The sequence below is a fragment of the Patiria miniata genome, unplaced genomic scaffold (assembly GCF_015706575.1).
Source record: "Patiria miniata isolate m_02_andy unplaced genomic scaffold, ASM1570657v1 HiC_scaffold_3, whole genome shotgun sequence".
NCBI classification, from domain to species: domain Eukaryota; kingdom Metazoa; phylum Echinodermata; class Asteroidea; order Valvatida; family Asterinidae; genus Patiria; species Patiria miniata.
Window position 1 is genome coordinate 27,223,582 of NW_024037069.1, and position 144,179 is coordinate 27,367,760.

Consider the following 144,179-nt stretch of genomic DNA (forward strand, 5'->3'; position numbering starts at 1 on the left):
TCTACTACGTGCGAACACACTGATGATGGACGCAGCCATAATACCGATGGGTGCCATGTTTTCAAACCTACGGCCTTCATCAGAGCGTAATGAAAATCACGCAGCCATTGGCAGTTAAGTAACTCCTGTTATTGCTCATCGAATGCTGTGTGTGGTCTGCGTATAGATTCGTGCCATTTGAAAAGTCACAGGCGTTGTCGACGAGGCTTTTATTTCAAAAGCTGCATTGACGATCGGCTGTTTCATTTCTCTTCGCAAAACTTGAAACTTTATTACAAGATCGTTCAACGTTAACACGTGCGGATTCAGGTTGCACGATGAAGCTGATTCGATGGAGTGGTTTTATTATTTGCGCGTGTTTTTACGCCGAGGCCTGCCAACCCGGCCAGGAGAGATTTGGGGGATCTTGCTATCAACTCCTGACCGAGAAAATGATGTGGGACCAGGGTGATGCTGCCTGCTCGGAGATGGGCGCTGCTTTGGCCGTTCCTGACTCCTTGGAGGAACATCAGTTCATCTGGGAGATGTTCACCGGGAACGTTAGTGCGGGGAGTGTATGGGTCGGATGTAATGACAGGGAGGAGGAAGGCAAGTGGATGCAGTCTAGTGGCGGAGGAGAATGCAACTTCTTCAAATGGGCACCAGGAGAACCGCTTGGTGTATATAGCGATTGTATACAGCTGTGGCGTGGACAAAACGGTCTCATGGATGACACCGGCTGCGGCTATTTGAGGTCCGTCATCTGTGAGAGTCCCATTTCGCTTGCCGTGCCCACGATGTCCTGCCTGCAACGCTACGCCGACGCCCGCTCCTCATCCCACTGCCTCACCGGTCACGTCATCAAGGAGTTCTCGGCCAAGGGTGTCATCGAGTGCGGCTTGGCGTGCCTTGATGAGCCTCGATGCCGCTCCTTCAATCTGCGACGAGGCGGCCCCGGAGAGATGATTTGTCAGTTGAATAACATCACCCGTAACGAAGCCGACGTGAAGAACATACGGCTGGACAACGGCTGCAAATATTTTGAATTCTATGTTAAGTGTGTGACAGCCGCTTAACACAAAGCTGTGGTGAAGGTATAATCATTCGATGTACCTTAAATCACAGTATAATGATATTTTTGCACGTGGACATTCAGCAAGTACTTCTATATACGAAGTTCAAGCCTGTCCTGACACTCGAGAAAAGACAACATTTCAGGTGGATATGGGCAGATACAGAGATCACACTGTAGGAAAGGATCCGGAAACTTATAGCCAGTAGCTAGATTCACTCTAAAAAGTCCCTGGTCAGATTGACCCGGAATACGGACTCTATTTGGTCGAATGCTTTACAGGGTCAAAATAGACACTTCAGCGGGTCAAAATGACGCACACGACAGAACAGAAAACTTTACGCTGATGTGTACGACCGGTTACTAGACAACATGTTTTGTAGTTTATTGTAAATTGATTGTAAATAGTTTTCTGCAGTTGATTCACAGTAAAAACATTCTGTTGATTAGGTTTGGCAGTGAAACACCCATTTAAGCTTGCACAAAATTGTACTGTACATTAACAAACATAATAACAAGAAGAGAATTAACACAGTCTATATATAGGCCTGGGCCTATTTAGGCACATTTCACTGCAGTTCCGTAATTTTCCAATCGTGCATACTGTTGATTTTGTTGTAGACTAAAATTCACAGTCGGTGTTGGAGCGCAAGATTTTAAGCTGTTTGTTTAATTATGTGTTTGATCGTTGTGTTGGAATTAAGCGGAAGAGTTTCGTACGTAAACGACTGATGAGGACGTTTAATGAATGAGCGATGTTTTCAAAGGTTACTAGACAACATGTTTTGTAGTTTAAATTGATTGTATATGGTTTTCTGCAGTTGATGCACGGTAATAACATTCTGAAGATTAGATATGGCAGTGAATCACCACTCTAAACTTGCACAAATATTGTACTGTAACAAACATAAAAATTAGAGAATTAACACAGTCTATATTATAGGCATATTTATGCACATTTCACTGCAATTCCGTGTTTTTCCAATCGTGAATACTGTTGACTTTGTTGTAGACTAAAATTCACAGTCGGTGATGGAGCGCAAGATTTTAAGGTGTTTGTTTTGTTATTGGTTTGAGCATTATTTTGGAATTAAGCGGAAGAGTTCCGTACGTAAACGACTGATAAGGACTTTTAATGAATGAGCGATGTTTTTTTTCATAGCACGCAACGAGATTTCTTCATTTGGATCAAAAGGAAGCTGGGAACAACAAAAATGGCGTACTCTTTTTTTCGGCCAAGCCGTGCAAATAACATTGAACAGAATGAATCTATGGCTATTAAAAAAACCTAAAATATTACTTCCTTCTTCATGGACTGATTTCCTTATATAAAACATGGGATCAGTTCTAAATAAAATCAGGCCAAGCGCACAGTCTAGAAAACGAACTTGACAACATGGCGGGGGTTTGTTTAGTTGTTAGTTTGATCGTTGTTTTGGAATTAAGCGGAAACGACTGATATGGACGTTTAGTGAGTGACGGATGTTTCTTCATATCATATTAAGATATTTCTTCGTTTGAATCAAAAGGAAGCTGGCCAATAAAAAATCGTCCGTGCTGAATCTGGCTATTAAAATAATATTATTAAACATTTTAATTCCTTCTACGTAAACTGATTCATTATATTAAGAAAGTGGGATCAGTTCTACATGATAAAATCGATCTTAGCGCACCGTCTTCAAAACGAACTAGACAACATGGCGGTGATCATAGACGTTCGTCTTTGCATTTTTTAGTTCCTAAAAGTTTGAGTAAAGCAGAGTTGAATCGCCGAGGGATTGAAAGAAGGTTGTGGGTGTTTTTTTTCAGAAATATTATAATTGAAGAGATCGTTAATTGGCATCAATTAAGGTTTTGCTAAGTTACAACGTAATGTTCTTACCGTCGTAGCCCCCCCCCCTCAAATATGGACTGCGATGCTCTAAAACAATACAGCAAACACTCAACAATGAAATACAAGTTGATTAAAAAAAATCAGGCACCAACTACAAAGGTCGAACCGGTAACCCTATCAGGACCAGGCTATTTTGGGTCTGCCAAGGACTAGGGGGCACATCATTGTGACTCTCCTATCCCTATATCCCTACGTCTGACAGCCGCTTAACACAAACATTCTGGCGAAGGTATATTGGTCTACATTTAAATCGCAGTACACACAAAGATTTTTTTTTTACATAGGCATCAAGCAAGTAGTACTCTGACAAAAGATGCAGCCTGTGCTGACACTCGAGAAAAGACACCATTTTGATTCCTTGAATCAAGCAGGCGGATATTGACGCATCTAGAGATCAGACTGTAGGTGGAGGATCTGCCCAACGTTTGACAGCCGCATAACACAAAGTTGAGGCAAAAGAATAGTCATTTTATTCACAATATATGAACGCAATTATTTTTGAGACTCAAGAAAAGACATTATTAAGATTCCTTGGATCAAGGAGTAGGATATGGTCGCATCTAGAGATCAAATTGTCGGGGAGGATCTGGAGACTTATAGCCAGAAGCTAAATACACTCTAAAAACTTTCTCAGATTGACCAGGAATACGGACTCTATTTGACGGTATGCTTAGCAGGGTCTAAATTGACACTTTTTTCTGTTAAAAAATGACACCAGCAACAGAAAAATGTATACTTATGTGCACGACAGGTTAACAACCAAACTATTTGGTGGTTTACTTTATTGTAAATGGATCTCTGAACGACTCTTGATTTTTCTTACAGTAGTTGCGACGAAGGATGTCCCCACACCATTTTTTAAAATTTCAGGGACTGAAGATCCTTCCAAAAAGAAAGGAGTGAGCAATTTTTAATTATCATTGTTTTATTAAAATGAGAAAAAGCTACTTGTTGACTTTCTATGTTAACGTTTTCAACCTCTGAAAATACGCTTATATTTTGGGTTCTTATTGCGTCCATAATGCACAAAAAGCCTATTATTGTCTGGCCAGAAATGTTTCGAATTTTTTGAAGTAGATATGGCATAACTCAACTAATTTTTTGTTTGATGTCTCATACAAAAGCAACAGACTATGATACTACTAGCCGAGAAAACAACAATCTGAAAACAGCATCTTTTTTTCGGGGAACTCTTTAAACTACAGATTTGCGTCTTGAAGGTTTTAGTATTCACGCCACAACAGCCATGAGCTATTTAATGGGTTTTTTTTTTTATAACAATTGTACTTGAAAAGTTTACAGTACAGCAGCATACGCGCGTGCAGATACTCACCTGATTCTTTTTAACTATCCTCTGTATAATTATTACACGCGCTATTTTTCAACCCTCAATCCTCAACCTTCAACATCAACATCAACAATCAATATTAACATCAACATCAACAATCAACAATCAATATTAACATCAACATCAACATCAACAATCAACGTCAACGACAACAATGGCCCAACACCCTGTTGTTGTTCCTACAACCTGTAGTAAATACTGCCACTGCTTCGAAAGCATCGCTCCATGGAGTACATGCATGTCACAAACCTCTTCGGTCAGAGCCTGCTCGATCGAAACATTTTCAAGAATATAATGGTGACTGATGGACACACAATAGGCAATCAGTATGGGTAAGGTTGGTATGGAAACTGAACAAAGTATTAAGGCAACCAGCCCCTCCCCCTAATGAATACACAGCATTCAAATTTCTTAGGAGCTATTGTCTCTCGTCTACTAAGTGCGAACACACTGATGATGGACGCAGCCATAATACCTATGGGTGCCGTTTTTTTTAAACCTACGGCCTTCATCAGAGCGTAATGAAAATCACACAGCCATTGGCAGTTAAGTAACTCCTGTAATTGCTCATCGAATGCTGTGTGTGGTCTGCGTATAGATTCGTGCAATTTGAAAAGTCACAGGCTTTGTCGACGAGGCTTTTATTTCAAAAGCTGCATTTAAACGATCGTCTGTTTTATTTCTCCTCGCAAAACTTGAAACTTTAATTACAAGATCGTTCAACGTTAACACGTGCGGATTCAGGTTGCACGATGAAGCTGATTCGATTGAGTGGTTTTATCATTTGCGCGTGTTTTTACGCCGAGGCCTGCCAACCCGTCCAGGAGACATTCGGGGGATCTTGCTATCAACTCCTGACCGAGACAATGACGTGGGACCAGGGTGATGCTGCCTGCTCGGAGATGGGCGCTGCTTTGGCCGTTCCTGACTCCTTGGAGGAACATCAGTTCATCTGGGAGATGTTCACAGGGATCGTTACAGTTGGGAATCTTTGGATCGGATGTAATGACAGAGAGGAGGAAGGCAAGTGGATGCAGTCTGGTGAGGGAGGAGAATGCAACTTCTTCAATTGGGCACCAGGAGAACCGCGTGGTGTTTATAGCGATTGTATACAGCTATGGCGTTTACCGAACGGTCTCATGGATGACAAAGGCTGCAGCTATCCGAGGTCCGTCATCTGTGAGAGTCCCGTTCCGCTTGCCGTGCCCACGATGTCCTGCCTGCAACGCTACGCCGACGTCCGCTCCTCATCCCACTGCCTCACCGGTCACGTCATTAAGGAGTTTTCAGCCAAGGGTGTTATCTCGTGCGGCTCGGCGTGCCGGGATGAGCCTCGATGCCGCTCCTTCAATCTGCGACGAGGTGGCCCCGGAGAGATGATTTGTCAGTTGAATAACATCACCCGTAACGAAGCCGACGTGAAGAACATACGGCTGGACAACGGCTGCAAATATTTTGAATTCTTAATGTTAAGCGTGTGACAGCCGCTTAACACAAAGCTGTGGTGAAGGTATAATCATTCGATGTACATTAATCACAGTATGAACGTAATGATATTTTTGCACGTAGACATTAAGCAAGTACTTCTCTATACGAAGTTCAAGCCTGTCCTGACACTCGAGAAAAGACAACATTTCAGGTGGATATGGGCAGATACAGAGATCAGACTGTAGGGGAGGATCCGGAAACTTATGGCCAGTAGCTAGATTCACTCTAAATAGTCCCTGGTCAGATTGACGCGGAATACGGACCCTATTTGGTGGAATGCTTTACAGGGTCAAAATAGACGCTTCACCGGGTCAAAATGACACACGCGACGGAACAGAAAACTTTACGCTGATGTGTGCGACCGGCTACTAGATAACATGTTTTGTAGTTTAAATTGATTGTAAATGGTTTTCTGCAGTTGATTCACAGTAATAACATTCTGTAGAATGGATATGGCAGTGAATCACCACTCTAAGCTTGCACAGTCTGTATTAGGCCAAAAAAAAGTATTCGGTCTCTGGTCAGCGCGCGCGTCGATTTTAATCATGCCCGTCAACCTTTTTTTTTCCAAAATGTTTTTTTACCAAAGAGCACCAAGGAATGGGAAATTGCACCAAAGCAAATGATTGAGAGCACCAAGGCAAATTATGTAGGACACCAATGTACATGAGGACACCAAAAAGGCAAAATAGTACCCCACCTTGTCTGTACAATCCAAGCTTGAAGAAAAAAAAAAAAGCCAAAAAAAAAAAAAGCCGCGTCCCCGCGTCAATTCCGGAACTTTGGTCTGACCAGAGACCGAATGTATATTTTTTTTGGCCTTATAGGCCTATTTATGCACATTTCACTGCAGTTCCGTGTTTTTCCAATCGTGAATACTGTTGACTTTGTTGTAGACTAAAATTCACAGTCGGTGTTGGAGCGCAAGATTTTAAGGTGTTTGTTTTGTTATCGGTTTGATCATTATTTTGGAATTAAGCGGAAGAGTTCCGTACGTAAACGACTGATAAGGACTTTTAATGAATGAGCGATGTTTTTTTGTTTCATAGCACGCAACGAGATTTCTTCATTTGGATCAAAAGGAAGCTGGCAACAACGAAAATGGCGAACTCTGTTTTTCGGCCAAGCCGTGCAAATAACATTGAACAGAATGAATCTATGGCTATTAAAAAAACCCTAAAATATTACTTCCTTCTTCATGGACTGATTTCCTTATATAAAACATGGGATCAGTTCTAAATAAAATCAGGCCAAGCGCACAGTCTAGAAAACGAACTTGACAACATGGCGGGGGTTTGTTTAGTTGTTAGTTTGATCGTTGTTTTGGAATTAAGCGGAAACGACTGATATGGACGTTTAGTGAGTGACGGATGTTTCTTCATATCATATTAAGATATTTCTTCGTTTGAATCAAAAGGAAGCTGGCCAATAAAAAATCGTCCGTGCTAAATCTGGCTATTAAAATAATAATTATCAAACATTTTAATTCCCTCTACGTAAACTGATTCATTATATTAAGAAAGTGGGATCAGTTCTACATGATAAAATCGAGCTTAGCGTACCGTCTTCAAAACGAGCTAGACAACATGGCGGTGATAATGGACGTTCGTCTCCAAATTGCTTGGCAATTGTTGCTATTTCTTGGACAATGCAAAAGTATATAGGTCTTGTATAGTGTTTGCATTTTTTAGTTCCTAAAAGTTTGAGTAAAGCAGAGTTGAATCGCCGAGGGATTGAAAGAAGGTTGTGGGTGTTTTTTCCCCAGAAATATTATAATTGAAGAGATCGTTAATTGGCATCAATTAAGGTTTTGCTAACTTACAACGTAATGTTCTTACCGTTGTAACCCCCCCTCCCCCAAATATGGACTGCGATGCTCTAAAACAATATAGCAAACACTCAACAATGAAATACAAGTTGATAAAAAAAAATCAGGCACCAACTACAAAGGTCGAACCGGTAACCCTATCAGGACCAGGCTATTTTGGGTCTGCCAAGGACTAGGGGGCACATCATTGTGCTTCTCCTATCCCTATATCCCTACGTCTGACAGCCGCTGAACACAAACATTGTGGCGAAGGTATATTGGTCTACATTTAAATCGCAGTACACGCAAAGATTTCTTTTTTTTTACATAGACATCAAGCAAGTTGTACTCTGACGAAAGATGCCGCCTGTGCTGACACTCGAGAAAAGACACCATTTTGATACCTTGAATCAAGTAGGCGGATATGGGCGCATCTTATACAAAAGCGACAGATGTTTTTGCTAGCCGAGAAAACAGCAATTTGAAAACAACATCTAGTTTCGGGGGAACTCTAAACAACAGCTTTGCGTTTTGAAGGTTCTAGAATTCACGCCACAACACGAACCTCCTCGGTTAGGACACGCTCTATCGATACGACCTTTTTCTAAGCTATCTAATGACTCATTGGATAGCTATAGCAAATCAAAACGATTAAAGGTAACGTGACAAAGTTTAGCTCATCCAACTTTATTGTCCAGAGCTAGCTCGGCGCCCATCACTATAGCTACATCCATTGTCAGCATCTGCCCACGTAGTTTGCAATGCAAGACCGAGACGATTGCTCTCGACAATAAATTCGGATGCGTTAAAGATTTTGTGTTTACCTCGATCTAATCTTCGTCACGTTTCCACAGCAACCTTCGCCATATTGATTGCCCATGAGCCATTATGCGGCCTTAATCTGAAATCTGAAATAATGAAAAGCACGCAGCCGTTTTGGCAATTAACGTACGTTACTGCTGGATGGAGCAACACGGTTTTGGTATGAACAAGGGATCCGTGCCAATTTAAGTATCACAGACTCTGTCGCCGGTCCATGAGGTCTCCGTTTTTGAATTCTACCTAAAATGTCAGCAGTGAAACTTTTTAACGATTGGTTGTTCCATTCGCTTTGATATAATTATCAGATGGTTCAATTTTAACACGTACAAATCGATCAGGACGCACGATGAAGCTGATTTGGCTGAATGCAATCGTGTGTGCGTGTTTTTACGCCGAGGCTTGCAAACCCGGCCAGCAGAGATTCGGGGGTTCTTGCTATCAACTCCTGAACGAGAGTATGACGTGGGACCAGGGTGATGCTGCCTGCTCGGAGATGGGCGCTGTCTTGGCTGTTCCTGACTCCTTGGAGGAGCATCAGTTCATCTGGGAGATGTTCACAGGGATTGTTACAGTTGGGAATCTTTGGATCGGATGTAATGACAGGGAGGAGGAAGGCAAGTGGATGAAGTCTAGTGAGGGAGGAGAATGCAACTTCTTTGACTGGGCACCAGCAGAACCAAGTGGTGGATATAGTCATATAAATTGTATGCATCTGTGGCGTTACGAAAACGGTCTCATGGATGACGATGTCTGCTCGGTTCCCAGGTCCGTCATCTGTGAGAGTCCCGCTCCGCTTGCCATGCCCACGATGTCCTGCCTGCAACGCTACACCGACACCCGCTCCTCATCCCACTGCCTCACCGGTCACGTCATGGAGGAGTTCTCGGCCAAGGGTGTCATCACGTGCGGCTCGGCGTGCCGGGATGAGCCGCGATGCCGCTCCTTTAATCTGCGACGAGGCGGCCCCGGAGAGTTGATTTGCCAGTTGAATAACATCACCCGTAACGAAGCCGACGTGAAGAACATACGGCTAGACAACGGCTGCAAATATTTCAATTTCTAAAGAATAAATGTCTGGCAGCCGCTTAACACAAAGTTGTGGTGAAGGTTTAACCATTCGGTGTATATTTAAATCGAAGTAGGTGAAGGTAACCATTTTTTTGTACGTAAACATCAAGCAAGTGGGTCTCGAACAAAAGATGTAGCGCGTCCTAATCTGACTCGAGTAAAAGACAACACTTTGATTCCCTGAATGAAGCGGGTCCATGGGCAGATCTAGAGATCAGACTGTAGCGGGAGGATCTAAATACTTCTAGCCAGTAGCTAGATAGACTCTAAACAGTCCCTGGTCAGATTGACCCGGAATCCTAGCTCTATTATGCCTTATATTTTTCAACGTCAATTTCACACTTTTTCTGTGTCAAAATGACACAAACGTTTCGCTCATGGCTATGACAGGTTACTAGTCAATTTATTTTGTAGTTTAAGGTAATTGTAAAAAGTTTTCGGCACGCACTTGATTTTTCGCAGTAGTTTAGATGTGGCAGTGAATCACCATTTGAAGTTGGCACATTATGTATGTACAATAATATTAATAATATAATTATAATAAGCGAACAAGAACAGTGCAAGCCTATTTATTCACATTTAACATGCTGTTCCTTGCTTTTCTAATCGTGGATGCTGTTGCTTTTGTCGTAAAGTTAAATTGGCAGTCAATTTTGGAGCGAATGATTTTAAACTGTTTGTTACTTTATTGGCATTATCAATAATTTGAAATTACATGACGTGGAAGAATATATTACGTACACGATTGATAAGGAAGTTGAATGAATACGTGATTTCTTCGTTTTGGATCGAAAGGAAGGTGGCACAACATAAAACAATTGCCAAACTCTGTTTTTCGGCCATGCTAATATCATTGGATAGAACGAATCTGGCTAAAGAATAACAACATGTTACTTCCCTCTGCATGGAATGACTGCCGTTTATAAGAAAAGTGGGATCCGCTCATGGCGGGGATCATGGACGCAAGTCTCCAAATTGCTTGACAATTGTTGCTATGTCTTGGAAAATGCAAAGTAGCTTTTGAACTGTTTTTGCGCTTTTTCCCAGTTCATTTTGAATGAATAAGGGATAGAGAGGTGAATCACCTTGAAATTGAAGGAGGGTTGTGGGTGTGTTTTTTTTCTTCAAAAATGAGTAGGTACAGCCTACAGGTAATAAACAACATAGGCGTTGAGGGTTTGTTCAAAGTTTTAGTGTTATGTCACCACCATCAAAGAACAAAAGTAATGACTTCGAAATCTTAAAAACAAAAGATACAAACAAACTGAAGTAATAATTCAAATGAGTGTGTGGATGAGGTTTTTCTATTTTTTTCTCTCATTTTTTTCTACAGCCCTGGAAATTGGATTTTATCAAGGGTATTGTATGTTATACTGTTCAGCCTTTGAAGCCGCAAGCTTATCCTTTGCTCCATATGCTATGAAGGACACAGCATGGTGGTTGCAGTACTTTTAATAATTCTTCAAACTGGTATGAAGGAAACAGTATGTCCTATTGCATTTGCAATACCTGTAAGAGTTATCTGGCAGACCGTGAATACTGCGAGGAATTCTGTGCTTGATACCGCCGGATGTAGCCTCATTTGGCACGCGGTGCGGTGCCGTTTCCTTATCGATTTCTGACTCTGCGACTGCGATGGGCTTTATTGTTCGTGTTCTAGATGACATTTTTGAAATTGCCACAGAGTTCTCAAGGACTGTCGTTTTCCATCACCGCTTCCATCACAAGAACCGCCAATGATTGTTAACGAAGTATCAAGGCACCCCCCCCAAATAAAAGAATCATAGACGGCGTTCAAATTTCTTTTTTTTTTCAGCGCGTTTGTCAAGGTCATCGTATATTACACTTACTTGGGCAGATGCTAACGATGAACATATCGATAATACAATTTTAGCTGCAGGCGACTGGTTTAGACACGATCTTGCCGGGAGTGTTATGAAAACCACGCAGCCATAAAACGCAGCTACTAAATAACTCGGTTATTGCTCGTGGAAACATCAGTGTGTGATCAACATCCATCCCGTTATAAATATCGCCGGAGTTGCCGACGAGATTTTCATCTAAGGCCCTGCCTCCAGTTAAAGCACTATGAAGCTGCTTTGGCTGAATGCTGCGGTCGTGTGTGCGTGCTTTTACACCGAGGCTTGCCAACCCGGCCAGCAGAAATTCGGAGGTTCTTGCTATCAACTCCTAACCGAGAGAATGACGTGGGACTAAGGTGATGCTGCCTGCTCGGAGATGGGCGCTGTCTTGGCGGTTCCTGACTCCTTGGAGGGACGTCGGTTCATCTGGGAGATGTTCACAGGGATTGTTACAGTTGAAGATCTTTGGATCGGATGTAATGACAGAGAGGAGGAAGGCAAGTGGATGCAGTCTAGTGAGGGAGGAGAATGCAACTTCTTTGACTGGGCGCCAAGACAACCAAGTGGTGGATATAGTCATATTGATTGTATGCATCTGTGGCGTTACGAAAACGGTCTCATGGATGACGATGTCTGCTGGGGTCCCAAGTCCGTCATCTGTGAGAGTCCCGCTCCGCTTGCCATGCCCACGATGTCCTGCCTGCAACGCTACACCGACGCCCGCTCCTCACCCCACTGCCTCACCGGTCACGTCATGGAGGAGTTCTCGGCCAAGGGTGTCATCACGTGCGGCTCAGCGTGCTGGGATGAGCCTCGATGCCACTCCTTCAACACGCGACGAGGCGGCCCCGGAGAGCTGATTTGCCAGTTGAATAACATCACCCGTAAGGTAGCCAACGTGAAGAACATACGACTGGACAACGGCTGCAAATACCTTGATTTCTAAATGCTGAACGTTATACAGCCGCATAACACAATGTTGTGGCGAAGGTATAGTCATCCGATGTACATTTATTCGCAGTGTATGAACGTAATCATTTTTGAGACTCCAGAAAAGACAACATTTTGATTCCTTGAATCAAGCAGGTGGATATGGGCGTATCTAGAGATCAGACTGTAGGGGGAGGATCAGGATACTTCTAGCTATAGTATGTAGGTACACTTTAAAAGTTCGTTAGTCAGATTGACCCGGAATACGGACTCTCTTTGAATGAATGTTTTACAGGGTCAAAATTGACACTTTTCTGGGTCAAAATGACACACGCGATTCGCTTGTATCCCCCCGCCCTGCAAACAGGGCGCTGGGAAGGGCTGATGAGCTTTACATAATCTTGTGAAGGAAGTGACCTACGACCTATATATAAAGCATCTGGCTGCAGCTGTTCAAGACCACAGTTAGACAATGCGCGCAAATGCTATCCTAAAACTCCCCATAGAAATGCAGTAAATGCACACACATTCCATACCGGATGTGATTTCTTTTTCATTGCGGACTATGTGGACAAATTTGAGTGTCGCATAATGCAACCATTGACCCTTCGTGAATTTGAAATGGACCCTGAGAAAGTGACGGGAATCGCAAATTTACAACACATATAAGATTTACAGATTTTTCTACATTATAACGTTTTTCAAAGAAAACAAAGCATTTGTGAATTGGATAAAAAGAGTAATGAATCAGTCCTATCGGCCGTTTAAAACTTAGCAGTGTCATGGTCGTGATGACTTGCTGGTCTCAGGTCACGCAAAATCTATCCAATCAGAGCGTGAATTCATCGGTCCTTCCTAGCGTCCTGTTTGCAGGGCGGGGGATACGAGCGAACACACGCGACTGAAAACTTTACGCTCATGTGTACGACAGGTTACTAGACAAAATGCGTTTTGTGGTTTAAATTGATTGTAAATGGTTCTCTGCACACGACACCTGATTTTTTTTTTTTTACAGTAATAATATTCTATATTTTAGATATGGGAGTGAATCACCACTTTAAGCTTGCACATTCATGTACTATGACATTAGCATTATTATAAGAAGAGAATGAGGCCTTTTTATTATACTACAAATCCGTGTTTTTCTTTGTATGTTGTTGATTTTGTTGTAGACTAACATTCACATCGGCGCTGGAGCGCAAGATGTTAAGCTGTTTGTTTAGTTGTTGGTTTGATCATTATTTTGGAATTAAGCGGAAGAGTTCCGTACGTAAACGACTGATGATGACGTTTAGTGAATGAGTGAAGTTTCTTCATATCACGCAACCAACATTTCTGGCCAAAAAAAACCCTTTTTTCCAGGTTAAGAAGCTTACGGGCCAACTCGCACCAGGGTCAACTCGTACCTGGGTCAACTCGTACCTTTTGTTATTGGCCATTTTGGGCTCCAAGAAGATGTTTTATATAAACCAAACCTAACATAAAATGTGCAAATCCCGTGAAGAGAATGGAGTTTTCTTTCAGTCTTGAAACTGAGTTCTTCATGACCATTTTAGTTCAGCGAAGATACCTGGGTACGATTGGTATGGTGCATGCAGCGATCATTTGTAGTAAAAAAAAAACCTGTACAGTTTCCTTACCGGGTTTCAACCATTCAGACACGTTGGAAGTTGTATTTTTGTAGCAACTGTAATTCAATAAATATGATGTTTTAAAAATTATACGCAAGTAGCCCGCAAACAATTGTCTTTTTTTCTGCTGACCAATCAGTTCATGATATCACTTCTATTACGACCCAATCGATGATTTGCTTACAGCAGACCTGTGTTTTGAAGGTTTTAGAATCTACGCCAAAACACGAACCTCAACAGGTAGAACACACGCGATCGATACGACCCTTCTTCCTTGTTATCTAATTGTTCATGGGCGCGCAATAGCCAACCAATATGGCTAAGGTTGCTGTGGAAACGTAAGTATATATCAAGGTTAACACAAAATTTAAACCGCTTCTGAATTTCTCGTCCAGAGTTATTGTCTATGTCTTACAATTACAATTACGTGGGCAGATGCTGACACAATGGATTTAGCCGTAGCTCAGATTTCGACACGGTCCTAATCTGAATTTAATGAAAAACCACTCGGCCATCTTAGAATTAACTCCTGTCAGGCTGAATGAAACAACACGGCTTGGTAAGAGATCTGATTCATTCCAAATTTCACAGACGTTGTCAATGGTCAATAGGGGTTCATTCTAGAATTCTATGTAAACGATCAGTAGTGAGACTTTCAGACGATTAGTTGTTCTATTCATCTGAACAAATCTTGAAATATTCATTGCAAGATCGTTCAACTTTAACGTAGGCCTACGATTCCATGTTGCATGATGAAGCTGATTTGGTTGAGTGTTTTTATCGTGTGTGTGTGGTTTTACGCCGAGGCTTGCCAACCCGGCCAGGAGAGATTCGGGGGTTCTTGCTATCAACTTTTGACCGAGAGAACGACGTGGGACCAGGGTGATGCTGCCTGCTCGGAGATGGGCGCTGCTTTGGCGGTTCCTGACTCCTTGGAGGAACATCAGTTCATCTGGGAGATGTTCACTGGGAATGTTAGTGCGGGACATCTTTGGATCGGATGTAATGACAGGGAGGAGGAAGGCAAGTGGATGAAGTCTAGTGGGGGAGGAGAATGCAACTTTTTCAAATGGGCATCAGGAGAACCAAATGGAGGAGATAGTCATATCGATTGCATGCAACTGTGGCGTAATGGAAACGGTCTCATGGATGACACCGACTGCGCCTATCAAATTTTCGTCATCTGTGAGAGTCCCGTTACGCTTGCCGTGCCCACGATGTCCTGCCTGCAACGCTACGCCGACGCCCGCTCCTCATCCCACTGCCTCACCGGTCACGTCATTAAGGAGTTCTCGGCCAAGGGTGTCATCGCGTGCGGCTCGGCGTGCCGGGATGAGCCTCGATGCCGCTCCTTCAATTTGCGACGAGGCGGCCCCGGAGAGTTGATTTGTCAGTTGAATAACGTCACCCGTAATGAAGCCGACGTGAAGAACATACGGCTGGACAACGGCTGCAAATATTTTGAATTCTAAATGTTAAGCGTATGACAGCCGCTTGACACAAAGCTGTGGCGAAGGTATAATCATTCGATGTACCTTAAATCACAGTATGAACGTAATGATATTTTTGCACGTAGACATTCAGCAAGTACTTCTATTTACGAAGTTCAAGCCTGTCCTGACACTCGAGAAAAGACAACATTTCAGGTGGATATGGGCAGATACAGAGATCAGACTGTAGGGGAGGATCCGGAAACTAATAGCCAGTAGCTAGATTCACTCTAAAAAGTCCCTGGTCAGATTGACCCAGAATACGGACTCTATTTGGTCGAATGCTTTACAGGGTCAAAATAGACACTTTATCGGGTCAAAATGACACACGCGACAGAACAGAAAACTTTACGCTGATGTGTACGACCGGTTACTAGATGTTTTGTAGTTTAAATTGATTGTAAATGGTTTTCTGCAGTTGATTCACAGTAATATCATTCTGTTGATTAGATATGGCAGTGAAACACCCATGTAAGCTTGCACAACATGTACTGTACAGTAACAAACATAATAATAAGAAGAGAATTAACACAGTCTATATACAGACCTGGGCCTATTTATGCACATTTCACTGCAGTTCCGTGCTTTTCCAATCGTGAATACTGTTGATTTTGTTGTAGACTAAAATTCACAGTCGGTGTTGGAGCGCAAGATTTTAAGCTGTTTGTTTAATTATGTGTTTGATCGTTGTGTTGGAATTAAGCGGAAGAGTTTCGTACGTAAACGACTGACGAGGACATTTAATGAATGAGCGATGTTTTTTCAAAGGTTACTAGACAACATGTTTTGTAGTTTAAATTGATTGTATATGGTTTTCTGCAGTTGATGCACGGTAATAACATTCTGAAGATTAGATATGGCAGTGAATCACCACTCTAAACTTGCACAAATATTGCACTGTAACAAACATAAAAATTAGAGAATTAACACAGTCTGTATTATAGGCCTATTTATGCACATTTCACTGCAGTTCCGTGTTTTTCCAATCGTGAATACTGCTGATTTTGTTGTAGACTAAAATTCAAAGTCGGACTTGGAGGGCAATATTTTAAGCTGTTTGTTTAGTTATTGGTTTGATCATTGTGTTGGAATTAAGCGGAAGAGTTCCGTACGTAAACGACTGATGAGGACGTTCAATGAATGAGCGATGTTTTTTTCATAGCACGCAACGATATTTCTTCATTTGTATCAAAAGAAAGCTGGCAACAACAAAAATGGCGAACTCTGTTTTTCGGCCAAGCCGTGCAAATAACATTGAACAGAATGAATCTATGGCTATTTAAAAAAAACCACTAGAACATTAATTCCTTCTTCATGGACTGATTTCCTTATATAAAACATGGGATCATTTCTACATAAAATCAGGCCGAGCGCACAGTCTAGAAAACGAACTTGACAACATGGCGGGGTTTGTTTAGTTGTTATCGTTATTTTGAAATTAAGCGGAAACAACTGACATATGGACGTTTAGTGATTGACGGATGTTTCTTCATATCATATTAAGGTATTTCTTCGTTTGAAACAAAAGGAAGCGGGCCAAAAAAAATCGTCCGTGCTGAACCTGGCTATTAAAATAATACTTATCAAAATTTTAATTCCTTCTACGTAAACTGATTCTTTATATTATGAAAGTGGGATCAGTTCTACATGATAAAATCGAGCTTAGCGCACCGTCTTCAAAACGAACTAGACAACATGGCGGTGATAATGGACGTTCGTCTCCAAATTGCTTGGCAATTGTTGCTGTTTCTTGGACAATGCAAAAGTAAATAGGTCTTGTATAGTGTTTGCATTTTTTAGTTCCTAAAAGTTTGAGTAAAGCAGAGTTGAATCGCCGAGGGCTTGAAAGAAGGTTGTGGGTGTTTTTTTCAGAAATATTATAATTGAAGAGATCGTTAATTGGTATCAATTAAGGTTTTTCTAAGTTACAACGTAATGTTCTTACCGTTGTAGCCCCCCCCCCCCTCAAATATAGACTGCGATGCTCTAAAACAATATAGCAAACACTAAACAATGAAATAAAAGTTGATTAAAAACTTGCAGGCACCAACTACAAATGATTTGCCAGTTGAATAACATCACCCATAAGGAAGCCAACGTGAAAAACATACGACTGGACAGCGGCTGCAAATATTTTGAATTCTAAATGTTAAGCGTATGACCGCCGCTTAACACAAAGTTCTGGCGAAGGTATAATCATTCAATGTACATTAAATAACAGTATGAACGTAATGATATTTTTGCACGGAGACATCAAGCAAGTACTTCTCTTTACGAAGGTGAAGCATCCTGAAACTCGAGAAAAGACAACATTTTGATTCCTTCAATCAAGCAGGGGAATGGTCTGCATTCAGGAAATGACACTCAATTGCTTCAACCTCCGTTGTAGTTCTGTGGGCATTTTCAACCACAATGGCTTGGTTTAAACAGCACTCAAAAGCATAAAATCCTGTTTGTGTCCCGTGGTTTCTATAAACCCAGCCTTTCCCCGTTTTATCGAATTTCCATGGTCTGGCAAGTTTTAGTATTTTTGGTCATCCCCCACTAGTGGCACGGATTTACGCAAGTGCTCACTCCACAACACGAAACTCAACAGGCAGAACAAAATTGGATCGATACGACCTTTTCCTAGCTATCTAATGGCTAATAGGCACGCAATAGCCAAAGAGTTGTCTATGCGCCTATAGTAGCGAATCAACGTGGTTACGGTTGCCAAAGAAACCAAAGAATCACAAACGGCATCTAAATTTCTTAATCAGAGACAGAGGCTATGTCTAGGTCTTACGATGACGTGGGCAGATACTAACTCGAGGACGTAGCCAGATCTAAGCGTTGGGTCTTGGGCACGGCTTTAATATGATTTTAATGAAAACTGCGCAGCCATCTTGGCAATGACTCCGTTATGAAACGACATTTTCTGGGAAACAGATCAGTGCCATTTCAAATATCACAGGCGTTGTTGACGAGGGTTTTATTTTCGAATTCTACCGAGACGTTCTGCAGTGAGACTTTCTGACGATTGGCTGTTGCATATCCTCGGTGAAAACAGGAATTATCTTGAAATATTATTGTTTATCTTTAACACTTACTAAATCAGGTCGCACGATGAAGTTACTTTGGCTGAATATTGCGATCATGTGTGCGTGTTTTCACGCCGAGGCTTGCCAACCCGGCCAGCAGAGATTCGGAGGTTTTTGCTATCAACTCCTGAACGAGAGTATGACGTGGGACCAAGGTGATGCAGCCTGTTTGGAGATAGGCACTGCCTTAGTAATTCCAGAGTTCATGGATGAACAAAACTTCATCTATAAAATGTACGGAAAGAGTAAGGATCTCTGGATCGGATGTAATGACAAGGAGCAGGAAGGCAAGTGGGTGAAGTCTGGTGAAGAAGGAGAATGCAACTTTCTCAACTGGGCACCAGGAGAACCAACTGGGGGAGTTGGTTTCGATTGTATGCAAATGCGGCGTAGTTTCAATCTGATGGATGACACTCTGTGCAGTTTTCGAAAGGGCATCATCTGTCAGAGTCTCGCTCCGCTTGCCGTGCCCACGATGTACTGCCTGCAACCCTACGCCGACGCCCACTCCTCATCCCACTGCCTTACCGGTCACGTCATCAAGGAGTTCTCGGCCAAGGGTGTCATCGCGTGCGGCTCGGCGTGCCGGGATGACCCTGGATGTCGTTCCTTCAATCTGCGCCGAGGCGGTACCAGAGAGTTGATTTGCCAGTTGAATAACATCACCCGTAACGAAGCCGACGTGAAGAACATACGAATGGACAGTTTCTGCACATATTTCAATATCTAATTGCTGAATATAATATGACAGCCGCTTAACACAAGGTTCAAGTTGAAGCAAAGGTGTAACAATTCGGGGAACATTTACATTGCACTATACAACAGGGCAACAGCTGCGAACAAATTAATTTCTGAATGTTAGAAGTTTTGGCGCAGGCATGGCCATCCGGTATACATTTTAAATCGCAGAATATAAACGTAAACCATTTTTTTGTTGTACGTATGCATTAAGCAGTTGGTTCTTCAACGGCATATGCTGCGTGTCCTGACACGGCGCTCAAAAAATACAACATTTTGTTTCAATGAATCAGCGGGTCTATGGCTGGATCCAGAGATTAGAATGTATGTTAGCATCCATAATATATAAACATTGTCTAGATACACTCTGAAAAGTTCATGGTCAGATTGACCAGGGCTCTACTTTGCCTGACACTTTTCAACGTCAAATTAACACCTTTCTGTGTCAAACTGACACACACAACGGAAAACATTTCGCCGATAGCTATGACAGGTTACCAGTTATTGCTGCCGATAGAATGTTGCCGTTCAATATTATTGTAAATAGTACTCTGCACGTCTCTTGAATTTTCGTGTTATATCCATAGTTTATGGCAGCGAATCACTACTTATAGCTTGCATATCAATGTCAGTGGCGTAAAATTTGTGCCGGTGAGTGGGGAAGAAGGGGATAACCAAAATCTAAATATTGCTCGGTCCTCAAAATTAGATAATTGGGGGGATAAGGTTTCAGACAACATTGACATAATTATAAGAAGAGGATAAGGACAATTTAGGCCTTTTTATTCAAATTTCACTGCAGTTCCGTGTTTTTCCAATCGTGAATACTGTTGATTTTGTTGCAGACTAAAATTCACAGTCGGTGTTGGAGCGCAAGATTTTAAGCTGTTTGTTTAGTTATGTGATTGATCTTTGTTTTTGAAATTAAGTGGAACAGTTCTGTACGTAAACGACGTAAAGGACGTTTAATGAATGAGCGATGTTTTTTAATAGCACGCAACGACATTTCTTCATTTGGATCAAAAGGAAGCCGGTAACAACACAACTTCGTTTTTCAGCAATGCTAATAACATTGAACAGTCTAGAGAGAACAGAATGAATCTGGCTACTTAAATAACAACATTTCACCTCGTGGTCCATGGATTGTCCCCCTGATATTAAGAAGTGGGATCAGTTCTACAAGAAATGAGGCCTACAGTGCACAGTCACGAAAAACGATATTGACAACATGGCGGGGATCAAGGACCGTCGTCTCGGCAAATGTTGATATTTCTTGAACAACTCAGAAGTGGGTTCCGCATTATGTGCAAGTTTTCAGTTCCTACAAGATTTATGGAAAACAGAGTTGTGTCACCGGGTAATTGGAGGAAGGTTGTGGGTGGATGTTTTCTTTTCGAGGAAAAAAAACCTTTAAATTGAAGATTAATTGCTAAAATTCATGCACATTCTAAAAAAAAATAAATCCAATTGACCTGAATTCAAGGCTCTATTCGGCGATTACGGCCGAGAATTTCTCTCTTTTTAACGCATCCAATGGACACTTTTTCCGGGTCAAAGTGACACACATGACAAAAAAACGTTTCGCTCGCTGCTACGACAGGTTACCAGCCACAGTTATGTTATGTGGTTTAAGTAAATTTTTAATGGTTCTTCGCACGACACTTTTTTTCACAGCAATATAATATTTCGTAGTTTAGATATGGCAGTGAATCACCACTTTAAGCTGGCACATATACAGGGTGAGGTAAAAAAAAAAAAAAAAAAAAAAAAAACGAAACCAAAATGTCGGAATTATTGTTTTAGTGAAATTCTGCATGTAGCACTTTCAAAATCTAGGATATGAAAAAGGTGTGGGTTCTTTCAAGCAAAACGAAACCGATTCACACACATCCCTCTGTGATTTTTATTCGTTTTTCTGAAAAAAAAACACTTACCTTTTTGTGATCCGTGGACAGAACTTTATATTCCGTAACGTAAAAATTACATGACTGATATGAATGTTTCTTATACTAAAAGAAAGCTAATGAATTGGGCTGCCATATCCGAGAGTTTGAAAGTGCTACATGCAGAACTGCACTAAAACAATGGTCCCGACATTTGGGTTTCGGTGGTTTTTTTTTTTAGCTCACCCTGTACATGCAATGTGGCATAATTTTAAGAAGCGAATGGAAGCAATATGGGCCTATTTATTCACATTTTGCTGTAGTTACGTGTTTTCCAATCGCTAATTTGATTTTGTTTAGTAGAATTAAAGTCAATGTCAGTGTTGGAACAACAAATTTCAAGCTGTTCGTTTAATTAGTGGCCTTCTCTTCATCTTTTAATTATTAAGAGTTCCTTACGTAAACAATTGATAAAGAGGTTAAATGAGTGATTAAACCATTACTATGACGTCACACTATTGTTAAAAGTGTGGATTCGGATCTACGAATCTCTTATATACACTGGTCACAAAGTGTGGATTCGGAACAACGAATCTTTAGTAAAGTGTGGATTCGGAATTACGAATCCACACTTTGAACACGTCGGACAATTGTTCTCCATAATGATCCTGAATAGGACCGTCTGCGTGAAAATTTGCTTTCCGAAAATTACTATTACATCTTCACCGTCACATTCGCCGCCGTCACTGCAAAAACTACTTTAGTCAGAAATAAATCATCGTCTGAACTATCCATTTTGTCGTAAAGAGCCTATACACACAAAATGACTTGGTTGTACGGGTGTGGCGATACGCAATGCTATACGCATTGCCAGGGACAAATGTTGCAACCTGACGCCACTTCTGCGCTTGTGTTCGAAGTCTATGGAGAGTCATTTCAAGTATTTCCTAACAAAATTTGAAACATTTCTCAGTCCCAGATCCATGTCTTATCATCATTTTTTGCAACGAATGACCTTCATTGAGACGATATAATTATGATGAAAAAAGTGGCGTCAGGTTGCAACATTCTTTCCAATACTTCTGTTGACGCAATGGTTTAAGTCGAAGAATACACTCGCAAGTGTGGATTCTTAATTTACGAATTCACTCGGCGCTTCGCGCCTTGTGAATTCTTAAATTACGAATCCACACTTTCTCGTGTATTCTCCTTAACGTAATGAGTCAGCTCTGTTTTTTTCGGCCGTGCTTATAACGTTGAACAGACGGAATCTGACTATAGACAATAATAAGATAACTTCTCTTTATTTATTTACTTTTTATATTTATTCATTTATAGTCGTATTTAAACAGGGTGGCCTCCTCAAGTCAAACTCTACTTTCCTTGAGGGACCTGAACAAAAAAACCCACCATAAGCCATAAATTGAAAAAAAAAAAATTAAGACTATAAACCAATTATTGAGGTAATATTAAAATTAAAAAAATACACAGTTATTAAAATATAAACATGAATTAAAGTTAATTGTTTAAGCAAATAATATAAAGTAATAAAAACCAATACAAAAGATAACAGCATGCTAAATTAATAACGCATATGCGGTATAAAAAATCCTACAAAATATTACGACAACATGAACATAATTAACATGTACAATTATATCAGAATAAAATAATAAAACACATCCACTGGAAAAAAATAAAATAAAATGTCCAACAATTGAAACAAGTAAAGTAAAAAACAAATAAAACAGGACGTCATTAGAATAAACAATTAGGCACATCAGCAAATAAATGAAATAACATACATTAGCAAGAGAGATGCAAGCCCATAACAGCGTTAAGTGGACCATGATATAACCAATATAAAACACATCCACTTTAAAACCCCTAAATAAATTATAAAACACAACCAATATAAAAAACACATCCCCTTTAAAACCCCTAAATAAAATTATAAAACACAACCAATATAAAACCCCTAAATAAAATTATAAAACACAGCCACTGGAAAACCAAAAAAAAGGAAAATGTCCCACAGCTCTTCCTTCTACATGGATTGACTTTTTATATTAAGAAAATGAATCAGTTCATCATGACGTCAGGCCTTACGCACAAGTCTATAAAACGATTTTGACAACATGGTGGGGATCTGCTGTCTGTCTTTAAATCGCTTGGCAAATGCTGCGGAAATTTCTTGGACAATGTAAAGGTAGGTTTTGAATTGTTTGTATGTTTTAGTTCCTAAATGAATAAGGGTAAGGCAGTTAAATTATCGTAAGATTGAACACGGTTTGCACTCTCTAGCGCAAGCCCTTTTGTGAGAGGTCACAACACGGCACTTGTGAAATGTCTAGAGTTATATGGGCGACCTAACTGGAGCGCTGGGCCCTTGAAGTCTGGTCTATGTCGGTTGTCAGGCGGTCAAGAGTTCATTGCTCAAGTCCCCAGAGCACGAGCAATGCCAGAGTAAGGCACAGAGACCGCTCAGTTTCGGTTTGGTTTTCGCTTGATACAGTCAATGACCCTCCTCCCACCCCGATCTCCTATTCAGGGTTACTTAACCTTAAACAATGGAGTTAGCAGCCTGCAATCGCTACTGCGAGACCCACAAGACATGTGAGCAGCTAACTACTGCTTATCCCTTAACCCTTGAATAAATGCAATATATCTTGACATAAAAAGTACACATTCCACAATACTTTGGATTTCGCACTACGTGTCCGGATATGTTACAACATACTATGGATAAGCCTGTAACCCACACAATAATGTGTTATCCGAATGCCAAATTGCCAACTTGTCTCTGGAATGAACGATAAAGTCTTATCCGTGGAACGGCCATATTAACGTATTCCAATTTTCCAATTTCAGTTGTGAAAACCATAATTGCACATAACCTAAGAAACAATCGTGATAGTAGCCGGCTACGAAAACTCGAAACTGGTTGAGAAAACTGAGAACGTAGTTTGGCCCCAAGCTTGCTATCTCATGCCAACCTGATGATTGGATTCTTCCATTTAGAAACTGCCTTACGCAGTTAGCGGTTACTTCATTTCTTATTACTGTTATCATTTTATCCCCCACGTTTACTTCCACTGGAGACCCACTTTACACTACGTCATGAGCAGCTACAAATTGTTTGTAACCACCGCTACCATTAAATCGTGAACGGCAACAACTTGTTTGTAACCATTCTGGTTCCCCACTACCTTAAGATTGACTACACACTGTTTGTCCAAACCAGTTTTACCACACGTTATGTCGTAATCGCTTTCCATTCTGTTGTAATCAATTAATCTGGTTTGCCAACAAATCATGCTCGACTGTTCATGATAACCTCGTTTACCAATAATCATGCTCGACAAGTATTCAACCGTAATTCCTGCTCAATTACAAGTTGTCTAACCAACATGAGTAAGGGTTACACATAAGTCAGAATTGACTACAAATTATTTAAAACCAACCTGGTTTACCCATACGTCACTATCGAACACAATTAAGTTTTACAACCCCTGGTTTCAATACCGATATGTCAGAATTATCGACTACAACATTTATAATCACCTGGCTTCAGTTGTCTGACCGACTACAACAAGAGGTTGTGGATGATCTTCAAAATCGAGCAAGTACAAGACAAAATTAATGATGAACAAAATGGGACGCATTACCTTGTGAGTTTTCCCATTTTTTTCCATAATGCATAGGAACTTTTAACCCCCATCAAAGAAATAGAATGTTAAAATGTTAAAATACCAGAGAAACACACCATTTCTAAAAAATAATACTTAGGTTCAATAAACTTAAATACTAATTATGGAAACCGAAAAGTTCAGACACTTAAATATCACTCCGACATGAAATTGTTTCTGGATATTCACATAAGCATATCTTTTCATGCTAAATGCAGAGAGCATAATTATTAAAGGGTATATTCTTTTTATGATTTGGAATGAACAACTTGCATTATTAACTCTTCTTTTATGTGTGTTTGTTTACACCTCTCATCCTGTTTTGCATTGAAGGTGTTTCAGGCATCGTTGATTTCACCTGTATCTCCAACCCCCGTATGGATATCGGCAGTGAAGACGCCTACATCGCCGCCTAGTCACATGACGGTCATGCCACGCCGCTGTCCTTCACTTGTACGCGTATCCGGTTCGTTAGTAAAAACGTCATACACGCGCGCACACCACTGATTACTAGCGCCCATTGGCTGCAAACGCTCGAGCTGCGTTAACTTCCGGTTCCAATCGTGCAGTGAGTGCTGGAGGTGACGTCACACTAACGAACCGGATACTGGCATTAATTTTGGTCTTCACTTTACCTCTTGGGGGCGCTGTTTAGCAGGGTTTTGTTAGATCGTTTGATTTTTTGAGATTAGCCAAAAAAGCCCCAAAACCAAACAATGACAGAAAGTTGAATTCTTTTCAAGACCCAATTTATTGACTGACGAGTGAAAAGCTGTTTTTTGTAAAATTATTGTCTACCCTTGTATTTTGTCAAACTGACGGAGTCATGATGACGTCATAAATTGTGCATACTTCGACGAATATCTGTATGAAATGTCAAAGCTATATGCCCATTGACAACATCAGTTAGGTTTTTGGTATCTAGGCCCTACATATTTTGATGTCATAAAAAAAATCAGGATTGATTTTAGGATTGGCAGTTTTGGACAACATGATCGTTGGCACGACGTTGGTAGGGCATAGCAAGCGAACTCAAACGCATGACTGCAATGCAACCTTGTGTACAATACTATTCAAGGAGGAAGTGAACGGGTCAACTTGTGCCTGGGTCAACTCGCACCTTGGTTAACTCGTACCTGGGTCAACTCGTACCTGGGTCAAATAGGTCAACTCGTACCTGGGTCACCTAGCATTTGGGTCATCTATACAGTATTGGCAGGATACATCCTCAACTTTTTGACCAAGGAGTTGGCAATTGGATCAACCCCTCCCCCATTTTGTGGTAAAAGAAAAACACACACAAATCGTCCATCGCCCGTTTCCAAATCGCAGAAACGGAATTACTCCACAACACGAACTTCGTCAGGTAAACAAAAATGGATCGATACGACCAATTTCTTGATATCTACTGACTACAGGCACGCAATAACCAAAGAGTTGTCTATTCGCAAGGCAATAGCGAATCAACGCGGTCAGGGTTGCTGAGGAAAAAAAAAGAATCCTCGACGGCGTCAAAATTGCTTGTTCTGATTTTAATGAAAACCACGCAGCCATCTTGGCAATGCATAATGACGCCTTTATTAAACGACAGTTTTTAGAAAACAGATCAGTGCCATTTCAAATATCACAGGCGTTGTTGACGAGGGTTTTTATTTCAGACTTCTACCTAGACTTTCTGCGCTGAAACTTTCTAAAGATTGGCTGATTTCCTCTGGTCAAAAAGGAACAATATTTAAATAATATTGTTCAACTTTTACACCTGCATGTACTCATAAAACTTAAGACAGTTAACCCATTCCTATTGGTCGGGAGCCCGTCACGCGGCTCATGTACCACGCGCGCGCGTACCACTATCGCCCTACATGCAACACAATGATCGATGATGGACCAATACAAATTCACAATCTATTACTGTGGCACAACAATGCTAATTTTGATTTCAGCCGTAAAGTGTTCGCCTTCTGCGGATGTGTAAGAAAACCTTTTTGCATTAGTACTGTGTGTAATTAATGTGACACACACAACGTGTAGCGTACATTGAATGAAAACGACAGGAAAAACGTGTGCGCACTCCGATTTGTCCGATGTAGACAACCGGTACTTTTTCTTATTTTTCGGGAACGGTAAGACATTTAGGTTGGTTTCTTTAACCAAATGTTTAAAATATAATAAGTAAACCATCCAAAACATGACATTTTCGGGTGTGGAGGCCACAATGCCTCTTTACTGATAATTTTTGTTACAAGGGTACCTAGTATCACTTTCGCAAAACGCGGTTAAAAGGACTTCAGTATCAAAAGATAATCTGTTGTTAATTTTTTCTTTGAATAAGTTCAACGGGATTCTTTATCAAAATATTTCGGAAAGTTCTTTTGGACAAATCAAGTAAGAAATGTGTGAAGGTGTTACCCTACACGCCCTCTACGGCAGCTTCAAGCAGCTATAAAGGGACGGTGGCGATTGGTATGGGTTGCCAGTCTAAAGAAGCTGCTAGCGTAGCAGTGAAACGTCACTATTTTTTTGTGAGTGACACCTTCACAAATTTCTTGTTGGATTTCTCCAAAAGAACCCTCAGAAAGATACTTTTGCTGATGAAAATTGTTTTTATAGAATGATATTTTCATTTAGTCTTGAAACAGTTATTCCTCAGTTCTTCACGACGTTTTCAGTTAAGCTGAAATACCTCAGCACGATTGGTATAGCACATTTAGCGATCTATAAACACAAATATATTTTCCTTACACTGAGTTTTAACTATCACGCGTGGAAATGATTGCAGTATGTGTAGCCGCTGTAAGGCAATAAAAGCTGAAAATATGATATTGAAGTTGTACCCAAATTTTACATGAAAACACTTTTTTTTCTGCCGATGAATTGGTTCATCAGTTCTCTTCAATTGCCTTCCTCTTTTAGTCAACCAAATATATCCCGTGGGGATGGGCAGGATACATCCTCAACTTTTTTTACCAAGGAGTTGGCAACTGGATCAACCCCTCCCCCATTTTTGTGGTCAAAAACACACAAATCGCCCATCGTCCTTCCCTTCCACTCGAAGACACGGAATCACGCCACTTCTTACTCCACAACACGAACTTCATCAGGTAAACAAAAAATGGATCGATACGACCAATTCCTTGGTATCTACTGGCTATAGGCACGCAATAACCAAAGAGTTGTCTATTCGCAAGGCAATAGCGAATCAACGTGGTTACGGTTGCTAAGGAAACCTAAGAATCCTTGATGGCGTCAAAATTGCTTGTTCAAAATTGCTTGCCATCTTGGCAATGCATAATTACGCCGTTATTAAACGACAATTTCTGGAAAGCGTGTCAGTGGCAGTTCAAATATCACAGGCGTTGTTGACGAGGTTTTTTTATTTCAGACTTCTACCTAGACTTTCTGCAGTGAAACTTTCTAAAGATTGGCTGATTTCCTCTGTTTAAAAAGGAATAATATTTAAATAATATTGTTCAACTTTAGCACATACATGTACTCATAAAACCTTAGACAGTTCACCCATTCCCATTGGTCGAAAGCCCGTCACGTGGCTCATGTACCACGCGCGCGCGTACCACTATCGCCGCACATGCGCGTTTATGGCGTGACAGAATGATCGATGATTTACAAATACAATTTACAATCTATTATCGTGGTCGTACAAAGTTAGTCGGATTAGACATCGTAAAAATGCCAAGAAAACACCGATAGAGAAAGAACATTTTTGCAAGTTAATTCGCAGAACTTGATTTCTCTTTTCTGTACATGTATATTCCGTGTTGATGAATTTAATTTCGAGGTCGTGCTACCCGTATACGTGATACGATGCAGTGTGTTTCCCCAAAATTCCCTAACGTAGAAACGAGGTTCGCGTCGCCGCCCATCACACACAGTGCATCACGCACGCACAGTCGTGTTTTACTATACGCCTGAGGACTTCCTATTGTGTTTCCCATTGTCCCTGTACTTAAACACTTTCCCATGGACTAAGCACGTAAACGTACGATACACTCTACATGCACTAGTTGTATTATGCCGTTAGCCTCAACGACCCTTGCGTGTGCTTTGTGTGCATGTACATGTACGTGCCCCACGCGCACACTTCCGCAAACAGCCGTAGGCCTACAGTAAGTTGCGGAAGTGTATGTGGTGTGTACGTGAATGCACACAAAGCACACGCAAGGGTCGTTGAGGCTAACGGTATATCTGTAGTACAACTTGTGTGTCGCGTCGCGCCATGTGTGCGGTAGCGGGAACAAATAGCTCGCATGGGAACAAGCTGATAGCCTTGATCAAGGCTAGTTTCCCAACGAAAGCACCGTCGTTCGAGGAATTGAAAGGATCTTTTGTTATCCTTTTGTGGGTCGGTCCTCAATCGTTATGCCACACAAGAGCGCTTATACCGCGCGATGTACGGACAGTGTTGGCCGTTTCCCGGCTTGACGGGCGTTGTGCATATTAATTATGGCGTGCACGACCTGAACTTTCCATTAATTTTAACCCTAAAGGGGCCGGGGGCGGAATCCGCCCCCCCCCCCTCAACATTTTCCATGATAGCCTCTAAAAAAAAATTTGGCGACCCGAGCTGTTATGACTTTTTAGCCTCTAGCTTGCGCATCTTTTGATACCAAAAACATAAAAATCGGACGACGGGTTGCCGCGTAGCAAAATAATTTCCGGCGCTACGCGCCGTGAAAACTGAATTTTCGCATATACGTCGTGTACACAGAGCAGAATTGCTATTCGTACATATGAATAATTAATTAGCCATAATTCCAAAACCCTTTGACCTATAGTCATGAAATTTCTTGGGTATGTTTAGGAAGAGTTGCTCTATGCATGTGATGAGTTTCAAAATTTTTCGTCACTCGATGGCCGAGATCTTAGGGGGGGGGGGGGGCGCCCCCCCGGCTGAGAGATGGTCAAAATAACCTGCCCCTTTAGGGTTAAGAATAGGCCTACTCAACCGTCACAATTTTACTCAACTTGACTCTATTTTTGACAGGCATGTAGTCGGAAGCAGAATTTTTCTTTTTGACCTCAGCATCCAGATCCCTTCTGGTCCAACCTCGTCCCAGAGCTTGTTTTATTTCCAACCTCATTTCCAATAGTAAGCCCTAGATAGGAAAGTTTCTCTCTGTATCCTGATTCGATACTGCAGTTTGCAAGTAATGGATTTATATCGTGTAGTTTGTGTTGTTATTTCCAACGTGCATGTTTTCACGTTAATTGTAATTATAACGTCCCCGCCTTCTCAAAAATACCCCTTTTCTTTCCAGTTTGCTCATATTAGTATGAAGTGCGATACTGCATATTGGCGAGCCAGATTGTAACATTTTAACTTCCCAAAAAATCTTGTTCTCGTGACTCACAGTGACGAATTGATGTTTTTACCCCAGACATCGCTTACAAAAACAAACGCTAATGTGACGCATATGAAGGCACTAGACTTTTCCTCATTTGCATACGTGTTCAAAAATCTTGCACATGCAAATGATCCAATACCAGGGTGAGAGAGCAGGTAGTGGTGGGTGCGTACTTCTCGACATTCTGGGAACGAGGTTGATAAAGCGCACATTCTCGTACTAAATGAGTTTACACGAAGTTACTTTGGCTGAATATTGCGATCAGGTGCGCGTGTTTTGACGCCGAGGCTTGCCAACCCGGCCAGGCGTGATACTGGCCAGGTTCTTGATATGAACTGCTGAACGAGAGTATGGACCAAATAGGTGATGTTGCCTGCTCGGAGATGGGTACTGCCTTGGCCGTTCCAGATTTCAGGACCGGGGGATGGGTATTGAATGAAACCCTCCCCATCGCTGTGGTAAACAAAAACCCACACAGATCCCCATCGTCCTTCCCCCAACTCGAAGTCACGGATTTACGCCAGTGCTCACTCCACAACACCAAAAAATCAACAGGTAGAACAAAATTGGATCGATACGGCCCTTTCCTAGCTATCCAATGGCTTATATAGGCACGCAATAGCCAAAGAGTTGACTATGGGCATGGTAATTGCGAATCAACGTGGTGAGGGTTGCTAAGGAAAGTAAAGAATAACGGTCTTTCTTGTTCAGAGGCTATGCCTAGGCCTCGTGGGCAGATACCGACCACAGACGTAGCCATAAATTTGGGGCATTGAGTCTTGGACACGGCCTTAATCTGATTTTAATGAAAAACGCGCAGCCATCTTGGCAATAACCCCGTTATGAAACGAGAGTTTCTGGAAAACAGATCAGTACCATTATCACAGGCGTTGTTCATATCCAAACTCTGCTGCGACTTTCTGCAGTGAGATTTTCTGACGATTGGCTCTTTCATATCCTCGGTACAAAAAGAAGTATCTTTAAATACAATTGTTCATTTGTAACTCAGGTCGCACGATGAAGTTACTTTGGCTGAATGTTGCGATCGTGTGTGCGTGTTTTCACGCCGAGGCTTGCCAACCCGGCCAGCAGAGATTCGAAGGTTTTTGCTATCAACTCCTGAACGAGAGTATGACGTGGGACCAAGGTGATGCTGCCTGCTTGGAGATGGGCACTGCCTTGGTGATTCCAGAGTCCATGGATGAACAAAACTTCATCTATAAAATGTACGGAAAGAAGAAGGATCTCTGGATCGGATGTAATGACAAGGAGCAGGAAGGCAAGTGGGTGAAGTCTAGTGAAGAAGGAGAATGCAACTTCCTCAACTGGGCACCAAAAGAACCAAATGGGGGAGTTGGTTTCGATTGTATGCAACTGCGGCGTAGTTTCAATCTTATGGATGACACTAAGTGCTGGTTTCGAAAGGGCGTCATCTGTCAGAGTCTCGCTCCGCTTGCCGTGCCCACGATGTCCTGCCTGCAACGCTACGCCGACGCCCGCTCCTCATCCCACTGCCTCACCGGTCACGTTATCAAGGAGTTCTCGGCCAAGGGTGTCATCGCGTGCGGCTTGGCGTGCCTTGATGAGCCTCGATGCCGCTCCTTCAATCTGCGACGAGGCGGCCCCGGAGAGATGTTTTGTCAGTTGAATAACATCACCCGTAACGAAGCCGACGTGAAGAACATACGGCTGGACAAAGGCTGCAAATATTTGGAATTCTATGTTAAGGCCGTGTCCGAAAGTTGTGGCTGCGGCTGGAAATAACACGTTCACCTATGGAAGCCACTGGCTTGTAGCTACAGCCACTTCCCATAGACGTGTGTGTTACTCCCGGCCGCAGCCAGTTGATTCGGACACGGCCTTAGTGTGTGACAGCCGCTTAACACAAATCTGTGGTGAAGGTATATCGATGTACATTAAATCACAGTATGAACGTAATGATATTTTTGCACGTAGACATTCAGCAAGTACTTCTCTATACGAAGTTCCAGCCTGTCCTGACACTCGAGAAAAGACAGCATTTCAGGTGGATATGGGCAGATACAGAGATCAGACTGTAGGGGAGGATCCGGACACTAATAGCCAGTAGCTAGATTCACTCTAAAAAGTCCCTGGTCAGATTGACCCGGAATACGGACTCTATTTGGTCGAATGCTTTACAGGGTCAAAATAGACGCTTCACCGGGTCAAAATGACACACGCGACGGAACAGAAAACTTCACGCTGATGTGTACGACCGGCTACTAGATAACATGTTTTGTAGTTTAAATTGATTGTAAATGGTTTTCTGCAGTTGATTCACAATAATCATCTCACTGCCTTACCGGTCACGTCATCAAGGAGTTCTCGGCCAAGGGTGTCATCGCGTGCGGCTCGGCGTGCCGGGATGAGCCTTGATGCCGCTCCTTCAATCTGCGCCGAGGCGGCCCCAGAGTGTTGATTTGCCAGTTGAATAACATCACCCGTAACGAAGCCGACGTGAGCAACGTACGACTGGACAACGTCTGCAAATATTTCGAATTCTAAATGCTCAACGTTCTACAGCCGTTTAAAGGGGGCATTACGGCCTGAAATCCCAGAACATTTCTTGTTTTGAATTGTTAACTTTTCCCTTTTCAAAGGCCTAGTTGAAAAAAAATTAACCTAAATGTCTTACCGTTCTCGAGAAAAGACGAAATACATCGGACGAAGCGGACAGTTTGTGGAATAAACATACGTATTTCAAGCCGCCTCTATTCAATGCCCTGAACACGTCGTGTGCATGTTACTTAATCCACACTGCATTAATACATTATGTTGTTTCTTGTTGTTTCTTACACGTCCGCAAAATGCCAAGGACTTTGCGGCAGGATTCACAACTAACAGTTGCAGTCAAAATTGTGACCCCGAAATTCGTTCTCGCATGGTTCTCGCAAAAATTATGTCCTTTTATGTTTATGTCCTTTTAAATGCTCGTTCCAAGTGATATAATTTCATTAGCCCAATTGGGCGCATTCTAGTGTCTCTTTAATGCAGATTTGTGGCGTGGGTTTAACCATTCGATGTTGATAATCACAGCAGATAAAGGTAATCATTAATTTGTACGTAGAGATTTCAAGCATGTGGATCTCAACATTAAGGTGCAGCCTGTCCTGACACCCGAAAAAAACAAAACATTTTGATTGTTGAATCAAGCAGGTGGAAAGGGGCGTATCTAGAGATCAGACTGTAGGGGGGGGGGATCTGTATGTATAGCCAGAAGCTAGATAGACTGTAAAAAGTCCCAGGTCAGATTGACCCGGAATACGGACTCTTTCTGGTCGAATGCCTTACAGGGTCAAAACTGACACTTACCGGGTCAAAATGACACCCGCGACAGAAAACCTTGCGCTCATATTGTGCACGACAGGTTACCAGCTTAAACGTGGTGTGGTTTAAATTGATTTTAAACCATTGCTATGATGTCACACTATTGTTAAAAGTGTGGATTCGGATCTACGAATCTCTTACACTGGTCACAAAGTGTGGATTCGGAATTACGAATCCACACTTTGAACACGTCGGACAATTGTCCTCCATAATGAGCATGAATAGGACCGTCTGCGCGAAAATTTGCCTTCCGAAAATTACCAATGCATCTTCACTGTCAGATTCTCCGCCGTCACTGCAAAATCTAGTCAGAAAGAAATCGTCGTCTGAACTATCCACTTTTCACGTAAGGAGCCTATACACACAAAATGACTTGGCTGTACGGGTGTGGCGATACACATGCTAAACACGCCAGGAAAAAAATGTTGCAACCTGCCGCCAATTTCGCGCTTTTGTACAAAGTCTATGGAGAGTCATTTCAAGTATTTCCTAACAAAATTGGAAACATTTTGCAGTCCCAGATTCATGTATTATCATCATATTTGCAACGAATGACCTTCATTGAGATGATATATGAAGAAAAAAGTGGCGTCAGGTTGCAACATTCTTTCCAACACTTCTGTTGACGCAATGGTTTAAGTCGAAGAATACACTCGCAAGTGTGGATTCTTAATTTACGAATTCTTAAATTACGAATCCACACTTTCTCGTGTATTCTCCTTAACGTAAATGGTTCTCTGCACAACACTTGATTTTTCACGGTAACATTCTGTAGTTTAGATATGGCAGTGAATCACCACTTTTTTTGCAAATTGTACTATACGTATAACACGAACAAAATTTCAGCCAGAGAATGAGGCCTTGCTAATCACATTTTCACTGCATTTCAGTGTTTTTCCTATAGTGAATGATGTTGATTTTGTTGTAGACTAAATTTCACAGTCGGTGTTGGAGCGCGAGATTTTAAGCTGTTTGTTTAGTTATTGGTTTGATCATTAGTTTGGATTTGGGTCAAAATTCACACTTCTCCGGGTCAGATAACCCTTCCCTTGAATTATTTCCGGGTCATTTAAACCGGAAACCTAAATGGGCGAATCTGATCAGGAACTTATTTTGCCGGTTCACGGACCAGTGGAGATTTTGGAAGGGGAGGGTGCATTGTGAGAGCGGGGAGGGGGGCTGTTAATGTGGACTCGACTTGACACTCTCTATTTGTCAGCATGGGGCTACCATTGTGCTAAAGGCAAGTGGAAAAAAGAGGGTTAATTTGGCTAAAGCGTGAATCAGGAGGGCTTCAGTCCCTCGACCCTCAAGCTACCACCCCTCCGCAACAAAAACACCACTTGAGGTATTTTAAAATGATGGTTATCCCGTATATCTTGAACACTTTGAGCAATCGTGTCTCTCATAGCAAGCCAATATTAATGCTTATATCGGTCGTCCTCAAAATTTGTTTAAGATAATCTCCTAAACTCTTCTGCCCAGGAAAATGTCAGGATTTCTTTTTAACCTTGTGAATATAAGTGTAATAAAAAGACAGTTAGATGCAAATTTATTAATTCAAAAATATTAAGTATCGTGTGTACATACATACATAGAAAGAAAGTAACGCAAATAGAAAACATTAACGCAGGTTACCAGCCAAAATGTCTTGTGGTTTAAGTACACTGTAAATGGTACTCTGCACTACACTCGATTTTTTTCAAAGCCATAATTTTCCTTAGTTTAGATTTGGCATCGAGTCCCCACTGTGAGCTGGCATATAATGGACTTATTACGTTAGCATAAAATAACAAGAAGAAAGTGAGGCACAATATATTATAGTCCACATTTCATCGCTGTTCTGTGTTTTACCAGTCGTGAATGATGTTTCTTTAGTTGTAAAATTCAATTCACAGTCATGTTTTTGGAGCGTATGATTTTAAGTTGTTTGTTTATGTAGTGGTCGGCCCTGCTGTCTTATTCAGAGGGGGGAGACTCGTCCACCAGTTAAGGAGGATGGGAGACAATCACCAAGCGTGGACAATCATCATCGGTCTCTGTCATTAGTTGATTGGTTGATTTATTGATGATCCAGTTGAGATACAATATTTCAATGGGATATACAAACCCTGTACAATGAAATAGAAAAGCAGACGCTGTGTATTAAAGTTTGCATGTCACAGCGTACACACTATACGTACAATACACGTACATGTAACTTCAGTTTGTTTACAATTTCGGTACAAAATGTGTCGAAAGAAATGCCTAAAATTCTCACCCCGACGTCTTCAAATCTTTCCCTTAAATGACTCCAAAAGCAGCTATACAGCACTTCACTTCAGTTAGTGGGCTGTTCAGATATGGGCCTTCAGATTTTAGCTCGCCAAAGAAGGTTTTTGATGTGAATCTGGCTCACATCATGCAACGGCATGGTCCGAAGAAAAAGGAACAGGACGTGCCAATCCTGCACGTAGGCCACTTACTTCCGGAAAAGCCCGAAGAAGTCCGAAGCACAAAAACCCAGATTTACTTTAGTAAAATATCATATTTCAGGAGTGATCTAATATGATGAGAAAACTATAAATGTATTTTGCTAACTTATACATGCCCAATAAAATAGTAAGAATAAAGTTTGAGAAATTATAAGAACGTTTTTGTTGTAACTATGTAGTTGCCGAACGCACTTAGCAACCACGAGTCAGTGACGTCATCATGCTTATGGCGCGTACGTAACTTCTTAAAGGGGAATTCCCAGATCCCTACATTTATTTATTGTTTTTCCCCGTTATTTTGAAAGTAAACGGAAGTGTTCCGTACGTGAACCATTGATAAGGAAGTACAATGAGTGAGTGATGTTTCTTCATCCAGATTTCTTCATTATGATTTCTTCGTCTGGATCAAAAGACAGCTTGCCAAAAACCCCAATAATAATACTATTGCCATGCTTATATCCCGTCTGGCAAACGATATTGAAATTTACTTCCTTTTCCTCGTTTATGCATTGAGTTACATACACACTTTTGCATTTAGAAAATATATAATCTATATAAACTTGAAATCGGGACGCGCACAGTTACAAAAGGAAACTTGACAACGTGGAGGGGAGCATGGACGTCCGTCTCCGAATCGCTTGGCAATTGTTGCTATTTCTTGGACAATGCAAAGGTACGTTTTGAATTGTTTGCATTTTTTAGTTTCTAAATGAATAAGGGAAAAAGAATTGAATCACCGCGGGATTGGAGGAAGGTAGTCTTGTTGCAAGACGTTCTTAGCGCGACTTCACGACAGACGGAACGGTACAGCCCTTGAGTACCGCGCAACATTAACAGCACACATGTCGTATACTGTCGAGATATAGGGCGCAGTGGTCTAGCCGGGGGGGGGGGGGGGGGGGGCTAGGGCGGCACCCAGTGCCCTTCAAGGTGCCCCCCCCAAAAAAAAACCACCTTAAATTTGCCGGAAAGCGAATAAAATTGGTGCGAACAAAGAGCGCACTCTAGCGTCAAGAGTAGCCCAGCCCCCCCCCCCCCCCTCCCCCCCCCCCCCCCCTCCCCCTGTTGATTTTACAGCACCTGGACATTTTTGGAAATGTTTGTTTGTGGTCCGCTCTTGGTGCCCCATGAACATGCTTGTGGCCCCCCCCCCCCACCCCTCCCCCGGGCCCCCACTGACAAAATCCTGGCTTCGCAACTGATAGGGCGTACTGTTCCCATCCGCGAACCTGACGCCGTATGACTGGCCGGCTGACGAACCGCACGCAAAGCACTTTGCGGCCTCCACTGTTGGCGTATAAGGTCCTAGCTCTGTGGTATTAGGAAGGGGCAGCTCTGTGACTCGCAGCTGCACAGTCCACTATCCCGTATGTGCCGACACATCGTACCGCTAAAGCCCCTGTCACACTTTCGCGTATCCTAATTCCTTATGAGTTCCTTATCAAAAATTTTCAATACGCAGCCGTACGCTCAAAACGTCGAATTTTTTTGAATACTTTGACTTATGTGCGACGCACATCTAGCGTACAAGTAACGAATTCAGCGCATCCATTGCGTTAAGATGCGTATGAGTTGCGTATGCAGTGCACAACATTATTTTTCGGGCTGCAAATAGGTCAGTATGCAGTGCGCATTCTGAGCGTATTCCGGACGCACCCGACTAAAGCTGCCTTTCCATAAGTGCATTTTTCGGTCCGTTTTGTGTCCGTTTTGTGCCCGTTGCGTATACGATGCGTATACGTTGAGTTTTTACCGAAATGATGAATCGAAACACAGAAAAACATAAGCTCCTTTCCATATACACTCATGCGTTGCATGTCCGTTATTGACGTCCGTCACAATTGCTACACAGAGCGATTTTAACGGATGCCAAAATGTTTACGGACAATAATGCACATTATGCCGACCGCATGCCTGACGCAATACGTCGGCATTCGCTATGAGTTCGTTCAGCGTGCGTTGTATCTGCGCTGCAAGTACGCTATGTATACGTCCAATATAGGCGGCTCATACGCTGACGGGGTGCGTGCCGGGAGGTCAGCGTCTTACTGCGTATGAAAAGGCTTATCCCCCACGAACACATAGCGTACTCGTACCGTGATCGACCGATGCGGGACCGATGCGCTGCGTATTTATAACTTATGACTTGAGTAACAGCGTACGCAGCGTAGTTTTGTGCATGCCCAAAACTATCCGGCGTACTGGGCCGTACCATGCGTAACCAAACAGTCCAGGCACTAACGTTTCATCCCGACATTAAATATATCTGGACACAGAACATGTAAATTGACATTAGCGTATTAAAGCCATATAGATTTCATATGGAGTTCATACCCTCAAAGTGGACATAATTGGTAACTAAAGGTTAAAATTGATGGTAATTTTAATGAACGAACGAACGAACGAAAGTTACAATCACTCTGTTTTCTTTATACTTCTCATCCCGTTTTGCACTGCAGGTGTTTCAGCCATTCATGATTTCACCTGTATCACCAAGCCCCGTATTAATATCAGCAGTGAAGACACCTACATTGCTGCCTATCTACATGGCGGTAACGCTACGCTGTCCTTCGCCCGAACAACCTACACGTACACAAGCGTTGATAGGATAGGCCTATACAACCAGCTAGAGCTACCTTCAGGCCACCGTTTCAAACTACGTCCGTCATCAGAGGAAGATGAGATCTCTATTCTTCGATTGCCAGCGGCTGGCGGAAAGACTAGGATTGGAGCCTTTGCCTGTAGAGCCAGGATGATGGGAAGGGAATACATCAGCATTGGCACGGTCATCATGAGCAAAAATGGTAAGTTTAATGGCATTATAGATAAAAGAATTCCTCTTCCAAATTGAAACTGAAGGGATTGGACCGGTATGGTACAAAACGTAAGAGATGGCTTTAAAGCTCATACCCCCTACTCTCCAAAAATTATTTTGTTTTCCTCTTAACGAATTTTAATTTGTAGCATTTTTTTAATAAAAATCCTCCCGATTTGGGCGTCCGTGACCATCTCTGAAACGGCTTTCCTTTTGCGCACAAATAAACCCACTCTGGGATGGCGATTATTGTCTGGCAGGCAATGTTTCGAATTTCATGAAGAAATAATTCAATACCTAAACCTCAATGGATTTGCTTTCGTTCGATGTCTTGCTCATAAGTGAATAACTTTGACATTGCTATACGAAAATAGCAATTCCGAGGTTGAAAGCCGAAAGTTGCACGGAGAATCTATCTTTAAAGGACGTGTGCGTCACCGTTTTCAGGAAGAGCCACACATGTGGATTTTGAAGAAAAAACGTAGAGAAGTTCCTCCTGTTTTAAAACTGCAAAAACTACCACTTTGCAACCCCTTACAATGTAACACAAAAATGACATGATTCTTTAAAAGGTACAGTTTTATGTAAACCCAGTATTACTAGAATCAGCACAATAGTTAATTAGCCAAAACTAATTAGTATAAAGATGTGGGTTCCTTCGTGAACACGAAAATCCACGTTTCCTTCATTTAGGCCCTTTCTGTTCAACGTGTTTTTCCATCGGGAAGGAGCGCGCAACTGATAATGTAATAAAGATGTGCGGGTCTTCGTGAAAACTAATATCTCACTTGATCTACTTTTACATGTATGTTTTTCCGTCCAATACTTGTACACATATCAAGGGGCACCTGTATTGTTTGTGTCCCTTCGTAAAAATGCAAAATGAAATAATTGAGATGCCTGCCCCTTGCATCATTAAGGCAATAAGCCTCTGTACTAATGACGTCACACTTTGTTTACATGTGCACTTTCCTATGGAGCCAGTGGGGGCCCACGGTCCACTGAGCAACGAAGGAAAGCACACACGTAAACAAAGTGTGACGTCATCATTAAAGAGGCTTATTAAGAAAATAATGATGTTTTGCTTACAGAAGCATGTCAAAATTGTTAAGCAAGATGTTTTAAAGCGAAATTGTGAAAAAAAAATCGTAATCGAAAAAAAAATGGCCATTGTTGACAATGAAAACAGGGCCGGTTTATTTTTATATTTGTTGACCGGAGCCCGCCTGATTTATTATTGTGTACTACAGCTGACTTCCTACCTACCCGAGTGAGTCAGACGGTAAACTCGGGCGATGCAGTCGATCTGACCGTCACTGTAACCGACCCAGCCCGTACCAACATTCGATGGAGAAAGAATGGCGGTGAAGTCTTCCGGGACAAAAGCGACAGTCTTTACTTTGATTTCATCAGTGCCAGTGTCTCAGACACAGGGATCTATGAGGCACAATTGGCAGGGGAACGTAACCGTGGAAACCAGGCACTCATGCGGTTGATTGTCAGAGGTAGGCCTTTAAGTTTAAATTATTTTGAAAGATGAGTTCCCGTTCTGTTTTTGGGTTTCACCTCGAAACAAAATGTGTTGTTTTTCCATTTATATTTTGGTATCACAGCATGTCAAAAGAATAAATGGAATGCGCCCTCGTGCGACAGGGATTGCCCCGTCTGTTTCAATGGTGGTATGTGTGACGACCGTAGTGGAGACTGCATTTGCCCGCCTGGCTTCAGCGGCGAATTCTGCAAAAGACGTGAGTTTGAACAAACCCCCTCCCCCCCCCTCAATTTTTTTCCCCGCAAGTTTTTTCTTCAAAATCTCCTCCCGGGACGTATAATGAAAAGAAGTTTACACATTAAAATAGAGAACAGTCGAATTCATCAACCATACTGTTTTGTTAAGTCAAACGACTGTAATTCATCATCGGACGCTTGTTAACCCTAAAAGGGCCGGGTTATTTTGACCATCTCTCAGCCGGGGGGGGGGGGGGGGACCGGATTCCGCCCGCCCCCCCCCTAAGATCTCGGCCATCGAGTGACGAAACATTTTGAAACTCAGTACATGCATAGCACAACTCTTCCTAAACATACCCAAGAAATTCCATGACTATAGGTGGATAGGTTTTGGAATTATGGCTAATTAATTATTCATATGTACGAATGGCAATTCTGCTCTGTGTACACGACGTATTGGCCTATTGGAAAATTCAGTTTTCATGGCGCGTAGCGCCGGAAGGTTTTTCGCTACGGGGCAACCCGTGGTCCGATTTTTATGTTTTTTTAGAGGCTATCGCGGAAAATGTTGGGGGGGGGGACCGGATTCCGCCCCCGGCTCTTTTAGGGTTAATACTGTAAGTTTTTAACATTAGTTGTCAACATTTTCGACACAAATATTTCTTTGTTGAACCTCTCACGTACGTTAACTGACAAAGAAGGTCTTGTATTTCGTTCCTAGCGATAGACCCCAATCGTTTTGGCCAATCAGGAAGTTTTCGTTGCGACTCACCTGAGTTAGGAGGCGGTCCTACGTGTGCAGGGATGCTGTTCTGTTTACCAGATCCTTATGGCTGCTCGTGTGCTGCAGGGTACCAAGGAATCGATTGCGATGAACGTAAGTCAAAGAAAATTAAAAAAGGTAGTTTAGTGATACTTTTATTAACCCTTCATGTATAATCGTTAATTGGTCTCCTATATGAATTCCCCCTTTTTGCGGTGGCTTTTTCGACGTTTTTGTCCGTAGAAACGACCAGTGGGCGTGTCACATCCCTCTCATTCCCTCCCCTCTGGCGACGCCCCTCAGTGTCAATCACGTGGGCTGATATTTCAAAAATTTTGCATTTATTTGCAGTAACTTATCACCAATCCAATGATTCAAATTTTGTTGTAGCATGTGCTGATGGTTTCTACGGTGCCGACTGTGCTCAGACATGTCACTGCATGGACGGGGTCGCGTGTAACGGAACTACGGGCGAGTGCCCCGGGGACTGCGCGCCAGTATTCAAGGGCATCAACTGCCAAAGTAATACTATTTTGTCGTTTTTGTTTTCTTTTACCTAAGTGTGTGGCACTGACACATACGGCGAAGACTGTCACTGTCACTGTCCCTGTATGGACGGGGTCGCGTGCAACAGAACTACGGGCAAGTGTTTCGGAACTGCGCGCCACGATTCACGGGAATCGTCAACTGCCGTTTTTGTGCCCTTTGTTTTATGTCGGTCTGTTTTGTCTTTGACGAGGTTACCACAAATAACTCCAATGTTCTTCTCCTTCTCGATTTCAGAAATTTTTTTGCTATTTAATGGAAATATGGCATCGTGTGGTACAACCTGCACAGAATCCCTAGGTAAGCGACTAAGCGTGAACAATTTTTATTGTCGTCTGTAAGGCCAAAAAAAGTCTCCGGTTTCTGGTATGCGCGCGCGTCGCCGTAGCCATGCGCGTCGGCAAAATGAAAACGTTTTTTTTTCAATAAAAGATGATGTCTCAAAACCGCCAAACTCACTGGTTCGACTGGAATCCTGCTGCTGCACAATTTTAACGTGTTTTTAGATTGGGTTATGGTCGAGAATAAGCTTTATGTGGCCTCTCTGGACTCCCATATATTTGCACTAAGTTTTAGTGGGGCACCATTTGCAGTCATCAGCCGACATTTGAAGCAAAAAAATCAGGTAAAAAAACCTGGCCTTGGCCTAACCGTACTAAAGCGGTCTTGACTGGTTCCCAGTTTTTCCCTGTAAGCTGACTGAAAATCTTCTGCTTCTCAACGGTCCAATTAGAATATCGTCGGTAAACGTACTTAGTTCCACCTAATCAGAAATAGACTGCTCGATCAGAAGTCTAGAATTGTTCTTTCGTCGTATTTCCGACCCAGTTACGGAGTCATTCGCAACTCAGATTGCCTCATATTTCGGTTCCTTTGATAATGAAACGATTGGGAATTTTACTTGGCCATCACCCGTGAATTGCCCAAACGGCAGGATGACTGTGAATCACGATTAATTATTATTATTTTAAACGATTCTTCAAACTTATTTGAAAGGTAAACAATTTTGCTGTTTCTGTTTCACTGCTCCCCTGAAATCATATTCCAAGCCCCAAATGGGAAATAACCTCATATTTTAGTTACGAGTGGATTGACACCATTTTAGATTCGGCAGTGGCAAACCAAACCAAACCTTTAACCAGATTACTGTTTTGCAATAAAGAAATACCGGAGTTAACTTACAATTTTAAAATTAAATCATGAATACATCATTGTTAAAGTCCCAGATGCCGTTGACGGGTTGACCGTTCAGGGCACCAGTTACAATAGCCTGAGTCTGTCATGGGACGCACCAGGAACCAGCCAAGAGTTCCCCTGCCCTGCATCCGACTACTTGGTGACCTTTGACCTCTTAAACCTGGAGCAGTGTCTGGAGGTTCATCAACATGGCGGGTCGGTGACCACCACTGACACCAGCATCACTCTACGAGGACTGAAGGCGTACTCTACTTACACTGTGTCTATTACACCACGGAATGAGGATGGAAACGGCATGCCATCTTCGCTTCAAATTACAACTGGAGAAACATGTGAGTCATGTGCACTTTAACTTCTTCTAATTGGCAATGGAGTTGGCGACGGTGGTGTCGTTTTTATTAAATCTGGATATGCATCCTGACTGGCAAGCTGAACGACACCAATTTTGTAACAGTTTGACGTACTCTAAATCACATGTTCAAATCATGGCGAGAAACTTTCGTAAGTTGGACAATCACAAAAGTTGTCACTTCTCACTTGAGACATCGAATTATTGGAGAAAAACCTTGAAGTTATTAACTCAAACTAATAACATGAATAAATCATAAATTATACGACACCTTACCCGGTAGATAGAGCTGTATTATGTGCTTTGCACGCCGTAGAAGCCATGGTCAATTAGCGTAGCGGCCCTGCCGTTGCTGCTTAGGTTGTGGCCCAGTCGAACTCCTCGATGTGTACACGCGACGGATGCGATGAAGATGTCAAACCTAGGCTACTTAATTCGGTTGCTGCTTTTGCTGCTGCTGTTGTTGCTCCTGCTGCAGGTACCGTTGCTGTTGATGTTGCTGTTTTGTTATTATAGATTCTGTTGCGGGTTGTCGTTAATGTTCCTGCTGTTGTTATACTTGTTTAATTTGTATCCACACTAGCTCGTTTAGTTGTATAATTTTTATCCTCACTAGTTTAATTGTAATCCTCACTAGCTCCACAGGCTCCTCCTGAATTCAAAAGTAGTTCAGCAACGACTGAGAGTATCACATGGACATGGAACCCCATCCCTTGTGGAAGCAGAGGTGGTAACATTACTGGCTACAGGACACGTTTGATTGGACCCGAATTGACAACTCAGACTATTTCAACCTTGTCAGTGACACACACTGGTCTAGAACCCTGCACAAATTACACCCTGGTCGTATGGGCATATACCAGTGCAGGACAAAGTGGTCAGGAGTTGACTCAACGAACAAAATCCGTTGGTGAGTACATGCTCAATCGGCAGAGCTGATTACTACAAAAGGATGTTTTGCAGTATATTGTGCAGGGTGTCGTCACAATTCACACCATTAAAATCATATTCCAATACCTAAAATGAAAATTAATTTCATAAGAAAAGTGGATTTGCACACAATAGTATCGGTAGTGACGTGCAGAAGTGTCGGTTTACCAAATTACCATTCCCCCCTAAAAATCTGGAGTTAACAATTTTAAAATTAAATCATTACTAAATCTTTATTAAAGTCCCAGGTGCCGTTGACGGACTGACTGTTCAGGGCACAGGCTATCGTGGGGCGCAACGGGTCAGGCTATCGTGGGACGCACCGGGTACCAGCCAAGAGTACCCTTGTCCTGCATCCAACTACTTGGTGACTTTTGTCCTCATAAACCTGGAGCAGTGTCTAGAGATTCATCAACATGGTGGATCAGTTAATACCACCGCTGACACCAGCATCACTCTAAATGGACTAAAGGCATACTCAACTTACAATGTGTCTGTTACACCACGAACGGAAGCTGGAAACGGCATGCCATCTTCAGTTCAAGTTACAACAGGAGAAACTGGTAGGTCACGTGCTGTTCTTGTTACTGTTACTCCGTTTACAATGGAGTTGTTGATTGCGGTATCGTTTTTAATTGATCAGGATACGCATCCTGAATGACAAAATGAACGACACAGGTTTTGTTTAGTTTGGCGTGCAGTGCTCTTTAAAACAAGTGTTATAATTGAAGATCGAGTAATTACTTCTCATGAGAGATATCGAATTGTTGAAGGAAAAACTTCGAAGTAATTAACTCGAGGCTAAATTAATGAATCGTGAGTGACACCTCACCCATAGTCGATGGGCATGGAATCTGTGCTATGGTCAGTTAGCTGTGCCGTTGCTGCTTCTGCTGCTGCTGTTTCATCTAATGTTGCTGTTTTGTTACTGCGACTTCTGTTGCTACGGTTGTCGTTAATGTTGCTGCTGCATGCTGCCGATATTACTGTTTCTTGTTTTACCGTTGAGTTCATTTCTATACTTTACTAGTTCCACAGGTGCCACCCGAATTCAACAGCAGTTCAGCAACGACTGATAGTATCACGTGGACATGGAACCCCATCCCTTGTGGGAGCAGAGGTGCTAACATTACTGGCTACAGGACACGTTTGCTTAGACCCGATTTGACAATTAAGAAGACTGTCTCAACCACGTCTGTGACACACACTGGTCTAGAACCCTGCACAAATTACTCTCTGGCTGCGTCGGCATATGGCAATGCTCGAAGAGGTCAGTGGTTGACTCACTATCAACTAACAGACTCCGTTGGTAAGTACATGCTCTTGTTCGATATCCATCGATAGGGTGTTGAGCAAAATGGAAAACAAACATCCTTAATAATGGAGTTTGTGCATAAACCATGGTGCTTTGTCACCACTCGCGACAGTTCCACCGCCTGCTATGGCCTAGAGACCAACTTGACCTCATAACACACGTGTGTATCAGGACAGGCAACGGCCTCATGCTTCAAATGTCTTAAATATTGGCTGCTGTGCGTCTTGGCTACGCCACATCCTCCGCAGTTTGATTGGCCCAGCTACCTCTGCACACGTATACTGATGCGTCATGCTTAACGCAGTGCCACAATGGTTCGCGCGTAGATTTTAAGTAGGTTGAGCCCTACGTCATAGATCGACCTGACAATCGACGCGCTGCATGGCCGGTGTAGCAAGAATTTAGGTTATATGAAAAACGGACTCATTGGTGGTATTGCGCATGCTCATGCATAGATAATTAGGAGAGGGACCGGTCATGTGAGAGGGCTTAACCAATAAAAAGGGAAAAAAGAGGACGTCCGATTTTCATACGAGTTCAATTTTCATATGACAGCGGTATCATACTTTAAATGGCTGCCCCCAATTCTCCATTTCGAGTCTGTATCAGGAAAGGCGCCCCACTATGATTAAACGAAAAAAATTAACACCTGCAGCGATACTATTTTTTCTTCTTCTTCTGGTCTATGAAAGTGAGACGTCATCTTGCAGTGTAGTGATGTTTTTGTTCCATACAGTGCCAGCTGCTGTATCAGACATATCCATACTCGCCATTTCACGTGAACGAAACGAATTCGACGTTCGTTGGACTTCCCCCGAAGGAGCCTGCCCTGCGACATCTTACAGTGTAACGTATGAGCTCATCACGATGGACCAATGCACCAAGCAGAATCCACCAATCATAACAGATGTAGGAACGGTCGACACTACTCACGCTACTCTCCACCTACCTGCGTATTACTCAGAGTACAGAGTGAACGTCTCGTCAATCAATGAAGCTGGACATGGTGAAACAAAATTCGTAGAATTGCTCACCAGTGAAAACAGTAAGTGTTTGGTAACATTGATCCAGGGCCCCCAGGGAGAACAGTTCATTGACAACTGATGGGGCTACCCTGGAAAAATAACAATAAATCTTGATCTGGTTTATTATGTTATACAAATAGTACCGGTCTGGTAGATGTTACCATTGCGACTTCGACAAATTGGACAGATTTGGTTTAGTTACAGGTTGACTTAGAATTCAGGAGTGATGTGAGCCCAAAAGTGTTTGTTTATACCTGTGCATTTTTAAGATAGCGGTTGCCTTTGGTTAATTTGGTCGATTTCATCCGGCGTGATGCAACCGCGTTTTGCCTGAAATTTACGGTAAATTTCAGGCAAAACGCGGTTGCGTCACGCCGGAAGAAATCGACCTGGTTCCCAGTGAACCTCAGCACCTAGACCAGGCAACCTGTCCTACTTTTTAAGTGTTTTTTTAAAACAGATTGAAGCTTTTTTTATTTACCCAATTTCATAACATCTTTATTTACTTACTTACTTTCTTTAGGTGACTATAATGTGATTTGAACCTAAATTAAAGCAATATTACAATATCTGCATGTGATTTTAAGTGTTTATAATCTATTTCGAGTGATCTGGGGAATTTGGCAGATTTTTGATAAATCTGACAGATTTTTGAAGTGCATTTAGCAGAACTTTGCCATGACCTTACGGTCACCCTGTTATTGAGCTTATGTTGAACTTTGTTTTTGACAGCACCAATTGCAGCACCGGTTATCCGAAGTACAGCAACCAATGACAGCATCACGTTCTCCTGGGATCCCATCCCTTGTGGCAGTAGACGTGGCAATGTCACGCACTACGAGTACGCATTCAGAGGGCCAAGACCACAAGAAGAGGACAGAACTATCGACAAGAGAAATATCTCAGAGCTGTCTGTTACCTTACATGATTTATCACCATGTACCACGTACTCAATCAAAGTTCGAGCATATACTCGCATTGGAGCAGGTCCATGGACAAACTGGACACACCAAGACACAATCTTGAAGGGTAAAACATAATTCCATACCAAACTTTAATTCTGGTCATACTTGACCTGAAAGTTTTCCTGGTGTAAATGACCCAGACAATGACCAGAGAATTGTCATTTTGACAAAATGTGTATCAGGTCAAATCAGGCCTGAATTTCAGGTAAAAAAATAGTTGTCTTGATGCAAAATATCATATTTTAATATCTTCTCAAGACGAAATCCAATCCCTCACCCTGGAACCTTCAAGAAATGACATCCGGGTCACCTGGACAAGTACCAGGGAAGAGGTCAACCTTTGCCCTGCGCCCTCGTACCGGGTTAGTTACCAACTTCTCAACTTGGAGCAGTGCCAGCCACAGACCGACTCGGCCCCGATACACGCAGCAGTTGTAAACAGCAGCGGCATCGAGCTAACTTCGATGCATGCTTACTCTACGTACGGCGTGCGCGTGGAACCAGGGCATCACCCTGGAGAAGATTTTTCAGAAAGGAAGACGGTGACGACTGATGAGATAGGTATAAGCTAATCTTACGAGCATCTTCCAGTTACGAAAAAATGTGATGACCAACGATCCATTGAACCATAACAAAGCATAGGGGGCCTATGTACATGTAATACGTCTTTGCTATTCCGCATGTAGTGTCATAGCTCCATAGTCATTACATGGCACGTACGGAAAGTTCGTATTCAGTGTCGCAGAAAAAACTACAAACATGTCGCCACAAGCTAAAATACATATCAAACGAAAGCTCATTGCTTCCTTAATCGATGTGTGGTGATCATTTTCGTCATTATTACCTAGTCCAGTCAGGGCGCAGGAACTAAAAACACAACGAAAATAGTCCTCAAAATCACACCCCAACTTCGAGTGAACAAAATTCCGCCAAAAACTTACTGAATCTCGACATATTTTATATCATTCGATTCAGAAAAACGTTCGCTTTCGACTTACCACGCCATCTTGGAGACCCGCTACTTCATTTGCAACGTGTAGTTCATGGAAAAAAAAGTGCCAAACTCTCGCAATAACACGTGTAAGTCTCGTGGCCGATTCGTGACGTAGCCCGTGCACATATTGTTCGGAATTTGACCTCATTATCGCGTGCGCTGCGGACTGACTGTATTTACAGGACACGATGTTGTGTAAAACTGATATAGCGCAGCATTATTTCCATTAGACGGTGAAATCATTTTTTTTTGCCGCCGTGGATGGTATCCCGAAGAAAACCGTTATTTCTTTATAGCACTCATGCGGAAAGGACCCGTGCTGATTTCATTGGGCCTCGTGCATACGGGACGAAAGCATTTTTTTTTTTTAATTTATTTTGTATCCCAAACAAAAAGACCACTATTAGGGCCTTGACATACCTATGATGACTTTAGGGACTTTTTCCGAAGACAAATTGAACGAATCTTGAAGAATATGAGAGAAAATGACAAAATGCTTGGGACTACTGAATATTTTCAATGGGCAGATTTCGCTTTTATAGCCTCACGACCCATTTATGCGCATGCGTGCATGAATTTGAATTTATTAGGAAACTGGTCTGTATCAAATCTGAACACGATCAACAAGCACGAACATTGTTTTGTGTCATGGTTTATCACAGTCCCATTGGCTGCTCCTGAAGTTGACAGCGTTTCTTCGTCCAATCAAATCACTCGAGTGTCTTGGCATCCGATTCCCTGCGGCAAAAGAGGCGGTGACATCACAGGCTACACGTACGAGCTGCGTGACGCATCTGGGTCCATGATACAAATAGCCGACACCACGGCAGAGTCTGTTGAAGTCGATGGTCTGTCACAGGGGGCGTCCTACTCCTTCAGGCTGTGGGCGTCTACGCGGGTAGGACCTGGTCCCTGGATAGAATTCAGCATGGTGATAATAAAAGGTAAGATATCACTAAAGCGTGTATGAATATACAATGCATCAATACTGAAGAAGACGACAAAATATATTGTGGAGTCACGTTAATAATTTGGCTCCGAAATCAGCCCCATTGGTAATGTTACACTTCACACAGTTGTACCCTTACACAGTTAGTCAATTGAGGTTTTGCAGATATTTTTTTTGTAAGTATCTAAACTTGTTCACACCAAAGAATCTGATTTTTTTTTAACGTTCTATCTTTATCTTCTTAGTCGATTCGGGAAGCAGCGTCGCTAATACGGTTTTCATTGGTGGTGTAGGAATTGCCATTGGCATCATACTTGCCACTGCTGTTGCCTTGTTGATAGCTTTTGCCAGCCACTATCGGTGAGAACTTTGGCATTAATTTTAACCTGATAAACTTTCACGAAGGTAAGATGTGACCATTAATGTCATAGTCGGCTGGATGCAGTGAAAAGTATTCAAGTACCTATATCCTAGTCAGGATAATCGACTTGACGTTTATGGTAATTTTCTACAGTCATATAGTGACTAGATTTCCAGTTCTAAAACTTGTTGATCAGTTCTTTTAACAATACTCAAGAATTAATGTGTTGTCTTTATATTATTTTATTTTCAAATTGCAGAAAACGCTCTCAGAAAGCTGAGAGGTCAGCAAGTAGCCCGATGCCTGAGACACGTGCACATGATGATGCCGAGGCCATATATATTGACATACACGACGACAGTAAGGGAATTTTACTGTGATTATAACAGATAGTTTGAGAGCTGTATCAGTCCGTTATAAGTCTGTGATTAAACCTCTGAAATTATCCTATACAATTTTGTTAACAGTCGAATTGAAGAAGATGTCAGCAGCACCAAGCCGTGGATCAGCTACTGGGGCATCCACTGTGCCGTCCAGGAAATCAGCAACACGTGCGTCGGCACCTCGAGCATCCACTAAACGTTCAACTACCAAGGCGACCAAAACGACTAAGATGGCGGCCAGTCAGAGTGGTGCGCACCACTACGAAACCACAATCATTCTGTAACTCCACACAGTTGGGACTAAATACATTTTAGACAACAAAGAAACGTTTATGCTTATATATAATTATGCTGGGGAAATACTACAAGTACCATTATGGAAGCAAGCACTAAATTAAAAAGACCCAAGACCATACTGTAACATTATTATGGACTATTACTCTTGTGGACGGCTGAGGGCGCTGTTTAGCCCTACCAATCCGTAAAAAGATAGCACGTGTGAGCATGGGCGTCATAGAATATTTTTGTTGCTTTATATTATAACTAGTGGCATGGAAATACGTTGATCCTGAAGACAAATTTAGTGAGGTCCGTGGATAAACTTGGAATAAATGTTTCTTTATATATTAAAAGACGCTGCTAGCATGAAAAGGGCTATTATTTTGCTGCAATTGGTTGGAATGTTTGATTTAATGAATGTGGTATGGTTCCCAGCTATCTGAATATTGTTCTGCTAAAATAATGTTCTTAAATTAACATCAATATATACAGAAGGTATTTACGTCTTAAAGTTATATTAATGAATAACGTCAACTACTCTGCACATTTGCATATAGGCCACTACCACATGAATGGAAAAAAATACCGTTTTATTTATTTAGAAAATGAAACGAATGGTATAGAAAAGCTATGCAGACGGCTCGGCCCATTTGGGCAAAATGGATCACAATCACCTCATTTTGGCTTTGCCAAATCACGAATCACGCTATCGTGATTCGTGTTTTCGTGATTCGTGTTTTTTTTTAATTGACGATACTTCTGGCCATAAAGATGATTTTTCCTGTCGAGGGTGCGTGGCAGTATTCCCTTTATAACACTTCATAAATATGTGTAAACAGTATGTATACAGTTTAGCCTCATCCGAGGTGATCGCACTTTTAGAATTATTAACCAAGAGTAATTATTTAGCACACTCCGTTTTCTTATGTAAATTATTAGGAATTTAAACAGCAGCGAACTTCCTTTTATAGAATAATGAAAGTTATCTTGACGTACCTTTGTTATAATCAGGATACAATGTTAAAACGTATAAACTAAGCAAATAAAAATAAATGCATCAAATTGGTAAGTACCTTTTATTCCATTTTATTTTAATCAGATATGGCGCATTTAATGTAGCCAAATGTGCCTTCACAATTAAACGTAAACAAGAAAATGTATCAATTTATTTTTACGCGTAAAATAATTTGAAACTTTGAAGGTGAATAAAGCGCACTTTGTAGAATTTGTAACTCTACTGAAGAGTTCAGTTGTATTTGTCATGCTTTGCCTTACAAACATTGATCATGTGCAAAAACTGGCGAATCCAACGTGGTCACTAAGAAAACCCCAAAACACGAAATTAAGCGAATTAATTGATAAAGAACTGCAAACAAGTATGGGTGACTGCTCGAGGTTCCGACACCCTTCGTTCCGACACCCCGCACTGTTAAAAATGTCCGTAAATTTACGGACTCCGTAAACTGAAATATTCCATATTTTTGCTGTAATTTTACGGACTTTCCGTAAATGGAAATATTAATTATGCTAATTAGCGTGATTACAATCAACCACATCGGCACAAACACACATAATAAAGTACATCTAAGTACATATTGTTATTTCATCCACAACCGTGTACACATGTCCAAACTCATGTTAAGGGTCTCTTTATTTTATGGAATGAAAACTTTGTTCCGTAAATTTTGCTGCCAGCAAAAAAAATAGCGTTCCGTATTCCTGCAGCAAAATTTCCGGAAAAGTTTTTATTCCGTAAAATGAAGAGACCCTTAACACGAGTCTGGACATGTGTACACGGTTGTATGTACTTAGATGTACTTTATTATGTGAAGGTGTTTGGGCAAATGTGGTTGATTGTAATCACGCTAATTAGCATAATTAATATTTGCATTTACGGAAAATCCGTAAAATTACGGCCAAAAATACGGAATATTTCACTTTACAGAGTCCGTAAATTTACGGACATTTTTAACCGCGCACATAAGATTTTGTTACTTCCGGTTAGGGATAAGAATAAGACTATGTGCAGTCAGAACAAAGGGGTGTCGGAATATAGGTGTAACCGTTTTATTCAGATCACAGGACCACTTCGCACAAGCTTATAAGTCTGTTTGTGGCTTTGTCGGAATCTGGTTTTTGTGGCTACGAGTTCGGGCGGGAGGCGTATGCCTATTTAGGCTGCGACAGGAAAATGTTTGTGTAACTTGGGTTCATCGTTATTTTAAAATAAAGAGGAAGATTTCCGTGTACGATTGACAAGGAACTTTGTTAATTGCTTATTGAAGTGGGTTTTTTAATGCTGCATGTCATGGAACGACGAGCTTGAAAAAAAAAAACGAATTTGAAATAAAGGAAAAAATAATTCCTTTAAAAAAAAGAAGATCCTTCCATGTACATTGTAAATCGTTGTATTGAAACTAAGCGGAAGGGTTCCGTACGTAAACGACTGATAAGGAAGCACAATGAACGAGTGCCGTGATGTTTCTTCTGAGCACACAACGAGATTTCTTTCTTTGGAGAAAGAGGAAGTTGGCAAACAAAATAATGGCCGAACTGTTTTTTTTCCGGCCATGCTTATCCTTGAACAAACTGAACCTGGCTAAAAATAGCCACTTTTACCTCCTGCTATATGTATTGACTTCCTTTATAATATAATGAAGGGCGTCAATCGCTTCTCCGGCAAAAGTGGGGGGGGGGGTCATAACTTTGAACAAGCTGTATGCGAGCGCAAATAAGTGCGAAGTCCTAACGGCAAGGGGTCGGCCCCGAACATTTTTGGATTCTAGACGATCTGTGTTGCAATCTGAGGCAATTTCTGACCACCAAAACCAATTTTGTTTTGCAAAAGATCATCTTTTAAACATCATTTTTGAGTTTGGAGTCAAGTTGAATCAGCTATTCTGAGCTATAGAGTCATTATAGTGGGTTACAGCACGGACCACAGGGACGAACATGAAATCAGGCCTAGCTTCCAGTTTGACAATCATGGTGCGAATCACTGGACGGAATTGTCTCCATCGCTTGGCTTGGACAACTCAAAGGTAGGTTTTTGCATTGTTTGCACTGATTTTTCTGTTCCCAAACGAATAAGGGAAAGAGAGTTAAATCACCATGGGATTGGAGCCGGAGGTTGGCGGACTGCGGACACTTTTTCGAAACTTTGATTGACGCAACTTCCCTACAATACAATCCGTCTGCTTGTCGATAGAGGGCGGTGTTTCGGTTTGTGCCGACTGTTTTGTGCGGGACATTTGCAATACGCGCGGTGAATAAATGCTTCCATTATTTCCAAATGTCCTGTTTTTCTTGCAGTGGCCATTGATATTCATGTAAGGTCATGTTTATAGATAGCTGCCGGTAATTGAAAGGCTTTTGTTGTATCGTTTACGTTTCACAAAAGGTCGAAAATGCTGGCTGGGACGAATGTACAGTTAGGCTTGAAGTTGAATCATTTCATCCTCGATCATGCTTGAATAACAACAGTCACTGAGTCTGAAGAAGTGCGAGTTTAGCTTGAGTAACTCTATTACATTTGTACTAGTCTATGCCTACACAAGATTCGTGACTGATTACAAGAGACTTTCTCCAGCTCTAATAATCTGAAATGGTAAGGTTTGTTCGTAAGTTGTAAGTTTTTATAAATTCTGTATTACAGTACATTCACAATATTACAACTTGCACTTTGAGTTTGAGATTCTGTGAAATTATGTCCCTGTCATCTAGCTGGAGTTACCCAGCCCTACTCCTAGAACTATGAGGCTCCGCGTGATACGCGGAGCCTCATAGTTCTAGGAGTAACCCAGCCCTAAATTGTATCATTGGGTTGTCATTTAGTGGGGGCTGGGTAACTCCAGCTACCTGTCATCATGCATCAGTCTTGAGTAACTCTCGTTGAGTCGCTGACATATGCTCATCAGGAATTCACATGTACATGTACTAGGCCTAACATGTTTACACGTGTGAATTCCTGATAAGCATGTCAGCAGGAGTTACTCATGCTATACATAGCAAATGTTTCCCCCACCCCTCCCCGGCCTCCATAAAAAAAAATCACAAATTTGTGAAACATGACGTGACTAAGTCTAGCCATAAGCAGAAAATTACTTTGAATTTTTTTGCCATGACCATGATGATGTCACGCCCCAACTATCGCATCGGTCCCAACTATAGTTGGGCCTGTCCCAACTATAGTTGGGCCTGTCCCAACTGTAGTTCCACAGTTGGGCTGGCCCAACTATAGTTGGGCCTGTACCAACTATAGTTGGGACGGTCCCAACTGTAAGTTCCACTGTTGGGCTGGCCCATCTATAGTTGGGCCACTCCGATCTTTTTATTTTGCGGGGTCCCAACTATAGTTTACATTGAAGTACAACTGTAAAACGTTCCCTACAGCTCTGATACACGTCTGACTTTACTGGGGACCACTGAAATTAGTTATTGAGGGGGCGAATCTATAGTTGGGCCACTCCAATCTTTTTATTTTGCGGTCCCAACTATAGTGTACATTGTTGTACGATTATAAAACATTCCCTACAACTCTAATACACATCTGACTTTACTTGGGACCAATGAAATTATCTATGGGTGGGGACCATCTGTAGTTGGGCCACCGCAATATTTTTATTTGGCGGTCCCAACTATAGTTTACATTGATGTACGACGACTGTAAAACATTCCATACAGCTCTGTTACATACTGTCCGACTTTACTTGGGACCTTTGACATTAGCTATGGGTGGGGCCCATCTATAGTTGGCCGGCCATGGCAATCTTTGAATTTTGCAAAATGTTGCTGGACAATCAACCCAGCAGCTGGACAACTCATCCAACTAGGCAGTACCACGTGACCGGCCAGCCTTGCGGCATGCATGCACGACGAATACACGGTGCCAGCGCCGCGGAACATTTAATCCAACAAGATCTATCAAGCATGAAGCATCCGGCGCAACTCCAGTCCTAACTATAGTTGGGCCGACCCAACTGCCGCACTATAGTTGGGACAGTCCCAACTATAGTTGGGACCGATGCGATAGTTGGGGCGTGACAGCGACAGTGGCATCAACTGCAAGATATTCATGACATTCTTCTTTTTTTTTTAAATTATGTTAAAAAATTTGATAAATAAAAGAATATAGCCTACTTAGGCAAAATAAAAAAAAAACATGTTTAGCGTCCTGCCTCTTTGACAAAAAGGAAGGAGGAGGCCCTTTTTTTTTTTTTTTTCTTTTCAAAATGGCCGCCCGACACATTTTTCAAGACAACGCGGCCGGGCTATTTTTCAAGATGGTAACCAGCTTTTTTCAAAATGGCCGCCACTTGGACTCATTGACTATTTCCACAGCTTTATACACGGTATAAAAGTCTAAAAATACGATTTCTTTCGTCAGAGATCGTTAAAATTTATCAATTTTTGTCTTTTTGTTTACGAATCCCATCATGACCAGTTGAGAAGCCTGGCACCCAGTCGTCTAGCTCAGACTGACCGACACAACGGCAAAAGAAAGAGTGCTGCTGAACATGCGCAGGGGGATGATACTGCTTATAACAAGGTAGGCCTACACATGTAGACACCAATTAGGCAAAACAAAATCAGCTTAAATGTCTGACATTTACAGTCTGAGAAGCTGACGAAATGTTTTGCAAAATGGTCCAACTGCAAGGTCTAGAGAGACACCATTTTGGAAGAACAGTCTGGTGGAGCTGTATGTAGGCTTGGTCAAGGCATTCAACGATAGTTTCTGATTATCGATGGAAAAGTAGTGAGTGCATTTTGCGCAGCTACTGCTTATGTTAGCGCTAGCGACCGACCATCGATCATCATCAGACACTATCATTGAACGCCTTGACCAAGGCAAGTAAAGTTTAAAATGCTGCTGGATACTTATAGCTCACCACTCAGTTTAGTAAAATAAAAAAAAAAAACCAAAAAACCCAATAGCACCCAACCTCTAGTACTTAACTAATGTAACCAAAAAAGTTTCGAAGCTTGTTCATTGTAAAAGGCACATTATTACCAAAAAAAATATACAACAGCTGCTGGTTTGTCAAACGTCAAATGGGTTAAAAAAATGTATGCATGACACCCATCTTTGAATGTTTGATTTGTTAACAAACAGAAGGCTTTCATTTCTGTCTTAGCAAATTTCTGTCTTTGAATTAAGTTTGTAAGATACAGAATGGTATCTATTAAATATTTCAATGCAGTACTTGTGAAATTTCTGTTCATGTAGCCCATTTCTTGACAGTCTCATCTCATCAGTTATGAATCTATTTTTTTATTATTTTATTAACAGACGGGGCCTCGTAAGAAGTCCAAGCTCTCAGATGGAGCATCCCAGAAGCCATCGCCCGGTCCGGGGTTCACGTCCATCATGCGAAGACCGCTGAACATGCTGAACAATGCTGGTGCCAGCCCTGCAAGATCTTCTCATGTATGTAGTTTTAAAAAGCTGCTGTAAAATTACTTTCTTCATATTTTTTTCCAGTTTAAGAGCCACCAGTTGCCCCATGGATGACAGCTTAACAAATACTTTTTGGGGAAAAATAAAAGCAAGACATTTTTTTTTTTCAATTGATTCTGGAGGGCTATTCACTGGAAGTTTTTCGCGTATCTGGTTTTCATAGTAAGCTGGATTTAGCAATTTATATGCATTACAGGGTAATCACTGCCTAGCTCTATCCACCAGTCTAATACCAGTCGAAGTCGTTGTAGGGGAGTCAGTCAGTCAATCTATCAGTCAGTCAGTCAGGCTAGTGCATAAAGTGCTCGCCTCTCACCACTGTGGCCCGGGTTCGATTCCCAGCTCGGACCATATGTGAGAAGAGTTGTTCATTTGATTCTCTCCTGTGCCGCGAGGGTTTTTCTCCGGGTTCTCCGGTTGTCCTCCCTCCGGAAAAATCAACACTTTCGATCTCTGGCTGTGCTCTGTGGTCGGACATGGGTCATATGGCGGCAGCCTAAGGCGCCTTTACATGCCTTCGGATCGATCGGCCACGTTGTAGCCACATCCTTTGAATTTTAGCTTCTGAGCTGCGAGTAAGGATGTTTAGTTCCCCCCCCCCATTGTTCAAGATTGGTAAAAAAAAGAGATCAGCAAAAGCTATCGTATTCATGGACACCCTATTGCGTTGCATATACAAGTAGAGCATTTAAAGTTTATCATATACGTTGTTTACCCCACCACCTGCGCTTGCAGTGTAACTGAAGAGAGCTGTTAATATTGGCTAGTCATATCCACAGTTCACCCAAGTGCATCCTACTAGTCATCTTAGTCAATTTTGTGGCCAAGATTAGACTTAAGAATGTCCAAGTGACAAGTGACAGTCGGCCAGTGAGTCAGGTGCTACCATTGTACTAGGCTGGCCCTCTGGTAGCAGCAATAGCCATGTCTAAAATCAAAATAAAAAGTCCTAATGGGTAAAGACTTCATATTTGTATTTGTTCAAGAATTTTCGTTGTTACCTTCTTGTGCTTAGGGCATTTTGTAGGTTTTATGTTTGGGTTGTATTAACTTATCACTGATTTTTGTTGTTGTTGTCATTTTCTAGGAGGATATGATCAGGAGTATCCTCTCCCGACCCTTCAAGGTCCCAATTCCCAACTACAAAGGTAAGTAGTTCAGCTCACAATGTATCAATCCATCAAATTGCTGGAGTAATTAACAACGTTATTTGTAAATAATAATGTGCTTTTGTGAAGCACACATATTCACCAGTACTGGTGCTGCTACAATGTACATCACTACTGCCCTTTGTCACTGGACCCATAAAACCATCTGAAAACAAGCTCAGCTCACTGCGGAGTATACAGCTAAAGTTAAATCAGCTGAAATAAGTAACTAAACATGTTCGTCCTCAAAGGTGTGGATTTTACAATGGCAAAATGTCCTGCCCAGAACTAGAGACACACATATGCACCAGAACCCCATAGGCTGGACCCGAACCCACAACCTACAGAATTACCTACATTGGTGCTCCGTTCCATTCCACGTAACCACAGAAATCTAGACCCTGCTTGTTGCAATCGTTATGGGCTCCGTGTACAAGTACCCCCCTCCACACTGCTCCACAGTGAGAAAAGGAGAGTTGTGGGGAGACCACTGGGAGAGACATTCAAACACATTGCCAACGACGCTTGATGCTCACAAGAAGATGCTACAACCTCTTTTGCACAGTCAGAATAAAATTAGATGTAGGTACTTTGGGCTGTACACGCGCCCTCCAGTATGAGCATGCAGTGCATGTGCTCCATCCACTGGGATCTCAAAAGTGCCCACTCTTATTTGCGTATGGAGTCCACAGTCAAGGTTTCTTTAATTTTGTAGTTCAAAGCAGAGGGGTGGGGAGGGGAATACCGGTCTTCAGAAGCCACTGATGAATTCATTCATTAGATTTTCCTCTTCACTCCCCGCATGTAGGACCCACACTTGCCTCAAGAGGTCTCGGTATCCGACGCCAGGGTTTGCGGCAGCCCCTCCATGACCCCTTTGAGGAGGGCGCCCTCGTGCTGTATGCACCCGAGCAGGTCTCGGCTCAGGAGCAGCTGACAATAGACAGGTTTGATCTTTGCTCTTCTTACTCCATTTTATCCAAAGGTCCACTCGCATCTAGTCTTTTTTGGTCAAGACGTCGTCATTGTCTTAGTATATGTCAGATATGTGTTATCCTTCCAAAAGAGGGCGTTGTCAAAATGTACCTCAACATCTTGGGAATCTTGGGAATCTTGAATGTATTCAGCGCGCATTCAACACCTTGCCTGTTAGCTCCGAACCAAATTCTGCAACTTCAGCCAGTAAGCGTACAAGATGCTACCAGACTTTTGTGCAAATTCAGGGCTGCTCTTGTGTAGTAGGCATGAGTAAAAAAACGGACCATATTTGCCTGCAGATGTGGCATGTGCAATGCTTTCCCCGTGCACTGCCTTCCCCCATATTTCAGGGGGAGATTTTACAAGACTTCCTCAGACGTTGTTGTGATAGCGGTTCGTGGATGACAGTGATTCATTGTGATAAGGCCTTCTTGCGGTAGGTGATTGCGTACATCAAACACAACAAAGTCGTGGCCCAACACTAACTTACATCCAGCTGCACTAGCCAAAGAAACAAGTGTTGGTAATAATCTCCCTTCTACTAAACATTCTTAAGAGTATCCTTCCATGTTCAGTGCACATACATTGGAATTCAGCCATGACGAGAAGAAAAAATGAATTGAGAACTTGTTTTTATTAATTAAAATTTTGTTTCTTCTGTTACAGAGAAAAAATGGAAGTCCACGGTGAGTAGAATAAAGAACCAATATTTCTTTCGATTAGTAACTCTTGCACAGTGGAAGAGTCATTGCAGTCTAAATTGGAAAACAGTCTGTGAAAAATTCTAAGCTAATTAATAAAACTAATTCCTTTTTCAGTTAAACATTTTCTGTCGTTTTTAAAGCATTTTATCGTCAATGAATGGATGAGTTTTTTATTGTTGACATTACTTAAAAATATTTGCTTTCATTTTAGTTGTTGTTGACCCTTTACTCTCCAAAGTTCTTCGTCCTCACCAGAGGGAGGTAAGTCGGTTCTTGGAACAGCCACTTTACTCTGTGTTCATGAATTTCAAACATCACACAATTGTAAACATTGTTTTGTAAAAACTATTAACTATCCATCTGAGCTTAATACAAGTTTGAGTTGGATTTTTAATATAAATGTGTGGTAGAAAACGTTTTAATGTTTTAGCAAGTCGTTAACTAAGTTTTCCTAATTTTGTGCGTTTGTTCCCAGGGTGTTAAGTTTCTGTGGGATTGTGTGACAGGCAGACGTATCGACGACAGCTTTGGTTGCATCATGGCTGATGAAATGGTCAGGACTTTTTTTTCTTCAATTTCCAGTAATAAATGTTGTGTTGCCAATCCTCAAACACCACATTTTCAGAGATTCAACATGTCACATTTGTACCACTGTACCAACTTGTGCCTGGTGGTTTTTCTTACATTATTATTCCCACATTGTTTCAGGGCCTTGGTAAGACTCTCCAGTGCATTACTCTCATCTGGACGCTGCTGAAGCAAAGCCCAGATGGTAAGCATGCTTCCAAAACTCATTCTTAATTTCTGTAGTCTTTCAATAATTGTTGTTTGGCGATGCACCCCTGTATTAAAATTCCCATAGACACCAGCGCTCATCATTTGTCTTTGTGTCGTTTTACAGCCAAGCCAGAACTGGACAAGGTTGTGATAGTTGCTCCGTCCAGTCTCGTCAAGGTATGGATGGGGGTCCCATGTTTGTTTTGCCTGCTGATAACGTGGCCTATAAGTTTCTTCAGAATGACCATGGAAATTCTCTCCTGAAACCTTAAAGCCTTCCTTTATTTCTTTGTTCCTTTGTAGAATTGGCACAATGAGATCAGCAAGTGGCTGGGCAGTAAGCTCAACGCCTTGGCCATTGACTCAGGCTCCAAGAAAGAGATTGACGCAAACCTTGGTGAGTTGAGGAAATCCATTCTTACAAAAAGACTGGCTGAAACTGAAATGAATCGCAAATGTTGCCTAAAAGTGTGGGCTTTTTTAAAGAAAACTTGAAGTTGCTGTGATTTAAAAGAAATCAAGAAATAGGTGATTTGCAACAATTAGTCAGTTGACTAATTTCTGGAAGTAAAGAATGCTATTGACAAAATGGTGTTTCATGGTCAAAAGGTTGTGCATGGTTTTTCACTGTTTCCTCGAAACGTGTTATTTCCACTAGGCCGAAACTTCACCAGGTTAGGTTGCGAACATTCTTCTTTGGATTTAGAGCATGTAGAGTGGTGTTATTATTGGAAACAAACAAAATGCATGAAAAGCAAATGATCCTGTATGCCTCTAACCATCAGGGGTGTGAAATCTCAGCTTTAAAGCTGATTTCAGCTTTTTTTGTTTTGGATTTCAGCTTTTTTCCCTCACTTGCTGTGTACCAAAGTTTTCCAAAGATTTCCAAAGTTCAGCTTTTTTGCACCTTTTTCAGCTGTTTTCAGCTATTTTTATCAGTGGTCACTCACACCCCTGAACCATAATTCTTGTAGATCCCTTAATCCACTTTGAGAAGATTTTTCAGAGTTTAGGAAAGTGGTCGGCAATCACAGTCACTTGTAATTGGACTTTAAATACATGTACCCCTTGAATGTTAGTTCAAGTACATAGAATATACTAGAACTAAAAATTGCTTTGTTATCTGATTTTGTTTTTCACTGAGAATTCTTACCAGTGCATTGATTTTCTCTCCTTGCAGAATCGTTTTTGACTCAAAAAGGTCGTCGCATACTCAACCCCATTCTCATCATATCCTACGAGACATTCCGTCTGCACGCCGAGACCCTGCACAGAGGCTCCGTGGGGCTCGTCATATGTGATGAGGTAACAGCCAACATCCACAACGAAAGACTGATTCAAAATTTAAACTATAGTAGATCACCGCTGTAATGTATACTGCCATTCCAATGCATTCCAAGCATTTGGTTGTAAAAGTATTCAATTTGGACACAAATTATATGATCAATTAGGCCAAACAAAATATAGTTCTGCTTCCGATTACATGGCATTCAAAAATAGGGTAGGTAGGTAGGGAATTTTTTTTTTTTGGCCATTTTTTTTTAATGTATGATCATATGGAGGCGTCTGCGTGTAGTCAAGGGTAAAAGGTAGAAATTGATGGTCTACTGTTTAAACTAGAACAATTGTGCAAAGTCAATTGGCACTGAGATGGAAGAACTAACAGGAAAAAGGAAGAAAATAATCATAATCTTTGGAAAGTATAAGGAAGGAGAGGTTTCTACATGGGAAAGAGGCATGTCCTTAATTTAAAGTGAACATTTTCTTCCACTTCCCTTGCCATGCATTTGAATACAGGTTATTGAAAAAAAAATCAGTAAACACTGTGACTAGTCAAATTCCATCAATAGACAAAAGAGGTAAATGGTAGGTACAGCTGGCATATCAATCACCTCCAGTCAAAGCATGGCTATATCAAATTAACCTGGGGATTCAAAACAGTCACTTGATTGATTTTGACTGCTGTGATGGCATAGCTGAATTTGCCGGGCAGAGAGGGAGGGTTGGCCCACACCATCTATTTAAATTGATGTCTAAGAGCGAAAGGCTTAACCCTAACTCCCTATAGACCCTCTGGCTAGGATGCTCAATCCTCAATCCTGCAAAATCCTCCAATTGTGCCACCAAGAAAAAATTGGATTCAACCTAAATCCTCCAAAATTATCCGTTATTTTCTTGAATTTAGTCTGTGGAGGGTGACCACTGCCTCATTCCTCCAAAATCCTCTGCCAATTACTGCTATGGTTTGAGGCAGTGCGAATAGCATTTAGAAGCAGTGCGGATGAAATATGAGAAAAACGCAGGAATGATTTATGCATGGCTGAACATAACCAATGCAGGATATGGCCTGCTGGCTTGACACAATGCATCCTCCACAAGCAATACATCTTTGCCATTCATCCTCAATCCTCTAAAATCATCCAAAACCGCGGCAGGAGGGTTTTGGAGGATTAGGGTTAAGGAAGGACAAACAGTGCCCATGCATGACTGAAAATGACTAAAAGTTTCATTTTCAAGGGTCATCGATTGAAGAACTCAGAGAACCAGACCTACCAGGCACTGAACGCCATGAATGCCAAGCGACGCGTCCTCTTATCCGGTACTCCCATCCAGAATGACCTGCTGGAGTACTTCAGCCTCGTCCATTTTGTCAACCGGGGAATCCTGGGTAAGATTTTGGAGTCAGGTTTTTTTGGACAGACTTGCCAAAGATGTTTGCGATGTCAGAGAAGGAGTATATGGTTGTTTAGTGATTTTTAGATTTTTGTGTTATGACGTTGGCCTTTTCTGAAACTATGACATCGTTTCTGGCTTTGACTTCTTTTATAGCAGATGAACCATGTGTTGTTCTGTAGTTTTCAAAGGAAATGAAAAACCTAAAAACTGTTGTCTTTGTATAATGGCGTCCCTTGTTACTTTTTTGGTTCCCATACTTTTTGCCTCTGTAGTGGTGTCAACAAAAAAACAACAACAAAAACTGGAGTAAAAAAAAATTGCAGTTGATTAAATAGTCAAATACTAAATTATTTGAAAAATACACGGCCCTCCTCCTGGAAGGAAATAAATGGCACCCTAGGTTTTTTTTCTGGATACTTGATTTCTACTCTAACATCACTCAACGATCTAAGATGCTTACATCAACCCAAGTGACTCCAGAATAGGGTCTGACAAGGAATCCCTATAAAACCTGATAGTCCGGGGTCAGATCAGCGGAGTATCTACAGATTGGGGGGGGGGGGGTGTGTCTTGACGCAAAACCCTCTTGATCCACTCCTGTAGTGATAGGTCCAATGGTGAATGTTCCTTATGAAGTGTCTTCTTTTTGCAGGGACGGCGTCCGAGTTTAAGAGGAAGTTTGAGCTGCCTATCCTGAGAGGACGAGATGCCAGCTGCACTGATAAGGACAAACAGAAGGGGCAAGAAAAACTGCTGGAGGTACGACATGCCAAGTCCTGATAAGGCTGTATACGCTTCCACAGATTTAAATGCATATAGAATCATTTGCTTTTCATGCATTTTGTTTGTTTCCAATAATAACAATACTCAAAAATCCAAAGAAGAACGTTTAACAACTAATCTTAAAGTTTCAGCTCAGTGAATATTACACTTTTTCGAGAAAACAGTTCAAAACCAACCACATCCTTTTCATCAGGAAACACTATTTTGACCATAGCACTCTGTATTTCAAAAAAATCAGTTAATGGGAGACTTTTGAGATGCTGGTGGCAGCAAACAGACCGGTCCTTTTTCCATTGTTTATGTCATACTGAGCAGGCGCACTTAATAGCTTAATGTGACGTAAACAATTGAAAAGGACCGGTCTGTTTGTTGCCACCAATGTCTAAATTGTCTCCCTTTGACTGATTTTTCGAAATACAGAGTGCTATGGTCGCCATAATCATTGGAAATCATCAACACTTCGTGATTGCTTCCAAATGACAGCAAACCATGCAGAATAGTTTCACAGGGTGTTTAGTTACGATGCTTTCATCATTGAAGGGGGCCTTCGTGAGGGTACAGTGACAGCGGACTAAGATTGGTCTATAGTGCCTATGAATTGTTTATGTATGTTTCTTGTTCATTTTTTTTTTAATTTTCATGCAAATAGCTTGCAGCATTGGTTAACAAGTGCATCATCAGACGGACATGTGAGTTCCAAGTACAAAGTTTGAGCTATGACCTTTTTTTGGCAAATTGATTTAACTTATTTTCAAGTAGGTAACAGATTTGGAATATTGACAAAGATTGACAGGTTCACATAGTTAACGGGTGTTGTAAGAAATGAAGTTTTAATCTTTTTTTTGGGGGGGGGAGGTATTGGGGTTGGGTTGGTCGGGTTTGGGAGCAGAGTTTGATACAAAACTGTTGCAATTGGTTATGGATACATGCATTCCACTAGTATTCCAGGTGTTTCCATACATCATTCAGCATGGTCAATCCCACAATTTATTGTGTTTTTTTTTGGTTTCATTTCAGCTGCTCTCCTTACAAAGTATCTTCCAGTCAAAAGTGAGTTGACCTTTGAATTCCATAGTACTTCTTTCTCTCTCCTTGTTACTAAATGTCCATTTGAAAATGTAGTACATTGTAGAAAGGGTAAAACATAAAGGAAACCATTTATCAAAAAAAAAAAAGGTTTGATAAGTCAAACAGTTATTGCCAAAATAAATTTAATATATAGAGTTGATTGATTCCCATTTGCTATTTCCCGGGTTTGCAGCATTGCCAATTTTGCTAGCATCGTGATTTTGAGTGTGATTCCTGGCTACATGGCACATATGATTATACTTTATGGCTTCTGACTAGCACTTTTGAACGAAGACATTGATAAAGTGGAGGAACCGCCAACATAGAGCTGGATAGCTCAGTTTGTAAAGCAGTGGAATGGCAATCCGGAGGTCACGGGTTCAAAGCCTGCTCCAATCAATTCCTTTGCTCAATATTTACGTATCATAATGTACCAAGTCACTTTCCCTTTGCAGTCTATTTGAAGAAAATAAAATTTAAAAAAAAACGTGACTTTAAAGGCCACTATATATTGGCTGAATCTGAAAGTCCAAAAAGAAAATGGATTGATGCCCTTTTTTTCAATTCACAGTCGAGCAGGTTGTGTGTTGCAACTTGACGCCCCTGCAAAACGCCCTCTACAAGCAGTACGTTGACAGTAAGATGAGGGAGTGCACTGCAGCCTCCAAAGGCAAGCCCGCCGCATCGTCGCTGTCAGCAATCACACAACTCAAGAAACTCTGCAATCGTAAGTCACTCCCTGAACCTATCCCTCCCAAGATCCTTCCTAATTCACAAGGAGGAATTGATCACAGGAGTGTGGAGCTCAGCAGTATTGTAATCTTGCAAGTACATCACAAGTTGGGGTGGAGTGTTGGTGGAGGAACAGGGGTTTAAATCCAGCTGCTGGCCCCATCTTGTGTCCTTGGGCAAGACTTGTATTCGAGTCACGAAACATCAAGTCCAAGTCCGAGTCCGAGTCACATTTCTCGAGTCTGAGTCCCGAGTCCTCCAGGTCGAGTCCAAGTCCGAGTCATGAGTCACGTCTAACATTGTATTGGAAAAACGTACATTTTAGGGAATTCAGAGATTCAGAGTCACCTTTGATATTGTATTGGAAATACGTACATTTCAGGTGCTGTAAATTTCCATTTTCCCCACAGCTTTTCTCTAATTTTTTTCAGAAAATGAAGAGTTCATTTGCAAAAACAGTTATAAAGGCAATTCGGACAAAACTGGTATTGGCCTAACTTTTGCATTTAAAGTTCAGGTGTTTCAAATATGTTTTTTAGACTTCTATATTTTGTTAAGTGTGAAATAACCCAATAAACCCGTGCAGATCAGCAGACTTTTCATATCGCGTTATCGCGATGCGACAGCAATACACGTGTGACCGACAGGACGTCTGACAAGAAAAGTCTGGTACCTTACCCTATCAATCTTGCACCAATGCAGTATTACGTGCGGACGGCGGGGTACAAGTTTCGGTACATTGATTTCTTTAATCAATATATCGGTAACCGGCCACGGCCACGCATGCACTGCATCGAGCGCCCTGTACATGTATTGCACAGTAGAGAAAACGATCGACTTACGTAGGCCTATGTGCGCATGTGCAGTGCAGTAATTCCCGTCGAGTCACAAGTCAGTTCGAGTCCAAGTCCGAGTCCATAGCCCTGGGTCCGAGTCCGAGTCGTAAGTCAGAGTGACTGGAGTCCGAGTCCGAGTCATTAAAAATGTGACTCGAGTCAGACTCGAGTCCGAGTCACGAGTCATACAAGTCTGCCTTGGGCAAGCCACTTCACCCGCACTTGCCTCTCTTTAGTAACTGGATGGACCCGGACATAGACATTTGGACACAAGCTTTATTATTATCCAGATTTTAGTGCATTTTATCACGACGTCACACAATTTCTTTTGCAGATCCAGCCTTAGTGTATGACAAGTGTCGTGACGGGGACGGCGGCTTTGAAGATTCTCTCCAACTATTTCCTGATAATTACAGACCGGGGAAGCTCCAACCAGATCTATCGGGTAACAGACAAATAAAAAAATATCCACATCGTAAATTTCTAAAGGTCATTTTCAATGAATAAACAACAATCAGAAACCAGCTGGGTTCACTTTTAGTCAGCTATGCCCTTAACATAATCTCCTATTTTGACGTCTTTGATTTGCCATCCATGTTGTGTCCAGGCAAGATGCTAGTGCTGGACTACCTCTTGGCGGTAACTCGTACCACGACCAGCGACAAGGTGGTCTTGGTGTCCAACTACACCCAGACGCTGGACCTGTTTGAGCAGCTCTGCAGACTCAGGGGTTACATCTTTGTGCGTCTGGACGGCAGCATGTCCATCAAGAAACGGGCCAAGATAGTTGACAAATTCAACAGTCCCACGGTAAGGCCTGTTTAACCCTAACACCCTGGGGTATTTGGACTAGAAACCCTGCTTAACGCAGCAACACGCAAAGCTTGTGAAGATGACAAGCCTGCTCAGTGTAGCAAGATCCATCAGGTCAAAACTCTCAAGGCCAAACTTTGCCCACTAAGGATACGTAGGATCATTTCCTTTTTGTGCATTTTTTTGTTTGAAGCAACAAAATTAGTCAAATCGTAGAGAAGCATGGAAAATATTTATATATATTATATTTAACTTGTTGAAGTTTCAGCTCAAGTTTCAGCTCAATGAGTGGTTATATTTATTTTTAAAAAGGGGAAATGTATACACGGATTTTGAGGCCTCGTAACTAGATTTAGTTGGTAACGCATGCAAATAACTGTGCCCACAGGCACATTTTCTTAAACCACCTTCATTCATTTCAAGCCAAAATTTTCTTCAGGGTTTTTGATACCAGTCCTGTTTTCACTTTAAGCAAGGGTTTTGTCTGTTTATTGCTGGGAACATTTCTGGGTAATTGCAAACATTCCTACGTGCCTTTTACCTATTTTTTCTTTGAAGCAATTGTCTTCTGTACTCAGCAAATGTGTAGCGTTCCAATTTTTAAATTTTTTTTTGGTTTAATAGGTCCATAACTTAGCCTCCCTTTGTTGCCTTTTATCTACACAGAGTCCTGAGTTCATCTTCATGCTTAGCAGCAAGGCGGGAGGCTGCGGTCTGAACCTGATCGGAGCCAACCGCTTGGTCATGTTTGACCCTGACTGGAATCCGGCCAACGATGACCAGGCCATGGCAAGGGTCTGGCGGGATGGACAGAAGAAAGAGTGCTTCATCTATCGGCTGCTGGCCGTGAGTAAACAGGTCGAGCTGGTAGCAACTGCTTGACTCGCCAATACTGATAACTTCATTGCTGGAAATTTGAGAGGGGCCCTTAGAAGGTTGTGAATGGTTCCTGGCTGACTTTTGCCAAGCATGTATATGTGACCGGCTCCACAAAAAAGGCTATTAAGTCGCGCTGAGCATTATTGTGTAATGGCCCGCTCAACATTGAGAGGGTGACAATTTCGTCAAAATATGATCTTCATTTTTGTCATGAATGACATCTTTAATACCTACAGTTTCAGGTTTCATTCACAGAAATGTTGATTTTGCTGAACAAAGTGGTCAAAAACAACCGTTTTGTGTGCATCATTCTGTTGTTCTACAACAAGGTCAGCTATTTCAGAGCCTGTTTTCTCAGTTGTGTAATTTATCTCCAAGGAAGTAAATAATATGCAATTACATGATATCTTCAGAATGGGAGGGACTATGGAGCTCTAAATGAAAGCTTACATTGTGGGCTTTCCAACCATGTATATAACTCTATTTCACTTTTTTTTGCGACATAATTTTTTGTGGAGCCGGTCACATATTGCTTTAGCAGTTTTGTTGGAATCAAGGGCACCTCTGACTGACTTCTTTTTTATTTTTGCTTCTTTGGGTGTAATTTGTCAGACGGGAACGATAGAAGAGAAGATTTTCCAGCGTCAGGCCCACAAGAAGGCTCTGTCCAGCTGCGTAGTAGACAATGAGGAGGATGTGGAAAGGCACTTCTCCCTGGATCAGCTACGAGACCTGTTTCCTCTCAATGAGTCCACCATCAGTGATACGCATGACAAGTAAGTGCTTGAAGCTTGCATCAACGTAGGATTAACAAAATCTTGTTAAAACTCAGTCACTTTGCCTGACCATAATATTGCTCTTTCATCGTAAAAGTAAAGGGGACGAACCTGTGTTCACAGGAACGGAGTGCCCATCTCTCTTTCATTAGCGATTGGGCCAGACTCATATGCTGCTGTGGGGGGATCGCCACACCTCCTCCACAGCGAGTCTGTTACCTTCCCAGCATTGAATAATGCCGGTACCCATTTAACACCTGGGTTGAGAGGGGTAATTGAGGTAAAGTGCCTTACTCAAGGGCACAACACGCATGTCCACGATGGGGCTCGAACTCACAACCTCACGATCATGAATTCTGTGCTCCACCGCCTGTGCGTCCCTCTTTCATGGGACTTGTCCATTATTATACCTGTTAACAAATAAGTGGCAACTCTCTCCCGCATTTATGAAAAAAGTGATCGTTGGTGGCACAAGTCTAGCACAAGAATGCTGGGAATGCCATAAACTGTGTCAATGAGGCAGTAAACAAAAAAGGCCTTTTTTTTTTTTTACGTCGCGGTAAAGCTCCACGTCATGATACGGCTGTATTCCTTAATGTCATCTAAACGGGCGCGTAGCAGATGCTCCCGACGGCTCTTATTTTGCTTCTGGCTTTTAGTTGAGAGGTGGAGCAGCTTTTTAACTTTTATTTTTTACGACTGAAACTCCCCATATTTAGTTTTCCATGATTGTTGATTGTTTCAAGTATAATCTTCAAAATCAGTCAATATTTGCCACATTGAGGTGATCATCATTAAACAGTGCCCAATAACCATTCCCGTCACTAAAGAAAGCCCCGTCCTCAACAGTGACTACAAGTCGGGGTCAGAGTCCGGCTCTTAAGTGCCATTGCTGCCCATTTGAAGACACTAAGCCCCACCCACCGTTTGTTTGCATACACCTGACCAAAAGTCATGATCTGATTGGTCTATGCACTCTGCTTGAGGGACAGGCACAAAGGTCCATTGGCCTCTGTGTGGTGACATCTTAATGGTTCACTTGTGCAAATCAATCTAATCTACTTGTCCTACTTTTTTTTTTTTTCAAAGGATCAAATGCCGTCGCTGTGTCAACAGCATCCAGGCACGCCCGCCGCCAGCGGGCACGGACTGCAACAGTGACCTGGCCCACTGGAACCACTGCGCCAGCAAGCGGGGAATCCCAGACGTGGTCCTGAAGCAGGCGCTTGAAACCAACCGAGTCACGTTTGTCTTCCATCACCGATCACATGAACAGATTAAGACTGTTTAGTGAGACGTCCGGCTTTCCTGCCGTGTTGCAGTCAAGGTTCTCCTAGCTGATGGATCGCGGGTACCTCACAAGTCCAGTCTCAAGTAGCACGGGTAGAATTATACCATGAAATGACTTTAACACAGTTCATTGGAATAGCTTGTGAGTTGACTATTCGGACTTGGCGACCAGTGAGTGACTTGTAATGGACTTGTTTTTTATTACAAGTGCCGTGACTGCATGTCTGCTTACCTATTTGGCTGTGTGTGGTTCATAGACAAGCTTTATCAGTATTTATTTAATTTTCACACAGGCTCTGAATTGTTAAGCCCGACATTACGGTGGCTAAAGTAAAGCTAGCCATCTTCCTTTAATAAAATATGCATGCCACTGCCATGAAAACTGCAGGATAGAAAAAATAATAATTCACAGGAAACTTTAAAAATGAATCCGCTAATTTAAAATTCTTGTGTCGGAAAAGCTTATAAATGGCACATTTACCCGAGTGTAAGTTTCCAAGAGGGGGATTTAGCAGGCATTTGTTGCCATTTTCTGCATGATTTTCTTCTTTGTTTGGGTGGCAAGGTGGGGGGGGGGGGGTTAAGACCCCCTAACTCCGCCCCCATTAGATCCCACTCTAGAAAATTTGGTATTACTCAGTTTTTACAAGATAAACAAAGAAAGTACTGGAAGATTCTTGTATTGTTTGATGCAAAGTTTCTATTTTGGTATTAGAGCATTGTATTTGAAAAGGTTATTTCCAAAACGCGATAAATGTCATTTTGCTCCCTTTCAAAATCTCACCCTCCCCTGGCTGCCCAATGTCAGTTGCGACAGGTTTAATGTAGTTAAATACATGTACGACTTAATAAATTAATAAAGCGAAAAGTGAAGTTTAGAAACAGCTGTGTTTTTATTCTCCTCACGTAATCCCCTAATAAAAAATATCTACAAGCCCATAATACACTGCTTAAATCAAGTGCAGAACTTATGTATCAAAATGTACAGTATAAAATCCAATGTGTGCTCTCTTAAGCAAATATGAAGTACTGCCAGAATACCCTGTATGCTGTAAATGCACCAGAAAAAAATGAATATAAACAACAATAGTCAAGTAACAAATCGAGTATCAACCTACATGTACTTTGTTGTCCCCAGTGGCGTAAATCGAGGGGGGAGGGGGATGACCAAAATCCAAAAATTGCCAGTTCGTGGAAATTTGAAGGGGGGGGGGGGGGCCGGACACCACATTACACTATGGGGCACTCTTCAGGATATCAACATGTATACTCGCGCTTACATCAAAAAAGCGCATTTTAAAAGCTTTTGTACTTTGTTCCTCCACTTTTCAGTGCTATCAAATACATTTGGGTTGTTGGGATGTTAAAAAAATACCTCAAAATCCCCATTTTGCTTTTGTCATCACGAAAAAGTGGGGGGATGATTCAATAGCCCATCCCCCGGTCAAAAAGTAAAGGGGGGGGGGGGATACATACCTTCCATCCCCCGGGATTTACGCCCCTGGTTGTCGCTGCTTAAGATATATGATAGAATTATTTTGAAAGAAAAGTAATTAAGGAAAAATTGCCACATGTCTTTTTACAATCTTATTTCTATTATTCAAAATTTCTGAGAAAATAATTATTTTTTATTTAAAAGTAATAAGATATTTCGTTTGCAAACCTAATTATATTTCAGTATAAATTTTGCGACCAGGACTGTTTAGAAGTCTATACTTTATAGTTGTTTCAGTTCATGTATAAAATTAGCTGATAATAGTATGACAAAAAACATTTATTTTAAAAATATATATGAGATACACCAAGATGGTAGGAAAATTCCAACTTGCATAGAACATTTCTTAATTTGACCCCATAACTGTAGGTCAGACGAAGAGGTGACATGTTGACAGCGCTAATTTTGTCCATTCAGCTGCTTTGAAAATTAAAAAAAACAATTATTTTTAAAAAAATATATGAAATACACAAAGAAGGTAGAAAAATTCCAACTTGCATAGAACATTTCTAAATTTGTCATGCATAACTTTTAAGAAATTCCTGCGCAGCTGTTGACATTTTTATCTTTTCCACCAAAACAAAAATTCACATTTTTGAAACAAAAATTCAGCGCGATTCAGCCAATTAACCTGTAAAAAACTATGATATAAATTAAGCTATTCACAAAATTAGAAAACTAAAGAAATGTTACATGAACTCCCAGTAAAACAGCCTTGCCCTCCTCTACTTCCAGGCTCCTGACCAGAATTGACTTCACGTGATGGGCTCCGTTTAAACTCGATGGAGGTAGTTTGCACTAGTATTGTTCATGTGTAGAGTAAAATGCCTCATCTCCAACAGATTTGTAATTTTTTTTCTTGTTGAATGCCACGAAAAAATAACAACATGAATATTTCTTGGGGTGATTACGGTTAGAAATCATTCTGTCTAAAATTGTAGCAAGAGAAAGGGCAACCTGGTGTAAATGCCCAAAGACAGGTCATGGAGAGGTCCGGAGGCTCATAGGCACAGGTTTCAGCACGAATGAATTCCCTTTGTTTCTTCTTTAGATAGACCTGTTTTAATGACAAACATTACAATGCAAATAAAAAAATTATTGCTAAATTAGGATAATTAGCAGTGGATCATGTCACCCGAATGCAAGACGTTCAGGTTTGAACTGTGATCAATTAATATCTCAATCTAAAAATTAATGTGGCCTGACGTTGCGAACTTAGCAAGTTCTTCTTCAGAGGCTAAAACAGAAATGACAGAGGTACATACATTAAAATGGGGGTGCACACAAACATGCAGGGATGAAAGAAGAAACACAAAAGGAGGATTAGGTGCGAAAGGTGTGGAAAGATGCAGGGGAGGGTGGATGAGAGAACAAAGAAACAAAGGGAGATGGCAAACCACAAGGGGTCTGGTATGAACAGGGGAGGGACCAGAAAGGGGAAGGATCAAAGGTCACAGGGAGTGGGAACGGACAAAAGAGTGTGGGAGTGAAGGGGGATTATGCGGGGGGGGGGGGGGGGGGGGGGGGGGGGGAACAGTATGGAGGTGGAAAGGGATGAAAGATGGGGAAAGATGGGGAAACACAAACAATGAAGACCAGGTGGATTATCTGTAACAGAAGACAATGGAGGAAGAAAAATATTAATCATTTCCAAGTTGGATGTTGAGACCATGTGGTTGAATAGTTCGAAGACGATTCATCCACACTTTCTCTCTGCTGAGGCGAACTGAGTCCTTGCGATGGCCAAGAGATTCAATGCCCTGCAAAATCATATCAGAAATGGAGTGGTTAGGCAGGTTGAAGTGATGACCAACAGGGGTGTCTAGTTTCTTGGTGTTGACCGTTGACCGGTGGGCATAGAAACGCTTCTTGAGCGTATTCTTAGTCTCACCTACATACTGCACTCCACAGACCCTGCAAGAAATAAGATATATGACATTAGGGGTGTTACAAGTGATGTTACCAATGGTTCTGTGGGTGGTGACAGAAGAGTGGCCAGAAAAGGAGTCAGACTCCTGGATATGAATCTGGCAGACAACACATCTGGAACTGCACTTGAAAGTACCATGCTGGGTGGGAGGGGATGCATCTAAGGATGGGACTTCAGCTCGAACAATCAAGTCCCGTAGATTTCGAGGACGCCTGTAAGCCAATGTGGGGCCGTTGGGGATGGCGCGGGCAAGGCGATCTGAAGTATGGAGGATATGATGATTGTCATTAGTGATTTTGCGAAGGGGAGGGAGATTGGGGTGAAACGTGGTAACCAAGGGAATCATGGGTTTGGCCATGGCATCAGGGGCCTTTCCCGTGAGAGCTTGATTTCTGGGGATAGCTTTAGCTCTGGCAATGGCACGATGAACTTGGCGAGAGCTGTGACCCCTGGCCACCAAGTTGTTCCTCAGTATCTGTGTATGGCGGGAGAAATCGGAATCATTAGAACAAATTCTTCTGAGTCTGAGTGCCTGGCTAAACGCTATGCCAGTTTTGCAGTGCCTGGGGTGACAGCTGGAGGAGTGGAGGTACTGGTGGGTGTCTGTGGGTTTGGAATACAGGTCAGTGGTTAGTGAGTTGCCTTGCTTGCGGACGGTGACATCCAGAAAGTGGGTTTGGTGAGCCGAGAACTCCGATGTGAATTTGATGGTTCTGTGGAAGGAATTGATGTGGTTAGTGAAGGTCAAGAGACTGTCCTCATCGCTGGTCCAGATGAAATTAATATCTCACTAGAAAACAATTCCCTTTCTTTTAAGCATAAAAACGCAGTGGCGGCACCGGGGGGTGGGGGGGGGGGGGTTGCACCACAAGTAATTTCCTCCCCCCCCCCCCCCCCCCCCCCCCGTTTGCCTCCACATTTTTCCCCAAACATTTTTACATATATATTAATTGTTGATTTCCTTTGCTGTTAAAATTCATAAAAACTTGACGATAGAGAGTGAATCATCGGTACTGTGGACACATTTTGGGCCAATAGAAGCATTATAAACATTGGTACCGTAATTTGGTAGACAAAACACGCCACACATGCATTTATATACAGCCTAGATTGTGTGCAGCCTTCGATACAACGGGATCGGTTGGCCGGTTCGAATCTGCTGCAAAAATTCCATCTTATAAAGTTTATGCGGTACCCGCTGCTATGTACATCATATGCGAACCAGCCAACCGATCCCGTTAGCTCGGTGGTCGAGTGGTAAGACATCTGCACTAGAAAGCAGGAGGTCGTGGGTTCGAGTCCCACCTGAGTGATTTTTCCCAACTTTTGCTCGGGAGGTAACACACTGAGTATACAGTGTTTACACGTCGGTGAAGGCCAAAACCTAATTTGAATGTTTACATTGTTATGTATTAGATGAACATCGACTGGTACGGTTACACCACAGATCAGAATAATTTTTTGAAATCTTATCTCGGGGAAACATGTTTTCAAAAATTATATAAGTGTGTGGTCGTGATCTGCTGGAGCATCTGAACTTCTGAAACATGTTAAAGAAATGTTATTCCTGACGCTTAAAAATGTAATACATATTTGATGCAGCCTCAAAAAGGAAGTGGGAGGGCCGATGGGTTATTTGTGGTTTCACGGAATGGACAGAGCAACAACAAATTAATGAATCGGTTCTTAAAACAATATTCAAAATAATAAAATCAGTAAAACGGTTTCAGCTTAAACAAAAACTGCAGTGGTAACGCCACTCACAGCTTCCAAAAAGTGGAATATACATTAATTTTCTCTTCTTAAACAAGTTTGTAAACAAAAAAGTCGGTCCATTTGATGAGACTTTTGACATGTTATAATACAACAATTATCTAACCGGCCTGTAATGTGTAAATGTGCTCACAATCTCGTTTGTTTAGTTAAAAATAAACAAGTAATGCTCATTCAGTACAGATTGAAAAAAAAACTATGTAAGGCCAAAAAAAAAAAAAAAGGTCTCCGGTTTCTGGTATGGAGCTTGCCCAAAAAGTGGTGCGGCGACGTGGCTTTTTTTTTTTTTTTACCTGATTTTTTGCTTCAAATGTCGGCTGATGACTGCAAATGGTGTCCGACTAAACTTAGTGCAAATATATGGGAGTCCAAAGAGGCCACATAAAGCTTATTCTCGACCATAACCCAATCTAAAAACCAGTTAAAATTGTGCAGCAGCAGGATTCCAGTCAAACCAGTGAGTTTGGCGGTTTTGAGACATCATCTTTCATTGAAAAAAAAAAAGTTTTCATTTTGCCGACGCGCATGGCTACGGCGACGCGCGCGCATACCAGAAACCGGAGCCTTTTTTTTTTTGGCCTAATATAAATACCATGCTTCCTGTGTGGGTAACAAATGTGCAGGTTTAAATCCCCCAACAAAAAGAATATATAAATAAATGAATGAATTAAATTAGATTATTTTCGTTTCCTGGCTATTTTAAAACGTTTATCATTCAAAATCACCGTTTGTAATATTCATATTCGCCCATTACCATCGATTTAGTACACTTCCAACGTTTAATTTTGTCTTTTGTGTGACAATATTAAATTCAGTTCAAGCAATTTTGAAGTTCACGTTTAGGCTTAGCGGGTAGTATCGATTTCGTCTGGTCTATGCCAATAAACCCTTTTAGTCATAAAACGTAATTCGTCTAATTGATTTACAAACAACGAATTCGATTTCTGAATGCTGCATTCGGCAACAGCTTAGATGAGTTTGATCTGTAATGATCTTCAAAGGGAACTTGAAAGAAGTATTATCTGGCAAGTGCTCATTGCGTGCGAAAAGGTTTCTGACTGTGTCAATAGAGGGCGCTGTTTCTTATTTGTTTTTTTTCATGCAACATTAGGCCTTTTTATCCCAGATTATCTCATTCCCAAACAGACTGTGGATCGGGGAAGAATGGGTTTTTTTCCCTTAAAATATGGTACATCATAATCTACATGCCTAGAAAGAGTTATAAAATTCGGTGGACCAGATCGCGTAAAACTAAAGCGTTTTCGGCCTCTCGTCCCACGGACTAAATGGGCACGCGCGCGAATACACAGGCTTTTTATTGACCGCCCCCAAAATATTTCCTGACCCCAATTGCCCCCCCCCCCCCGCATTTTAGAGTCTGGCGCCGCCAATGGACCAACGCAAACCCCATCATGTCCTCGTCAGCAGCATTTAGCGTCATATACTCAACGTTAACCAAACTATAGCCAATGCAGTTTAACTTTTTAAAACTATGTAATACACATAATCGCAGTTTATTACCCTTTACATGGGCATGATGGTTGATGATACATATTTGAACAGCGCCCCTTTGAGTGAGATAGACTCCACCTCGCCCCCTCCCCCTTCGACTGTTTTTTCAGCTGCTGGTCCTCCCTACCCCTCCTCATGCACAGTTGACAAAATATTTAGCAAAGCTCCTAACCCCTGCCCAGTCCCAGCACTGACTTTTTTTAATACATCTACAATTATACACACTGTACTTACAATGTAGACACAGGCAGCGACAAAGCCGATGAATACGATTGAAGCCACCACGGCCCATATCACACTCAAATCGACGGGTTTGTTGGGAATTGGAATACTGTCTGTCAAAGCAAGCGTTGTTCCTGAAAAGAGTCAAAAGGCACTCTGACACAATATCCGACTTGATTCGTTTGATATATAACTTGATTTAATTAACATCTGACTTGATTCGATTGATATCTGACTTGATCGAATCACTGAGTTTCATTGTTCCATCACCTAATAGACCCCCATCTGACGTCACATCTGACGTTCTTTTCCTCTGGGATTCGAGACACATTAGTACACACAATACATTCAGGTGACAGGCACGATCCCTCTGCCTCGTTCCGTTAGAGTTCGCATAAGCAATAGCACCAGGGACTATTAACCAAATGAAAGCGAAATTATTATATGTTTTTCTATTCAAAGACCTTTTGCCCAGCAAAATGATTCCTGGATGGTTTCACAATTTTGCTGAAATCAAATTCTTTTTGTCAACATTATATTACTCGTGATTAGTAGCGGTCATTTAAAGCAAACAAAAGTCGAATTACAATTCTTCTCAATGAAGAGAATCAAAATACCGCCAGATTCGCACTCGTGATGGTGTGTGAATGCAGTTACATAATTATTATGAAGTGAACATAATTGCAGTAGTTCACAAAGCGTGGTTCACTGATTTCTTCCCATGATGTAGTTATTTTTTTGTAATCGCAGCTGGTTTTATTTAACCACATCGGTATTTCCCAATCAACATCAAAACAGTATAGAACTTTCACAATAACATCGAAATTACACAATGTACGATTTACAATCCAAGCAGCCAGATATTGAGTCATACTAAGTCCGCGAAATGAAACCTACCTGGATTGCTGGAGGACTGAACTTCATCATAAGTTGCCGTTGTGGGTTTAGTTTTGGTAAGGCGCACCCTCGTGCGTGTAGTACTGCGTCCTACTGCAACATCACCCATTGCCTCACATACATATTCTATGTCATTGTCATCCGAAGGAACTTGGATTGTTGCTGAAGTTGAATAGGTGTTGTTCCTCAACCACAAACCTGATCAATAGATACATAATACATGTATGTTTTAATAACAGGTAACTAAAAAACATCGGAAACGATCATAACTGTGTATGGGGCTCTGTTATGTTCCAAGGTCGACGATTTTGAAACAGACACACGACTGACGGACACACAATTTTGTCGACAGTACAACGATTTTGGCGACCAAAAAAACTAAACTATAGGGGGCCTCACAACCCCTCCAGCGATGCCAGTGACTACACGATTCCTCCATGATCTTATGAAGAACATTGCTTACCTGTGTTAGCCGGTAGAACTACAGGCCTGTCTGCTGTTGAGGCCTTGAATTCCGTCAGCCCGCCCAAAAACCACTTCAATTCCACGGCAGGTTTGACCTGCTCCATGATGCAGGTCAGGTTGTACACCGTGCTGTCGTGTCGTACTCTCACCTCGCACATGTCTGCATCATGGTCCTGATTGCAGTCGATGACGGTGGGATATGGTCGACTTGGGGAGACTGTTGGTAAAGGGTAATGGAAATCATTAATTTTGCCAAAAAATATGTATTTTCACTGGTAAGGAACAACAATACAACAAATCTGAAGAAGGTTATTCAACAAACTAGCCCGCCCACTATTTCAGCTCAGATAAACTTTTGCAGGAAACACTGAAAGTGCATTTTCTTGTGGTAAGATCCCAGTTTGTCATTTCAAGATTGGTTCGTCCTAACCATAGGGTCAATGATGGGAATTCCTCTTTTAATGATAATAATACCGGTGCTTATACAGTGCAGTTCCAAATGCGCTTTACAAACAAAAACAAAGAAAACTAAGCAGATACATTGAAAGAGTAAATCACATAAGACATTAGGCAAACAGGTGTGTTTTGAGGAGGCTTCTGAATGTTTGTGGGCTAGGAGCCAGTCTGATGGTTGATGAGAGATCATTCCACAATCTAGGGGCACAGATAGAGAATGACCTCTCCGCAACCATCCTTTGGCCCCTAGGCACCACGAGCCGGGTTGTGTCTGTGGCAGAGCGTAATCCGGGTTGTGAAGGTTTGTAGGATGAAATGCTGTTTGAAAAGTATATGGGAGTGAGACCGTTGATTGACTTGTATACATATAACACGATTTTGAAAATAAAGCGTTGTTCGATCGGAAGCCAGTGAAGAGATTGCAATAGTGGAACAGAGGGATGTCGGTGAGGAACTTGGAAAACGATACGAGCAGCTCTGCCATGTAGACGCTGCAGTCTTGAGATGTCAGAGCTGCTGCAACCGGCCCAAAGAGAGTTGGCATAGTCTAGTCTAGACAGAATCAGGGCCCTTATGGCATGAGTACAGCTTTCCTGGTCGATGAAGCGACGAATTGTGGAGATGTTGCGTAGATGGAAATTGATTGACTGACAGAGAGATGTAACATGAGAGGACATGGTCATCGATTGGTGGAATGTTACTTCTAGATTTCTCACTGAAAGTGATGGGGATACATACTCATTATCGATTGGGAAGGCGTAATTGATGAGCTTTGGCAGATTGTTTTGAGATGCAGATATGAAAAACTCAGTTTTGGAGCTGTTTAGTCTCAAGGGCGGATCCAGAACACAATTTTAGGGGGGGCCAACAAAAAATTTGGTCCCCCAAAACAGTGGGTCAAAATAATTACGGCGTGGGGTTCGGGGCCCGCTTAAGGGCCCCGAAAAATGTTTGGATTCTAGATGCTCTGTGGTGCGATCTGAGGCAATTTCTGACCACTTAAACCAATGTTTTTTTGAGGAAAAGATGGTGGTGTACTCATTGCCTGCCTTTATTGCGATGTTACATAAAAAAAAAAATTGGTTTCGTTTTTTTTGGGGGGGGGGGGGGGCATGGCCCCCTTTGGCCCCCCCCCCTGGATCCGCCCTTGTTTAGTCTCAGCTTGTTTGCAGTCATCCAGTGTCGAACGCCATCTACGCATTTCAATAGCCTATGCAGAGGAACAGCAGCTTCACCTGGAAAGTTGGGATTAAAGGTTATGTAAAGTTGAATGTCATCGAAAATGACAGCATACTAGGCCCACTGATTTCACAGGATGTTTGATCCTGTTATTTATTTACAGTAAAGTAGGATATTTCCTTATATTTTGGCACCTTTCTTTTTAAATGATTGAGGTATGTTAATCAAAGTGTGATTCAGAGATTGGGGGTTACATTGAGTAAAAACTTGTCCGAGACTCGAGACAAAGTACAGGAACCAGACGTCGTTATTGTAATCGACCTGGGGCCAATGTCATAAAGCTACACAGAAATTTCCTAAACACAGGAAATATTTCCTTGGCAAAAAATTTACCTGCCAACATGCCATGTGATTATTATTGCTTGTGACTGCAGGTTGCCAGCTCATCTTTGTTTAGCACGTATCGTGTATATATGCTAAGAAATAGTTGCTGTTTAAAATCTCCATGAAATTGGGAAATGTGCAGATCCAAATGTCGGAATTTTCTCAATAAATATTCTTCCAAATTTAGTTTTTATATTATAGTGACAGTGAGACAATTGAACTTCTTTTTTGTTTTTGTACATTTTAAAGGAATTTGCAAAATGCTAAGAAACAATTGAAGCAAACAAGTAAGGTAAACTCACAAAATGGACTCACCCTTGTCACGAACTTCAATCTGTCCCTCTGTCGTACTTTTAAAACGCGGTTTCAGCTTATAGAAGTAGGTTCCCGCATTGGAGGCGGTGACGTTCTCAATGATGAGATTGCACTCATCGTCGATATCATAGACGCCCTCTGGGATCCCGTTTTGGGGAGCCACTCTTCCCTTGAAGTATGAGATGAGCAGGAATGTGTCGCTTAGTGAGCCATAGAACCAGTACATCGCGTCGACGTCTTTTACCAGCTTTTTGCAAGATATGCTCATTGGACAGGGCACAATCCCACGGTGGCCTCGTTCCAAGAACAAGGCTTCAACGGTGACCGCTTGGACTAATGTACCTAAACCAGTAGAATGAACGAGACGTCATTTCTGATTTTACTACATATAGCCTATAGGCTATATGTAGTAAAATCAGAAATGAATTTCGGTTGACCTAGATTTCCTATAGATAGGAAATCTAGGTCAACCGAAATTCTTTTTGACACCATTGTATTGCTCTTGATTAGTAATTTGAATATGTAGTAAATTAACTCCAGTCAAATAGTTTTCTCAGTTTGGACCAAACAAAGTCAAACACCGCCAGATTTGCCTTCATAATTGTGTTTGGAGGCATTATAGAAGAAAACCATTGCCGTATAGTGATTTCACCCCCAGATGTAGTCAGGATTTCCCGAAAGGTATTTGCCCGTAATTCACAGCCACTTTTATTAAACACATTGGAATTTTCCATACAACCCCCATACTCTTTTAGACTTTTTAAACTGAAGTTACCTGTAATTTGGTAATAATATTGGGATTACTGAGTTTAGATTTACAATTTATGCAGTGCAGCCAGATCACATCATGAGTCCGCAAAAAAGATTATTATTATTTTGTGACTGCTTACAGATGCAGTATAACAGCAATGATGAAGGTACCCGCTGCATTCGATTTTCGACTCGCCTCGTCATTTTGCCGTCTCTATAATGGAAGCAAAAATGCAATTATAAGTAAACGTAACATTTGTTGAAGTCTTTTCCAGAATTATTTTAATTGGTGCCTTAATGTTCATCTTTGTCAGAAACTTATACAAATATAATATTGGCTAATACAAAGACTAATATAGTGGTACATTGGACCTTAAATCCTGTGAATAAGGGTGCACAGTGGCGTAGCCAAGAATTTTTCAGTGGGGGGGGGGGGGGGGGGGGGGGGGCTGAGGGGGGGGGGCTGGAACATTTCATGGGGGCGTCATGTAGATCAATGATAATTTTTTTTGAAACTCAAAATCTCAGGGGAGGGGCGACTGGGGGGCACAAGGTTTCATGGGGGGCTGTCGCCCCCTACGCGCCCCCCCCCCCCTACGCCCCCCCCCCCCCCCCCCCCCCGTGGCTACGCCACTGAGGGTGCATAATGAAGAGATCAATTCTGATGCATTTTTGAAATTCATGAGCAGCGCCGCCGTTCGATTACTTTCCTCGCGCTTCCTCGCACCTCTATAAGTCTTGGAATTAAGACCACATGTATATGCACGGGATATGTTATCACCCATGTCTGGATATTCTTGGCAAGAGATTTCGCCACGAATTATCGGAAACACATTGTCACTTATTGAACTTGAAGGGTACAGTGAGTGACAGGAGAAAGAAATACTTGCTTGGCCCGAAATTACACAGAATTAAATTAATAAACAGTCTTGTGCATTTGAAAACATTTTTTTTTCAAGACACCCCTGGGTTGAAACCATTGACAGCTCTCTCACCCTAGGATCATTTGCATGTCCACAATTTTTGAACATGTAGGTTTCACAACAGCGTTTGTTTTGTGTGGTGTCTAGGGTAAAAACATCAATTTGTAGCGGCGTGAGCATGGCGTAAGTTACGGAAATACGATTTTTTTTTCACCAAAATTTAAATGTTACAATCTCTACCAGACAATATAATGCAGTCACATTTCATAAGGGGCCATTCAGAATTTTCAATTTTTTAAAATTTCGATCTTTTTTCCAAATTGTGGGTGGGTGGGTCAAGCTGAATAATTGAAAATCGAAATTCACTTTCCATGGAAAAAGGTAGAAAAAAACAAAGAAAGATAGATCTTTTGACTTGCCTGAACAAGGCGCAATTAAGCGTTCCGATATCGCGATGCGTGTTTCTTTTCTAACTTGGTCGTCTGTATGTACTGTACATGTACGTCATGTACATGTACTGTACATGTACATGTACGTGTATATAGACCCACTGTGTCATGAGAGGGAGGTGGTTTTTTAGTAGACTTGGATGCCGGGCGTTTCTAGCGGTTAGGCCGTGCAGAGGCAGCAGGGTACCAGGTGTACTAGATCGGCTCTATTATAACACGCCGCGGGTGTCGATTACCAATCGCTATAAAAACTTGACTATAAACCCAATGCACATGACGTCATCATTTTACACAAAATCTTGGTGGCGCCATTTTGGGAGTCAAATTATCGTCTGCTAGCATATCGCGCACGCACGATATACATCACGTCCGATGCTTGTTCGTACTCGCAGAAGAATCGTACCGTACGACGTGCCAATTTGTGTCGCGAATCAATCATATTGACCACTTGCACTTGCAGCATGGATGCCGTGGTCGATGGTCAGTTATCCAGTGCCAGTGCCAGTTCTGGGCCACCTAGTTCTTTGTCGGAAAACGTGGAACAACTTCCTTTGCCTGACAAGGAGAGATACGTGAACAAGCTGGGGAACATTGGAACATGCGATCCATACCTCATCCCCGCATCATGCTGCACACCGTTGTTGAAATCCAACTTTGGACACCATTTGCATTAGCAAAAGAAGCAAAAACACAGAAAAATCTACATGCCATCTTGGAAAATCTGGCATCTTGGAAAACAAACGCTTGTCTTCTTTTAGGTTTATGAAAGAAAAACCTGCAAGAAACTAAATTATTTTTTACTTGGTCTTTTAGTCCCATATGGGGTGTTTTCCTCGTCATTTTCTAGCTTACATCATTGTTCAGAGTAAGAAAAGTTTACTGCATGCGTTTGAAATTTCTATGCTGTTTTTTTTTTGGCTCAAACTTTAGGACTGTAGGCCATATTACTATAAGTTAACTGCAATTCTAATTTAAGAAATATTCAACCAGATAAATATAAGAAATTTAAAAGTGGCAGTAAAGCCACAGGACGATTCATGGTTTAATGAACAGGACGATTCATGGTTTAATGACGAAATGCTAGAATTTATTGAACTGTTATCGGTAGTCCTTCTGCTGAAGATCCCACTTTAGCCGCCCTAGCTAAGTTAGATTAAAGCCAAGACGAACTTGCAAATGTCGAATTCACAAAATTTACCCACACAGGCTGCATTTATAGCAAGGCCGTAGGAAGCGGTACGGCAGGTACGGCTATGGCCGTACCAATAATAACAGGCCTATCTTTTTTTTTTAATGTATACAAGGCCTTGCATGGCCCCAAGGGTGGATTTTTTTTTGGGGGGGTGGTTCTAAATGCTCTGTGGTGCGATCTGAGGCAATTTCTGACCACTTTAACCATTTTTTTAAGGAAAAGATGGTGGTGTATGCAGTACCTGCCTTTATTGCGAAGACACTGAAGGAAAAAAATGGGTTCCATTTTTTTTGGGGGGGGGGGGCATTGGCCCCCGTTGCCCTCCCCCAAATTTTTCTTGTGATGTTTTTGTGTTTTGTTTTGTTTTGGAAAGGGCGTAATCATACATGTCGCCACTAGGCCTACATGTTAGGTTAAACGGAATGGCCATTGGCCGCCACCATGAATTTTAGTTGTCCTCAGACTTGTACTTGTGTTTTCTTAAAAAGAAGTGGTTTTCTAAATGAGAAAATAGCAAGGAAGAACCGGTTTTGTGCAAGCAAAATTCAGGGAATAACCCGTTGAATTTCATATCTTGTTGGAAAATTCCAAAGTCATTCAAAGAAAGTAATTACCGCCGTGAATCAGAGTTTATGAAGGGACAGAAAGTGGGATTTGCTATCAACAAGACCGTTCGTCATTCTTTACCTGATGGGATGTGAATCAATTGGAGGATGAGAGACTCTGCAAGCTGATGTATTTTTTTAGAAAAAAAAATACTTACAAAATACGCTCGGCAGTTCAATCATGTACAAACACTGGTATCCATTCCGGTGAATTAAGTCTTAAATAAACGGAAATCTTCCCTACAAGCTGGTTGCAAAAAAAAAGTTTTTCTAAAAAATACATCAGCCCGCAGAGCCTCTCGTCCTCCAATTTGATTCACATCCCATAAAAGGTAAATAATGAGGAACGGCCCTGTTGATGCTGATAGCAAATCCCACTTTCCGTCCCTTCATAAACTCTGATTCACGGCGGCAACTTTCTTGAAATGATTTTGGAATTTTCCAACAAGATATTAGTATCAACGGATTATTCCCTGAATTTTGCTTGCACAATACCGGTTCTTCCTTGCTACTTTCTCAGCTAGAAAACCACTTCTTTTTAAGAAAACACAAGTACAAGTCTGAGGAAAACTAAAATTCATGGTTAAATTCCATTTAACTTAACATGTAGTGCATGGCGACATGTATGATTACGCCCTTTCCCTGTAAACACAATCATGGATCAAGCTAAAGAGCACAAATCTAGAAAGAGAGTCAAGCTACAGTTTTGATGTGATGCTTGTGATGTAATTTATCATCTTTGATGACCCACCCACTAAAACATGGATACATTTCATTCAAAAAGTCAGGGGAAAGTGGCCAGGAAATGCCTCAGATTGCACTACAGAGCATCTATAGATCCAAAATAAGTTTTGCGATGAGCAAAATGTCCAAAACTTTTCACTACGATAGGCTAAATTTTGACGATTTATGTAAAGTTCATCAAGTGACATATACTGGTTAATACTTGCAGTTGTGCAGTGCTCCAAAATGTGTCTTGTACAAATTACGAAGAATAAAATTCCCTGTATACATGCATAGTGTTGGGGGAGTGGCTTTTGGTTACATTTGGGAGGGATTGGGTCAAATCCTGGATCCGGCTCTGCAGGCCTGCCAACTCTAACACATTTAGCGTAAGACTCACACATTTCAGGTTATTCTCATGCTTTTAACGCCGACATGGGATTTCTCACGCCAAAAAAAAATATAAAAAGATAATTGACTCCAAACTTGAAAATGATGTTTAAATGATGATAGCTAAAAACAAAAAGGTTATAGTGGTCAGAAATTGCCTCAGATCGCACCACAGAGCGTTTGGAATCCAACATTTTTCGGGGCCCAACCCCACGCCGTTAGGGCTTCGCGCTACGCGCTCGCATCAACTGAGCTCCCTGCCCTGAGATGAGCCTGACCAATAAATGTTAGCTTCCTACGGGCCTGATTTATAGCCTAGGCCTACATGACTTACCAGAAATGAAATGTGCACTACAGAGACGGCTCCCGTCATTCGGCATCCAACCCGGTTCACGTTTTATTGCATTGATCCATTTTTGCCGACGCTCTTCGTCCGTAGGAAACCGATAGAAAGAAATGCCCGACCCGGCTGTTTTCCTGTGTTTACAACGCACCACAACACAAGTATGTACATGTACCATTTTGTACAGACCTTGACCCGAGCCTGGCGACGTACCGTACCGAGATCTCGATAAATTAACCAAACAAGGAGGGCAAAGGCAGTGGCGTCGCCAAGGGGGGGGCCAGGGGGGGCACGTGCCCCCCCTGGAAAACCTAGTGCCCCCCCGAGTGCCCCCCCATCTGAGATTTGGGTTGGTAAAAAAATATATATATATTTTGTTATATTCAACTCCCATCATCTGAGTTAGTTTTTCATAAGGACAAAGAAGCACAGTAATTCGTATTTTCTTCAAATGAGCTGCAAATGTGGCACCATTTTGCATCTAGCCCATCCTCCGTATGCGAAAATTTTCCAAAGGGGAGGGGGGCACCCCCTCCCCTTAGACCCCTCCCCCAGGACGGCGATCCGTATCCACCTAAGTGCCCCCCCATCAAATGCTGGTGCCCCCCCTGTGCCCCCCCAAACTGAAAAGTCTGGTGACGCCACTGGGCAAAGGTGACGGGTCAAAGGGAAATTGAGCGGAAGACGTCATGTGGCGGCGCCGTCACGTATATGCGTGTACAAAACTGTGTGTAATTTGACTCCCAAAATGGCGGACGACATCAAAACGTGGTAGCTATGTGACGTCATTGCAAGGGGTTAATTCAACCACTGGACTAATAAATGGCCTAATAGTATACAGAGAGACATTTATTTAAAGATGGCGGCGTCCACATCGACACACGGCGGAATTTCAAGCGATTTATTGCGTACAAACGTGAAAACAATCGGGAAATTAAATTCAGTAGCCATGGTAGCGAAAGAGTTAAAGGCTCATTTAACGTTTCAAAGTGTTTTTCTCCGAATTGTATTTTTGCAACATTCTTGTAACTTTGTGAAAACGAAAATCGTTCACGCCAGTGTCTAAACTCAAGGGCGGGCCTGCGGCTGCATATATTATAAAGGAAAGTCGAAAAACGTCGATAGGATGCAAAAGTGGACTTACGTTCTGAAGAGCCTTTCTTTTTTTCGGACGATATTTTCAGGTCGAAATCGGCTCCGTAAACAAGGAATAAATCGTACTTCGGTTCGTGAAGAAATCGAAATCTGAAATCAGTATATTTTTATTCCTCCATGGTGGTACACCGTACGCGTACTCTATAGATCTACCGCGCAACTGTGACTGTGTTGACGATTATGAGGCATGTATGCATCACGACCTATGAAGCTAAGGCCAAAAAAAATCTCCGGTTTCTGGTATGGAGCTTGCCCAAAAAGTGGTGCGGCGACGCGGCTTTTTTTTTTTACCCATTTTTTTTTGCTTCAAATGTATGCTGATGACTGTAAATGGTACCTGACTAAACTTAGTGCAAATATATGGGAGTCCAGAGAAGCCACATAAAGCTTATTCTCGATCATAACCCCATCTAAAAACACGTTAAAATTGTGCAGCAGCAGGATTCCAGTCAAAGCAGTAAGTTCGGCGGTTTTGAGACATCATCTTTTATTGATTTTTTTTTTTTTTTCATTTTGCCAATGCGCATGGCTACGGCGACGCGCGCGCATACCAGAAACCGGAGACTTTTTTGGGGCCTAAACCACGGAAGGTTGCGCCACGAATGCGCATGTGCAAAGCAAGACTAGTTACGTCTGTTTGCTTATATATCTCCGATTATCGATCGCCGACTGATGATGAAATGATGATATCTTTCGTTTGTAAACATTGGCGCCATTTTATATGGGCTGCCGCAAGCGCATAAATTGAAGCCGTGGTCATTGGCAACATATTTTTCCAAAATTCCAAAAAAGTCCCCATAACGCCCTCAATACAAAATAAAAAGGCATGTTTAGGAATTATGTTGTGACTTTGTTGACAATGTTGTATTTCCATCAACCTAATAATGTTTTGATTATCTGTAATAACTCTTCTTCATCTTTGCAGTGTTGGACCTTCCATAGTTGGCAAAAATAGCGTAGAAAGGTCTATACGGCCATGCAGTACGTAGGGGTCACGTTACGTTGGCATTCCGGAATTGACGATTCCATTATGAAGGGTGAGTCTTATACAAAAGAGAAGAATGTTCACCATTTACTCATACAAAAATAATACCTTTCCGCGATAATAGATTTCATTCCAGCTTTCTTTCCCTCACATCCTGCATAACTTTAGGCCATTCATTTTGTTTTCACTTTTCAGTGCCGCCCGTGGCCCGCCCCGATTTTTTTTTAGGGGGGGGGGACTGGTTTTCACGTCTCCATAGACAGTGTTTAGAAAAAGCTTGTGGACATTCAACAGCCCTCACGACAATGTGCTTAACAAATTAATTCGCCACGAAAACACACACCTCTTCCGAACTTTCGCCCGTTAAAAAGGATTGACGTTACATAAAAAGTCATATCTAACCATATCGCTCAGCATTTGAAAGTATGAAAATACTCTTCAAGATGATCCCTTTTTTAAAATTTATAACATGTTCGGGATTATAGGGCCTTTTTGAGTTGAAAAATGCAATAACACAAACAAACTTGATTTCCTATGGAGCTCGAGGTCAACACGTTTTCTGGCTGTTTTTCGGGGGGTTCAGTTACTCAGTCGTATGAAATGCTCTTTCCAACAATATAAGAATTATTTTGATTGGAGGAGGGGGGAAAGATTTTTTCCAAGCCAATCACGGCACTCCTCTCTTTCCAGAGAACATTAATTTTGTGGTAACTTCAGTAGGATCGTGCCATGCACGAAATGGGATTGAAAATAAAGTCCTTCAATTTATTATAATTGTTTATAACAGGGGTAAACCCATTAGGGCTAAGCGCAGTTTTTTTTCGTTTCTGTACGTCTCTAACCAATGCATTCATTGTACTGGAAAAGCAGTGAGTGTCAAAATACTTTAAAAAGAAAAAAATATTTTGTAATGTATACATGCGCCGTTTTGCGCCACGATTTGTTGTAATCCCGCTGAGGTATGGACGCGTCCATTGACCCTTGGTGTTATTATGTGGCACGGATAATTATGACGTATGCACGTCGAGCTGTGTACAAAAGCTTGATAAAAGTAAACATCACCTATGCACTTCGAGCTGTCTGTGACCCGTGTACAAAGCTTGATAAGTCACACCAATGGAACGTTTCCATGTGAACGTGCTTCGTTGCTGACTTGCTGGTCCACAAGAATTGTGTTTCTCGACAGATGATGTAAAAGAAATCTTACAAAGCTTCTATCTTTAACTAATCATAACATTTTCAACACTGTTTATTTTATTTGTCAAATACTTTGGAAGGGGTTACTTTAAATTCTTAGTGGTTTTTCAAACCCTTTTTTAATCCAGAAAGACTTTAAGACAATACTTACAAAACCAGGCTGCTTGGCACCCAAAACACACTACTTTTAAACAGCAAAAACCAGAATACAAACCAGAATACAAACACTGTAATTGTTGAGATGTGTATAAACTTTTCAAAAAAGCCTCTCCAAACCTGAGGCTGAAGCAAAAGCAAAAATGTCAAGCAATTTTTTGATAAAGAACTCCATGGTAGTGCCCTGTGATTGGTCAGGTGACCAATCAAAGTGCCCCGTCATTGGTCTGTCTGATGCTTGCCAGGAAACAGTGTAGCCGAGCAATGCACAAGTCTGCTTTTCCTGAATTCAAAATGGCAGCCTCAAACAAGGCGTTTGTGACAAGGATGTTTCCCGAATTGAAGATGAAATTTCTCTTTTCTCAAGTTCCCAAAGGTATGTAAACCTAACCACCACCATTTGTACTTTCACTTCCCACTGAAGCCTACAGGGGCGCATAAGGCAGTTTGAAGATCGTTTTGGGGGTGAAATCTGACAATTTTGATTGGGGGTACGAGTGAAAATGGTCAAAAAAAAATTAATAGTAACCGCATTAGGGCCATCGATCTCAGACTCTATCGCCCGACCATGTCCAAATGTTAAAAAGCGATCCATATAGTCCTAGTTACTCGGACTAGATTTAAGTCTCAACCCAAAGTAAGAAAGTGTACAGAACTCTTTAGTAAATGTGATTCAGAGATTAAAATAAGACAAACGTTAAACACATTTTATTTCCAGAATATAAATTTTTGGAATTAGTCTTTACATAAAGAAAAGTCTTGATTGTACTCATAGGTACAATAGAGTACATAAAATGCAAAGTCCAGAACCATAATTTTTTGGTAGTACCTCCAGTGTAAATATGTGTTCATACTGCACAAGTAGCAGTCATAGTGCGTGCACGATAGACTATTATCAACTGAATGCCAACTTCATTAAAGTTATGATCAACTTGTGAAGTTATTAACCGAGATTTTGCTATTTTTTGCATGTGCTCTTTTTACTTGTTGTTCCAGAGGAATTGTTGTGTTTCTTGACAGATGATGTAAAAGAAATCCTAAAAAGCTTCTATCTTTAACTAGTCATGATATATTCAACACTGTTTATTTTTTATTTTTCAAATACTTTGGAAGGAAAATTATACTGTAATAGTGGTTTTTCAAACCCTTTTTTAATCCAGAAAGACTTTAAGACAATACTTACAAAACCAGGCTGCATGCATAGACATATGACTGCATGCATAGCGCTAGCGAAGATATCGTTTACCGCGTTCCGGCCGGATGAATAACAACTAGCGCCTTGACCAATGCTAGCGCGCGTACAGAACCGTTTTCTACGGAAGCGTATATGACCATCCGCGTTACTGCTTTACTGAGATAAAATATCTTGGAAACATGGAATTCTCTGAAAGGCTATCGTGGAAACGTGAAATACTGTGATAGCCTATCACAGAAATGTGGAATTTCGTGATAGACTATCGTGGAAACTTGGAATACTGTGATAGCCTATCACAGAAATGTGGAATTCCGTGATAGGCTATCGTGGAAATGTGAAATACTATGAAAGCTTATCACGGAAACGTGGAATATCGTTATAGCCTATCAAAGAAACATAGAATTCGCTGATAGGCTATCGTGAAAGCATGTAATTCCGTGGTGAGCTATCGTGGAAACGTGGGATTTTGTGACAGGCTAACGATATCATGGCATTTTGCTTTGCCACAATAAAACATCACGGAATTCCATGTTGCTAAGATACCCAATCGCGGTATTCCACGTCTTCGTGATTGGCTATTACAATATTCCGCGTTTCCACGATAGCATTTCACGGAATTCCACTTATTCATGATAGCCTATCACCGATTGCCACGTTTCCAAGATAACCTACCACGGATTTCCACGTTTCCATGATGGAATTCAACGTTTTCATGATGGGCTATCACTGCATTCCGAGTTGTAAAGATATTTTATGATGGAACTCTATGTTTCCAAGATATTTTATCTCAGTAACACAGTAACTCGAATGGTCATATACGCTTCCCTAGTTTTCAGAGTCCAGAGTCCATGACATTATGTAAACAGTGTGCACTCACTCTGTATAATATTTTCGTTTGCACGAAGTATGAAATTCACCAGTTTAAAGGCTTTTATTGAACGTTTCAAAGTGTTTCTCTCCGAATTGTATTTCCGTAACAGTCTTTTAACTTTGTGCAAACGAAATCGTTCGCGCCAGACAGTGTTCGAGGGCGGATCTGCATGAGGAAAGTCGAGGGAAACGTCAAAGTGCGCGACGTTTGGGGACTGGAGTAAGATGGAAGAAATAAAAAAAATACAACTTTGTTTTGAAATTCATTCGATAGAATACAAAAGTGGACTTACGGTCTGAAGAGCCTTTTCTTTTCAATTTTCGGACGATATTTTCAGGTCGAAATCTGCTCCGTAATTAAGAAATAAATCGTACTTCGGTTCGTGAAGAAATCGAAATCAGTATGGGTGCGCCGCGCAACTCAACTAGCAGGCCGGTACTTTTCATGTGTTGTCACGTTTTTAGTAGACATGATCTCGGCATCCCAGCCAGCTGGAGATCGTACCATACACAAAAGGGGGAAAATAAAGTCTATAACATTGTTGTAAATAACATAGGTGAACCCATTAGGCCAAGCGCAGTTTTTTTCGTTTCTTTAAGTCTCTAACCAATGCATTAATTGTACTGGAAAAGCAGTGAGTGTCAAAATACTTTATTAAATTAAAACATTTGTAATTATAAAGATGCACCGTTTTGCGCCACGATTTGTTGTAATCCCTCCGAGGTACAATGGACGCGTCCAAATTTTAATCTTCGTATCCTATTAATAATCAACAGAAAAAGTCATAAAGTTTTGCTATGGGAACCAGGTTTATCATGATATACCGTAGAGAAAGCCACGTAGGAGTCACGTTGGTGTTCTGGAAATGACGATTCCATTTTATTGAAGGGTAAGTCTTATACCAAAAAAAAGAATGTTCACCATTTACTCATAAAAAAATAATACCTTTCCGCGACAATAGATTTCATTCCAGCTTTCTTTCCCTCACATCCTGCATAACTTTAGGCCATTTATTTTTGTTTTCACTTTTCAGTGCTGCCCGTCGCCCGCCCCGATTTTCTTTTAGGGGGGGGGGGGGCGGGGAAGAGGTGGTTTTCACCTCTCCAAAGAAGTATTTTGAAAACCTTGCGGACATTCAACAGCCCTCACGACAATGTGCTTAACAAATAAATTCGCAACGAAAACACACCCCCCTTATCCGAACTTTCGCCCGTTAAAAAGGATTGACGTTACAATCATATCTAACCCTATCGCTCAGCATTTGAAAGTATGACTATATACTCTTCAAGATGATCACATTTTCAATGTATAACATGTTCGGGATTATAGGGCCTTTTTGAGTTGAAAAATGCAAATAAACACCAACAAAGTTGATTTCCTATGGAGCTCGAGGTCAACACGTTTTCTGGCCGTTTTTTTTTTTTTTGGGGGGGGGGGAGGGGGGTTCAGTTACTCAACCGTGTGAAATGCTCTTTCCAACAATATAAGAATTATTTTGATTGGAGGAGGGGGGAAGATTTTTTCCCTAGCCAATCACGTCACTCCTCTCTTTCCAGAGAACATTAATTTTGTGGTAACTTCAGTAGGATCGTGCCATGCACGAAATGGGATTGAAAATAAAGTCCTTCAATTTATTATAATTGTTTATAACAGGGGTAAACCCATTAGGGCTAAGCGCAGTTGTGTTTTTTTTCGTTTCTTTAAGTCTCTAACCAATGCATTAATTGTACTGGAAAAGCAGTGAGTGTCAAAATACTTTATTAAATTAAAACATATTTTGTAATATATACATGCGCCGTTTTGCGCCTCGATTTGTTGTAATCCCTCTGAGTCTGAGGTAAGGACGCGTCCGTTGACCCTTGGTGTTATTATGCGGCACGGACTTCATTATGACGCATCACGTCGAGCTGTACTGTTTACTTTGATAAAAGACCACCTGCTGATCTATGCACTGTAGGGCCATGTGTACAAAGCTTGATAAGTAAACACCACCAATGGAACCTTTCCGATGCGGATGTGAACGTGCTCCGTTGCTGACTTGTTGGTCCACAAGAATTGTTTTCTCGACAGATGATGTAAAAGAAAGCTTCTATCTTTAACTAATCATAACATTTTCAACACTGTTTATTTTATTTGTCAAATACTTTGGAAGGGGTTACTCAGTGTAAATTCTTAGTGGTTTTTCAAACCCTTTTTTGAATCCAGAAAGACTTTAAGACAATACTTACAAAACCACTGCTTGGCACCCAAAACACACTACTTTTGAAACAGCAAAAACCAGAATCCAAACCAGAATACAAACACTGTAATTGCTGAGATGTGTGTAAACTTTTCAAAAAAGCCTCTCCAAACCTGAGGCTGAAGCAAAAGCATAAATGTCAAGCATTTTTTTGATAAAGAACTCGTTGGTAGTGCCCTGTAGTTGGTCAGGTGACCAATCAAAGTGCCCTGTGATTGGTCTATCTGATGCTTGCCAGGAACAGTGTAGCCGAGCTATGCACAAGTCTGCTTTTCCTGAATTCAAAAAGGCAGCCTCAAACAAGGCGTTTGTGACAAGGATGTTTCCCGAATTGAAGGTGAAATTTCTCTTTTCTCGAGTTCCCAAAGGTATGTAAACCTAACCACCACCATTTGTATTTTCACTTCCCACTGAAGCCTACAGGGGCGCATAAGGCAGTTTGAAGATCGTTTTGGGGGTGAAATCTGACGATTTTGATTGGGGTACGAGTGAAAATGGTCAAAAAAATTAATAGTAACCGCAATAGGGGCATCGATCTCAGACTCTACTATCGCCCGACCATGTCCAAATGTTAAAAAGCGATCCATTGAGTCCTAGTTACTCGGACTAGATTTAAGTCTCAGTCCAAAGTAAAGAAGTGTACAGAACTCTTCAGTAAATGTGATTCAGAGATTAAAATAAGGAAAACGTTAAACACATTTTATTTCCAGAATATAACTTTTTGGCATTAGTCTTTACATAAAGAATAGTCTTGATTATACTCATAGGTTCAATAGAGTACATAAAATGAAAAGTCCACAACCATATTTTTTTGGTATAGATCCTCCAGTGTAAATATATGTGTTTCATACTGCACAAGTGACAGTCATAATGCGTGTACGATAGACTATTTATAAACTGAATGCCAACTTCATTAAAGTTATGATCAACTTGTGAAGCTATTAACCGAGATTTTGCTATTTTTTGCATGTGCTCTTTTTACTTGTTGGTCCAGAGGAATTGTTGTGTTTCTTGACAGATGATGTAAAAGAAATCGTAAAAAGCTTCTATCTTGAACTAGTCATAATATATTCAACACTGTTTATTTGTTCTTTTTCAAATATTTTGGAAGGAAAATTATACTGTAATAGTGGTTTTTCAAACCCTTTTTTAATCCAGAAAGACTATAAGATAATACTCACAAAACCAGGCTGCTTAGCACCCAAAAAAACACTACTTTTAAACAGCAAAAACCCGCAGAAATACCAACTAAAATACAAGCACTATAATGCTGAAATGTGTATAAACTTTTTACAATCTCATTTCTATTTTTTTAAACAAAATTCTGAGAAAAATATTATTTTTTATTTAAAAGTATTAAAGATATTTCGTTTGAAAACCTAATTATATTTCAGTATAAATTCTGAGATCAGGACTGTTTAGAAGTCTATACTTTATAATTATTTCAGTTCATGTATATCATTAGCTGGTTATAGTATGACAAAGATTACGCACATATTTTTCTCGGCCAATTATAAGGACGTAGCATTGGATCGATTCATATACCACACAAAATACTGCCTCATTATGAAACAAGCTCGATCGATCTCGGAAGCTGTGGGGCCAACGAATTTGTGTTACCTTATTTTGATCTTTGACCCCATAACTGTAGGTCAGACGAAGAGGTGACATGTTGACAGCGCTAATTTTGTCCTTTCAATTGCTTAGAAAATTTAAAAAAATATTAATTTTAGAAAAATATATGAAATACACCAAGAAGGTAGGAAAATTCCAACTTGCATAGAAAATTTCTAAATTTGACATGCATAACTTTTAAGAAATTCCTGCGCAGCTGTTAACACTTTTATCTTTTCCACAATTTTTTTTTTTTACATTTGTGAAAAAAATTCAGCGCGATTCAGCCAATTAACCTGTAAAAATATGAAATAAATTAAGCTATTAAAAAAATTAGAAAACTGAAGAAATGTTACATGAACTCCCAGTAAAATAGCCTTGCCCTCCTCTACTTCCACGCTCCTGACCAGAATATGGTCAATTTTGTCCCAGAGTCACCATTGTGTTACCAACACTGAAAAGTTGAGCATGGCTATATGAAACAACTTACAATAAAATTAAACAAAAACTTTCCTCAAGTTATTACAATTGTTAGAAACAATTTTTGATAAGTATTTAATTTATTTTATTTGCTTGTTTTTTTGAAAGTCAAAATTTGGTAGTTCTGTTTTAGAGGAAACTTAACGGCTTATTTTGATCAATTTTCCAGGGATCGACCGACCGACCACCAAGTACCATGTACAACGTGATGTAAAGGGGATACCCCTTTAATTTGACAAGTGATTTTCATTTAAAGCTCTGACACTCCTGGCAGAGCTTTTGACTTTTTCAAATACTTTGGAAGGAAAATTATACTGTAATAGTGGTTTTTCAAACCCTTTTTTAATCCAGAAAGACTATAAGATAATACTCACAAAACCAGGCTGCTTAGCACCAAAAAAACACTACTTTTAAACAGCAAAAACCCGCAGAAATACCAACTAAAATACAAGCACTATAATGCTGAAATGTGTATAAACTTTTTACAATCTCATTTCTATTATTTAAAACAAAATTCTGAGGAAATTATTATTTTTTATTTAAAAGTATTAAAGATATTTCGTTTGAAAACCTAATTATATTTCAGTATAAATTCTGAGATCAGGACTGTTTAGAAGTCTATACTTTATAATTATTTCAGTTCATGTATATCATTAGCTGGTTATAGTATGACAAAGATTACGCACATATTTTTCTCGGCCAATTATAAGGACGTAGCATTGGATCGATTCATATACCACACAAAATACTGCCTCATTATGAAACAAGCTCGATCGATCTCGGAAGCTGTGGGGCCAACGAATTTGTGTTCACCTTATTTTGACCTTTGACCCCATAACTGTAGGTCAGACGAAGAGGTGACATGTTGACAGCGCTAATTTTGTCCTTTCAATTGCTTTGAAAATTTAAAAAAATATTAATTTTAGAAAAATATATGAAATACACCAAGAAGGTAGGAAAATTCCAACTTGCATAGAAAATTTCTAAATTTGACATGCATAACTTTTAAGAAATTCCTGCGCAGCTGTTAACACTTTTATCTTTTCCACAATTTTTTTTTTTTTACATTTGTGAAAAAAAATTCAGCGCGATTCAGCCAATTAACCTGTAAAAATATGAAATAAATTAAGCTATTAAAAAAATTAGAAAACTGAAGAAATGTTACATGAACTCCCAGTAAAATAGCCTTGCACTTGCCTCTACTTCCACGCTCCCGACCAGAATTTGGTCAATTTTGTCCCAGAGTCACCATTGTGTTACCAACACTGAAAAGTTGAGCATGGCTATATGAAACAACTTACAATAAAATTAAACAAAAACTTTCCCTAAGTTATTACAATTGTTAGAAACAATTTTTGATAAGTATTTAATTTATTTTATTTGCTTGTTTTTTTGAAAGTCAAAATTTGGTAGTTCTGTTTTAGAGAAAACTTAACGGCTTATTTTGATCAATTTTCCAGGGATCGACCGACCGACCACCAAGTACCATGTACAACGTGATGTAAAGGGGATACCCCTTTAATTTGACAAGTAATTTTCACTTAAAGCTCTGACACTCCTGGCAGAGCTTTAAATGAAAATCACTTTTCAAATTAAAGGGGCATCCCCTTTACATCACGTTGTACAATTTTTAGAATCTCTTTTCAAAACTGATTTGTTTTTGATCGTTAAAGTTTAGAATATGTCAACATAATTTAAAGACTAATTCTACTTTAAAGAAAAAAAGACAGATCGACTGCAAGTTTCTAAATATTAAAATTAAAACTCCAGAGAAATATATTTACTTTTCAAAATCGACTTCACGTGATGGGCTCCATTTATACTCGCTGGAGGTAGTTAACACTGGTATTGTTCATGTGTAGTGTAAAATGCCTCATCATCTCCAACAGATTTCGAATAATTTTTTTCTTGTGGAATGCCACGATAAAATTACAACATGAAGTGTTTTTTTGGGGCGATTACAGTTAGAAATCATTCTGTCCAAAATTATAGCAAGAGAAAGGGCAACCCGGTGTAAATGCCCAGAGACAGGTCATGAAGAGGTCTGGAGCCTCATAGGCAAAGTGGCGTAGGTTCCAGCACGAATGAGTTCACTTTGTTTCTTCTTCAGACAGCCCTGTTTTAATGACAAACAATGCAAATGATTATTGCTAAATTAGGATAATTTGCAGTGGATCATGTCACCCGAAGACATGACGTTCAGGTTTGAACTGCGAATAATAAATATCTTACTAGAAAACAATTCCCTTTCTTTTAAGCATAAAAACATAGTGGCGGCACGCGTAATTGTTTTCCTCAGGCTAGGAGGGTTAGGGGCAATGTCATGAATAATTCAGTTTTTCCTTTGAATCATTGCAAGACTTAGGTTTTCGTTCTATTTTCCCCTTAATTTAAAATTATCTCAGTGATGAATTTGGAGAAGAAAAATAGCTGATGAAAATGAGCAGAGACGACGTGGATTCGAACCAGGGATCTTTGTATCCATATCTCATCTCGCTATCCACTAGGCTATACTGTGTAGTAGCTCGACGACAACCGTTCTTTAAAATGCTTTAATGTATTGTAACTAGTTGAGTAACTAACAACAATGCTGTTGATGTCATTGTCCGTTCTCATGGATAAACATGAATTATTCATGACAATGCCCCTAACCCTCCTAGGAATAAAAATTACGCTGGCGGCACCGGGGGGGGGGAGGGGGGCGTGGGCGCCAAGGGGGGATTTGCACAACAAGTTATTTCCTTGGTCACAGGTCACGCAAAATCTATCAAATCAGAGCGTTAATTCGTCAGCCCTTCTCTGCATCCTGTTAGCAGGGCGGGGGGTACGAGTAAATCCGACTCATTATTGTTCTCGCGCTCGAACGGCGGGAACACGACCCATCACGAACACTGCACTCGGAGCAGGATGTCACACCAAACCCCTATTATATCCGTCGTTTTGCAATAATGATATACCCGTGTCAAGAACAAGACACGCCCCAAATCGACGAATGAGTGCTTGCTGGATGACACTTCTTTCACATGATATTCTCGATTTTTGTTATTTCTCATCGGGATACCAAAATATCTTCGTTACAGTTTTGTCCAACGTGAAATGATCACACTTTAAATTTAAGATCGAATGTTTACATTGTTATGTATTAGCTGAACATCGATTGGTATGGTTACACCACAGATCAGAATAGTTTTGTGAACTCTTATCTCAGGGTAACATGTTTTCAAAAATAATATAAGTGTGTGGCATCTGCTGGAGCATCTGAACTTCTGAAACATGTTTAAGAAATGTTATTCCTGAAATTTAAAAAAAGTAATACAAATTTGATGCAGCCTCAAAAAGGAAGCGGGTGTGCCGTTGGGTTACTTGTGGTTTCACGGAATGGACAGAGCAGCAACAAAATAAGGAATCGGTTCTTAAAACAATATTCCAAATATAGGCTATTTCAGCAAAAACAATTTTTAGAATTTTGGATATTTTGCTGTCACAAATTTCTTTTATTTGGTGATTCTTTGATGTTTCAGTACATGGCAGTAAGCCAATGGGCAACCCTTTCCAACAAATGTGTTCAGTTAGCAAATTTTGGATGAATAATTTTAAAGAAAAACCCCTAAACTGAACAGTGTCTTTCTGAAGAGAACATCGCAGTAACAGCGCGCTCATACGTAGTCTGGAAAAGCATGGAAACTTTTTAATGTTTAAAGAAGTGCACTTTTGCAATAAGATTAACTAAAAAATATTGTCAAATGTGGAGTTTTCTATTATCTCACAGTAGTAAAGAGTTGCACAAAAAGAATTCCTGAGAAAATTTAATTGCACATACCCTTTAATTAAGAAAGAAAAGTATCTACGGATTGAAAACGTCAAATGTGATTCACGCTAAGGAATACGGACACGTATGAAGTCTTAAAAGATGTTTGAAAAAATGTGAAATATGCTTGCCCATTAATGAAAACGAATGCCCGATCAGCCCCTTACTGCTGGGTTAGACGAAATTGAATGAACAACGCGATACCTTTAATACGAATGCATCTTTGATTAGGACGAGTGAAGCGAAAAGAAGATAGAATGCTCGGATAGTGAAATTGAATAATTCTTTTTGATTGTCGAATGCCGATCTGCGTGATCTTTCAATTTCAATCTAAATCGAATGAGCCAGGCGTTAAATTGAATGAAAACTTGGTGAAATTGGCCGGGAAAACCTATAATAAAATCAGTAAAACAGTTTCAGCTTAAACAAAAATTGCAGTGGTAATGCTGCCACTCACAGCTTCAAAAAAGAGGAATATACATTAATTTTTTCTTCTTAAAAAAGTTTGCAAACAAAAAAGTGGGTCCATTTGATGAGACTTTTTACATGTTATACAACAATTATCTAACCGGCCTGTAATGTGTACATGTGCTCAAAGTCTCGTCTGTTTAGTTAAAAATAAACAAGTAATGCTCATTCAGTACAGATTGTCAGATTGAACAAACTTATGTCATCTAAATACCATGCTTCTTGTGTGGGTAACAACATGTGCAGGCTTAAATCCCCCAACTAAAAGAATATAGAAATAAATGAATGAATTAAGTTACATTATTTTCGTTTTCCCGGCTATTTTAAAACGTTTATCATTCAAATTCACCGTTTCTAATATTCGTATTTGTCGATCACCATTGATTTAGTGCACTTCCAACGTTTAATTTCGTCTTTTTTGTGACAATATAAAATTCAGTTCAAGCAATTCAAACAACAAGTTCACGTTTTCTTATCGGCTAGTATCGATTGCCTCTAGTCTACGCCAAACCTTTTTAGTCACAAAATTTAATTCGTCTAATTGATTTATAAACAACGAATTTGATTTTTGAATGCTGCCATTTGGCAACAGTTTCGATGAATTTGATCGGTTATGATCTTCAAATGGAACTTGAAAGAACTATTATCTGGCAAGCGCTCATTGCGTGCAAAAATGTTTCTGACTGTGTCAATAGAGGCGCTGTTTCTTATGTTTTTCCCTCATGCAACATTTTCGGCCTTTTTATCCCAGATTAGCTCATTCCCAAACAGACTGTGGATCGGGGAACCGCTGATTTTTTTTTTAGATATGGTACATCATAATCTACATGTCTAGGAAGGGTTATAAAATTCGGTGGACCAGATCGCGTATCTCGAAAATTTAAGCGTTTTCGGCCTCTGGTCCCACGGACCTAATGGGCACGCGCGCGAATACACAGGCTTTTAGTTGACATGCCCCCAAAATATTTCCCTGAACCCAATTGCCCCCCCCCCCATTTTAGAGTCGGGCGCCGCCAATGGACCAACGCAAACCCCATCATGTCCTCGTCATCAGCTAGCATTTAGCGTCATATACTCAAGGATAACAAAAAAGCCAACGCACTTTAACTTTTTAAAGCTATGCAATACACATAAGTCGCAGTTTATTACCCTTTACATGGGCATGATGGGCGGCAAACCCGGTTGACGATACATGTTTGAACAGCGCCCCCTTTGAGTGAGATAGACTCCACCTCGCCCCCTCCCCCTTTGAATTTCCCTAAGGTGCTGATCCTCCCTACCCCTCCTCGTGCACAGTTGACAAAATATTTAGCAAAGCTCCTAACCCCTGCCAAGTCCCAGCACCAACTTTTTTTAATACATGTACAATTATACACACTGTACTTACAATGTAGACACAGGCAGCGACAAAGCAGATGAGTAAGATTGAAGCCACGACCCATATCGCAATCGAATCGACGGGTTTGTTGGGAATTGGAATACCGTCTGTCAAAGCAAGCGTTGTTCCTGAAAAGAGTCAAAAGGCACTCTGACACAATATCTGACTAGGTTCGTTTGATATGTAACTTGATTTAATTCACTTCTGGCTTTATTCGATTGATATCTGACTGATGCGATTGATATCTGACTTGATCGAATCACTGAGTTTCATTGTTTCATCACCTAATAGACCCCATCTGACGTCACATCTGACGTCCTTTTCCTCTGGGATTCGATACGCATTAGTACACACAATGTATTTATAATACATTCAGGTGACAGGCACGATCCCTCTGCCTAGTTCCGTTAGAGTTCGCATAAGCAATAGCACCTGGGACTATTAACCAAATGAACGAGAAATTATATTTGATTTTCTATTCAAAGACCTTTTGCCCAGCAAAATGATTCCTGGATAGTTTTACAATTTTGCTGAAATCAAATTCTTTTTGTCAACATTATATTACTCGTGATTAGTAGCGGTCATTTAAAGCAAACAAAAGTCGAATTATAATTCTTCTCAATGAAGAGAATCAAAATATTGCCAGATTCGCACTCGTGATTGTGTGTGAATGCAGTTACATAATTACTACGAAGTGAACACAATAATTGCACTAGTTCAGAAAGCGTGGTTCACTGATTTCTTCCCATGATGTAGTTACATTCTATCGTAATTGCAGCCGGTTTTATTGAACCACATCGGTATTTCCCGATCAACATCAAATTATATATAGAACTTTCACAATAACATCGAAATTACACAATGTACGGTTTACTAATCCAATATAGCAGCCAGATATTGAGTCACACTAAGTCCGCGAAATGAAACCTACCTGGATTGCTGGAGGAACGAACTTCATCATAAGTTGCCGTTGTGGGTTTAGTTTTGGTAAGGCGCACCCTCGTGCGTGTAGAACTGCTTCCTACAGCAACACCCGTTGCCTCACACACATATTCTATGTCATTGTCATCCGAAGGAACTTGGATTGTTGCTGAAGTTGAATAGGTGTTGTTCCTCAACGACGAACCTGATCGATAGATTTATAGATACATATAACACGCATATGTTTTATTAACAGGTAACTAAAAATCGGAAACGATCATTACTGTGTATGGGGCGCTGTTATGTTCAATGTCGATGATATTTTTGTCAATTTTGGCGACCAAAAAAGATAGAACTAGGGAGGGGAGAGGAGTGTATCCCCACGGCCCCACAACCCCTCCAGCGATGCCAGTAATTACCTGATTCCTCCATGATCTTATGAAGAACATTGCTTACCTGTGTTAGCCGGTAGAACTACAGGCCTGACTGCTGTTGAGGCCTCGAGTTCCGTCAGCCCGCCCAAAAACCACTTCAATTGCACGGCAGGTTTGACCTGCTCCATGACGCAGGTCAGGTTATGCACCGTGCTGTCGTGTCGTACTCTCACCTTGCACGTGTCTGCGTCGTGGTCTCGATTACAGCCGATGACGGTAGGATATGATCGACTTGGGGCGACTTTTGGTAAAGGGTAATGGACATCATTAATTTTGCACAAAAAAAATGGATTTTCACTGATTCAAGGAACAACGATACAATGAATCAGAAAAAGGTTATTCAACAAACTAGCCTGCCCAAATTTCAGCTCAGATACTTCTGCAAAAAAAAACACTGAAAGTGCATTCTCTTGTGGTAAGATCCCAGTTTGTCATTTCAAGATGAGTTCGCCCAAACGATCGGGACAATGATGGGAATTCCTCTTTTATTGAAAATGAAAGCATACTAGGCCCAGTGATTTCTCAGGAGGTTTGATCCTGTTATTTATTTACAGTAAAGCAGGACATTTCCTAATATTTTGGTACTTTCGTTTTTAAATGATTGAGGTATGGTAATCAAAGTGTGATTCAGAGATTGGGGGTTACATTCGAGTAAAAACTTGTCCGAGACTCGAGACAAAGTACAGGAACCAGACGTCATTATCGTAATCGACCTGGGGCAATGTCATAAAGCTGCACAGAAATTTCCTAAACACAGGAAATATTTCTTTGGCAAAAAAATTACCTGCCAACATGCCATGTGATTATTATTGCTTGTGACTGCAGGTTGCCAGCTCATCTTTGTTTAGCACGTATCGTGTATATAATTATATGCTAAGAAATAGTTGCTGTTTAAAATCTCCATGAAATTGGGAAATGTGCAGATCCAAATGTCAGAAATTTCTTAATAAATATTCTTCCAAATTAGTTTTTATATTATAGTGACAGTGAGACAAATGAACTTCTTTTTGTTTTTGTATATTTTAAAGGAATTTGCAAAATGCTAAGAAACATTTGAAGCAAACACAAGTAAGGTAAACTCACAAAATGGACTCACCCTTGTCACAAACTTCAATCTGTCCATATTCCATGCTTAGTAAATGCGGTTTCAGCTTAAAGAAGTAGGTTCCCTCATTGGGGGCGGTGACGTTCTCGATGATGAGATTGCACTCATCGTCGATATCATAAACGCCCTCTGGGATCCCGTTTTGGGGAGCCACTCTTCCATTGAAGTATGAGATGAGCATGAATGTGTCGCTTAGTGAGCCATAGAACCAGTATATCGCGTCGACGTCTTCTACCATCAATTTGCAAGTTAGGCTATTTGGACCGGGCACAATCCCGCGGTGGCCTCGTTCTAAGAGCAAGGCTCCATCATGAGTTGCCGTTGTGGGTTTAGTTTTGGTAAGGCGCACCCTCGTGCGTGTAGTACTGCTTCCTAGTACAGCAACACCCATTGCCTCACACACATATTCTATGTCATTGTAATCCGAAGGAACTTGGATTGTTGCTGAAGTTGAATAGGTGTTGTTCCTCAACCACAAACCTGATCGATAGATTTAAAGAACAAAAACTGATACATAATACACATGTATATGTTTTAATAACAGTTAACAAAACAGATAACGATCATGTCTGTGTATGGGGCGCCGTTATGTTCAAGGTCGACGATATTTTGAAACAGACACACGACGGACGGACACACAATTTTGTCGACAGTACAACGATTTTGCCGACCAAAAAAATTACCAGGGAGGGGAGAGGAGTGAACACCCCCACGGCCTCACAACCCTTCAAGTGATGCCACTGACTATACACGATTCCTCCATTATCTTATGAAGAACATTGCTTACCTGTGTTAGCCGGTAGAACCACAGGCCTGACTGCTGATGAGGCCTTCAGTTCCGTCAGCCCGCCCAAAAACCACTTCAATTCCACAGCAGGTTTGACCTGCTCCATGACGCAGGTCAGGTTGTGCATCGTTCTGTCGTGTCGTACTCTCGCCTCGCACGTGTCTACCTCGTGGTCTTGATTGCAGCCGATGACGGTAGGATATGAACGTCTTGGGGAGACTGTTGATAAAGGGTAATGGACATCATTTGCCAAAAGAAAATGGATTTTCAACAATACAATGAATCTGAAGAAGGTTATTCAACAAACTAGCCGGCCCAAATTTCAGCTCAGATACTTCTGCAAAAAACACTGAAAGTGCATTCTCTTGTGATAAGATCCCAGTTTGTCATTTCAAGATGAGTTTGTCCTAGCCATCGGGACATTGATGGGAATTCCTGTTTTCTCGAAAATGACAGCATACTAGGCCCAGTGATTTCACAGGATGTATGATCCTATTATTTACTTACATTAAAGTAGGATATTTTCTATATTTTCTACAATATTTTTGTACTTTCGTTTTTAAATGATTGAGGTATGTTAATCAAAGTGTGATTCGGAGATTGGGGATTACATTCGAGTAAAAACTTGTCCGAGACTCGAGACAAAGTACGGGAACCAGACGTCATTATTTTTATCGACCTGCGGCCAATGTCATGGAGCTGCTAGGCACATGACATTCCCTAAACACTGGAAATATTTCCTTGGCAAAGAATTTACCCACCAACATGCCATGCTGAGCAATATTTGCTGTTTAAAATCTCCATGAACATGGGAAATGTGCAGATCCAAATTTCGGAATTTTTAAATAAATATTCTTTCAAATTTAGTTTTTATATTATACTAGTGACAGTGAGACAATTGAACTTCTTTGTTGTTTTTGTATATTGTAAAGGAATTTGCAAAATGCTAAGAAACATTTGAAGCAACCAGTAAACTAAACTCACAAAATGGACTCACCCTTGTCACAAACTTCAATCTGTCCCACTTCCATGCCTAGTAAATGCGGTTTCAGCTTATAGTAGTAGGTTCCCTGATTGGAGGCGGTGACGTTCTCAATGATGAGATTGCACTCATTGTCGATATCATAGACGCCCTCTGGGATCCCGTTTTGGGGAGCCACTCTTCCCAAGAAGTACGAGATGAGCAGGGCTGTGTTGCTTATTGAGCCATAGCGCCAGTACATCGCGTCGACCTCCTCTACCAGCATATTGCAAGATTTGCTCAGGGGACAGGGCATGATCCCACGGTGGCCTCGTTCTAAGAACAAGGTTCCAACGGTGGTCGCTCGGACTAATGTACCTAAACCTATAATGAACGAGGCATTTATGATTTTATTACATAAATCTAGGAAATCTAGGTCAATTGACATTCTTTTTGACACGATCGTATTGCTCTTGATTAGTAATTTGAAAATGTAGTAAATTAACTCCAGTCAAATAGTTTTCTCAGTTTGGACCAAAAGTCAAACACCGCCAGATTTGCCTTCATAATTGTGTTAGGAGGCATTATAGAAGGAAACCATTGCCGTATTTCACCCCCAGATGTAGTCAGGATTTCCCGAAAGGTTTTTGCCCGTAATTCACAGCCACTTTTATTAACAACATTGGAATTCCCCATATAAGCCCAATACTCTTTTAGACTTTAAATTGGGATTACTGAGTTTGCATGTACAATCCATGCAGTGCAGCCAGATCACATCATGAGTCCGCAAAAAAATAGACTGCTTACAGATGCAGTATAACAGCAATGATGATGGTACCCGCTGTATTCGAATTCCGACTCGCCTCGTCATTTTGCCGTCTCTATAATGGAAGCAAAAATGCAATTATAAGTAAACGTCACAATTTGTTGAAGTCTTTTCCAGATTTATTTTTATTGTGCAGCGGCGGAACGGGTTTGAAGCTGGGGGGGGGGGGGGCATCACCAAAAAGGGGCACTTGCAAACCCGTGCTGAAATGTCGACACGTTTTTTTCACCGGACACTTGGCCTCTGTAAAATCAAATAGGGGGCGCTCTTCAAAACCAATGATTATATGTGCCCATTTTCAGGGCGTATTGTATGGGTTTTGGGACTTGGTTTTCATATTTCTCGTTCTTATATCAAAAATATCGATACAATTTTTGGGAAATGGTTACTTCTAAGAAATAGTAAGATACTTAAAGGGCATTTTTGTTGGCTCAAGCTGGCCGCGATGTCGGCCCGAAATCCAGCCTCGAACTCAGCCTCGAACTCAGCCTCGAACTCAAAAAATTTAAAACACATGCACCAAAAGGAGGTCGCTATTCCCATTACTTTGTGCACAGTTTTAACAATCTCTTTTAAAACCAAAAATCCCCCCCCCTAGAAATAAATAAAGTACACATTTTTAGTTCATTATCTGAAAGACCAAACCTCTGGGCACACTTAATTTGGGACAAGGCTGAATCGGGGCATTTTTAGTACCCAGCCTCACATTATGAAAATGACATATTTTTCCCATTACTTTGTGCACAGTTTTGACACGCTCCTTTAAAACCAAAATCCCCCCCTAGAAATAAATAAAGTACACATTTTTAATTCATTATCTGAAAGACCAAATCACTGGGCACACTTAATTTGGGACAAGGCTGAATCGGGGCATTTTTAGTACCCAGCCTCACATTATGAAAATGACATATTTTTCCCATTACTTTGTGCACAGTTTTGACACGCTCCTTTAAAACCAAAATCCCCCCTAGAAATAAATAAAGTGCACATTTTTAGTTCATTATCTAAAAGACCAAATCACTGGGTACACTTCATTTGGAACAAGGCTGAATCGGGGCATTTTTAGTACCCAGCCTCACATTATGAAAATGACATATTTTTCCCATTACTTTGTGCACAGTTTTGACACGCTCCTTTAAAACGAAAATCCCCCCCCCCCTAGAAATAAATAAAGTGCACATTTTTAGTTCATTATCTGAAAGACCAAATCACTGGGCACACTTAATTTGGGACAAGGCTGAATCGGGGCATTTTTACTACCCAGCCTCACATTATGAAAATGACATATTTTTCCCATTACTGTGTGCACAGTTTTGACACGCTCCTTTAAAACCAAAATCCCCCCCTAGAAATAAATAAAGTACACATTTTTAGTTCATTACCTGAAAGACCAAATCACTGGGTACACTTAATTTGGGACAAGACTGAATCGGGGCATTTTTAGTACCCAGCCTCACATTATGAAAATGACATATTTTTCCCATTACTTTGTGCACAGTTTTGACAGGCTCCTTTAAAACCAAAATCCCCCCCCCCTAAAAATAAATAAAGTGCACATTTTTAGTTCATTATCTGAAAGACCAAATCACTGGGCACACTTAATTTGGGACAAGGCTGAATCGGGGCATTTTTAGTACCCAGCCTCACATTATGAAAATGACATATTTTTTCCATTACTTTGTGCACAGTTTTAACAATCTCTTTTAAAACCAAAATCCCCCCCCCCCCTTGAAATAAATAAAGTGAACATTTTTAGTTCATTATCTGAAACACCAAATCACTGGGCACACTTAATTTGGGACAAGGCTTAATCGGGGCATTTTTAGTACCCAGCCTCACATTATGAAAATGACATATTTTTCCCATTACTTTGTGCACAGTTTTGACACGCTCCTTTAAAACCAAAAATCCCCCCCTAGAAATAAATAAAGTGCACATTTTTAGTTCATTATCTGAAAGACCAAACCTCTGGGCACACTTAATTTGGGACAAGGCTGAATCGGGGCATTTTTAGTACCCAGCCTCACATTATGAAAATGACATATTTTTTCCTTTAATTTGTGCACAGTTTTGACACGCTCCTTTAAAACCAAAATCCCCCCCCCCCCCTAGAAATAAAAAAAGTACACAATTTTAGTTCATTATCTGAAAGACCAAACCTATGGGCACACTTAATTTTGGACAAGGCTGAATCGGGGCATTTTTAGTACCCAGCCTCACATTATGAAAATGACATATTTTTCCCTTTACTTTGTGCACAGTTTTGACACGCTCCTTTAAAACCAAAAATCCCCCCCCTAGAAATAAATAAAGTACACATATTTAGTTCACTACCTGAAAGACCAAACCTCTGGGCACACTTAATTTGGGACAAGGCTGAATCGGGGCATTTTTACTACCCAGCCTCACATTATGAAAATGACATATTTTTCCTATTACTTTGTGCACAGTTTTGACACGCTCCTTTAAAACCAAAATCCCCCCTAGAAATAAATAAAGTGCACATTTTTAGTTCATTATCTGAAAGAGCAAATCACTGGGCACACTTAATTTGGGACAAGGCTGAATCGGGGCATTTTTAGTACCCAGCCTCACATTATGAAAATGACATATTTTTCCCATTACTTTGTGCACAGTTTTGACACGCTCCTTTAAAACCAAAAATCCCCCCCCCCCCTAGAAATAAATAAAGTGCACATTTTTAGTTCATTATCTGAAAGACCAAACCTCTGGGCACACTTTATTTGGGACAAGGCTGAATCGGGGCATTTTTACTACCCAGCCTCACATTATGAAAATGACATATTTTTTCCATTTATACTTTGTGCACAGTTTTGACACGCTCCTTTAAAACCAAAATCCCCCTAGAAATAAAAAAAATTGCACATTTTTAGTTCATTATGAAAGACCAATGTATTTATACCGGAGGCTACCGGACCTAAGATTCATCAGAATCTTTTGGTCTGGGAACCAGACTAGGGCAAAGCACGCGAGCGCATTAAGGGCGCGCCCGGCGTGCAATCTTCGAAATGCGCACGCATTACGCTGTGAATAGCCAATCAGCGTCATTTACATCATAATCACGGCCAGTGGTTGGTGTAAGGGACGCGCACGCGCCCATGGAGTCGAGGCTACAGACTGCCCGAACTCGGACGGCTGGGCCATTGCATGAGAAAAAGTTTCTATGTCAATAGAGGGCGCTGTTTCTTTTTTTCTTTTTTCTCAGGTAGAAATTTCGGCGTTTTTATCTCAGATTTTCTCATTCTCAAACAAACTGTGGACCGGGGAACAATGTTTTTTTCGATATGGTACACCATAATGTACATGTCTTTGAAGTTTTATAAAATTTGGCGAACCAGACCGCGTGGTGAGCGAAAAAAAGGCCTCGTCCCATGAACTAATTCGCAGGAAGTATGAACCGAGCTGTAATAACAACATTATTTGTTTCCGTGTAGTGGTAGTTTCCTTGTCTCATTATGAAAATGTTTTGTCTACATTGAGGACAGGTTGTTCGAAGTCCCTAACCAACTCTTTGTAAAAAGGTTGCGTATCTTTAGCTGACCGTACGAGAACGGACTGTACCAAGTATATTATAACCACTTACTGAGACATTGGAACAAATCTTCAACTTGAGGTCATTGATTTTTAAAGAACAAAGTTTGGCCTTGATAAACACCCTGTGCCCCTTTGTTGGCGGGGCTGCAAATTCCTGCATGTCCGGCTGTTTTGTTGATGTTACCGTCCCCCCAAAAATAGCCCATTTGATACTTCCTTCCATCTGATCATTGTAATCATCCGGACAATGAAGAACACCAGCGCCATAGTGGCACAGGCTTGCGCCAATGTAACTGTTCACAACAATCATTGTTTTAACTTTAAGCGTTAACATTAAATACCTTTGCATTTCTCATGAACATCATTCATTAATTTTTACCAACTCCGCTTCACCAAATCCTGCCAGTGTAGTCAGTATTAATAAGGGAATAAAATGTGTGCTCCGGAGGTTTTTAAACAGAGTGATAAACACCGACCGGGCACATATTTATTCCCATTCATAAATACCTTTTCGGTAAAAAAAAAATATCATATAATTCGTTCAAAAATCATAATGTTCAACAAGTTCACTTTATGCTATTTGAAACATCCCTCTAGCAAAATAATGGAGTGTTCAGCTGGCGAGTAAGATGTAAACAACCCTTTTATGGAGATTGACGCGCGCGTAGCACGTTCTGCGCGAGGTCGCGCAGAACGCACCTGGGGCGTTGCGTTTTGAATTTAGAACTATAGAATTCGGACTCACTGGTAGTGTTGCGCATGCCTACGTGAAGATTGTGAACGTTCAACCAATGAAACGGTAAGAGCCACTGGATTTTTAGGAGTCCATATTTTATGTGACACTGGAAAAGTGTTTAAGACCAGCTAGCTATGTCTTTATCATCCGTTTAAGACCAGCCACGTGACGGGCTCTCGACCAATAGGAATGGATAAACTATCTGAGGCATTTATGAATATAGCTTTAAACAAAGCGCGGTGGAATGCAAAACTCGCCTGCTCGCTACGCCCATTGCATATTTGGGCAAAATTCTAGGCGGCGCGCGCTGTAAAAAAAAAAATTTAGTTGGCCGCGAGAGGGCGCTAGGCAAAAAGCATGATCGCAATGGCTGCTCACATGTAAAATGACACAAACACGAAGTTAAGAAGTTATGATATGAATTAATGCTGGAGTAAGGAACCTATCGGGTAAAATTAAGTACTGAAACCCGACCTGGTTACAAGTCCATTGCACGAAGTTTCAAAGCTTCAAGAGCTTTACTTTAATAATAATGCTAAGTATCCATGGCGACTTTTGCGCAAAAGTGACAATTTTCGTTTTCACGAGTAACACTCAAGTTCCATTTCATTGCAATGCATGGCGCGCACTCTGCTCATGAGTGAGCAAAAACGTTTTCACGAAGTAACACTAGTCTTGTAATAGACCGCTTGCAGACGCGATCGATAATTGACGCGCGAAGGTGCGCGACGCCATGTTATGGGACAAAATGTGCATAGATAGATATACACTTGTCCCACAACATGGCGTCGCGCGTCGATTATCGAACGCATCTGCAAGCGGTCTATAAGTTGTATGAGCGCGCGCACGCTGACCTGAAATTGCCCTTTCCTCGTGTTGAATACATTGAAGAGTGTTACTTCGTGAAAACGAAAATTTACAGTTTTGCAGCCTTTTCCGTTTCACGAACTAACACTCATTATTTTCCTTTTGTTTCTTGTTTATTTAATACACAAACGGGTGAAAACAGCAGATTTAATCAATTCAATTCATCAAGTGTCCACAAAGGGAAACCCAACTTAAAATACTTTGTCGTTTTGACGCAAAGTGTTGTTTTAGAAGGCGTTCAACTTTAGTTGCCGTTTTCTCCGTTTGCTAGTATTTACTGGTAACTGTGTTACTTCGTAATGTCGGTGACGATATTTTTGGGGCTTCACGAATTTCACTGCTCTCTTACAGCGTCTGAGTACGTAATCCGATTAGCTTTACACCCAGCCACGCTTCGCCCTCGATCGTAACCATTATGGCTGTCAAGGGCGGATCCAGAACACAATTTTTTTTGGGGGGGGGGCAAATACAATTTTGGTCCTCCTAAAAAGTGGGTCCAAAAATTACGGCGTGGGGTTTGGGGCCCGCTTAAGAGCCCTGAAATTTTTTTGGATTCTAGATGCTCTGTGGTGCGATCTGAGGCAACTTCTGACCACTTTAACCAATGTTTTTTGAGGAAAAGATGGTGGTGTACTCATTGCCTGCCTTTATTGCGACGTCACACACACGAAAATTGGTTTCGTTTTGGGGGGGCCATGGCCCCCTTTGGCCCCCCTGGATCTGCCCTTGATGGCAGTTATGACTTAAGTCGGTTTCAATAATAGGGAGAGTTTTATGTTGCATGAGGGTTTCGTCGGGTTCAGCTGGTTTATTCGAAAACGTCAGGGGCCATATTCATGAAGGCTTCGCAAAGTTAGCAAAGTCCCAAACACCTTGCTAGCGCTAATTTCGTATTCACAAAAGCTACGCTTCGCAAACACTTCGCAAATGTATATAGCGAACAGACATATTTTCGCAAACACCGCGCAAATCGTCGCATATCTGACGAAGTGACGAACCGGTCATTTTGGTGTTTTTTTTTATTAATTGAGTTTTAGGGTTAAAAATATTTGAATTTTCAGATTTTTAGGTTTTTAATTCTTGAAAACACTTCATGTTGTAGTTCCGAATCCCACTAAGTGATGAATTGGCACATATTGGAAAAAAAACTGTTCCTTGCGAACTGACGAATTATTCGACACTTGGTCATATCAGAACAGCGCGCATCCAATATCTGACGAAGTGACGAATAACAAGTTATTCATTGGTTACGCACACACTCGTCTTAATAATTAAGGAATGGCGTATGAGGGAACCAAGGATCTTCTGTTTCGCGCGCTTTCCGTCAGCTTTCAAAACTAACGGCGCTGCAACATTATAATGATGACTAAAAAGAGATAACCGTTACGACTACACCTTTATGTAATTTTGTGTGTGTGGAGTAGTTGTTATCCTTAAAATGAACAAAAATGTACTAGGCTAGGACTGCGCGACGGATAGGCTTATACAGACTGGGATTCATTTAAAACGTAATATATACTTTCCTTCAAAACCGGCTGGCGTTTTATAGGAATTCCACGAAAGGCCTAAAGTGGCTAAAAAGAGCTGAAAACCTCATTTTAATCAGCCAATACTGAAATGAAGTGCCCCCTAAGGGATGAAAATTATGATATATTTTTCATAAACGGCGTTTTTATAGGAAAGCATTATTACTGCATTTCGACGGAGTCCATTTAAGCGGCTACTTAGAGCCGAATAGCTTATTGGAATAAACCCATACTGAAATGAAGTGCACCCTAGAAGGTGAAAATGGGATTATTAAATACAAATATTATTTATTCGAAACATGTGCAGTACACTTTCTTTAAAAACTGCGTTCTATGGGAGATTCAAAATACTGCATTTCGAGATATAATGGAACCCCTTTCAGTGGCTAATTTCAGCATAAGACCTCATTGGAATAAGCTCATAACGAAAATGAAGTGTACCCAGGACGGTGATACTCATCAGAATGATGACATAAAATTATGTTTTGTAGATTTTCTTTCAAAAAGACGCCTTTTTTTTTTTTAGGAAACCCAAAATACTGCATTTCGAGATATTCTCTTTAAGTGGAGCCTCTTTAAGTGGCTAATAATTAGAGCAGAAAACCTCATTGGAATGAGCCTATACTGAAATAACGTGTGCCCTAGCTGGTGAGTGAGGATTAGGATAATGAAATAAAAATATTCATTATTTCAAACATAATTGTGCAGTACACTTTCTTTCAAAGACGACGTTTTATAGGATACCCAAAATACTGCATTTCGAGATACAAGTTTTGTATTCTCGAAAACGGAACCCTTTAAGCGGCTAATTATAGCAGAATTCATAATGATAATAAGCCTTTACTGAGATTATTGTGCCCTGGAAGACAATATAAAGGTGGGATTTAAAACAAAACTGATTGTTTTTAAAACAATTGCTGTCTTACATGAATGAATGAATAAATAGTGTTGTTCGTTGTTAGTTCGCATTCACAGTATTGTGTTCCTATCATGTTGTTGCGTCCGTTTGAGATATTGTCCTTTATATACGTTTTTTTTTTATTTGGCTACTGTATATTATTAAAACATTGTAGCAAGTAGTTGGATTTGAACGTGGGTTTTATATTTTGTCCTTAAAAAATAGAAAATGTTTGAAAAACATACACATTTCTTTGAAAATGCGGGAAGTGTTGTTAAAAAATGACGAATATGCCATGGATGATACAAAAACGCGCGCACAGTCAAAATGTATACAAAGTGACGAATAAAACATTTTTACGTGGCGAATAAGCACAATGACGTTTATTGCTATCTCGCGAAGCAATGAATAAGTTTCAAAGGAAAAAATGGACAAACCTTTACTCTTACGAGCAAAAAAAACCAATTAATAGATGTATTTTAACAAACAAAGTACAAGAACATTGCATAAATTGCAAGTGTACACAAGGGGAAAGTAGCATCAATATAAAGGGACACGTAAAAAGTGTTCAACTTTAAACGCGTTTTCCCAGAATGGCGTTTCCGCGTATTTGCGTGTATTCGTCGGTTCGTCAGATATGCGACGAAATGTTTGCACGTTTAACAATGGCCTCGCAAGTTTTACGATTTCGCAATCTCTTCGCAAAAGCGCTAAAAGGATACTTTCTTGCGATGAGTCCGCATCCACACTTTGAACCCAGATAATGAACTAAAAATGTGCACTTTATTTATTTCTAGGGTTTTTTTGTTTGTTTTTATAAATTGGCTTATTTATTAACTGTGTACAAAGTAAGGGGGAATATATGTCATTTTCATAATGTGAGGCTTGGTACTAAAAATGCCCCGATTCAGCCTTATCCCAAATTCAGTGTGCCCAGTGATTTGGTCTTTCAGATAATGAACTAAAAATGTGCACTTTATTTATTTCTAGGGGGGATTTTGGTTTTAAAGGAGCGTGTCAAAACTGTGCACAAAGAAAAGGAAAAAATATGTCATTTTCATAATGTGAGGCTGGGTACTAAAAATGCCCCGATTCAGCCTTGTCCCAAATTATAGTGTGTCCAGTGATTTGGTCTTTCAGATAATGAACTAAAAATGTGTACTTTATTTATTTCTAGGGGGGGGATTTTGGTTTTAAAGGAGCGTGTCAAAACTGTGCACAAAGTAATGGGAAAAATATGTCATTTTCATAATGTGAGGCTGGGTACTAAAAATGCCCCGATTCAGCCTTGTCCCAAATTAAGTGTGCCCAGTGATTTGGTCTTTCAGATAATGAGCTAAAAATGTGCACTTTATTTATTTCTAGGGGGGGGGGGGATTTTGGTTTTAAAGGAGCGTGTCAAAACTGTGCACAAAGTAATGGAAAAAATATGTCATTTTCATAATGTCAGGCTGGGTACTAAAAATGCCCCGATTCAGCCTTGTCCCAAATTAAGTGTGCCCAGAGGTTTGGTCTTTCAGATAATGAACTAAAAATGTGCACTTTATTTATTTCTAGGGGGGATTTTGGTTTTAAAGGAGCGTGTCAAAACTGTGCACAAAGTAATGGAAAAAATATGTCATTTTCATAATGTGAGGCTGGGTACTAAAAATGCCCCGATTCAGCCTTGTCCCAAATTAAGTGTGCCCAGAGGTTTGGTCTTTCAGATAATGAACTAAAAATGTGTACTTTATTTATTTCTAGGGGGGGGGGGATTTTGGTTTTAAAGGAGCGTGTCAAAACTGTGCACAAAGTAATGGAAAAAATATGTCATTTTCATAATGTGAGGCTGGGTACTAAAAATGCCCCGATTCAGCCTTGTCCCAAATTAAGTGTGCCCAGAGGTTTGGTCTTTCAGATAATGAACTAAAAATGTGTACTTTATTTATTTCTAGGGGGGGGGGGGATTTTGGTTTTAAAGGAGCGTGTCAAAACTGTGCACAAATTAAAGGAAAAAATATGTCATTTTCATAATGTGAGGCTGGGTACTAAAAATGCCCCGATTCAGCCTTGTCCCAAATTAAGTGTGCCCAGTGATTTGGTCTTTCAGATAATGAACTAAAAATGTGCACTTTATTTATTTCTAGGGGGGGATTTTGGTTTTAAAGGAGCGTGTCAAAACTGTGCACAAAGTAATGGAAAAAATATGTCATTTTCATAATGTGAGGCTGGGTACTAAAAATGCCCCGATTCAGCCTTGTCCCAAATTAAGTGTGCCCAGTGATTTGGTCTTTCAGATAATGAACTAAAAATGTGCACTTTATTTATTTCTAGGGGGGGATTTTGGTTTTAAAGGAGCGTGTCAAAACTGTGCACAAAGTAATGGAAAAAATATGTCATTTTCATAATGTGAGGCTGGATACTAAAAAATGCCCCGATTCAGCCTTGTCCCAAATTAAGTGTGCCCAGAGGTTTGGTCTTTCAGATAATGAACTAAAAATGTGTACTTTATTTATTTCTAGGGGGGGATTTTGGTTTTAAAGGAGCGTGTAAAAACTGTGCACAAAGTAATGGGAATAGCGACCTCCTTTTGGTGCATGTGTTTTAAATTTTTTGAGTTCGAGGCTGAGTTCGAGGCTGGATTTCGGGCCGACATCGCGGCCAGCTTGAGCCAGGTGTCAAAATGTCATCGCAAAACTTCTGGATCCTGGCTCTCTGCTAGTGTTATGAATGCGCGCGGCTATTGGTTACCAGCGAAGCAACCAACCCCAGTAGGCTGGTTCCAAATAGTCGACTAGCGTAGTCAACCACCGTCGACTAGACAGAGTTCGGGCAAACGTTGGTTAACCACATTTGTCAACTATAGTCCTTGCGCGAACTTGGCCATTGTTGACGACATGAATTTCGCTTCGCACTTGCTTTCGCGTGAAGTATGAACCGGACTTAAGTCTTGGAATTAAGACTACATGTATATGCATGGGATATGTTATCAACCATGTCTGAATATTCTTGGCAAGAGCTTTCGCCACGATTTATCGGAAACACATTGTCACGTGTTGAACTTGAAGGGTACAGTGACAGGAGAAAGAAATACTTGCTTGGCCCAAAATTACACAGAATTAAATAAATAAAGAGTCTTGTACATTTGAAAACATTCTTTTTTCAAGACACCCCTGGGTTGAAACCATTGACAGCTCTCTCACCCTAGGATCATTTGCATGTCCACAATTTTTGAACATGTAGGGGCATATGCAAATGAAGAATAGTCTGGTGTTTTGTTTTGTGTGGTGTCTAGGGTAAAAACATCAATTTGTCGCGGCGTGAGCATGGCGTGAGTTACGAAAACACGATTTTAATTTTTTACAATTTTTTACAATCTTTACCAGACAAATAATGCAGTCACATTTCATAACGTGAACAAATTGGAAAGGAAATGATTATTTTTAAGAAAATGTGTGGACGAAATAATTACAAGAACTTGAAAACACGCAATGCACGTTGGAAATAACAACACCAAGTACACGATAGAAATGTATTACATTTGTACTTTCCAATTGTGGTATCGAATCAGGATACAGGAAGAAAGTTTCCTATCCAGGGCTAACTATTAGAAACGAGGTTGAAAACAAAGTAAGTCATCTATCTATTCAGTGTGGGCTAGTTGTGATTCCAGCTGCCCAGTTGTCGCTTTCTGTGGACGGGCGGTATAAGAAACCACATTTGTGTATTGGAGCTGTGTGTAACATTTATGTGACACACACAACATGTGTCGTACATTGAATGAAAACGACGGGAAAAACGTATGCGTACTCCAATGGCGTAAAAGAAATACAATATATATAAATATATATAAAAATTGTAATTTTTTTTCACCAAAACCCGACGCAAATTCTATTTTTGATGAAATGCGAGTATGTATGTGTATTTTGTAGTCCGAAATAATATTAGTTCATGCTACAAGGTTGAATATGTACACGTGTAGGGAACCGTGCCTAAGCAAGGGCGACCTCATTCGTTCTTTCTTAACTTTTATTCATTTATGCATATGTAGAGTGACGTACCTAATTTGCATTTTATCTGGGTTATTGACATATTCCTTTGTAAAAAATTACTGACCTTTGTGCTTCGCGCGCAAGGACGGATGATACCGTATCCATTCCTTGAAAAAGTATAGTCCAATGTTACTAATAATAATAACTCTTGTTCCCTCACAATTCATATTCTTTACAAAAACATTGATATTAATTCTGTTCAAATAATGGTAGAACTTTACATTGCCAGGATGTGTATTTTTTATGGGACTTAGACATAGGGCCTAGGCATATTGATTTAGAAAGAGGCAATGTGACCTCTCATTTGGTGTTTTTCCAAAAATAACCTCACGTCTGGTTTTTTTGGAGTCTCAGAAGTTGCAGTTCTGATTTCGGCTGTCATTACCGATTTTTACTTCTTTTCTCTATGATAGCATGGCTTTAACCAGTACCATAATGTCTTGAATAGACGCTTAGGTATTCAGGAAATCCCCAGTGAGTAGTTTTATATTCATGCTTGTCAGAGAAATGACTGTTTTCCTTGTACATCTATTCTTAGCCTCGATCTGTGTAGTGCGTATGCCAATGTCGTTGTTTTATATATGTTCGTATTTTGTTTACTATTCCAGGCAATGGGGGATTTTGTCAGCCGATGATTACACAACCAGGGTTTTGCTGTTCATTCCACTTTTGTAAGAAGCTGTACCGAGTACCAAATAAATCATATTGCGTTTACTGCATGTAAGCCACAGCGTGCTGTTGTCCTGCGGATTTTGATTTGCTTGTTCCTCCTTGTCAGTGAGTGCTCGTCCGCTTTTGTTAGCTGGACCGACCTCCTTCCGTCCCCCTACATGGAGGTAAGGGGGAAAATGGCGTCGTAGACAGGATTGTGCACCTACGGACTACTCCTAGAACTATGAGGCTCCACGAGAACTATGGTAGTGGAGCCTCATAGATCAAGACGCCCGCAAAATTGCCTGCAGCACAAAACATTAATAAAGTACAAAAACGTCCATCAAAATGGAAACATTTCACACAGAACCGCTGCACAGTTTGCCCCTATACTCCGTACTTTATCTCTTGACATACTCACGTATCATGCGCAGAACTAACATAGGTGGATTCTGTCGGTTTAAAGGCCAAAATGATGAAAAATATGCCCTTTCCGCACTGAGCCAACCTGACACTTGAAACGTGCATGCATAATGATCGAGCGATGATTTTCGGTTCGCTCGGAGCGCGCCGCGGGGGGTACGGTACAAGCAAAATGATAGTATGTGCATGAGTACAAGTGCATGTACCGTACCCCCCGCGGCGCGCTCCGAGCGAACCGAAAATCATTTTGCGGGCTTGGAGCCTCATAGTTCTAGGAGTACCTACGGACATGAAGGACATATTCGAAACAAGTGTTTTTCGCGGGATTTCATCAGGAAATTTGCCATGATGTCGGATCCTAGCTTTTGAACTGTTTCCTAGCTGTGTCCACTCCCTATTCATTGGACTAGTTGGAGAACTAGGCCTACTTCTAATTTCTGCACGTCAAGGGTTTGTATTAAAACGGTTTAAGACTTTCATTGTTGTATTCTGATTACCTTTGACCAGTATCCAGGCTGTAAACAATTAAAAAGAATCTGTTTAATTTGAATTTGAACCATTTCTGGTCTGTATTTGAAGTATGGATTTTTGGAGCAGTTTGTACATTGTAATTCGGAGTCATTTTGCATTGAGTATTTGTGGGTCAAATATTTATCTATGTACGCAAGTAAATTGTTACATGTACTTGGCTAAGTATGGCATATTTCTGAGCTGTATTATTGTTACACCAGTGGGTGTGTACTTGTGGTAAAACGACTTTTAATTAATAACGTCTTGGCATTTGTTTGGTCTCGGTGTTAGACTGTATTTTGGGTTGAAGAGTATTTTTGAAGTACATGTTGTATACTTTTTGTCTAGAGTTAGACATGTATTGGCTTGAAATGGGTACTATTTATTGTGTCTGAGTGTACAGACTATACTTTCAGGTCATTTGTAGGCCAGAGTTTAGGTCCCAGACAGCCATATTTTGTGTGTACAATTGTAACTGTATTGTAATTTTAACCATGTCTTAGCCAGACGTTGTTTTAAAGTCAAATCATATTTTAGCTCAAACTCTAGCCAGTGCATTTCAGACCTTATAATGCAGGATGATAATGCCGTGTCGTCATGATAAACATGTAAATGAAACTGTATATGAAAATGTTGTTGACACCATCAGGACTGCTCTCAATTACCGTTTCAGTGTCCTTGTGAAGCTCTTTGAAAAACAGAGTGAAATTGGTCGCAGTAAAGTAGTTTCTCCAGGTCTCGTTAACTTTTCATGATGAGGTTTCCATTCAGATTATGTAAAGGACGTAAATTATGAGCCATTTATTTCAATTATTCCTGAGGTAGAGGTGACAGATCAGGTTTAGGAATGTTCCATTGATGGCACTTCTGTAGATTCTGTTCACCCTGTAGTTGTCAGTGATATTAAGCAAGATTTTGAATCTTGTAGTTTGTTTGCACCTGTGAGTGATGACTTGGAAAATAGTCAGCCTTCTTTCAGCAAACCGAGGGAATTGAAAAATTTCCTGCTAAGAAGGCTCCTAATGTACTACCTCAAGTTGGTCTCAGTAATAGTTTTATTGCCACTCTCAGACTTTGCCAAAGGGTAAAGCAACAAAAAAAGTTGGAAACCCCTGTGAGCCATCATGATCTGTTCAGTTTTGTGAGGCATGGCAATCAGTTGAGACAGTAATGAGATGTTCATGGCCCCCATGTAGATTACAGAAGGTTATGGGGTCTGTGGCCAAATGCTATCACTTAGGTGACAGATATGTCTTTTGTAGATTGACGAGCAATATAAAATTGCTTCAACATGTTAGTTTCAACCTGCTTACCTTTTCACAGTTGTATACAATGTAGTGCATAATTGAGAGTGGTTTGTCGACTTCACATAGGTGTTGTCGAACGTAGTCCGCTAGCCTCCTTTTGTTATAGGCGTATACGTAACATGTGTGTTTTTTAAGTTTTAAATATTTCACCTTGTTATTGGGTGTCTTTACTTGACATGCATTTTGCGAAGTGTAAACAATGCCCATGTGTCTTGTCATGGCTCGCGAAATCGGTTGTCCAACGTCCCGGGACAACAAAAATATTCTGTCGGACAACCAAAAGTTCCAGGTTGCCAGCCCGACGGGCAACCACTTTTTTTTCACCAATACTCACACATTCTACACTTTATTGTAGTCCATGGGATTTTCGAAAGTTTCAGAATCCCATGTGCACAGCGTCGAACAATAATCATGATAACCATCGCTATTTTGACTCAGCTGCTACGCTATCGCCATTTGATGTTGGTAGTCTACGCATAAACCCATTGAGATCAATGCATAAACCAAAAACGGGTACCAGCCAAAACAGAACAGCGGCCAATCTCAATCTGTACGAACGGTCCGGCTACATCGTACATCCTGTGTGTATGTGTGTTTCCAATAATAATGACCGGACCACTGTACACCAGGTACCAGTGCGGCGCAGAGCGCGGGTACCGTACACACGGTGACACGCGCGCAACCACGGTCGGCCACTGCCGGTGTCACGGTCTCACTTCTCCGGCTACAGTACACACGCTTGCAAAATGGCAATAGCGCAGCAGCTGAGTATCGATGCAAAATATTTTGGTTGTCCCGGGACGTCGGACAGCCAATTTTGCGAGCCCTGAGCCACTTCAGGTAAAGCAGCCATGTACATAAACATTATTATGGCATTCGGTTTGGGGCAATATTAAAGTTCTTTATTGGGCAACTGAAAATGAAATTCGGGCAACCAGATTTCAAGAACCTCTGCCCGAAGGGCAACTACATTTTTAAAAATTTCGCGAGGCCTGTTGTATTTTGAAAATTGGATTTCATTCAAAGCAGATGCTTTTGACTTTATTCAAGTTCATTTGAGGGCTCTATACTAGGGGAAATTTTATGGCATTTATGCATTGTCAATCACTGTTTTTTTATGAAATGGCAGATTGTTGTGTATTTTGCATTTCTATTTAGGGACCCAATGTACTATTAATGATGGGTTTTGACAGATTGTTGCTAGCATCTTTTTTAGTTGGTAGTGACCAGCTGGTTTTCATGTCATGTTATGGGTATTCCCATTGTGAGACAAATGTCTGGGTTTTTGTCTATGCAGTCTGCAATGAGACTGTTTATAAAGAAATGCTTTTGCTTGCTCCCTAAGTCCTGTGTGTTTCACCCCAAGTACTATCAATGAAGGGTGTTGCTCCTATATGAGTATGGCTGTTAGGCTCATCAGTTGTCAACATTTTAAGTCCTGTATAAGGATATTTTTGTAGATGGTAGTACATAACCAGCCTGTGTGCTCTCGGGTGTATGAGACATTTTGTATGACACTTTTTCCGCTTCGCCTATCTTGGGATGCACCATACGTAACTAAAGTGATTGATAGATGATGTTGCTGCGTTGAGCAATATCTTGCCAGTCGTTTCAACTTAATTCTCATTCTAGCCTGAAATAGAACTTGATCTAAACATGTTTATTTTTCACTAAGTATCCTGCTGATCAAAATCCAGATCTTGTCATGTCTTTTTATAAATAAAATTGCATGTATTGCCTTTCATCCAAGCATGATAACAAGTACAGGGTGTTAAATTTGAAAGATTTCATGTAACCTGTTTCCAGCTTTGTACAGTAGGTGTGTGCCGGATTCACTCTAACCTAGCTGATAAAATCGTTCCCCCCCTGGTTCCACTGCATACGAGGAATTGTCCTCTGTATTTTGTGTAGCCTACATGTAGTGTCACACAGGAACAGCTTCTTTCCAACCTAGGTACAGCTGACCTGTGTGACCTCCAGCTACGGCTATGCTTGTGTTGTTGTATTAACTTTATACATGTGCATTTTTTCAAAATAAGGTATCAATGGAAGGACTACTGTTTTGTCCAATATCCGAGTGCAGCTGTTCTGTTGCTTAAAAGATGTGTATTGACCTGTCTGCACTTACAGAAAGGAATGTGTAGGTGATCTGGATTAATTGTAGTATGTCTTCCATGAAGTTAATTTATATCATGTATGCCAGCTCCCATGGTTACTGTTTACAAACCTTTGTACCATTTCTTGTTTGTATGTAGTTTTAAAAACTATATCTTAAGAAAATTGATTTGAGACATGTTGCTAGAGGTACAGAGGTATTGGAAACTATATGTTAATATATGTAAGTCGGATCATTCCTTTTCACTCTAAATTGGTGATATTTTGTTTGGACCACTCGGGTCACGTGGTCATAAAGTAGGGAAGATGTAGGGAACCGTGCCCAAGCAAGGCCGACCTCATTCGTTCTTTCTTAACTTTTATTCATTTATGCATATGTAGAGTGACGTACCCAATTTGCATTGTATCTGGGTTATTAACATATTCCTATGTAAATATTACTGACCTTTGTGCCGTATCCATTCCTTGAAAAAGTATAGTCCAAGGTTACTAATAAAAATAACTCTTGTTCCCTCATAATTTATATTCTTTGCAAAAACATTGATATTAATTCTGTTCAAATGATGGTAGAACTTTACATTGCCAGGATGTATATTTTTAAGGGACTTAGACATAGGGCCTAGGCGTATTGATTTAGAAAGAGGCAAAGTGACCTCTCATTTGGTCTTTTTCCAGGAATGACCTCACGTTTGGAGTCTCAGAAGTTGCAGTTCTGATGTCGCCTGTTATTACCGATTTTTACTTCTTTTCTCTATGGTAGCATGTCTTTCACAAGTACCTCAATGTGCTGAGCAGACGCTTAGGTGTTCAGGAAATCCCCAGTGAGTATTTTTAGGTTTTATATTCATGCTTGTCAGAGAAATGACTGTTTTCCTTGTACATCTTTTAGCCTCTGTGCGTAAGCTATTACATGCCAATGTCGTTGTTTTATATACACCATTGAATGTTCGTATTTTGTATACTATTCCAGGCAATGGGGGTTTTTGTCAGCCGATGATTACTCAACCAGGGTTTTGCTGTTCGTTCCACTTTTGTGAGAAGCTATACCGAGTACCAAATAAATCATATTGCGTTTACTGCATGTAAGCCACAGCGTGCTGTTGTCCTGCGGATTTTGATTTGCTTGTCCCTCCTTGTCAGTGAGTGCTCGTCCGCTTTTGTTAGCTGGACCGACCTCCTTCCGTCCCCCTACATGGAGGTGGGCCATGACACACGTACGAACGCATACCGAAGGCTGTAAAATAATCCGCGCGCGTTATTATTAACATAACCGAGTTATTTCGTTTTCACGAAGTAAACACCAAAGTTTAACGTACACTATGCGCTCACTCGGTATATATATTTTCGTTTGCACGAAGTATTAAACTCGCCAGTTAAACCCTAGAGGGCCGGGTTATTTTGTTCATCTCTCAGCCGGTTGGGGTCCGCCGCCCCCCCCCCCCCCAAGATCTCGGCCATCGAGTGACGAACATTTTTGAAACTCGGTACATGCATAGAGCAACTCATCATGAACATACCCAAGAAATTCGTGACTATATCTGTATCTGTATCTGCAGGTAACGCTGTCATGGTGCTGGTTGATGACTACATTTTGAAGTGCGCATGGGTGGAAAGTTGGCCGATATTTATCTTGTCTAGTTGGGTTTTGAAGGCGTTCAGTGTGGGTTGGTTTTTAGTAGAGTCAGGTAGGAGGTTCAACTCGGGGATTGTCCATGGGTATAGCGAGTCGAGATAGTTGTTTTTGTCTGACTGGATATAGTTCAAAGGGTTTTGGAATTAGGCCTTTGGCTAATTAATTATTCATATGTACGAATGGTAATTCTGCTCTGTGAACACGACGCATATGGGAAGGGCGCCGGAATTTATTTTAATGTTTTTGGTATCAAAAGATGTGAAAGGGTCGAGGCTTAAAAGTCAAAACAGTTGCAGTCGCGAAAAAAAATTTCAAAGCAATCGCAGAAAAAGTTGAGGGGGCAGATTCCGTGCCGGCCTTTTTAGGGTTAAAGGCTTTTATTTAACGTTTCAAAGCGTTTTTTACTGAATTGTATTTTTGTAACATTCTTGTACCTTTGTGAAAACGAAAATCGTTCGCGCCAGTGACCAAAACTCAAGGCCACACACCGTGGTATTGCGCACTACTGAGGACGAAGTTTTCAAAAAAATTACGCAAATTTACTTAAATTTTTGAATCTTTCTGGAGCCCATATGCACGCGAGAATCGTCTGTTGATGGCAGCCATTTTGAATGTACGAAGCGATATGACCCCAAAGCTGTGACGTCGCGCTTATCAATCTTGTCGTATTAGGCGCACGGCCGGTGTCACATGAAAATCCGACTCCTATGAGAATCGGACCCCTATTGCCCTATTATTGGTTGATCCCTCGCACGTGACAGGTCACTCTCCCGAAACGATCCTAAAAATAGCGTAGTATCGTACTCACGCGTGCGTAGTACTACCAATGAGTCGGATATTCACGCTACACCTGTCGGGCGGGCGGGCGGTGTCAGCAGACGGGCCAATCACGACCGCGCGCCTGATACAAGATTCATTTGCATAAGCGCGACGTCACAGCTACATTCAATTCAAAATGGCTGCCATCAGCAGACGATTCTCGCGTGCATATGGGCTCCAGAAAGATTCAAAAATTTTTCAGAAAATTGGATATTATTACACCTAAGCATCATAAAATACAACCACATGTAAGAAAATTTGCGTAATTTTTTTGAAAACTTCGTCCTCAGTACTAGAGCGCGGTACCACGGTGTGTGGCCAGAGGTCCAGCGCAGCATACCGTGGCCACACTAGTGGGGCTACATGTCATGAGGAAAGTCGAAGAAAACGTCGATAGGATGGAAAAGTGGACTTACGTTCTGAAGAGCCTGTTCTTTTTCGGACGATATTTTCAGGTCGAAATCTGCTCCGTAAACAAGAAATAAATCGTACTTCGGTTCGTGGAGAAATCGAAATCAAAATCAGTATTTTTATTCCTCCATGGTGGTACACAGATACTAATACTGTGTTGACGAATCGCCAACTGATGATGATACAAATGTGCATGCAGACCCAGGGTGACCGTTTTAGCCGATTTTCGGCTAACGTTGACATAATTTTTGTTAAAAAACGAGTTTGACAGAAAATTTGACGGAATGGATTTTTTTTGCAGATTTCTGGCAGAATTCTGCAAAAATGGTTATTTGACAGAAACACAGCAAATTTGAAAAAAAAATGGTACATTTGTTTAAGAGAGCATCAATCCTTTCAAACAAACCCTTGCATAAAGGGACAGGTTTGCTGGTCTAGATGCTGAGGTGACTGGGAAACGGACTTCGTCGTGGCTGGATCCGTGTTTTGCCGAAAATTTACGCGATAATTTCACAACATCTTTATGAGACTATGGATTGTTTATAATGTAATGTTAACCTTAATTAAGGCATCTGCATTTGATTTTCAGTGTTTATAGTGTTCTTGGAAATTTGGCAGATATTTGATGAATCTGACAGATTTTTGATGTGCATTTAGCAGAATTTGGCTCTGGCCTTACGGTCACCCTGGCACGGACTTAATTATGACATATGCACGTCATCAGGGTGACCGTTTTAGCCGATTTTCGGCTAACTTTGACAGAATTTTTGTTAAAAAACGAGTTGGACAGAAAATTTGACAGAATGGATTTTTTTTCAGATTTCTGGCAGAATTCTGCAAAAATGGTTATTTGACAGAAAAACAGCAAATTTGAACAAAAAAAGTGTACATTTGTTTTAAAAAGCTTCAATCCTTGCAAACAAACCCTTGCATAATGGGACAGTGTGGCTGGTGTAGGCGCTGAGGTTCACTGGGAAACGGACTTCGTCGTGGCCGGATCGTGTTTTGCCCGAAATTTACCAATAATTTCACAACATGTTTATGTGACTAGATTGATTATTATGTAATTTGAATCTTAATTAAGGAAATACTACCAATCTGCATGTGATTTTAAGTGTTTATAGTGTATTTCTGGGAAATTTGGCAGATTTTTGATAAATTTCAGATTTTTGATGTGCATTTAGCTGAATTTGGCTCTGACTTTACGGTCACCCTGGTCGAGCTGTTCTGTGTACAAAGCTTGATATAATATTAACGTTAAAGTAAACACCACCTATGCACTTCGAGCTGTGCTCTGTCACGTGTACAAAGCTTGATAAGTAAACACCACCATTGGAACGTTTCCATGTGAACGTGCTCCGTTGCTGACCTGTTGGTCCACAAGAATTGTGTTTCTCGACAGATGATGTAAAAGAAATCTTACAAAGCTTTAACTTATCATAGCATTTTCAACACTGTTTATTTTATTTGACAAATACTTTGGAAGGGACATTTTACTGTAAATTCTTAGTGGTTTTTCAAACCTTGTTTTAATCCACAGAATGACTTTAAGACAATACTTGCAAAACCAGGCTGCTGCAAAACACACTACTTTACAACAGCAAAAACCAGAATCCAAACCAGAATACAAACACTATAATGCTGAGATGTGTATAAACTATTCAAAAAGCCTCTCCAAACCTGAAGCAAAAGCAAAAATGTCAAGCATTTTTTTGATAAAGAACTCTATGGTAAATTTTCCCTTGACTAAAAATGGCGGGACTGTGAACCTCTTATATCACGTAAACAAACACATTCTGGTGTCACAGATCATATCATTTAATATGAGCACAGAGTGAATACATCAGTGGTTATATTTACTCAGCCCGAGTACTAGACCAGGAACAGGTGCAACTTATTCAAATTTCGTAAAGAATCTTCTCATCACTCAACTCTGGTCGATTTAAGTCTCAATCCAAAGTAAAGGAGTGTACTGAAGTGTACTCTTCAGTAAATGTGATTCAGAGAAGAAAATAGGTAAAAGGCTAAACCCATTTTATTTCCATATAATAGCTTTTAGGAATAAGTCTATACATTAAGAAAAGTCTTTATTATACTCGTAGGTACAATAGAGTACATAAAATGCAACGCCCACAACCATATTTTTTGTATAAAGAAAAGTCTTTATTATACTCGTAGGTACAATAGAGTACATAAAATGCAAAGTCCACAACCATATTTTTTTGGTATAAAGAAAAGTCTTTATTATACTCGTAGGTACAATAGAGTACATAAAATGCAAAGTCCACAGCCACATCTTTTTTTGGTATAAAGAAAAGTCTTTATTATACTCGTAGGTACAATAGAGTACATAAAATGCATTGCCCACAACCATATTTTTTTGGTATAAAGAAAAGCCTTTATTTATACTCGTAGGTACAATAGAGTACATAAAATGCAAAGCCCACAACCATATTTTTTTGGTATAAAGAAAAGTCTTTATTCTACTCGTAGGTACAATAGAGTACATAAAATGCAACGTCCACCACCATATTTTTTGTATAAAGAAAAGTCTTTATAATACTCGTAGGTACAATATAGTACATAAAATGCAAAGTCCACAACCATATTTTTTTGGTAGTTCCTCCAGAGTAAATATATGTGTTTCATACTGCAAAAGTAACAGTCATAATGCGTGTACGATAGACTATTTATAAACCAAATGCCAACTTCATTAAAGTTATGATCAACTTGTGTATCAATTGAATTTTTACTATTCTTTGCATTTGCTCTTTTTACTTGTTGGTCCAGAGGAATTGTTGTGTTTCTCGACAGATGATGTCAGAGAAATCTTAAAAAGCTTCTTTCTTTAACTAATCATAACATATTCAACACTGTTTATTTTTTCTTTTTCAAATACTTAGGAAGGAAAATTATACTGTAAATTCTAAGTGATTTTTCCAACCCTTTTTTAATCCAGAAAGACTTCAAGACAATACTCACAAAACCAGGCTGCTTGGCACCCAAAATACACTATTTTTAAACAGCAAAAGCCAGAATACCAACCAAAATGCAAGCATTATAATGCTGAAATGTGTATAAACTATTCAAAAAGCCTCTCCAAACCTGAAGCAAAAGCAAAAATTGTCAAGCAATTTTTTTTTTTATCAAGAACTCCATGGTAAAAAAAGTGTACATTTGTTTTAAAAAGCTTCAATCCTTGCAAACAAACCCTTGCATAATGGGACAGTGTGGCTGGTGTAGGCGCTGAGGTTCACTGGGAAACGGACTTCGTCGTGGCCGGATCGTGTTTTGCCCGAAATTTACCAATAATTTCACAACATGTTTATGTGACTAGATTGATTATTATGTAATTTGAATCTTAATTAAGGAAATACTACCAATCTGCATGTGATTTTAAGTGTTTATAGTGTATTTCTGGGAAATTTGGCAGATTTTTGATAAATTTCAGATTTTTGATGTGCATTTAGCTGAATTTGGCTCTGACTGTACGGTCACCCTGGTCGAGCTGTTCTGTGTACAAAGCTTGATATAATATTAACGTTAAAGTAAACACCACCTATGCACTTCGAGCTGTGCTCTGTCACGTGTACAAAGCTTGATAAGTAAACACCACCAATGGAACGTTTCCATGTGAACGTGCTCCGTTGCTGACCTGTTGGTCCACAAGAATTGTGTTTCTCGACAGATGATGTAAAAGAAATCTTACAAAGCTTTAACTTATCATAGCATTTTCAACACTGTTTATTTTATTTGACAAATACTTTGGAAGGGACATTTTACTGTAAATTCTTAGTGGTTTTTCAAACCTTGTTTTAATCCACAGAATGACTTTAAGACAATACTTGCAAAACCAGGCTGCTGCAAAACACACTACTTTACAACAGCAAAAACCAGAATCCAAACCAGAATACAAACACTATAATGCTGAGATGTGTATAAACTATTCAAAAAGCCTCTCCAAACCTGAAGCAAAAGCAAAAATGTCAAGCATTTTTTTGATAAAGAACTCTATGGTAAATTTTCCCTTGACTAAAAATGGCGGGACTGTGAACCTCTTATATCACGTAAACAAACACATTCTGGTGTCACAGATCATATCATTTAATATGAGCACAGAGTGAATACATCACTAGTTATATTTACTCAGCCCGAGTACTAGACCAGGAACAGGTGCAACTTATTCAAATTTCGTAAAGAATCTTCTCATCACTCAACTCTGGTCGATTTAAGTCTCAATCCAAAGTAAAGGAGTGTACTGAAGTGTACTCTTCAGTAAATGTGATTCAGAGAAGAAAATAGGTAAAATGCTAAACCCATTTTATTTCCATATAATAGCTTTTAGGAATAAGTCTATACATTAAGAAAAGTCTTTATTATACTCGTAGGTACAATAGAGTACATAAAATGCAACGCCCACAACCATATTTTTTGTATAAAGAAACGTCTTTATTATACTCGTAGGTACAATAGAGTACATAAAATGCAAAGTCCACAACCATATTTTTTTGGTATAAAGAAAAGTCTTTATTCTACTCGTAGGTACAATAGAATACATAAAATGCAAAGCCCACAACCATATTTTTTTGGTATAAAGAAAAGTCTTTATTCTACTCGTAGGTACAATAGAGTACATAAAATGCATTGCCCACAACCATATTTTTGTTTAAAGAAAAGTCTTTATTCTACTCGTAGGTACAATAGAGAACATAAAATGCAACGTCCACAACCATATTTTTGTTTAAAGAAAAGTCTTTATTCTACTCGTAGGTACAATAGAGTACATAAAGTGCAAAGCCCACCACCATATTTTTTGTATAAAGAAAAGTCTTTATTATACTCGTAGGTACAATAGAGTACATAAAATGCAAAGTCCACAACCACATCTTTTTTGGTATAAAGAAAAGTCTTTATTATACTCGTAGGTACAATAGAATACATAAAATGCAAAGCCCACAACCATATTTTTTTGGTATAAAGAAAAGTCTTTATTATACTCGTAGGTACAATAGAGTACATAAAATGCATTGCCCACAACCATATTTTTGTTTAAAGAAAAGTCTTTATTCTACTCGTAGGTACAATAGAGTACATAAAATGCAACGTCCACAACCATATTTTTGTTTAAAGAAAAGTCTTTATTCTACTCGTAGGTACAATAAAGTACATAAAGTGCAAAGCCAACCACCATATTTTTTGTATAAAGAAAAGTCTTTATTATACTCGTAGGTACAATATAGTACATAAAATGCAAAGTCCACAACCATATTTTTTTGGTAGTTCCTCCAGAGTAAATATATGTGTTTCATACTGCAAAAGTAACAGTCATAATGCGTGTACGATAGACTATTTATAAACCAAATGCCAACTTCATTAAAGTTTTGATCAACTTGTGTATCAATTGAATTTTTACTATTCTTTGCATTTGCTCTTTTTACTTGTTGGTCCAGAGGAATTGTTGTGTTTCTCGACAGATGATGTCAGAGAAATCTTAAAAAGCTTCAATCTTTAACTAATCATAACATATTCAACACCGTTTATTTTTTCTTTTTCAAATACTTTGTAAGGAAAATTATACTGTAAATTCTAAGTGGTTTTTCAAACCCTTTTTTAATCCAGAAAGACTTTAAGACAATACTTACAAAACCAGGCTGCTTGGCACCCAAAACACACTACTTTTAAACAGCAAAAACCAGAATCCAAACAGAATACAAACACTGTAATTGCTGAGATGAGTATAAACTTTTCAAAAAAGCCTCTCCAAACCTGAGGCCTAAGCAAAAGCAAAAATGTCAAGCAATTTTTTGATAAAGAACTCCATGGTAGTGCCCTGTGATTGGTCAGGTGACCAATCAAAGTACCTTGTGATTTGTCTGTCTGATGCTTGCCAGGAAACAGTGTAGCCGAGCTATGCACAAGTCTGCTTTTCCTGAATTCAAAATGTCAGCCTCAAACAAGGCGTTTGTGACAAGGATGTTTCCCGAATTGAAGGTGAAATTTCTCTTTTCTCAAGTTCCCAAAGGTATGTAAACCTAACCACCACCATTTGTATTTTCACTTCCCACTCAAGCCTACAGGGGCGCATAAGGCAGTTTGAAGATCGTTTTGGGGGTGAAATCTGACGATTTTGATTGGGGGTACGAGTGAAAATGGTCAAAAACAATTAATAGTAACCGCAATAGGGCTTTCGATCTCAGACTCTACTATCGCCCGACCATGTCCAAATGTTAAAAAGCGATCCATAGAGTCCTAGTTACTCGGACTAGATTTAAGTCTCAGTCCAAAATAAAAAAAAGTGTACAGAAGTGTACTCTTCAGTAAATGTGATTCAGAGATTAAAATAAGGAAAACGTTAAACACATTTTATTTCCACAACATAACTTTTTGGAATAAGTCTTTACATAAAGAAAAGTCTTTATTATACTCGTAGGTACAATGGAGTAAATAAAATGTAAAGTACACAACCACATTTTTTGGGTAGTACATGTACCTCCATCAGTGTAAATATAATTTATGTGTTTCATACTACACAAGTACACTCAACAGTCATAATGCGTGTACGATAGACTGTGTACCAAATGCCAACTTCAGTTAAGTTATGATCAACTTGTGACATTATATGCATGTGCTCTTTTTCTGACTTGTTGGTCCACCCCTATAAGTAGAGGAATTGTTGTGTTTCTCACAAAAGATATCTTAAAAAGCTTTTATCTTTAACTAATCATAACATATTCAACACTTGAAATTTTTTCAAATACTTTTGAAGGGAATAAAAATTCTTGGTGGTTTTTCAAACCCTTTTTTAATCCAGAAAGACTTCAAGACAATACTCACAAAACCAGGCTGCTTGGCACCCAAAATACACTATTTTTAAACAGCAAAAGCCAGAATACCAACCAAAATGCAAGCATTATAATGCTGAAATGTGTATAAACTATTCAAAAAGCCTCTCCAAACCTGAAGCAAAAGCAAAAATTGTCAAGCAATTTTTTTTTTTATCAAGAACTCCATGGTAAAAAGAGTGTACATTTGTTTTAAAAAGCTTCAATCCTTGCAAACAAACCCTTGCATAATGGGACAGTGTGGCTGGTGTAGGCGCTGAGGTTCACTGGGAAACGGACTTCGTCGTGGCCGGATCGTGTTTTGCCCGAAATTTACCAATAATTTCACAACATGTTTATGTGACTAGATTGATTATTATGTAATTTGAATCTTAATTAAGGAAATACTACCAATCTGCATGTGATTTTAAGTGTTTATAGTGTATTTCTGGGAAATTTGGCAGATTTTTGATAAATTTTAGATTTTTGATGTGCATTTAGCTGAATTTGGCTCTGACTTTACGGTCACCCTGGTCGAGCTGTTCTGTGTACAAAGCTTGATATAATATTAACGTTAAAGTAAACACCACCTATGCACTTCGAGCTGTGCTCTGTCACGTGTACAAAGCTTGATAAGTAAACACCACCAATGGAACGTTTCCATGTGAACGTGCTCCGTTGCTGACCTGTTGGTCCACAAGAATTGTGTTTCTCGACAGATGATGTAAAAGAAATCTTACAAAGCTTTAACTTATCATAGCATTTTCAACACTGTTTATTTTATTTGACAAATACTTTGGAAGGGACATTTTACTGTAAATTCTTAGTGGTTTTTCAAACCTTGTTTTAATCCACAGAATGACTTTAAGACAATCCTTTTAAAACCAGGCTGCTGCAAAACACACGACTTTACAACAGCAAAAACCAGAATCCAAACCAGAATACAAACACTTTAATGCTGAGATGTGTATAAACTATTCAAAAAGCCTCTCCAAACCTGAAGCAAAAGCAAACATGTCAAGCATTTTTTTGATAAAGAACTCTATGGTAAATTTTCCCTTGACTAAAAATGGCGGGACTGTGAACCTCTTATATCACGTAAACAAACACATTCTGGAGTCACAGATCATATCATTTAATATGAGCACAGAGTGAATACATCACTAGTTATATTTACTCAGCCCGAGTACTAGACCAGGAACAGGTGCAACTTATTCAAATTTCGTAAAGAATCTTCTCATCACTCAACTCTGGTCGATTTAAGTCTCAGTCCAAAGTAAAGGAGTGTACTGAAGTGTACTCTTCAGTAAATGTGATTCAGAGAAGAAAATAGGTAAAAGGCTAAACCCATTTTATTTCCATATAATAACTTTTAGGAATAAGTCTTTACATAAAGAAAAGTCTTTATTATACTCGTAGGTACAATAGAGTACATAAAATGCAACGCCCACAACCATATTTTTTGTATAAAGAAAAGTCTTTATTATACTCGTAGGTACAATAGAGTACATAAAATGCAAAGTCCACAACCACATCTTTTTTGGTATAAAGAAAAGTCTTTATTATACTCGTAGGTACAATAGAATACATAAAATGCAAAGCCCACAACCATATTTTTTTGGTATAAAGAAAAGTCTTTATTATACTCGTAGGTACAATAGAGTACATAAAATGCATTGCCCACAACCATATTTTTGTTTAAAGAAAAGTCTTTATTCTACTCGTAGGTACAATAGAGTACATAAAATGCAACGTCCACAACCATATTTTTGTTTAAAGAAAAGTCTTTATTCTACTCGTAGGTACAATAAAGTACATAAAGTGCAAAGCCAACCACCATATTTTTTGTATAAAGAAAAGTCTTTATTATACTCGTAGGTACAATATAGTACATAAAATGCAAAGTCCACAACCATATTTTTTTGGTAGTTCCTCCAGAGTAAATATATGTGTTTCATACTGCAAAAGTAACAGTCATAATGCGTGTACGATAGACTATTTATAAACCAAATGCCAACTTCATTAAAGTTTTGATCAACTTGTGTATCAATTGAATTTTTACTATTCTTTGCATTTGCTCTTTTTACTTGTTGGTCCAGAGGAATTGTTGTGTTTCTCGACAGATGATGTCAGAGAAATCTTAAAAAGCTTCAATCTTTAACTAATCATAACATATTCAACACCGTTTATTTTTTCTTTTTCAAATACTTTGTAAGGAAAATTATACTGTAAATTCTAAGTGGTTTTTCAAACCCTTTTTTAATCCAGAAAGACTTTAAGACAATACTTACAAAACCAGGCTGCTTGGCACCCAAAACACACTACTTTTAAACAGCAAAAACCAGAATCCAAACAGAATACAAACACTGTAATTGCTGAGATGAGTATAAACTTTTCAAAAAAGCCTCTCCAAACCTGAGGCCTAAGCAAAAGCAAAAATGTCAAGCAATTTTTTGATAAAGAACTCCATGGTAGTGCCCTGTGATTGGTCAGGTGACCAATCAAAGTACCTTGTGATTTGTCTGTCTGATGCTTGCCAGGAAACAGTGTAGCCGAGCTATGCACAAGTCTGCTTTTCCTGAATTCAAAATGTCAGCCTCAAACAAGGCGTTTGTGACAAGGATGTTTCCCGAATTGAAGGTGAAATTTCTCTTTTCTCAAGTTCCCAAAGGTATGTAAACCTAACCACCACCATTTGTATTTTCACTTCCCACTCAAGCCTACAGGGGCGCATAAGGCAGTTTGAAGATCGTTTTGGGGGTGAAATCTGACGATTTTGATTGGGGGTACGAGTGAAAATGGTCAAAAACAATTAATAGTAACCGCAATAGGGCTTTCGATCTCAGACTCTACTATCGCCCGACCATGTCCAAATGTTAAAAAGCGATCCATAGAGTCCTAGTTACTCGGACTAGATTTAAGTCTCAGTCCAAAATAAAAAAAAGTGTACAGAAGTGTACTCTTCAGTAAATGTGATTCAGAGATTAAAATAAGGAAAACGTTAAACACATTTTATTTCCACAACATAACTTTTTGGAATAAGTCTTTACATAAAGAAAAGTCTTTATTATACTCGTAGGTACAATGGAGTAAATAAAATGTAAAGTACACAACCACATTTTTTGGGTAGTACATGTACCTCCATCAGTGTAAATATAATTTATGTGTTTCATACTACACAAGTACACTCAACAGTCATAATGCGTGTACGATAGACTGTGTACCAAATGCCAACTTCAGTTAAGTTATGATCAACTTGTGACATTATATGCATGTGCTCTTTTTCTGACTTGTTGGTCCACCCCTATAAGTAGAGGAATTGTTGTGTTTCTCACAAAAGATATCTTAAAAAGCTTTTATCTTTAACTAATCATAACATATTCAACACTTGAAATTTTTTCAAATACTTTTGAAGGGAATAAAAATTCTTGGTGGTTTTTCAAACCCTTTTTTAATCCAGAAAGACTTCAAGACAATACTCACAAAACCAGGCTGCTTGGCACCCAAAATACACTATTTTTAAACAGCAAAAGCCAGAATACCAACCAAAATGCAAGCATTATAATGCTGAAATGTGTATAAACTATTCAAAAAGCCTCTCCAAACCTGAAGCAAAAGCAAAAATTGTCAAGCAATTTTTTTTTTTATCAAGAACTCCATGGTAAAAAGAGTGTACATTTGTTTTAAAAAGCTTCAATCCTTGCAAACAAACCCTTGCATAATGGGACAGTGTGGCTGGTGTAGGCGCTGAGGTTCACTGGGAAACGGACTTCGTCGTGGCCGGATCGTGTTTTGCCCGAAATTTACCAATAATTTCACAACATGTTTATGTGACTAGATTGATTATTATGTAATTTGAATCTTAATTAAGGAAATACTACCAATCTGCATGTGATTTTAAGTGTTTATAGTGTATTTCTGGGAAATTTGGCAGATTTTTGATAAATTTTAGATTTTTGATGTGCATTTAGCTGAATTTGGCTCTGACTTTACGGTCACCCTGGTCGAGCTGTTCTGTGTACAAAGCTTGATATAATATTAACGTTAAAGTAAACACCACCTATGCACTTCGAGCTGTGCTCTGTCACGTGTACAAAGCTTGATAAGTAAACACCACCAATGGAACGTTTCCATGTGAACGTGCTCCGTTGCTGACCTGTTGGTCCACAAGAATTGTGTTTCTCGACAGATGATGTAAAAGAAATCTTACAAAGCTTTAACTTATCATAGCATTTTCAACACTGTTTATTTTATTTGACAAATACTTTGGAAGGGACATTTTACTGTAAATTCTTAGTGGTTTTTCAAACCTTGTTTTAATCCACAGAATGACTTTAAGACAATCCTTTTAAAACCAGGCTGCTGCAAAACACACGACTTTACAACAGCAAAAACCAGAATCCAAACCAGAATACAAACACTTTAATGCTGAGATGTGTATAAACTATTCAAAAAGCCTCTCCAAACCTGAAGCAAAAGCAAACATGTCAAGCATTTTTTTGATAAAGAACTCTATGGTAAATTTTCCCTTGACTAAAAATGGCGGGACTGTGAACCTCTTATATCACGTAAACAAACACATTCTGGAGTCACAGATCATATCATTTAATATGAGCACAGAGTGAATACATCACTAGTTATATTTACTCAGCCCGAGTACTAGACCAGGAACAGGTGCAACTTATTCAAATTTCGTAAAGAATCTTCTCATCACTCAACTCTGGTCGATTTAAGTCTCAGTCCAAAGTAAAGGAGTGTACTGAAGTGTACTCTTCAGTAAATGTGATTCAGAGAAGAAAATAGGTAAAAGGCTAAACCCATTTTATTTCCATATAATAACTTTTAGGAATAAGTCTTTACATAAAGAAAAGTCTTTATTATACTCGTAGGTACAATAGAGTACATAAAATGCAACGCCCACAACCATATTTTTTGTATAAAGAAAAGTCTTTATTATACTCGTAGGTACAATAGAGTACATAAAATGCAAAGTCCACAGCCACATCTTTTTTTGGTATAAAGAAAAGTCTTTATTATACTCGTAGGTACAATAGAGTACATAAAATGCATTGCCCACAACCATATTTTTTTGGTATAAAGAAAAGCCTTTATTTATACTCGTAGGTACAATAGAGTACATAAAATGCAAAGCCCACAACCATATTTTTTTGGTATAAAGAAAAGTCTTTATTCTACTCGTAGGTACAATAGAGTACATAAAATGCAACGTCCACCACCATATTTTTTGTATAAAGAAAAGTCTTTATAATACTCGTAGGTACAATATAGTACATAAAATGCAAAGTCCACAACCATATTTTTTTGGTAGTTCCTCCAGAGTAAATATATGTGTTTCATACTGCAAAAGTAACAGTCATAATGCGTGTACGATAGACTATTTATAAACCAAATGCCAACTTCATTAAAGTTATGATCAACTTGTGTATCAATTGAATTTTTACTATTCTTTGCATTTGCTCTTTTTACTTGTTGGTCCAGAGGAATTGTTGTGTTTCTCGACAGATGATGTCAGAGAAATCTTAAAAAGCTTCTATCTTTAACTAATCATAACATATTCAACACTGTTTATTTTTTATTTTTCAAATACTTAGGAAGGAAAATTATACTGTAAATTCTAAGTGATTTTTCAAACCCTTTTTTATCCAGAAAGACTTTAAGGCAATACTTACCAAACCAGGCTGCTTGGCACCCAAAACACACTACTTTTAAACAGCTAAAACCAGAATCCAAGCAGAATACAAACACTGTAATTGCTGAGATGAGTATAAACTTTTCAAAAAAGCCTCTCCAAACCTGAGGCCTAAGCAAAAGCAAAAATGTCAAGCAATTTTTTGATAAAGAACTCCATGGTAGTGCCCTGTGATTGGTCAGGTGACCAATCAAAGTACCTTGTGATTTGTCTGTCTGATGCTTGCCAGGAAACAGTGTAGCCGAGCTATGCACAAGTCTGCTTTTCCTGAATTCAAAATGTCAGCCTCAAACAAGGCGTTTGTGACAAGGATCTTTCCCGAATTGAAGGTGAAATTTCTCTTTTCTCAAGTTCCCAAAGGTATGTAAACCTAACCACCACCATTTGTATTTTCACTTCCCACTCAAGCCTACAGGGGCGCATAAGGCAGTTTGAAGATCGTTTTGGGGGTGAAATCTGACGATTTTGATTGGGGGTACGAGTGAAAATGGTCAAAAACAATTAATAGTAACCGCAATAGGGCTTTCGATCTCAGACTCTACTATCGCCCGACCATGTCCAAATGTTAAAAAGCGATCCATAGAGTCCTAGTTACTCGGACTGGATTTAAGTCTCAGTCCAAAATAAAAAAAGGGTACAGAAGTGTACTTTTCAGTAAATGTGATTCAGAGATTAAAATAAGGAAAACGTTAAACACATTTTATTTCCACAACATAACTTTTTGGAATAAGTCTTTACATAAAGAAAAGTCTTTATTATACTCGTAGGTACAATGGAGTACATAAAATGTAAAGTACACAACCACATTTTTTGGGTAGTACATGTACCTCCATCAGTGTAAATATAATTTATGTGTTTCATACTACACAAGTACACTCAACAGTCATAATGCGTGTACGATAGACTGTGTACCAAATGCCAACTTCAGTTAAGTTATGATCAACTTGTGACATTATATGCATGTGCTCTTTTTCTGACTTGTTGGTCCACCCCTATAAGTAGAGGAATTGTTGTGTTTCTCACAAAAGATATCTTAAAAAGCTTTTATCTTTAACTAATCATAACATATTCAACACTTGAAATTTTTTCAAATACTTTTGAAGGGAATAAAAATTCTTGGTGGTTTTTCAAACCCTTTTTTAATCCAGAAAGACTTCAAGACAATACTCACAAAACCAGGCTGCTTGGCACCCAAAATACACTATTTTTAAACAGCAAAAACCAGAATACCAACCAAAATGCAAGCATTATAATGCTGAAATGTGTATAAACTATTCAAAAAGCCTCTCCAAACCTGAAGCAAAAGCAAAAATTGTCAAGCAATTGTTTTTTTATCAAGAACTCCATGGTAAATTTTCCCTTGACTATTAGTACAATGGACTGTGAACCTCTTATCACATAAAACAAATACATGTAAACAGCATATGGTAATACATACAGGTAATTGTGGTGTCACAGACACTGCATTTGAACCCACCTTTTATTTCTGTAATTAAACGAAGTTAAAGGCAATAACAACATATCATGTATCATGTACACAGAGTTACATGGAATTGATTAAGCCCAAGACTCAAAACTGTTTCATGAACAGACATTGAAATTCTGATGCCAAGATCAATGATTTAAGCATCAGAATGTCTTGATGGTACAAACAGTCTCCACTTCAGGCTTGTAGAAAAACCAGCTAAAAACTGTTATTATTTGTGACACTCGAATTACCCACATCAGGCAAATTAAAACGATGGATGAAAACAATGAACACAATTGTATACAAATGGTTAAATACTGAAAATAAGTGTTATAATGCTTCACCATTAATAAGAAAGGTGGACATAAAAGTATGATAAAATACCTCGGACAAGTCCAGTCTTTAATTGCTTAGTATAGAAACATAATGTAACTATTCATAAGATGACTTTGCGTCGGGGTGATGTATATTAATTTTAGGTTTTGCCCTTCACTGACGTATTAAGTGTGTTACCTCCCGAGTGAAATTTTGAAATTTCACTCGGGTGGGACTCGAACCCATGACCTCCTACTTTCCAGTGTAGACGTCTTTACCACTCGACCACCGAGTTTGTGGGATTGGTTGGCTGGTACCAATCCGGTGTAGCAGCGAGTGTGAACCAGCCAACCGATCCCGCAGGCTCGCTGGTACATGGTCGAATAGAAAGCAGGAGGTCGTGGGTTCGAGTCCCACCCGAGTGATTTTTTTCCAACTTTCACTCGGAGGTAACACACTGAGTATACAGTGTTTATGTGTCCGTTAAGGGCAAAACGTAATATTGAGAAAACATTATGTAAGCTGTTATGGACACCACCACTCGTTTTTGTGTGTGCTGAAATCATAAGTCCCATCTTAGCTTCTGAGGCTCAAGTGAGAAGCGTTACAGAAGCGTTACCAAAATTACTTGTATATCCCTTAAATATAAGTTAAAGTTGTTAACAACTCATTAATGTACTGAAAACATGCACCGAGACATTCTCTTTGGTTTCTCTGTGTGGAAAACTTAATTTCTATTGATTGATAAGACAAGTTAATTATAGATAAATTCTGTCTTGAAACAATATAGGTTTCCTTGATATACTTTGTTTAATAGTTGAGAAACTAAATAATGATGAGAATCAGACACAAGGTCTTTTCGTTATGCGTATAGTACTTCGGTTGCTATCTGTTGCATATAGTACTTTGGTTGCTATGCGTATAGTACTTTTGGTTGTGCACAGCAAGACAGCAAAAAAAGCAAATGCCATGTGACTAGGCTCATCTCGGCTTATCAAGATACAGAACTGTCGGTAAGGCTGTACATACACACATACACACGGTCGTGTTCACACTGTCAATCGTGGACGTCCTATTGTCCCTCTTTTGTTTGTATTAACTTTTTAGGAAGACTCCCATAGGTTTTGTACACGACCCCAATCGCGGACGTATGCTGGGAATCGTGGACAATATTGTTCTCTTTTGTTCTCTGGTATTTTTCGTCCACGGTTTGAATAGATGAACACGCCCACCCACGTTTGTTTATGATGTAAATCGAGGATTTTCCTTTGTTCCTGTTTCCTTTGTTTGTACTGAAAACTTTTTCGCAACAGCTCTCATTGGTTTTGTACACATTTTCTAATCGAAGTCGGTTCCTATCCTCGATTCACCAATGATGCTGCACGTGTGTCTCCTCGATTTACACCATAAACAAACGCACACATACACAAGGTGATGTACCTAAGGTACCCAAAGTGCATGAGTTGATGCACTCCTTCATCAGGCATGCAACTGGCAATTTAAAGAAAAAAACCACGAAAATTCCAAACCACAAAAGACTTTGTACAGTGTTGTTCATGAGAAGTAAAAATTGACGAACTCAGCTATTTTCAAGCAAACTTGGCGCAAAGTAAAGATGCAACACACGCTGTACTTTGTAGGCGTTTTCCTATTACGCACGTGCAAGCGGCATGCAAACTCGCTATCTTGGAATAGTGCAATACATGGAGAGCTATACAGACTGTGGTATATAGAGAATAATACCCATACCATTTTGGCCATGGGTTGACCAATCAGGATGGAGGATTCAAGTTTGCTTGAATCCTCGATCCTGATTGGTCAATCCATTGCATCAAAATCCGGCAGTATGTCAAGTAAACTATTCTCAACCAATAAAATGTTCAATCCAACAGGTTGGTTCAACATAGTTTGGCCCATTTATGGATTCTTAAGGTGCAAGAAGACAGTCAAACCTTTCACAATAATAAAAGAAAAAAGAAAAAGAGATATTTCCAGTTTTTTCCGCCGCGATTACCACATTAATTTTCTGCAGCGCATGTGTAAGCATACCCAACACCATCAGTGACCTTTAACCTTTGACCTAGTGATGAAGTCTTGTCAGAGACCCTCCAGTAGAATCACACCATCACAGATTCTCTGGCTGTTACCTGGGGGTAAAAAAGGGGTGGAATAAAAGTGCAGAGCACAGACATTTGGTAAGCACAGGAAGTTGCAATGGTAAGCGTGGAAAATATAAATTGAAACGTGACCAGCCAAATATGATGTGGTGTTCATTGTCAGTTGTGTCTGATTCTCAAGTGACGTTTGCTTAAAAGCACATTCCATGTATGTTTGAATCAACAAACGTGCTCAAAATCTAAAGTAGGGTGCTGAACAACTAACCTGATGAACTGTACCCAAACGGAAATTTCCAACGATGCGTCTTCTTTCATTGATATCTTCAAAATGACAGCATGCCAGAAAGGATAATTTCATAGGGAGATTAGTGCCATTACTATCTTTAAACCAAGTATTTTTTTTCAACTATAGCTGCAAATGATCGACTATATTTTTAAAGGTAGAGTAGATCATTTGCAGCTATCTCAAAAGTAACTGACTTGGTTTGAAGATTGTAATGACAATAAACTCCCAGTGAAATTATTCTTTCTGCACATGTACGGTACATCCCCTGACTGACAGTTTTTCGGAACAGCTCTTTTGTTTCCACCAATGCGAATGTGCTGTTATTTTGCATATTTAGTCCACCAGTGCGATGCGTAATTCCCAAGACGTTCTTTGCGTGTGATTGGTTGACTGAGTCAGGTTCGTGAACAAAGGTTCTACCGTCTACTGTGAACTACCCCGCTGAAAACGTCTTGCACCACTTATTCCATGAACATGGGGCCTGTAGTTGCGAAATCCAAAACTTACCACTCTTTCTTCGAGCACAAGCTTCCAGTCATACTTTTCCAACCTCGGGATGGCGTCCAGCAAGATCTTATTGCCGTGTTGCAGTCAAGGTTCTCCTAGCTGATGGAGCGCGGGCACCTCACAAGTCCAGTCTCAAGTAGCACGGGATGAACAATATGCAATAAATGCAACCTCGTCCCCAGGGTATCGAGCAGTACGCGCCCACCACTACCTGCTCTCTCACCCTGGTATTGGATCATTTGCATGTGCAAGATTTTTGAACACGTATGCAAATTAGGAGTAGTCTGGTACCTGCCTGTGCGTTACATTTGCGTTTGTTTTTGTATGCGGTGTCTGGGGTAAAAACAGAATCAATTCGTCGCAGCGCGAGCATGGCGTGCGTTACGAAAACATGATTTCATTTTA

At 40.3% G+C, this 144,179-nt stretch overlaps 7 protein-coding genes across 7 annotated transcripts; 5 read left to right on the top strand and 2 right to left on the bottom strand.

The window, feature by feature from the left end:
• The first annotated feature begins 4,781 nt into the window (after positions 1-4,781).
• Positions 4,782-6,282, top strand: LOC119738077 (perlucin-like). The gene has a single exon (XM_038212803.1). The coding sequence runs from the start codon at positions 5,046-5,048 to the stop codon at positions 5,772-5,774; it is 729 nt and encodes a 242-aa protein (XP_038068731.1). The 5' UTR covers positions 4,782-5,045; the 3' UTR covers positions 5,775-6,282.
• Positions 6,283-8,363: 2,081 nt separating this feature from the next.
• Positions 8,364-10,043, top strand: LOC119738078 (alpha-N-acetylgalactosamine-specific lectin-like). The gene has a single exon (XM_038212804.1). The coding sequence runs from the start codon at positions 8,757-8,759 to the stop codon at positions 9,471-9,473; it is 717 nt and encodes a 238-aa protein (XP_038068732.1). The 5' UTR covers positions 8,364-8,756; the 3' UTR covers positions 9,474-10,043.
• Positions 10,044-14,477: 4,434 nt separating this feature from the next.
• Positions 14,478-16,435, top strand: LOC119738621 (C-type lectin-like). The gene is made up of 2 exons (XM_038213527.1): positions 14,478-15,760; positions 16,160-16,435. Exon 1 carries the CDS (start codon positions 14,651-14,653, stop codon positions 15,371-15,373), a length of 723 nt encoding a protein of 240 aa, XP_038069455.1. The 5' UTR covers positions 14,478-14,650; the 3' UTR covers positions 15,374-15,760; positions 16,160-16,435.
• A 14,059-nt stretch (positions 16,436-30,494) lies between these two features.
• Positions 30,495-50,869, top strand: LOC119736605. Its single transcript, XM_038210622.1, has 14 exons — positions 30,495-30,699; positions 31,154-31,804; positions 38,426-38,770; positions 40,032-40,286; positions 40,395-40,529; positions 41,231-41,386; positions 41,663-41,794; positions 45,511-45,538; positions 47,717-47,724; positions 47,858-48,160; positions 49,256-49,537; positions 49,788-49,902; positions 50,163-50,263; positions 50,371-50,869. Exons 1-14 carry the CDS (start codon positions 30,495-30,497, stop codon positions 50,568-50,570), a joined length of 2,916 nt encoding a protein of 971 aa, XP_038066550.1. The 3' UTR covers positions 50,571-50,869.
• A 2,912-nt stretch (positions 50,870-53,781) lies between these two features.
• Positions 53,782-71,369, top strand: LOC119737564 (DNA repair and recombination protein RAD54-like). The gene is made up of 22 exons (XM_038212014.1): positions 53,782-54,172; positions 56,009-56,113; positions 56,858-56,995; positions 58,113-58,173; positions 58,982-59,120; positions 59,818-59,837; positions 60,067-60,116; positions 60,331-60,408; positions 60,564-60,627; positions 60,757-60,809; positions 60,936-61,029; positions 61,813-61,937; positions 63,150-63,300; positions 63,961-64,067; positions 64,741-64,780; positions 65,109-65,141; positions 65,731-65,886; positions 67,062-67,172; positions 67,335-67,537; positions 68,207-68,386; positions 69,032-69,195; positions 70,285-71,369. Exons 1-22 carry the CDS (start codon positions 54,170-54,172, stop codon positions 70,484-70,486), a joined length of 2,277 nt encoding a protein of 758 aa, XP_038067942.1. The 5' UTR covers positions 53,782-54,169; the 3' UTR covers positions 70,487-71,369.
• A 306-nt stretch (positions 71,370-71,675) lies between these two features.
• LOC119737562 lies at positions 71,676-92,491 on the bottom strand. Its single transcript, XM_038212013.1, has 7 exons — positions 92,340-92,491; positions 82,004-82,077; positions 81,114-81,455; positions 78,778-78,996; positions 78,315-78,512; positions 77,430-77,551; positions 71,676-73,037 (listed from the first exon to the last, which is right to left on the bottom strand). The coding sequence occupies exons 2-7, from the start codon at positions 82,065-82,067 to the stop codon at positions 72,894-72,896; spliced, it is 1,089 nt and encodes a 362-aa protein (XP_038067941.1). The 5' UTR covers positions 82,068-82,077; positions 92,340-92,491; the 3' UTR covers positions 71,676-72,893.
• A 9,438-nt stretch (positions 92,492-101,929) lies between these two features.
• LOC119737565 lies at positions 101,930-106,620 on the bottom strand. The gene is made up of 6 exons (XM_038212015.1): positions 106,279-106,620; positions 105,282-105,500; positions 104,486-104,974; positions 103,412-103,630; positions 102,966-103,160; positions 101,930-102,162 (listed from the first exon to the last, which is right to left on the bottom strand). Exons 1-6 carry the CDS (start codon positions 106,556-106,558, stop codon positions 101,933-101,935), a joined length of 1,632 nt encoding a protein of 543 aa, XP_038067943.1. The 5' UTR covers positions 106,559-106,620; the 3' UTR covers positions 101,930-101,932.
• Between the last annotated feature and the right edge of the window lie 37,559 nt (positions 106,621-144,179).

Excerpts from the sequence above, each read along its gene's own strand:
- LOC119737562 (XM_038212013.1), bottom strand. The coding sequence starts at position 82,067 with ATGACGAGGCGAGTCGAAAATCGAATGCAGCGGGTACCTTCATCATTG. Across the intron at positions 78,513-78,777 it reads AGTTCTACCGGCTAACACAG|GTTTGTGGTTGAGGAACAAC; the intron begins GTAAGCAATGTT and ends TCTATTGATCAG. Across the intron at positions 73,038-77,429 it reads TCGCTGCCTGTGTCTACATT|GTCTATCTAAAGAAGAAACA; the intron begins GTAAGTACAGTG and ends TCATTAAAACAG.
- LOC119738621 (XM_038213527.1), top strand. The coding sequence starts at position 14,651 with ATGATGAAGCTGATTTGGTTGAGTGTTTTTATCGTGTGTGTGTGGTTT.
- LOC119737564 (XM_038212014.1), top strand. Across the intron at positions 60,810-60,935 it reads CTCCGTCCAGTCTCGTCAAG|AATTGGCACAATGAGATCAG; the intron begins GTATGGATGGGG and ends GTTCCTTTGTAG. Across the intron at positions 68,387-69,031 it reads TCATCTATCGGCTGCTGGCC|ACGGGAACGATAGAAGAGAA; the intron begins GTGAGTAAACAG and ends GTAATTTGTCAG.
- LOC119738078 (XM_038212804.1), top strand. The coding sequence starts at position 8,757 with ATGAAGCTGATTTGGCTGAATGCAATCGTGTGTGCGTGTTTTTACGCC.
- LOC119736605 (XM_038210622.1), top strand. The coding sequence starts at position 30,495 with ATGGACCAAATAGGTGATGTTGCCTGCTCGGAGATGGGTACTGCCTTG. Across the intron at positions 38,771-40,031 it reads GGTCATCATGAGCAAAAATG|CTGACTTCCTACCTACCCGA; the intron begins GTAAGTTTAATG and ends TGTGTACTACAG. Across the intron at positions 41,387-41,662 it reads AGGAATCGATTGCGATGAAC|CATGTGCTGATGGTTTCTAC; the intron begins GTAAGTCAAAGA and ends ATTTTGTTGTAG.
- LOC119737565 (XM_038212015.1), bottom strand. The coding sequence starts at position 106,558 with ATGCCCTGTCCCCTGAGCAAATCTTGCAATATGCTGGTAGAGGAGGTC. Across the intron at positions 104,975-105,281 it reads GGTTCTACCGGCTAACACAG|GTTTGTGGTTGAGGAACAAC; the intron begins GTAAGCAATGTT and ends TCTATCGATCAG. Across the intron at positions 103,161-103,411 it reads AGTTCTACCGGCTAACACAG|GTTCGTCGTTGAGGAACAAC; the intron begins GTAAGCAATGTT and ends TCTATCGATCAG.
- LOC119738077 (XM_038212803.1), top strand. The coding sequence starts at position 5,046 with ATGAAGCTGATTCGATTGAGTGGTTTTATCATTTGCGCGTGTTTTTAC.